Source organism: Mesoplodon mirus, assembly GCF_964341445.2.
Source record: "Mesoplodon mirus genome assembly, chromosome: 7".
NCBI classification, from domain to species: domain Eukaryota; kingdom Metazoa; phylum Chordata; class Mammalia; order Artiodactyla; family Ziphiidae; genus Mesoplodon; species Mesoplodon mirus.
The window spans coordinates 24576762-24720940 of record NC_138983.1 but is presented as its reverse complement, the minus strand read 5'-3'; the positions used below and the strand labels follow the sequence as shown (position 1 = coordinate 24720940).

Below are 144179 nucleotides of genomic sequence, written 5' to 3'. Positions count from 1 at the left end.
CATAACATTCCAGGCACATGCCCTATAGGTATTGGCTCCGTGTAGCATTCTACCACACACTCAGTAAATATTGTTCACCAAATAAATCCATTTTCCTCCTACAGTGCCTGAAGAAAACCTTTCCAGTCACTCAGTTGATTTGTCGGTCACGTTCTTCTTGAATTTTTCACCTGTTGGCCAGGCTCCTACTTCCACCTCCTCCCCCCACTCCCTAGTTCCTTATGGAAAGTGTTCTTTTTCACCAGCAGACATTTTTTTGTCTGGTTCCTGGGACTCCGTCTTGCTTGCGTTCACTGGAAGCCGAATAGATAGTGTACTGCTTGGGGTTCTGCTGAGATGTTGGGAGAATGAAAGCTTCCACCTTGGGTGAGCAAGGTTTTCGCAGGGACTTTGACTGACTTAAGAAAGATGGAGCCCATCTGCTTCCTCCATCCTTCTCAAACGTGGTTTCCAGGGAGCTCTGGTGTCCACTCACCTCATTAAGAGAGCTTTGCCTTCTATTGGTTCCCAGATTTCAGTTGCCAGGACACCTGAGGGAGAGATGGCTGTCTGGGTCTTCAATTCCTCCAGCTTCATGTTGCTATGGCTTCTCCGCACATCCATGGTGGGGCCTAACCTCTCTACATCCCCTTCTCAGCTTACTCCAGGTTCCTTCTTACCTCTTCCCACCTGTGTCATCCCCACACACGTTGTAACCTATATTCAGAAAATTATATCTTATAGGCTTTAGTCAGAAGCAGGAATTTCCAAGGGTGGGATTTTACTGCCAGAGTTCTGGGTGATCTTTCCAGGCATTTTCTGGGCTGGTGGCCTCTTTAGACACCACTGAAATAATAGAAGCCTGTCAAGAAGGTATATAAAGTCAAGAACATGGGCTCTGCCCTAGCATAAAACTGAGTTCAAACCTGTGCTCTGCTATATCATACCTGGGTATTCTTGAGCAAGTGACTGAAACTCTCTAAGCTTCTGTATTCTTGTCTGGAAAGTGGGGGTGATAAGAGTTCCACTTCAGTGACTTACAGGTGGATGAGGTGAGACCATGTATATAAAACACTTGACATGGAAACTATTATTATAGCACCTCTTGCCAGCTTGTAGACGGCTTGCACTCATATATTGATTCATTTAGCAAATGCTGAATGCCTACTGTGCATCAGGTGCTGTACTAGGCCCTGAGAACATAGGCGTGAACACAATAAAATGACCATTGATTGTGACCATATGATCACAATGGATGAAGACACTGGGAACAGGCCTCTGTGCCTCTGTGGCTAAATTGCTTATATGAGTGAATGCCCTTACTCTGTGCATAAGCACATAAGAGAAAGTCTGCCCATCAGTGACTCTCCCAGACTGATCTGGCTTCCTCCTGAGAGTTTCTACAGCCTTTTCTTTAATAGATTCTTGGATACATGAAAAGCATTCTAAATAAGTTCAATTACATAGAACCATTGGTTCCTGTGTTCTTAGATGTCTCACAAAATTGAGAAACACACTCCTCGGAGCTCAGGAAAATGCAGGACTGTCATTTAGGTAGAAGAATCTCTGATCTAACTGAATTCGTGTTCACCTGGCATAATTATAATAAATACATTTAAAAATTATTCTTACATTTTGTGATTATAAAACCATACATGCTCATGGTAGAATGGCTGAAAAATACAGAATACAAAAAAATGTATAAATGATTTATACTAACAGTTAGTGGTCTAGAGCAATATTCTCAAAGTGTGGTCCAAAGACCCTCTGCGGGCCCCTGAGATCCTTTTAGGAGGTTCACAGAGGCAGAATTCTTTTAATAATAATAACACCAGGGGCTTCCCTGGTGGCGCAGTGGTTGGGAGTCTGCCTGCTGATGCAGGGGACACGGGTTCGAGCCCTGGTCTGGGAGAATCCCACATGCCGCGGAGCAACTGGGCCTGTGAGCCATGACTGCTGGGCCTGTGCGTCTGGAGCCTGTGCTCCGCAAAAACAGAGGCCACGATAGTGAGAGGTCCACGCACTGCGATGAAGAGTGGCCCCCGCTTGCCACAACTAGAGAAAGCCCTCGCACAGAAACGAAGACCCAACACAGCACAAGTAAATAAATAAATTAATAAACTCCTACCCCCAACATCTTCTTAAAAAAATAATAATAATAATAATAACACCGAACCATTATTTGTTTGTTTTACTCTTATTCTCTCTTGAGTGTATAGTGGAGCTTTCCCGAAACTACAGGACATGTAATGACATCATCACTCTATAAGCTTATGTCCTGGTGCATACCTATGCTTTTAAATTTTCTAATTTTAACTTTGAATATAATAACCAACCATAGATATAACTCACAAAAACAAAAGTTCTTTGTGATAATTTTCAAGAGAATAAAGGGATCCTGAGAGCAAAATGTTTGTGGTTTAGTGATTTTTTTCCAGCCTTTGGCCTATGAATATGTCTAATCATAAAAAAAAATTGGCATCATATTATATGTATCCTGCTTTTTCACTTAGCTAATATATTATATATTTACATAAGACATTAATATAGCTTTATGTTGTATCTCCTAAACAATAACACTTTTATGAGCCGGGCACTGTTCTAAGTTCTTTACATAGCAACCCTCTGAGATAGGAACAGTTATAATCTCCATTTTAAGAAAAATAATTAATGTTAATTAACTCTCCCAGGGTTATAGAGCTAGGGAAAGACAAAATTGGAATTCAAACTTAGGCCAGTCTCATGTACAGTAGTTCATCATCTGAATGTTGCAGAATTTATGCACTCATTCCATAATTTTTGGACATTTAAGTTTTCAATTTTTCACTAACATAAAATAATATCACGTGAATATCCTTGAACATACAGCTTTTCTGGGATCACTGATTATTCCCCTGTGATCAGTTCTTAGAAGTAGAATTATTGGGTCAGGGGAGGGATGTGTATCAATATTTTCAAAATTTTGATACATATTGCCAAATTACCTTCCAAAAAGTCTGTGCTCATTCACACTTGCACCCTAGATACCTGAAGAGAATTTATCTCACTTCATCCTCACTGATATTTTGTTTGTTTGTTTTGTTTTTTGCAGTATGTGGGCCTCTCACTGTTGTGGCCTTTCCCGTTGCGGAGCACAGGCTCCAGACGTGCAGACTCAGCGGCCATGGCTCACGGGCCCAGCCACTCCGTGGCATGTGCGATCCTCCCGGACTGGGGCACGAACCCGTGTCCCCTGCATCGGCAGGCGGACTCTCAACCACTGCGCCACCAGGGAAGCCCTGTTCTAATTGGTTTTTAAAAACATTATTCACAATCTATAGTACTTTAATGTGTTTTTAAAATATTTTCAACAAATTTCACAATGTCTTGACAACATGGTTCAGGACTGGTGGTTAAAAAATGCTCTTTAAGATTACTTTCCACCTCCAAACTTTTAGATTCTGAAAATGAGTCCCAAAAAGCAGACGTCCAAAACTATGTTTCTATGTCTGTGCCTTTCTGATACTTGAAGCAAGAGCACTCATTTGTATATAAAAATTTGAGTATAAGTTGAATGGACATTTAATAGGAGCTTCACCTATTGTGACCCTTATATGGAGTCATTCACCCCATATTTACTAATTGCTTACTCTTGTGCTATTTCTAGGACTCTAGAAGTCTACACTGTGATGAGTTGATTAAAATTTAGTGTCTTTATAGTAACATTGCAAAAAGTACAATGTTAAGTGTTAAAAAGTGCAAATTAATAAGTGTTAAGAGAGAAAGCGGTTCTGTGATCAGAGAATTTTGGGTCAATTAGGGATAAGAAGATTTCTTTACTGCAGAACTTCTCAAGTCCTTTCATCTAATTTGTTAATATGTCTTGTGAATCTCCAGGAGAGAAATTTAGTTTGCAGTGTTTCCCAAAGATTTTGAACATGGAACTTCATAGAACGGATGTTTCCAGGAGCACACTTTGGAAAAGTCTGTCCTACAGCCATACCAGGTTTCAATGGCTCCCAAGTAGTCTGAGATACTTCTGCAGTGATACCATCTGCACTGGCTTACCCACCACCAAACGAATGATGCTCCTGAGTGATATACAGTGCTGTCTACTAAATGTGCTTCACTGCCCTTCCCATTACTTCCTTCCACATGTGTAGTCCAGATTCCATAAAAACAAATAGTAGATCCACTCTAGAAAGTGTATTGCTACCCCTCTGACAGATATTTGTGGGGTAATGTACCAGCGGTCAAAATACCCAGTTCTGGACCTTGCTCTGGCACCCAGTAGAAAGGTGACCAGGGGTTAGAGACTAAGAATGAATGAGATACAATAATTAAAATAACAGTGATTTTGTTTGTGAAATGAGTTGATTTTTTTTGAGTGTCATTTAACAGATGTATTTTTTAAAAATAAAACAAGGCACCTACTGCATTTTCAGGCATATAACCTAAGAGCATCTAGAAGATGAGAACCTGGAAAGTAATATTATTAATGATTCCATTAATGGAACACTCTATGCTTGAACTATGCTAAATATTTTACAATCAGGTCTTCACTCATAGGCCATCTCCTCAAAGAAGTCTTTCCTTACTATCCTATATCAAATTGTTTCCCTGTTGCTCTCCATATCCTAATCAGGTTTTATGCTTTATAGAATGTATCTCTCCCCAACATTATATTATTTTTCTGCTTATTGTTTATTTCCCCAGCTAGAATTTAAGCTCCATGAGGACAAAGGTTTTGGGTATTTTGTTCTGTTCTGTATCCCTAACATTAGAACAGTCCCTCAATAAAGTATTTAAACAAGGAAGATATAAATGAATGATCTCGTGGACTTCCAACCACAGCCCTGTGAACTAAGTCCTATTATTATCTCCATTTAGTAATTGAGGAGACTGGGCCACGAAGACATTAAGCCACTTGCTTAAGGACATAGTAAGTGGTAGAGCCTGTATTCAGATCTAAGTGTGACTCATGGCTTCAGCCACCAGGCTATACAGCCTTTTAATGAATACAGTGTTGCTTCTCGGAAGGTGGTATCTGGCCTTGTGGTGACTCATTAAAATGCAGATAATTGGGGTTCACTCTGATACATTGAAACAGAATGAGTGAGGGAGGGCTGGAGGAGAATAAAAGGTAGGAAAAGGGAGGAGGTGAAGAGAAAAAAAGCACATCTGTCTCAGATATCAGTTCCAGAATGGACCAGTCTGACCCCTTGGGACTCTTGTCTGAACCCTCCCAGAGAGCTGGAAGAAGGATTTGTTTTCACAGGGGCTCAGTGTCACCTGGGATGCTTTGTCGCCCAGATAAAAAGGAACTAACCATTTGGCCCCTTTCAGGTTAGCAGCTCTGACAGCACCTTGAGACAAAGCCTTGGCCCAGATGCCAAGATTGCATGGAGCCCATGGAGGGAATCTTGGGAACTGGACATCATCAACACAGAGACTGGATGGAGAACAACAGAACTGTATGCAGATGCCTATGGAACATCCCCTGGGGGCTCCCAGAAAAACTTGGAAGGTGGGCAGCATTTGCTAGGGTCTGAGGTCCCATGTTTAAGTAAGTGTGGGCAAGTGCTAGCTACCTACGATTGAATTATTATTGTTACAGTGATTCCATCAGTACCTACAAATACTACTTTTCCTCTTCTAAGGTCCCTGTTTTCCTTTGTCTGGCTGGACTTCGGGGGTTCTACTCCCTCAGGTCATGCTGGTCTATTGGGCTTTCACCCTGATGTGAACCAGAGGGCACGACAAAAGTTCATCATTGATCTCGTCCTCTCTGGAACTATATGTAATGTGTAATGCTCTGGTGCTTTTAAACAGGAAAAAAGAGGTGTGGGGAATAGAAATGACATGGGAGGATTCGGAATCAGCTCTGGAGCCCACCTCCTAGCGTCCCATAGCTATGGGCATGAGTGAGCTCCAGAGAGAGAAACGAGCCCTTTGTCCTCCCCTTGGTCCGGGCCCAGTGACCTTGCTGAGCCTAAATTCCACAGTGTCACAGGATTTGAGTGAAGTTGCCCTTGATTGCTAGTAGCTCAGCTTTCTTGAGAGGTCCCTCCAGTATTGAGCTGTTAACTCACCACTCCTTTATTTACATATTAGTTAGATGAAGTACACCCACTCAGATTGTGAAACACCATTCATTGTTTTTGGTGAGCTGCTCTTGTCAAGGAGTCTTATTCTGAGAGATTCAAAAGTGTTTCACAGCAATGTCAACTCTGTAGTTATGGCCCTAAGTAAAAACCTTGACCCGAGAAACGAGAAAAACTCCCGACAGGTGAGGTAAGTAATTAAGCAAGGGACTGCATTTTATTGTGTAAATTATAGTACATTTACTGTAAAGCTAAACTTCCAATAACCCTTATAAAGTCCTCACAGGTAATGACTTAACCATGAATAGTGAGTTCCAGGGCTGCAGAACAGAACACGTTTGTCCTTTAAATGCTATTGGGAAAGAGAAACTAGATTAAAATTGAAAAGTGCAGTTTTCCCAGGTTCCAGTCACTGAAGGTTTGGCTTGGGTTCAGGGGTGGAATCCTGGTTTTCCCCCCAAACCTCCCTAGTACTGTATGCAAATCTTAGGTGTAGCAAGAGTTGGGCATGAAATCAATTGCAGTGTTGGAATGTTCGTAACATACGTGCGACTTGGTAGAATATTCTCTCTTCTCCTGGACCACTTTGTTCCTCATTTCCCTGGAAATGAAAGGCCTGTGATCCACTGCTTTCAGACCCACAGGGTTGCCCAACTCCAGGGGGCACTGTGACCTTATGTGAATGTTGCCCCCTAGAGCTGTGCAAAATGCCAACCCCAATTCCTTTGTAATGGAGCCATTCATACTACCACCTGCAAAAATGGCGTTCATTCCTGCTGGATATTCCATTCCACTATTCTTTTCTCATGGCCTCATTCAGGTTAAATGATGTCTTTAGCCTCAGTCTGTTTTTTTTTTTCCTGTGCGTCATTCAAAGATGGGACCTTTGGGCTTCCCTGGTGGCGCAGTGGTTGAGAGTCCACCTGCCGTTGCAGGGGACATGGGTTCGTGCCCCGATCTGGGAGGATCCCACATGCCGCGGAGCGGCTGGGTCCGTGAGCCATGGCCGCTGAGTCTGCATGTCCGGAGCCTGTGCTCTGCAATGGGAGAGGCCACAACCCCGCGTACCGCAAAAAAAAAAAAAAAAAAAAAAAAAAAGATGGGACCTTTCCTCCATACCAAGGGATGTGATACACAACATCTAGCACAAGGGAGGTTGAGGGGTGAAAAAGAGAAAAGGTTCTAAGTTGCTCCAAAGAACCTGGAAAAGTTAGGAGACTTTGTTCTCGAAAAGGTGTAAGAATTGGCTCTGTGATAGAAACTAATATCTTAGATCCTGCATCTGGTACCGAGTGTTCATAGACTTTGACATGAAATGCGGGCATGGTGTTCCTGGCAGGTGATGAGATAAACACTGTGTCTTCCTCACCCACACCTCCCAACGGAAATAGGTTTTTTGTTATTTTTGCAACAGGACTTTACTTACAAAAGCAGTTGGTTCCCTTAGGAAGTATGCATCCAACTAATCCTCCACATAAATACTTGGCTTCAACAGAGAAAATAAGTTTGTCATATTCAGCATAAAGCTTGACTGCACTTGCCTCCAGGCCTTTGAACAAGCCAGGCTGTTTTGCCCATAGGCACCAGAGGCATAGTGCCTAGGCTGCGGCCCAAGAACATTTCAAGAGCTGATTAAAATAGCTGAGACCAGGGGGGAAAAAAAGGAAAAGTAAGAAAGAAATGTTTTGCTTCCAAAATATGGCAACTGTGAAATCAGAATTTTAAAATGTTTAGTGACATTACTGCAAATTACAGCATATGTCAACTTTGGTAATTAAATTCAGTATTCATAAGCATCTCATTACAATTAAAACTTACTTGTGAATTAGATTTTATAACTTAAAATTTCTCATGGGTACCCAATGATGGCTGAGAAATCATAATCAAGTGTGAATCAAAGGAGTTACTCATAGAAAAGAATTTCAAAAGCCAAAGTAGAAAATATCTTTCAATTTTTTTTGTCCCCAAATTAGGGTAGACATGACTCTCTTTGAAGGTTTGATAAGATGTATGTGGAGCTGCCTAGGACTTAAGAGGATCCTCAAGCGGCCCCATATGTGGGTCATTTCCCCTGCCTGGGATACTCTTCCACCGTCTCTGCAATCCTTGTTCTTTCTCTGATTTAAATCTTTAAAGGAAATTCCCTCAAGAACTGTTCTTTGTTCAGCTCCACTGGTCTCCTTGACTATTTCTTCAACAATCACAGACAGAAGGACTTTGTGCTTGCTTGTGTTACAGACAACTTATATTTCTTTATTTTTATTTTGAGGGCTTTTAAAATTTATTTTATGTATTGATGCTGTATTTCAACTAAAATGAGAGCCTTGGAATGGAAAGCTTTTATTCATTCATTTACTCATTCAGAGAAGCCACCATGTGTTGGGTGCTTGGGAGACAAAATTGAATGAAGCGCAATATCTGACCCCTTCCTTCTCCACGCTCACAGTCTAGGAAAGAAGACAGGAAAACAGATAAATGATAGCACGGCTCCCTCCTGGTGTTTTTCTCTCTGTTGCTGAGACTGGAACTGGGTTCAATATGTTTTTATTTATATAATAAACATTTTCTGTGTGTCAGGTACTGTTCTCAACACAGGTACTCTTAACCCTTTTTCAACTATTAACCTATTTAATTTTTAAAGCAATCCTATGAGGCATTATTATTATCCCCACTTTACAGATGAGGATATTAAAGCACAGAGAAGTGAAGTAATTTGCTCAAGGTCAGTTGCACAGCAAATAAGCAGCTGAGCCAGGATGTGAACCCAGACAGCCTGGCTCCAGAGCCCACGCTACTGTCTGGGGTATGAACTGAACCACGTGAGATCAGCACCAGAGGGGTTCATAGAAAATGCTACATAACTAATCATACACAGGAAGGATGAAACAGGCAGGGAATTCTTCACAAAGGAGATGATATTTGAATCGCTTTGTATGAAACAGCAATTTGCCCATCAGATAAATTTGGAGTACGGGATTGAGAAATGTTTTCCAGGTAGAAAGAAGAGCCTATTCATCATCTATATGTATAAAAAAACCCCAAACAGATCTGAAGACTTGTTTTGGGAAATGCAAATAGCTTATTTGGCTGGAACTTTATGTGCTTGGAGAGGCTTTACAGAGATGGGGTTTTAAAAAGAAGCAAGGGAAACACAGACTTGGTTATTTTGAGGAGCTTGGCTTTTGTTCAGTTTTGCCTTTGGTCAGTTAAATGTTGATGGCCTCTCCCCGCTTCCACCCATTCAAAACCACGAAAGAAAAACTTGGTAAATTCAATATGCAAAAGAAATGTTTTTAATATGCTTGGAAAAAAATGACACAAAGTCAAACAACAAACTAGGATAAAATATTTGTACTGCACAGAATGATTTTTCTAACATACTAAGTATGTTTACAAATCAGCAAGAGAACTACGTGTGGTGATGGATGTTAACTAGATTTATTGTGGTGATTATTCCACAATATATACAAATATCGAGTCATTATCTTGTACATCTGAAACTGATATAATGTTATGTGTCAGTTATACCCCGATTAAAAAAAAAATAAGGAAAAAAAAAAAAAAAAAGACCAACACATCGAGACAAAGACCCGAACAGACGGTTTAAAGAAAAGACATCTAAACATTGGTAAAGGTGCTCTGCCTGCTTACAATAAGAAAAAATCAAATGAAATCAAGAGTAAGATATAATTGTCATTGTTGGTTTGGCAAAAATCAAAAAGTTTGACAAACACCGGCCCTGCCAGGGTTTGGGGAAGCAGCCCCTCTCATACACTGCTGGTAGGAGGGTAAACTGGCACAGCTTCTATGAGGATAATTGGGCAATATGTATCCAAATTACACAAGTGTGGTTTTTTTTTAAGTGCGTATTTTTTAACCTAACAATTCCACTCTGAGAAATTTATTCTGCAGGTATGTTCACACATGGATATGATGTTGTACATACAAGGACACATATATTACAACATTTTTTGTAATGGCAAAAGGTTGGGAGAAAAAACCTAAGTGTCCTTCACTAAGGAACTGGTTAAGTCCATTATGATGCATCCATACCATAGAATTCTTTGATGTCTTTAAAAAGAGCATGTCTGTCCTGTATGTATTGATGTGGCAGAATCTTTAACATATAGTGAAAAAAGCAAGGTACAGAGCAGTGGGTTAGATTTATTACCATTTGTATGTACATGTGTGTTGAAGGAAATATATGTGCACGTAGGCTTGAATGTGCATTAAACACTTCTAGAGGAATCAAAAGAAATTCATAACACCAGTTGCCTCTAGGAAAGGAAAATAGGTAGCTGGGGAGAGAGGAATTATTAAGATCTACTTTTTTTTTGTACAATTGTGGTGTCTTTGGCATTTTTCTGCAGTGTGTTTTTTTTTTTTTAATTTTTACTGGTGTATAGTTGCTTTACAATGTTGGGTTAGTTTCTACTGTACAGCGAAGTGAATCAGCTATACGTATACATATACCGTCTCTGTTTTGGATTTCCTTCCCATTTAGGTCACCACAGAGCAATGAGTAGAGTTGCCTGTGCTATACAGTAGGTTCTCATTAGTTATCTATTTTATACATAGTATCAGTAGTGTATATATGTCAATCCCAATCTCCCAATTCCTCCCACCCCCCCCTTCCCCCTCGATATCCATATGTTTGTTCTCTATGTCTGTGTTTCTTATTTTTAGGGTTTTTTTTTTTTTGCATATCTTATCTGATTTTTAACAGTGAAGTTTTAAGATTTTGGTTGACCGACTCCCACCCTTCACCATTACATTGTTTTGCATTTGGTAGGACGATCAATTGAGATATATGTTTCATAGTTTAATTTTCCATAAAACTCCAAGCTAAGTTATCTCCTTGCAGGAGGGAGCAGACGGAAGAGCTTGGCCTCAATAAGCTGGAGCTGCAGGTTGAAGATGGCTCGGGGAGTTGGCTGCTTCTGTCTACTTGGTGTGAGGCCAGATCCTCGGCCTCCCTTGCAGGTGGGGCAAGTGAGAAAGATCACGTGTCGGGTGTCGGGGTCGGGGGGGAAGGTGTGCACCAGAGTTCACTGGGAGTCTTTGGTTTAAACACTTTTCCAAACCCTGGCTTTCTGGTTACTTAAACCCAGAGACAAAGATTGTGAAACTCCTGTCTGGCTTCGGTTTTGGTTACAACCCTGCGTTTGTGTTCACTGACACATTCCAGCATGGACATAATCTTCACTAACCTTAATTGGAGCAAAGCTCAATTTTGCTGAAAGGAATGAATTTATATATCTATTTTTTAGTGAAGTATCTGGTATCAGTCTGAGTGAAGTATCTGGTATCAATCTGCTTTGCTTTCATATGCTTATGTCACCTCACCAAAGGACTGATTTCCTCAGCAAATAAGAACGAGTGCAGAAGACCCAAGTGCCCAGAGACTGTGTTTAGACCTCTCAAGGTACAATTAATAAAAAGAATAAAGGATCAAAGGTAATTTGCAACTGACAAGGCCAGGCCCTTCTAATTAGTGAAAACTGCCCAACTGCCTTGCAATATTTTCTTTGCCAGGAGACAACTCCTATCCTAAATGTTTAAGCGACTTCTTGTTGATCTGGTTTCGGAGGATTAAGTTTAGTGTAATTTCATCTTTCCCAGGTGTGAGACACTTGTGTGTGCAGTAATATGATTCTGTACTGTCAGGGAAAACAGTGTGTCTTTGTCAGCACTGTTTGACAGAGTCAAACCCCTGAATCACAACCTCACTCTCGACAGGCCTAAATTCTGTGTGGTTACCACTTGCCCCTCTGCTGAACGCTGCGAGGCTTCAGCTGATTGGCTTGCGGTCACACAAGTCAACGGGGCAGAGATGGTGTGTGCCAGCAGCCAGGCTGGACTTCAGAAAGCATTTCCCTTCTGATTCCTTTGGATTCAGCATCTAAGGGCTGAGCGATACTACCTCTATTTTCATCAAGGGTTAAAAAAATGCTCAGTAATTAATTTGTGCTTGTGTTAGCTAGTAGTGAAGTCAAGTATTTTTCTGATTCTTTGGGTAGTGCTCTCAATGATGATTTCCTGATGAATGTTTGCATTTTTGATATGTAATATGCACCCTGATATAAAAAGTATTAGCTACCGTTTATTACTAATAATAGCTAAATTTTATTGAGTTCTAAGAGTCATGTACTGTTCTATATGCATACATGGATTATTGCTTTGATGCCCACCACTGTAATTATCATGTCTATTTTACAGATTGGAAAGTGAAATACAGGGAAAGTTAAGTAACCTGACCAAGAGCTCAGGGCTAGTAAGTGGTGGATGTGGAATTCGAACCCAAGAGTCTGCGTTTAGCATTTTAGCACATAACCGCAAAGCTATCTACCATCATTTTTTATATGCCAGGCACATGACAACCCTGAGAGGTGATGATTGTCATCCCCATTTTGCAAGTGGGCAAATAGAACTTCAGAAAGTTTAAATAGGTTACCCAGGTCACACAGGTAGTTAATGGTTAATGCTAGCTAGCTGAGATCCAGATCTGAGCTCTTAACTCACAAATCATGTGACCAAGGAAGGTGAATCTATTCTTGTCTGGGTCCACGTGGAACCTAGCACTTGCTGTGGACAGACAGAAATGGGCCGTATGGCTATTTGTCTGTACCTGTCCACACAGAGGGTAATTGGAAATGGGAGACAATTGTATTCTGAGCTGGGGATTACAGAAATTTATTTTAAGTCTTGCTGTCTTACAGGAGCAAGGAGAATCTTAAGGGATGGAACCTTAAATATCATAAGCCAAACCCCACAGTTTCACAGATGAGGAACTAATGTTTCAGGGACAGAAAGCAACTTATACAAAGTCACAGAGGAAATATTAGTGGCCTTGCTGGGCTTAAAGCCAAAGTCTCCTGACACCCAGCATAGGGGGTCTTTCTTTTACACTTCCACAGAGTTTTCCTGATTCTTGTCCTACAAAAATACTGTGTGGGCCTGGTTCCTCACTGTATGGTTTAAGGTCAGTGTGTTCCTCAACATTGCACATTACTGTTCCTTATCTGAAGTCTCTATATCGGCAGCCCAATCCACATGAATTTGCTGCTTTTATGATTCAAAAAGATTGAATTTAGTCAGCCTCTTAAGATTCTACTTGATGGTTTTTCATTGAGAAAGTAGCAACTAGCCTAGTCTGCCTTGAACTTAGTACATCAAGAAATCATATTCTCTTATTGAATTACTTCTTTGTCCAAAGGCATCCCCTAAACCTATGTGAATACTTTCTAGTCTTTCTTTTCCATCCAGAAAGAAACATGTAACAACTTGAGACAAGAGAGGAGGGTCATCATAGGTAGGACTTGCCCAAGGCTACCAAGTGTGATGAGCCATTAATAGCCTCTGTGTTCCTGGCAATTAAACTTTAAGATATTTCTTCACTCCACCATCATGACCACCAAAACCAGGTAAAGCTTCTTTATCATACATTCTCATAGCACCATAGCTCTCTTTTGTAGCACTCTTCCATTTGCTTGTGAGATGATGTGACAAATTTCTTCCACCTCCGTAAGGGTAGGAACCTGACTGGTTTTGTTCATTCTGCACCTCTAACACTTAGCACAGTGCACAGCACATAGTAGGTGCTCAACAAATACATGTTGAACGAATGAATAAACAAAAATAAAGCCATAATACTTTGTTTTATTCCTGTCCTCATCATCCAGCAACCTAATGTTAGAATGTTTTATTTAAATTTAAATCCAACAGTGGAAATCTATAGGAAGATCCCATCTTGGTACTTTGAGAGGCTCACCTGTCCCATGCCAGCCAATGACCTATACCAGATATCAATGTATGCAGAAGGCAGCCCTGGAAAAGATACCCCTTGAAATTTCTTTGTATGGCCATGAAGCTAGTATGTAGATTTAACTTAAAATGTGGATCTCAAGCTTCAGAGGGCTTTAAAACCCATCAGCTAGACACCACCACAAACATTTGGTCATGATGCTTTCTCACCATTGGGACGAATATTCTGGCAACATCTCTCACCACCCTGACTGGCACATATGCACGCACAGCAGGTAAAAGGCAGACCCTGTGGTAAATCCAGCTATGTAGACACGGGCTGGTAGAGCCTCTCCAGCAAACAAGGGCAGGGTTGGAAGTGAGAGGAGGAGAAATGGAAGGTCCAGTCTCCCTCAGTGGAGTTAGGCCAACTGGGGCACAGTGGAAGATGCTCTGGAATAGATTTGGGACGGGAGCCCATTACTGTCTAGCCTTTCTTTGAGAAAATGATCTTACCCTAGAGTTAATCCAAAGCATGTCAGTGATTTAGAAGGCCAAATCCACACAAATAACCTAGATGTTGCCATATCTGCATTCCAGAGTAGGACCTGACGTGAAACCTGGTGTCACTGCAGAGACTTTTAGTGATTGTTAATTTGCCTAAGCTAAGGCATAGAAAGAATGATCTTTCCCCAGCTGGAACAAGGACAGTGTGACCTTGCACCATAACTACTCTTAAACACCTTGTAATCTTCTACTTACGAGCAGTATCTGCGGACTGGGCGTACTAGATGTCTTTCCACTGACATCTCAGCAGGGCTTATGACCCACTCTGCTTCTGGAACATGAGAAAGCCAGGCCCTGAAAAACAGAGACAGATTGCTTGCTTGAGAAGCCAACTCATCAAACAGGGCTTGGTTTAAGTAATTGGTCTAAGTTTAGGTTGAATTTGACAGCAGCACAGCCAGAATTCTCTGTCTCTGTCTTTTTACTACTGAACTTCTCCAATTAGTGGTCTATGCCTGCTTCTCAAGGTCTTCTCCTTGACCCTCTGACGTTAGCCTTCTATTTTTCAGTCTTCCCCAAGTTTGAACATCTCCTCATTTGGATCCAGGTTTGTTGGTTCTTTCTACACTTGCCTCTGCTGTTTCTCTTAATGGTTCCCTGCCTCCAAAGTCTAAGTAAAGGCAAGATAAAAATATTTTGTAGCCTTCTAAATTGAGGTGAGTCTGATGCTTGATTTATTCATATGCTGCTCTGGTTATGAGAGACAGAGTCCCATTCAGCCCCAAGTTCTGAGTTGTGAGGGCTACTTTGCTTAAATTCCCAGCGCCGTGACTGAGAACATCCCCAAAGTTAAAAGGTTGAGGCATTTGGGCACTGAATGGGGGACCTAAATTGTTATTACAAATGTCCCTTTTATTGCCCTTCTTCCTACATCTTACCAGACGGGTGCATGGTGGGAGATTCTCACTCTGAAGTACGTAGACACTGGAAGGGCTTATGAGGAAGAGCATATTGAATTTTGAAGCTTAAGGACATTAGTCAAATTTCCTAGAATGCGCCAATTCTTTTTGCCAAATTCAAAAGTGCCCCCAAAAAGCAAAATAAAAAACCAAACTACTATTTATTAAGCAGTATACTTGACACTTTGCATACATGATCTCATTTATGCAGTCCTTAAAGGAGGCATTTCCATCCCCACCAAAGGCACATCACCAATAAATGGTGGAGTAAGACTCAGTTATGTATCTCTGAGGCTAGAGTTCATGTTTTTAATAATACTACCTACACTTTTTTTTTTTTTTTTTTTTTTTGCGGTACACGGGCCTCTCACTGCCCTGGCCTCTCCCGTTGCGGAGCACAGGCTCCGGACACGCAGGCTCAGCGGCCATGGCTCACGAGCCCAGCCACTCCGCGGCACGTGGGATCTTCCCGGACCAGGGCACGAACCCGTGTCCCCTGCATCGGCAGGCAGACTCTCAACCACTGAGCCACCAGGGAAGCCCTACCTACACTATTTCTTAGCAGAAGATATTTTACCTTTTCTCTCCCTTTGAAACTCTCACATCTTAAACTAAATGTTATGCTCTTCTGGTTTTCTACTTACTTCCTCTTTTTCTATTTCTTTTTCTGGTTTCTCTTCTCTCTTTTACACTCTAGAATGTGCCCCGAAGTTTGGTGTTTCTCCACACCCTTGGAAAGATCATCTATACTTATGGCTTCAATGAACACTTCCATGATACCATCAGAGTCCAAATACCAGGATAAGAGAGACAAGATCTGTCTTATTCACCGGAAAATCTCGAGGATCCTGCAGAGTGCTTGACACACAGTAGATGTTCAATAAATATTGTTGAATAAATGAATGGATGGAAGAATCACTGATTTGCTGAAAATTCTTCCATATTCTTTTTCCCAATGTCTAGACCCATATCTCCAGCTACCTACTGGATATTTTCACTATAGTTTCCTGCCATTGCTATGAAATGGCAGTAAGAGTTTGGTGGAGCCACTGAGGGTTTAAACAATTTTCTGGGGCAGGCACACCAATTGGACTCTCTCATGGTTTACCATTGGAGGCAGCCATATTACCATACTGGGTTATAGACTTTCTAAAGGGGAGAATAGAAGCTTGGTTCCTTCCAATGATGTGGGTTTGGGCTCCTTTGGGAAGGCCCCAGTGCAGCTGCTGAGTAGAGTCCTTGCTAAGTAGACATGGATGGAGAAAGATTGCTGTATCTGAAGCCACTTGTAGCTCATTTAAAGGTGACAATATCACTACACTTATTGGGTAAATGCATCTTTGTGTTCAGCACCCAGGGAGACTTAATGCCAGGTCAAGTCTAGGCATGGAAGAACAATGAGCTTATAGCCATGAAGAGTCATGATCCTATCAGGGCCTTCAGATCTGACTCTTGGTTCCTCTTCCTGCTACAAGTCCTCAAATATTCCTGTAAAACTTGGCTATGAGTGCCAAAGTTGGTGGCTGTCCTTAGTTATTACAGGTGCAATCAACTGAAGATTTGTTTAGTCTGAAATAATTAATCAAATGACTTGTGGGAGGTGCTATCAGAGAAGCACATAGAAGCTGGATGACATCGACTGCCTGAGTTGTCCTGTCCACTTAATTGTCTCATACCTGTTCTACAGTACATGCCCTGTGGTTGGCATTAACCTGTGATTCAAAGATCTTTACACTTCATGCTGCTGTCTTAGGTCTCTCCTCATGCTTCTACCTCAGACCAGTTTGATCCCAGTTTTTCAGTCTTCCTGCTTCAGGCACCTGAGCAGCCAGCCAGGCCATTTGCCACTGCCAGTGAGTCTGTATATATTTTAACCTTGAGCCACTTCTTTTGTCCAAGCAAAGTGGGTGACCACATTCATCACCTGACACGCTCCCCAGGGGAAGAATCTTTGCCTCACCACTATTTTTCTAGGTTACCCCTGGGTGAGGATATAGTGCAGCCTATGGCTATTTTTGACTTGTACGCACATGCTAACTTAACCATCCATAAGTCAAGCCCAGGCTTTTTCCTCCTCTGTCAGCTGGTTACGTAACTCACCACATGACCATAGGTATGAGATAAGGGAGAAGTGCTTGTGCGACAACGAATGTATAAAAGCCTGAGCTCTCTGCTACTGCAACTGCCCCGTGACCTCTGGCCCAACTCATGCTTGACTCCAGGGGTACCACTGCCACCTTATGAACTGTGGATGTGCCTAAGCGACGACTTGGTGGGTCTGATGAAACCCAGCTTGTGATGATGATGGGTGTTCTGGGTGCATGGTCACCTGATGTATCAGTCAGGGTTCTGTAGAGGAAGAGAACCAATAGAATGTGTGTGTGTGTGCGTATATATATATATATATATATATATATATATACGCACACACACATATATACAATACACACACATATATGTATATACATTTTATACATATACACACACATATATGGACGTGGAGAGAGAGGTTCATTTTAAGGAACTGTCTCACACAATTGTGGGGCTGTCATGTCCAAACTCTGCAATGCAGGCCAGTCAGCTGGAGACACCGGCTAAAGCCAGTGTTGCAATCTTGAGGCCAAAGGTCTCTGGAGGCAGAATTTCTCTTTAAAGCACTTCAGTCTTTTCCCTTAAGGCCTTCAACTGATTGGATGAGGCCCACCCTTATGTGGAGGGTCATCTGCTTTACTCAAAGTCTACTGATTTTTTTTTTTTTTTTTTTTTTTTGCGCTACGCGGGCCTCTCACTGTTGTAGCCTCTCCCGTTGTGGAGCACAGGCTCCAGACGCGCAGGCTCAGTGACCATGGCTCATGAGGCCTAGCCGCTCCGCGGCATGTGGGATCCCCCCAGACCAGGGCACGAACCCGCGTCCCCTGTATTGGCAGGCCGACTCTCAACCACTGCGCCACCAGGGAAGCCCAGTCTACTGATTTAAATGTTCATCACATCTAAAAATTACCCTCAGAGCAACATGTAGACTGCTATTTTCCCAGCCCTCTGAGCACCACAGCCTATGACCAAGTTGACACATAAAATTAACCATCATCCCTGGTGTCTCTATGAGACACACCCAGGAGCACACTGTGGTTTTTCAGAAGGCAAATAATCCTCCATTGCAGAAGCCCGGGACCTGCATAGTGATTCTCCCCCTGGGACTTGCCATAAACTACACATGATAACTTTTTCCACCACGAATTCTCAAATATCATAGGGTCCTGTGGGTCCTATGGCCCAAGTAGCAGGGCCGCTTCCACCACAGGCTGGAGCTGCTGCAGAATTCTTTCCTGCTCTGGGTATCACTCAAAGCTGGCAGCCTTGCAAGACAACAAGTGTATATGCTGGAGCAGTATTCCCAAGTGTGGAATACGTTGCCTCCAGAACCCAAAGAGATCTATGAGGCACTGTGCTTCCTTCTTCCTAGTGGGAGGTATAAGATGCAAAAAATTGTCTTTCACTTTGGATGGAATATGCTAGCATGCCTCTGACCATTGGACCTTTAGCATTTTTCCTCATGTGGTAAGCTCCTGAATCTTCATAAGATTTATCTTGCACCACTGGAGCAGATGCTAGTTAGCTAGTTCTTGCTCACCTGGCTCATTTAGCATAATGTCATCAATGTAGTGGGTCAACATGATGTTCTGTGAGATATACAGAAAGTCCAAATCTCTTTGGACTATATATTGAGAGTGAGCACTAACACAGCCCTGGGGGAAAACTATTGCCTATGTCACATGAAGGCGAACTGTTTGTGATCCTCTTTTCTGATATAGAAATTGATGGCTCCATAACATGTACTTGAGGCCACATTAATCTTCTTTAGCAAAGATGCCATATCTGTCATGGCAGCTGCAGTTGGGTTTGTGATAGTCTATTGTCATCCTCCAGGACATATGACTGATTTCTGTAGGGGTCCCAATGGATGAATTAGGTGGAGATGAAATGGGGATCTCTACCATCTCCTTTAGATCCTTAAGGGTGGCATTAATTTCTGTCATCCCTCTGAGGATATGAATTTGTTTTTTATTTAATATCTTGGCTGGGAGCAGGATGGGAGTAGGTAGCAGTTTCAAAGGCTTCTACTTGGTCTCCTCTACTCTGATAGATGGTTTTTACCCCATAGGCCAAGGATCCAATGTGAGGACTGTATCATCTCCCAACTATGTCTGTTCCAACTATACATCTGAATATACAATGGGCCCACAGTCAGCCAGAACCTGGTCAACAGTCTGTTTGTAGCCGGCTCTTCTGAACCCACTGTAAGAGAGGCCATGATACTTTGGGTCTCTAGCTACCAATGTTACCTCAGACCCTGTGTCCAACCGTGGTTAAGTGCTTGAGTATTCCCCCTTCTCCTACAAAATAAACCAACTCTCCCATAACCAGTCTTACATCCCAGCTTTCTTTGTCAAGGACCCTTGAAATTCATTCCCACAAAACTCTGCTGGCTCCTGCTAGTATCTGTAGCTATGTGTTGCAACTCCTTGGGCATCCATTTCCTCTCTAACCTGACCTAGCAAAAACCCTGGCTGGGTTATTCTGTGACTTAACCCTACTTATGTGCCTCGTGGCCAGGAGGGGAGGTAGGGACAGATCCTGGGGGATGCTGTCTTGAGTGGGGAGAGGCAAGGGAGGAGTGCCAGCTCCTAATAGGGAGGAGAGTTCACTTCTTCAGGCACAGAACGTTCTGGGTATCTGGGAATTAAAGATTTTCAGGGACATCATTATTGATTTCTCCACTGAATGTGTTGAGGTCCCATTCTTTCCTAAAGAGTCTTGACCTTGTTATGGCAGACTGGCCTTCATTGCGACTTGAACATTCTTTGAATCTGAGATACTCTGATAATTAAAACCTGGACCTGTTCTTCAGCTTGCTTTGTTTTGCTACTGCAGGAGATGAGAGTCTCCTGGCTACCAAAGAAACCCTCTGGCTTTCACCGTTGGCTTTCAATTGTCTATTAATCCCTGTCAGCCTTTTGTTATCTTTCACTGAAGCAATAATCACCGTAGCCACCTAGTCCCATTGTTATGGTGACTATTTCCTCCATAATTGTCAAATGCCTGATGTACCGTGTGTGCTAGTGTTTTCTCTTCCTTGGTATGCAGCAATCCTACTTTACCACTGGTGAAAGTTCACAATTGGACTGTCCCCTTGTGTCAGGGGCTATTTGCTCCAACTATCACTCGATGGGGTCAGCAATGCCAATGTGGTGGTAAGAGATTCAGCTCTAAAACTCTCTTATACCTACTTTCTCAGATCACCCTTGCTACTAACTGTCACAGGCTGAGTACCGCGGGAAGCAGACTCGGAGACTGAGTTTGGTGTACAGGATATTTATTAGGTGGTGTCTTCAGGATCAACACATGCGGTTAGGGTGACAAATTCATCCTGGTTTTCCTGGGACATTTTTTATTTTAGCACTGAAAATCCAGCATCCTGAGAACTCCCTCAGTCCTTGGAAAACTGGGACTGTTGGTAACCCTACCTGTGGTAGAGAGGGGACAGAAACAGGGTTGAATGAAGGGAGAAGCCAAGCTGTAATCCAGGCCTGATGGCCTCAGCTAACCCCATAGACAAAGAATTCTGGAATTAAATTTGCCCTTCAGACATGTCCGGCATCAGGCTAAAATGGCCAGGCATTTATACTCCTGTTGCCTCAGACATTGAATGTGTGCTGCCCTGGGAAGGGCATGGCCTTGGGTGGACAGTCTCTGAATGGGGCTGACAGCTAAAGGCTATCTGCTGACAGCACTTCTAGGAGTCCGGGCCACAAGCCCTTCCATGAAAAGGGATCTATGTGTTGCATGCCTGTGTCTAATACAGATGTATGTAGATATATTCTTATATTTGCATAGACTATCTGTGGAGGAATGCACAGGAAATTGGTATCAGTTGTTACCTCCAAAGAGAGGATATAGGTGACCAGGAGAGCAGAGTGGAAAGAGGAAATGCTCTAAGGAGATAGTCCTTTGTACAGTTTGAATTTTTCTATCATGTTAAATGTATATGTACATTGCAAACATGAGCTTGAGTTGAAATATCAGTAAATAAATAAAAATTAAAATAAATTAAGAAATAATTCAGAATCTAAGGAAATAAAATGCTTTGTTTTTAAAATACTTTCATTTGGCAGATATTTATGGAATACCTATTACATGCCAGGATCCTGGAGACCCAAAAGTGAAATATAGACAAAACCCCTGTTCTTATGGATCTAAAAATATACCACATCCCTAGTTAACCAAATGGGTACAAATATTTAATTCTACCAAGTTTATATTCTTATTTTTCAATCCAAACCAACATATCCATTTGGGTTGTATGAGATGAATAGTAATATTAATAAACTGGTTTGTTACAGAATTGCCACCTGATTTTACACAAAATCCAAAGAGTATATCCACAACACAGTGTTTTACAACATTCATTTTGTTTTAGCTTTAACATTAACCTTTGATGTTAATGCCTGTGTTTCTATTTCTTCCTTTCCCTCCCTGTTCCCCCAAATCATCTTATTATGTAAATTTTATATGGTCCTGAATCTTCTCAGAATGAGTGTGGGTATATATAAATGAAATACAAATGCTCTAACACCGTATTTATTGTCCATGCTGTGCTGAATATAATAAGGCATATGGGATCAACAAGGTTGAAGCAGAACACTAAAAATTTATGGTACCGTGTAACCAGAACACCAGTAAAAGCAATACTACTACTAATAAAAATGCTAGCAGTTAACTTGCTTCCAGTATTTGCACCAAGCATCACTGTTAATCATTTACTTCCTTACAATTCCATGGGGTTGCTCTTCTTCCTTTAAGATGTAGGCCGTAGAGAGCATTTGCTTCTGAAAGACCCTGTTTTCAACAAATTTAGAAATCTGATCCAGTCTGAAGCCTTCACTCTTATTTGTAAGTTTGGTGAGTCAGAATCACTGTAATTGCTAAATGGTAATTCTTATTAAGCTACCTGGGGGAAAAGTATTATCCCTCACATAACACAGCAAGGTTTTAATAGGAATTCTTGGCTGGGAAGGGAAATCACTGGAAGTAAGAATTCAATTTTGCTTTCTGGATAAAAAGAAGTAAAGGAGAAAATTACAATAGGTTCTGAAATTTAGGAAAATGGAGGAAAGAAGTTTTTTTCAGAGACTTTCTATAAAAAGCACATGTGATTGCTGATATGACATTGATGAATATAGAGTTTATTCATTCCATTTTGTGATAAGATCGCTCACTAGTTAGAGATGCCATGCAATTAAATTAAATACAAAATTGCTAAAAACAAGGGAATTGAAAGGGCAGAATTCTACCTGACATCCTGTAAAATGAATGGCTTTGAAAGTGTCACTTAGGTGCAAATCCTTAGAGGTTGGAATTTAGAAGAGAATGAACACATTTCTAGGTTACATGAGACAGAGGTTATCAGGATCCTCATACCCATGAAGAACTATTAGAAGAAAATAGAAAGGGAAGAAATAAACAGGTTCATCAACTTGTATAAGTTCATTCTTAAGAATTGCAGAGGGAGATAGGGAAATAATTGCTTTTTTAATGATATCCTATATATGTATAAATGAATCACTGTGCTGTACACCTGAAACTAACACAACATTGTAAATAACTATTCAATTAAAAAAAGGTTAAAAAAAAAGAAAACAGATAAGTCAATCTGAAAATGTCCCTATGTACATTATCTTGAACAATTAAAAAATTTAGGAATCAAATGCATATATCTACATTTGCTGAGAGATATTTGTTCATCCAGGTTGGGCAAATGTCACAGAATTTAGAGTCAAAGGCCTAGGACAAATTCCCACCTCTACCACTCACAGGGCTTGGACAAGTTAACTGTTTGGAACTTATGTTTTCATTTGTAACAGGGGGAATTCTTCAAGAAACAAATATTTTTGATCACCTTACTACCTGTGGGCTCAAGGATATGGAAATCCACAAAACATGACGTTGGTTTGCCAGAAGCTTGTATTCTTTGGCAGATGGTGATAACACTGAAATCACAGGATTGTTGAGATGACTAGAAGAGTGAAAGTGTTTGCTAAACTATAAGATTTTATGCAATTGTTATTAATGAATAAAGTGATTCATAGTTTGCTAATGGGAAGACATAAAAATTAGGCATTTAATAAAGAAATGTTAGATAAACTTTATTGCCTCACAAGATTTTATAATCCTGTTCTTCCCAACCCCTTCCTTTGCAATGTAATATAATACTGATTTGTTTATTTATAACTCTCCCTTTCAATTCTGTTCCAAACAGGGATTTAAGACTTTCCCAGTCCTACTCCATTAACTACCATGACCAACTATGTCCATAATATAAAAGCTAACATGACATTCATTCTTCCCAGGCTCAATTCTTTCTCTGTGGAATTGGGAGGAGGAGGTGAGGCAGACATTTCATCTTACTCCTAATTACCATCTGCTTTAATATTGCTGGGAGGCCCAGAGTCATTCATTCAATATCTCTTCACATCTACTTACTATCCTAGGTTTGCAGCAATATCATTTGAGGGGTAACAATTTCCCATTTGGGCAGGAACACTCAGTGCCCTGGGGATGTGTATTCCATTCTCTTGTCCATGGTATATTCTTGTGGCATCTTTTAGATCATTTATATCAAACTTATAAGCTCACAGATGGTCATCAGTGCTTTGACTAGGAACCTTACATTTGACACCAAAACAACTGCCTGCTTCAAGAGAGTACTTGCTACCCTAATATGTTGTTATTTCCTTGGGATATGGTATTTTGGTTTTGACCCAGTTTTTATAAAATAATATAAGCCTAAATGAGCATAAGATTTTTGTATGTAAAGCATGGGAAAGAAAAGTTTATTAATTGGAAAGCATGCATAAGGGAAGAGGACGGATCTTAGCTAGCCAGTGAGTTCCATTTACAGTGGTATTGAATCATGTTAAAGTTGACTTAAAGGGGTCATACACCAGGGCAATCCCCCCTTTTCCTTACTTATATTAAAAGTGATGGATGCAATGAAATGTGAAATCAAGAATGAACATTTGTGAAACCGGTGGAAACATTTGTGAGTAGTTTTTTTTTTTTTTTTTTTGCGGTACGCGGGCCTCTCACTGTTGTGGCCTCTCCCGTTGCAGAGCACGGGCTCCGGACGTGCAGGCTCAGCGGCCACGGCTCACGGGCCCAGCCACTCCGTGGCATGTGGGATCTTCCCAGACCGGGGCACGAACCCACGTCCCCTGCATCGGCAGGCAGACTCTCAACCACTGCACCACCAGGGAAGTCCATGTGAGTAGTTTTAAGACACAGTGTTCAAGTAGTAGATAAATGTTTGGTGATGGCTTGATCAATATCCTTAAGAAAGGAAACAAGTAGGACTGAGGATAAACACGTACTATTGAAAGAATGAAAGAAACTAGGTTAAATTCACAAATTACACGTATAAGACTATATGGGTGATTTAAAGGATTTTTAAAGGTAATTTTGACTATTGGAGATTTTCACTTTACTCATTAACCTTCAAACCTAAGATAAAGCTCTGATGTATACCAATACAAGCAAAAAACAAACCAGTTTCTTGGTTTCGTTTTCAAAGATGTGGCTCTAATTGCAATAAAAAATAAAAAAATAAAAAATAATATCAAGCATGAAAATAAAAGGTATTTAGTAAAATTATAAGTAAAATAATAGAAGAAAGAGAATATTTTATATTTTAAAGGGTAAAAGTTAATCATACAGTTGAATAATAAATGGAAACCCAATGCATGATTAATAAATGGTCCCCGGGCTTCCCTGGTGGCGCAGTGGTTGAGAGTCCGCCTGCCGATGCAGGGGACGTGGGTTTGTGCCCTGGTCCGGGAAGATCCCGCATGCCGCGGAGCGCCTGGGCCCGTGAGCCATGGTCGCTGAGCCTGCGCGTCCGGAGCCTGTGCTCCGCAACGGGAGAGGCCACAACAGTGAGAGGCGTGCCTATCGCAAAAAAATAAAAATAAAAATAAAAATAAAATAAATGGTCCCCAAAGAAATTTTGGGAACTATTAGGTCAGTAAAGCCAGAGAAGCTTCTTTTCCTAAGTCCCTAATGCCTATCTCAGAAGCTACATATGCTTAAAGATGAAAACTCTCTTTACACCCATAAGAGCAATTAGTATCGTGTTGATAAGATAAAAGTGAGTTGATGTGGGAAAGTGCAGAGGGCTTGCTGGGTGGTCTTGGTAACTTTTTTAGTTGGGTAGTTTAACCTCTGAATTTAATTTACCTCATCTATTAAATGGGAGTAATAATACCTTGAAGGGCTATTATAAGAATTGGATGTAATGTATTTAAAGGTCCTTACCATAGTGCTTGGGCTCCTAAAAAATAGAGACTGCTATGATTATTACATTAACGCCTGGCCTGGGCTGGGCACCATTATGATGACTTGAAGAAATTCATTCACAACCTTTACTTCTAAATCAGAAAGTTTCAAGAACAATCATAGAGATTGATACAATATTAATTAATGCAATATTTAATTGTCTTGCTTATTCTCTGGTTTCTAAAATTCCAATAATAAAAAATTATAGAATTTTAAACAAGAAGAAAATAAATGGAGGAAAACTAGTTTTTTCTTTAGTCAGGTTTACTTAATTTTCAGAAAATATACTTTCAAACAATAAAATTACATGATTAGCGACAACTATGACAAAGAGATGAACACAGCTTATAACCACAAAAGAAGAATACTTAGTTCAGTGATTATCATCCAAAACGTGATGACTCAGTGATTATAGATTATAGGGCAATGAAATAAAAACCAAATTCTGTTTGTCTTGTCCTGTTTTAAAGAACTTTGGTGGGAGAATTCTTATTGCTTCTTGAAAAGTGATTATCGATGTTATAAGTCTCATATCTGACTACCTTGACTGGAATTGCTGATGAGACATGGCAGTTTTCTTCATCAAAAGGGAAGTATTTGAGCCAGTTGAAATATAAGATGAAACTCTCCTTAAGGTTATGACTTTACCATTCTGATTGTTTGGGACATTCTTTGGGGAACTTTAGTATTTTGAGTTGCTTCTCACAAAAGAGAGCTGGGTTGGACCAGAAGGCTCTAAAATCATTTGAGAAACAAATAATATACTCTTGACTAAAATGTTAATTCCTTATTCAATCTGGGAGTGAATGGAATGTCCTGCACTTAATGAAATAAAAGTGTTTGATCTAGATCTCTTACCAGTTTAATCTTTCATTCATAACCCACCTTTCCCCTCCTTATTTAAAGAAGTGGGGATAATTGAGAGAAAAACAGTCACAAGGGCATGCAAAGAATGTCTGTTGCTCCCTTCCACAAATATTCACTGAACATGCATGTGCCAGACGCTGAGAATAAGCCCTCCCTGAGAGGTATGTGTATCACCTTTGGACCTCAGCTTCTAACGATCACATTATAGGGATCATATTCTTAACAACAACAACAACTAACTAGGAGATACAGACTTCCACCAGCTACCTGTCCCCCCCACCTCTAAATCAGGTTTTGCTCATCTTTTCAGTGTGTCTAGTAGTAAAAAAAAAAAATACAGTCGGAGACAGGCTGTATGTACTACAGCACATCTTAAATGACTTACCTGCATTAGAGACAGGCTGTACTACGGCACAGCTTAAATGACTTACCTGCATTACAATTACCGCGAGGGCAGCTAAGTGAGGGGTGTTTAGGCAAGGAACTTTATAGTTTGAATGCACTTCTAGTATATGATAGGCACTGTGGTAAGAAGTTTACATCCTTTCTCTTAAATTCTACATATTTATTATTCCTATCTGAGCTCAATATCCTCATCTAAAAAAATGGGATAATACTTCAAAACCCTCTCAGGAGGATTAAATGGGACTTATAGAAAGGAAGGGGTAATTAATATTTATTGAATAACTACTACGGGTCAAGCCCTGCGGTTTGTTCCTTCACATACTTTATCTCTTTCATTAGCTCCATCTCAAGAATGAGGAAAATGAGGTTAAGCAGAAGTGACCAAAATTATTTTTCCCCAGTAGAGGAACCTTCACCAAGAACCCAGAAAACACATATTTATGAAGTGCTTACAATGTGTCAGGCATTTTTCTTGGTTGTAGTGAACAAGACAGAGGTCTGTCTCAAAGAGGTTTGGCGTACTCATCCAGAAAATGTTTGGGGATGAGAGGGGGCAGATAATGGCTCATACAGAAGAAAAATCAGTGGCTCTGTTTTGGGCCAAGGTAGGTTTCAGATGCCTATTAGACATCCAACGGGTGAGGCGTAGGAGGTGGTGGGATTGTCTGGAATGTAAGGGAGACATCTGGGCTAGAGATAAAACACTGTGAGTCATCAGCACCTAGATAATGTTTAAAGCTATGGTGCTGAATGAGATTTCCTGGGAAAAAAGTGTAGGTGGAGAACACAGTTAAGGGCAGAGAGTCCCGAGGCCCTCCAACATTTAGTCATCTGACAGATGAAAAGTATTCAAGAACCACAGAAGTGACTAATGAGGTAAGTAGAAAATCGCATGAGTTCGGGGTCATGGAAGCCTAGAGAAAAGTTTCAAGGAGGGAGTCTTCACCAGTGAAGCTACTGTAAAGGTGCATAAAATTCAGAGAACTGGCCACTCATTTTGGCAAAAAGCTACCATAAAGGCGCATAAAATACAGAGAACTGGCCACTCATTTTGCCTTTCACTGAACAGATATTTATTGAGTACCAACTCCGTACTAGATACTGCTCAAGGGACTAGAGATACACCTGTGAACAAAACAAAGGAAAATCCCTGTCCTCATGGAATTCACATTCTAGTGAGGGAGGAAAAAGATAAACAATTAAATTATAGTATGCTAGTTGATTCTGAGCCCTTTACAGGAAACGCAGGCATTGGCGAGTGCTCTGGGTATGGAGAGTGGGGCTGCAATGTCAAATAAGCACAATCAGGCTCTGGACCCGGAGCTGGCACCTGTCTGTTGTTACATCAAGGAAGGAAGCTTCCCTTTGCTTCTGAACGGCACTCGGTCTCCTTCAATTGACTTGAAGGACACCGGGGTTGGGGGGAGCAGGCGGCGTGTGGGGAAGGACCCTTACTGGGGCCCTACTTGAAAGATTCAAACTTAGCAAATGGAATCTTGCCTATAGTGCTGGGAGGGCAAGCCCTCCTCGTTGTGTCGCTGGCGGTCAGCGGAGGATCCAATTCACACAAGGAAGACCTTTAGAAGATAACTGTGGAGCCACACATGGGAAGAGCATCCCAGGAAGAGGGCCCAGCAAGGGCAAAGACTCCGAAGCTATGGAGCATTAAAAAAAATAAAAATAAAATAAAATAAAATAAAATAATCAGGGAAGACAGCACAGAGGTGATCTGTGAAGTCCTGAATGAGCAGAGGGAATGAGCGAGGCAGGTGTCTGGAGGAAGAGGTTTAAAGAGGGTAGAACACGTGTGAAAGTGCCTGGAAAGTTGTAAAGTCTCAGGAGGATGCCAGAGTGGCTGCAGCAGAGTAGATGAGGAGGAGAGTGACTGAATGAGGTGAGAGGGGATCGGAGCCTTCATTGTGAGACAGGAAGCCTGGGTTTTGAGCAGAGGAGTGCCATGCAGGCTACTGTGTTGAGCAGGCACTGTTGGGACCAGGGATGAGGGCGGGGAGCAAAGGCCGAAGCAGGGAAATCAGTTTAGAGGCAATTGCTATAATTTAGGTGAGAAATGGTGGGCCTTGGGCCAGGTAGTAAGTGAATGAAGTGAGAAGTTTAGAGCAGGGGTCTCCAACCCTGGTTCCGGTCCGCAGCCTGTTAGGAACTGGGTCACGCAGCAGGCGGTGAGCGGTGGGCGAGTGGTGGAAGCGTCATCTGCCGCTCCCCATCGCTTGCCTTACAGCGGCCTGAACCATCTCCCACACCCCGACCTCCTGCCGCCCCTGTGTGTGGAAAAATTGTCTTCCACAAAACCGGTCCTGGTGCCAAAACTGTTGGGGACCACTGGCTTAGAGACTAGTCTCAATGTTAAAGCTGATGGGATTTGCTGATGAGCTGGATGTGGCCTGTGAAAGAAACTGCCAAGCAGGATGCTAAGATCATCTGCCTGGGTGACTGGAAGGATGGAGTTAAGGTGGGGAAGACACCAGGAAACTGGAAATTGTTTTTGGAATTGGGAGGAGATCTACTGCTTAAGGGGAGAGGCTGGCCTCAGTGGGAGTCATGGACAGTTCTTCACAAGAGTATATGCAGGCAGAGGAGAAAGCAAGTTCTTTCTTGGTGGTTTCTATTTTTTTCAGTGACATAGCAGTCAAGGTCATCAGCCAAGAGGGAATATGCAGGGAGGTGTTTGAAGTTTGAAGAGAGACACCGTTGTCGAGGGGAGGAGGGGAATGAAGAAACCAGGGTAACAAAGTAAAATTCACGAGCAGCATTAAAGGCCCACTTGACCTTGACGTGGTTGTGTATCCCTTCAGCCATATTAAGGTGCACAGGTATGGGTTTGGAGTCAGAAGAGAGCTGGAATCATCTGTGACTGACGGTTTGCTGAGTACAATAGAAAAAGGAGGAGGGGAAAGACATTTAGTGTCCAAGGAATTCACTCACCTCACTGCCAGGGGTAAGAGAGGAAGTGAAAACCACCACCACTGACAGCTTCAGGGGAAACTGTATCCCCAGGGGAGAGACAGGTTTCACTCAGAGCAAAGAAAGCAAAGGAAGCATTCAAAAGTATGAGAATGCAGAGGATTTCTTATTCTTGGTAAAGCAGTTTCAGTGGCCGTGATGCGGCTGGATCGGAGTGGGTCAAGGAGCAAGGGAGAGAACAGAAGCTGACAGAAAAGCAGATAACCGTTTCAAAAAGCTTTGCTCTAAAGGCGCTGGGGTTAGCTGAAGGGTGGTTGAAGGCAAGGTTTCTGTGTGTATTTTAACGTGAAAGGTATTACAGCATGTTTTTATACCAGTGGAAGAGGGTAAACAATTAACAATGCAAAAAAGAAATGGGGTAAATGTGGGGATCTTTGCAGAAAGCAAAGCCCTTGAGATGGTCAGCGGACATTGGATCCAAGGCATAAGTGGAAGAATGAACTTAGAATTCGGTAGAAGGAAAGAGGCAAAGAAGGCTGAAAGCAGGAAGGTTGATGGAAACGTGAAATGGGAAGATTTGTTAGTTCTTGGGAATGAATCTACTAATCTCTGAAAGTATGAGGAGGTTACCATCTGAGAAGTGATGGGGGGAGGAAGATTGGGTATTTGATGTCAGATAAGTAAAGCTGTGAGGAGAAATGGTCACCAGGTAGGGAAAACGAACTTACTAGGGAAGTGTAGTAGGTTTGTTTGGCAGCATGGAGTGCCCACCTGAGCGGTGTGGTCATAAATCTGAAGTGAGATCAGTCAACATAGTTGTGTACTTTTCCCCATCAGGCCTTGCTGCTTTGGTACAGGTGCCAAGTAACTGGCTCACAAGGACTGTGGGTTTTGCCAGGTGAGTATGATGGGGGCTAAGATACAAGGGGGTTAGGATGTTTCCAATAAAGTGGTGAAAATGCTGGGCCATCATCTATGCTTCATAAGGAAGCAAGGATATGAAAGGAGTCATGGACAATGACAAATGGTAAAATCAAGGGACTGGAAGTCTGGATGAGGTTAAAGACTTGCTGGAGTGAAAGAACTGGGGTAAATGAACTCAAATGGTTCAAGACGAAAAACCAAGAAGGGGGTGTATGAGGTTATAATTTAGGAGATGGTGTATTATTTTCTCTCCCAATTAAATAAAAGCATTAACCAAATAAAACCTTAAGATCAAGATGATGTTGCTTTTGGCTACATTAAAAAAAAAAGCACTTTCTGATTACATCTCTGGGTTGGTCACAGTTTATTTGGCTAGGAGAGTTTGAGTTAACATCACTTGATTTGAATTTTACAACCAATCCCAATATAAGATGAGTGCCCTGTGTTACAATATAGGGAAGCACTACAGAATATAGGGGAAATCTATAAAATTGTTTTGACAACATTGAGGGATATATATGTCCTTGACTTTTCATGTAAATTTATGATACCAATATTAAAATAAGAAAATGCTCATTCTGTAATTAAGTGGACATTTTCCAATGAATTCTATTATCCTAACAACTTTAAAGAGTAATAGGAATTCTCTGGGAGTATATATAAAAAAATTAAAGGAAAATATTTTGCTGTTAAGGGGTTTAGAAATAAACACAAAAAACATTCACTATAGAATTTTTACTCCATTGTATTGCCATTTAAAATACAAGAATATAAGCAAATATCATCCAGTGTCAGAAGATCTGCAGCATTTAGTGACAAATCAATAGCTTTACGGAAATTTTCATTTAAAAAAATACCTGAGTCATTTAAGTAATAATTGAGATGAGCTTTGTCTCTACATATAATCAACTTCCACTTGGCTTATACAATTCCATTTTCTCCAACGGGAAGCTGTGTAGGATCCAGTCCTACCTTCTTCATTGATACGGCAACATCAAATAAATAGTCATAACACTCACACCTGTTAAAAAATAAATAAATAAAAGCAAAAAGAACTAAAAGTGTTCAGTGAAAAGAGAGTTCTCCAATCCTAACAATCACATTTTTCTTCTGCATCAAGTTAACCCTGTTCCTAGCAGATTTTTTTTTTCTTTCCTCAATTCTAGGCAAAGTTTCTTAGTTTGTCTCCAACATTATTAAAACACGGAATCACACTGAATCATGCCACCATAGTATACACTTCTCAGGAAATAAAAGGGAGTTTAAAATATACTACTTATGTAAATTAAAATTTTTTATTATGTGCCATTTTTTGAAATAAATACAGCAAATCTTTATGCGACTTGGGTTAGCTTTATTCTAGCCCTCAACTCAGAGAACAAGATCTGTATCTCCTTCTTTGTATCAAAGAGCACAGTGCCTTGCCAACTAACAGCTAATCTGAAAAATATTTCTTAACAAAAGAATATATAATACAAATAAAATATCTAGAAATAATTAATGATAAACTATTTAAATTTAAACCAATTTGACCAGTAACACACACAAAAATCATACTCCGTTTTCAATCATAAAACATATTTCATTCTCTTTTAGAGTGTGGTGACTTGCCCCAGATGTTCTTTGGTTTCGGTTTACACTTACATGCTTTTAGCCTTCTCCCACGTCTCTCCCCAGACGTAGACTCCATGCCGTCTGACTAGTACTGCACAGGAGTCTGGGTAATCATTCATTGCTCGGGCCATTCGCTCTTCGAGGTCTTTCTCCTCAGGTGTATTCTCAATAATGGGTACTACTAACATATCATCATATCTATTAAGACAAAACAAGTCATTTGCTTTCCTTTTTAAAACAAATAAAGACATTCATATATAAAATTTATAATTTTTTCAAATAACAAGTTAGACGTTCTCTTTATATCTGAAAAGCCACTCCAAATTAGGAACAAGACGTTGCATGTTATTCTGTGTATCTTGTATAAACAACTGTATCAAGAGACGCCTTGGGAATTTGGCAGGCATTGTTCCAATCCTAAGTATAAGTGGCAGAAATTTGTACAGGATACCAAAACCTAACAAAGAAATTATCAAGATCATACAAGTATTTCCGTGAAGGATAGAGAATCACAGTAGTTTTAACAGGAGATAAGAAATGATAAATTTCAGAATTAGAAGCATAGGAAGGATTAACAATTGAACTACTTACTAAAGCAGGAATTTCCCAACGCTACAAAATCATTCTATTCTATCTCTGCAGGACCCAAAAGTGTCTTGGATAGACAAATAAATAAATGCAGGTGTGGTTTATGGCCCTGGGATAGCAAAAACCTTTTGGAGCTAACTATTAAAGGTATGACAATATTTTCAGAACGTTCTCAAATCTGTGACATTAGAACCTCTTTACCTTATTTTTAGTAAGTACATGTGATGAAATCAGAATGTGCATTTTTCATTTTTGCTTCTGCAGTAATATTTAAGCTTGTTACTGGTAAAACTATGTCTATTTGTGAGGTCATTTACAGCCAATCAAAACTCAGACATGTTTTCCTTTTAACATGAATTTCTCTTGCCTTGTTAATGTTACATCTGCTTTTTCACTATCTTTGTGATGGCTAAACTTAACCAAAATAAGTTCTATCCATATATTATCAGAGGTTACTACTTTAGGGAAGGTACCGACTGAGTAGCTGTCATGTGATAAAGAACCTGGCCAACCATTATCAGGAACAGTATGAGGGTGCCCATTATTTCACTTAAGTAAAACAGAGGTAATTATAAAATATCCTTAAATGTGGAAGGAATAAATTGCTAGTCCCAAATCTTTCCTAGTATTGGCGAGGAGAACCACAAACTTATATTTTCCTCTACCATATACCGAACAGTCAGAAATATCTCCAGGTGCAAAATAATTCACAGCAAAATAAGACCCGAGGAACAGAGCCAGGGTAGTCCTTTGACCATCAAATAGTATTCTTTTCACTCTGCCATAGGCATGTTGCATCCAAAAGGTACAACAACTATATTTAACATGGTAACCTCCCCCGATAAGAATTAGGCATTTGAAAGTTATTATAATTTTTTTTAAGATGGACTTAAAAATTTAAAAAGTAGAATAAAAAATGTAAAAACTCCATCCTTTCTTACTCATCCACCTTTTATTGCCCCTTCTTTTAACTGGACACTTAGGATTCTCCCCAAATACTGATGAAGTATCACTGCCCCTGAGCTGTGATAATGACCCTGTTACTGATTTCCCAGCCAGGTTCAAACAGAATTACAAAAGCATGTCAAAAAACTTTGTACTCTTCAAATTCTGAGACATTCAAAATAATATATAAAGTGTATACGTTGTGATGCATAACAAATGACATCTTTTCATTCATGTCATTTGTTTTTCCACAAAATTCCAAAGGCTCTCTATTGTGCTCCGCTCCTCTACCCACCATCTCACACGTTCTTCTGACCTGTTTTTATTTCTTCACCAAAGCAATCAAATGCCGATGAAACTGACAGCACACAAAATGCCTCTCCTTCAAGACCCAGATATGGAAAAGGCAATATGCGGCTATGCTTTTTTAGTATGTACACTTTCATAATTTAAACATTTAACTTTTGTAAATAGGTGTTTCCCAGCACTGAGGAATGCTTTAGGCACACAATAAATATTAACTAAAATCAAGTCCAATTAACTTCTCAGCACACTAGTTTAAACACATACAGTCTATTATGTGCAGCAACAGTAAGATATTGCTGCAAGAACACTTTAGAAAAACTGGCACCCTTTTCCTCTAAACAAGGCAAAGTGGATTCAGCCCCTTTAGGAAACTGGGAAGGGTGAAGGCTCAGGAACAAGAATGCCTGTATATTCAAACAAAATGCCGAGCCTGTCCCTGAGCCCTGGGAACGTGTTTCTTCATGTCACTGTATTCTAGATTGACGAATGATTGCTACATTTTTGTGGGCTGGTGGGTTTAGCTGATTTTATCCAGAAGGCCTCTGTTCTATACTATCTATGCCAGTTTCCACACTGAAAAATTATAAACGTATAGAGATCTACTTAATTAAAATAATTATAAAACTTTTTTAAAAATGAAAATATTCCAGAAATACTACATGAGATCAAAATGAAGCATAAGACTTAGTCAGAGCTGAAACTTCCTGAAGACAAAGTGAAGGTGAGGAGAGCTGGCTCTTGGGGTTCTTCAATAAAGGAACACACTCTTTCCATCTCTGTAGATATCTCAGCCAGGATTTTTGCATTTTACTCTGACAAACATTTAATTATTCATGTTGGCAATAACCTACCAAGGCTGGGTTGGGGATGGGGAAAAGGAGGGAAGGCATCTGATTTGTGTCACTGAGAATAGATCTGGAAGTATAATATTAAGGGGGGGTACTATCTAACACAGATCTACAACATCTCATTAACTACATAAAAAGATCAGTATCCTGTTTATTATAAGAAGGAGAAATACTGTTCAAATTATTTAAGCAAAAAATAGGGGAAAATACCTGTAATACCCTCCCGAGATACATTTCTTTATTCCTTTGATCATCTCTTGATGTGTAATTTTAAACTCCCTTCCTGGGAAGAGAAGGGTGGCCATGACAGCAGCTTTAGAGTGGGTATGAATCACAGCACCTGCTCCTGGAGGGGGAAGAATACAGTTACATGCTCAGTGAAAACTAAATTGCACCTTTTAAAGAAAAAAATATATACACATAAACACACACACTTATTTGTATATGGCTTTGGACTTGTTTTTCTTGGCATGGAATAATAAGTTGGCAGCGGGTAGGAGGGGAGAAAGGAAGATAGGAAAGAGAACTACTGATAGAGAAGTCAGAAAGCAAAAGGAAAAAAAATTAAGCTTTATCCAGCATCAGGACAATGCACGATACTTTATACATGCTCAAGAAATATCCTTTAGATAGTCTGAAGTACAGCTATAATGACTGTGGAGATCATAATCATACTACTACTACCACTCAATTAGGGATTCCTATGTGCCAGGCACTGGGCAAATCCCCTTTATAGATGTTATCTCTTCGTATCATCACAACAACCATCTCCCCCATTTAATGGTCAAGGACATGAGGTTCAGAGATGTTAAATAATTTGTCCATGGTTATTTAACTACGTTGTCCAACTGCAGATAGTAGTTGAAGAACTTGGATTTGAACCCAGTTTAGTCTGACCCTTAATCACCAAGATATGCTTCAGTGTAGGCCATATCTTAATAACATAAGGGGATGGTAGGGATTTTAAGATATAGATGCAAGGGATTTACCTAAAAAATAACTTGTATGCTATAAAACTCAGTAATGGCTATTTTTCCAATGGGAAGTTTATTTAGCTTTCTGCTAGGAAAGATTCATCATGCTGTTAGAACCTGTTGCTGAAGTTTCATCCTTTCAGTAGTAGCTGATAATGTCTGGGAACAGCACATGGCATGATTACTAACTCTATATTGATTCTATTCAGGGGCTATACTAAAGCATGGTTCTAATGACTCCATTGCTAAGGCTGAGCCAGTACTTCAGTTATACTTTCCTATTCTTACATTGTCCTCTAGGATCAACCTTTCCAGGTTGGTTTTCTACCACAATTTCTGGGAATTAAAGTAAGAGTCCTATTTTTATCATAAAGTAAATTTTTCAAAAAAGAGGATCACTCCCACTGAAGTGAAGGGCATGATCTTCCCTCATTTGTATTTTGATTAACTTCTACTACAAGTTCCCAGAGATATAACTCTGAACTAAGAGTAGGAATTGGATTGTAAATATAATATTTAGTTGGCTAATTTGACAATCTAGTGGAATCATATTGATCTAGGTTGGAATTTTGGCCCCAATACTCACTGGCTGGTTATTTTGGGAAAATCTTCCCAGAGCCTCTGTCCTCTCATATATAAAATGAAGTAATAATGGACCTCCCACAGAGGCTGATGTGAGGACTGAATGAGTTAACATATTTAAAGCCCTTGCACATAGCAGGTATTCAAGAACTGTGAACTACAACAATAATTGCCATTATTTACAGGAGCCTACTCTGCAAATATTCTTTACGTTGAATACATTTTCTGCCTACCTCTCATTGTGTAAGCATTCATGAAAAGAGGAGTACACTGGCTTTTCTTAAGATTCTTATATGGCGGAGGTCCACTTATGTCCTGTTCATTGATGTCACAAACAAACATGTCTTCAGGCTATTTAGAGGGGGAAAAAGAAAAAAAGAAGGCTTATACAATATCAATTAGAAATGTCCCCTTTCTTGTGTGTGTGTATATATATATACATATATATATATGTATATATATATACACACACACATATATATATATACACAATTCCATTTATATATAGTATATACAAACAGTGCTAATATATATACATATTTAACTATATTTTAAATATTTATATAATTATAGTTTCTCTCTCAAAATTTTTTAGCCATTTTGAGAAATAAAAAAATGTTTTCTACTAATAAAAATCATCTCAAGAAAGCTAAAAAAAATCGACCTTTAGAATTTGAAGAAAAAAGTGATATGGAAAATTTAATATGCATGTAATGATGTTGATGTCATTTTATCAACTTAGTTTCTCAGCTTTGCCATGTAATTTCACAACTATATTTCAGAGAGACTATATAATCATCATTTTATATGATGGGTGTTATAATTTTTTTCACATTTCATAATATAAGAGGAAAAATACAGAGTAAAAAAATACAGAGTAAAATTTTCTTATCCCTTGAGAAACTTAACTGGTACTCAGAAATGTTAATCTCGATGACGTACTCTATTTTTAAAGTTCTAAGGAATTATGTAGATCCACAGGTTTTTCCTAGTAATACATGCATATCTCTGACGTGTAACTTTCATTTGCCAGGGTTTATTACAAACTACAATATAAATGTTTTATTAATGAAGCACTATGCCTTAGACAGAATTAAGTATTATGTGCTTGTTTTAACTCTATTCTGGTTATTATTCGAGCATTAATACAGAATGGGTCTTCTCAAAATGTTGAAACAAAGTTTTATAACTTTAAATTGAAAGAGCTTTGCCATTATTAAATATGAATCAGTTTGGTCCATCTGAGACCACCAATCTGATTACCCTGTTAGCCTGATAAAGGTGGTGTTATAATGCTGCAAAGTTAGAATCATTTTTTATTATGACTTAAGATTGCACTGTTCACTTTTGCCCTCTAGAGGCTGAATGAGAATTCAAAACACAGGGTTGCAAGCAGGATACTTACCACCTTAAAAAAATTTAATAGTTACTTAACAAATGTTTGTTGATTAGTTATTTAAATTATCACAATATAACCTCCCTTCAAAACTAAGATTTCTTTTAATATTAATTCCATTTCACAAAACAATAATCAAGTAGAGAAGAACAGACCTTTGGGTTTAAGAAGTATCCCTTTACCATACCTGAATCCGTTCCTTTTGCACTCCTGAAGGAGCAATGTAGATTTCATTGCTGGTAACACAAAATACAGAAATTGGTATTTATTTAACTCGAATGTTCTGCTTTTGCAAAAAGACAAGTGTACCCTTGCAGTCCAATCATTAATTATCTTTATAAATCAAGTCATACAAATAGCTGCTTTATTTAATTAATGGTGTAGGCTGTATAGAAAGAATACCAAATTAATTTCTTTATAATGCTGGTGACACAGTAAAATGTTGATAGTTGCTTTTGTTACATTTTCATATATATTTCTTTATTTCCTTTTATGGTGCAAAATCAATGGTAACCAGGCTTTTATCTGGTTAGGGGAAATAAAAATCTGAAAACATAAGTCTTTAGCATCTTTAAGCATGAATAAGCAGAGTTTATCTTACTATGCATGGAACACAGTTATTCTAAAGTCCAATCAGCGGAAATATGCTCACTTGGAGTAGATCTCTGCTTGCAAGAAATCAGGGTTAATTTTATTGTTTGAAATGCTCTTATTATAAAACATGACGCTCAGAGACCTCTGCTGGATGGTTTGTTAAATTACAGCATTAACACTGAGCTACTTTTTGGGTGGAACAGTATATGCTTCCTAATTGAAAAACACTTCTATCTTGTGAAAATATTTGCTAACAAAGCCAGAACAATTGCAGAAAGTCAGAAATATAAACGGCATGGCTACACCTGGAGATCTCTCTGTTACACAGCACATTGTGCGAAGGGAGATGCTATAGCAGTACCACTTACCACAAGGTGCTTTCAAACTTGCCTTGGAAATTACTCTAAAATCTTCTCTAAATTCTCTCCACCCTCAACAAAGGTCCTTTGGCTCATGTATCAGTTTCAGTTGCTGACAGAGGGTGTTAAAGAACTGCCACATAATGCAAATGAATGAGATACCAGCACCTGCACGCTCCAGCTTCTGCCACTGAGGCATGGACGTAGGGACACTGAATAAGTATTGTTTCCCAGTGAAAATGAGGATGACTGCCTATATTGAATTGAGCTGTCAAAGTTGGGGTTACTAATAAACCTATAGACTTGGAACTGACAAAAATTTAAGAAAGTTCCTTTAAGGATCTATTGGTAAATTAAGGTCTAGAAAATAAATGCCTGACAATGGGAGTGAAATCCAAAGCAGTAAGCTTTGTTCAAGCATTCATTTTCACAAAGTAGCTATTGCTTTAGAACTTTGTTGCATAAGAAAACCATAAAGTGGCACTCCTCTGGAACCAGTGGGAATGCATAGGGATCATTACTGTTAAAACGGCCCCTTATAAATACCAGGGATCCAAATCTTTTGTCCTCATGTAACATGGTAACCTGAAAGAGACTCTAGAATCATGTGTGGTACCTAGTCCAGTCACCTCCGCTGGTAAGTGGACTTGTAGGTCTTCTTGTGTGCGGAGATATTTATGCAGTCCTGGGAACAGACTCAAATAAAGTTCGAAACAGTCTGCTGGTAAATAAACTCCACCTACAAAGTGGGAAAATCCAGGGTTTTTATTCAGTTTGTTCAAATAATTTGGTACGCTAAATGTCTTTTCTTTTTTTTTTTGGCCATGCTGCATGGCTTGTGGGATCTTAGTTCCTCGACCAGGGATTGAACCTGTGCCCTCAGCAGTGAAATAGTGGAGTCCTAACCATTGGACCGCTAGGGAATTCCCTGGTATGCTAAACCTATTTTTATTACTGCCTTTATAAAATGGAAATCAGTTGAGACTTTGATCAACTTTGAGTAATGAAAAGATTAGCTAAACAGGTTTTAGAAAAAACTATACCTACAAAGAAGGAGATACGTGGATAAAAATATTAATACAAAGATGACAGAGCTTTTATTTTAGGAGGGAAACATGCCAAAGACTAAAAGTGAAGTATTTACTTGGTACTCTAAGCCACAAACAAAAGCATTTTGAGTTTCAAGGTATTAAGTTTTAGAATTTATTTTCTCCATACTCCCTGATCTTTCACAATGTGGTGAGCAGGGGAACAAAACACAAGAGTTTATAATACGTGTTCTATTTTTATTTACTTAAAAAAATCCTTTAAACCTTACTATGATTCAATTAACTTGTCTATAATATAGATTTATTAATTTTAATTCTAATAGCATACAACAGGATTAGTGTCTCTGACACATAAAAATATAATGCTGTGAAAGACAGGAATCTAGCCTAAGCACAATGGCTGCTCAGTATCCTGGAACTGCCTTGATTACTGTTATTTTCTTGGTCTTCCATTTCTTCCTTCTGATTTAACTCTTATATGTGTCTTAAGCTATCTTTTATTATGTACATTTTTGGCACCATACACAGTAGCAAAAGCTGAACTGATAGTAGCCAAACCTTGGAATCAGTAAATAATTTCATATTCCCTAAAGGGCTTAATGTTAGAATTATTCTGGAAACACAACCTATTGGGTTTGTGCTTCATTCCAAATTTATCCGCTCTAAGCATCAGATAAAGAAAACCAAACTTTCACTAACAGGAGAATAATATTGCTGATAAAATTATTGATATGGGTCTATGAAGTCATTTAAATATTAGGGAGAAAATTCAACATGTTACTACAAATTACCCATTTTACTCTGTAAAGCAAAAATTTAGTAAGATTCCAAATACAGTGCCATAAAACTGTGGCTGTTTTCACCTGTGACCTCCAGGAGGCTCCACACCAATTAAGAAGCTGAGGGGGGCCTCCCTGGTGGCGCAGTGGTTGAGAGTCCGCCTGCCGATGCAGGGGATACGGGTTCGTGCCCCGGTCTGGGAGGATCCCATATGCCGCGGAGCGGCTGGGCCCGTGAGCCATGGCCGCTGGGCCTGCGCGTCCGGAGCCTGTGCTCCGCAACGGGAGAGGCCACAACAGTGAGAGGCCCGCATACCGCAAAAAGAAAAAAAAAAGAAGCTGAGGAAAAAGCATTTTACAAACACAATGCAACTTCCCTATAAATTGACTGTAGTGCCATAAAGCCAATTAATTTTAAGAGGTGCCAGTGAGTGTTTTAGGGTGACCACACATAATTTTAGTGCATGGTTCTACAAAGAATTTTAGTTTTACAAAGAACATAGTCTTTTATGTCTTTATGATCAAAAAAATTCCGTCTTGAGATCTGCAGTGGTCCCTTAGCTGCATTCTATTTTTAACTTAGCTGTTTTTTTGAGCCAGTTGGAAAAGTTATTTTAACTCAGTTTGGTAGAAAGCTCTCTTTTGTACATATACAAACTATTTCTGCAAATGCAAAAAAAAAAGCAGTTAACTGAAGGCAATATTTAGAATATAATTTATTATAAGTAATACAGGTGAGAAACCAAATTACTAGGACTCAACTCCTAAATGAATAAATGAAACGATAACAAGTGTTGTTATTATAGGACTTTGCTGTGAACAGATCAACTTGAAAGTTTTGGCAAGATAACTTGAAAACCTGCAAAATGCTGATTGACACATTAGCACTGGGTTGATGGTAAGAGAGGATGCACGTGACGGATGTCCCATGTATTGATACCACGTGGAACAGGACGTTTCCAGACTGAGAGCCTCCCTACACATGAACTGTGACATTTGTTGACTAAGGGCTCTCCTGTCATTTCCCACAGTTTAATTAATATTTCATGAATTCCTTGGTAATTTGAAGCAGATGAAATTTCAATGGCATCATCTTGTGGTATGTTATAAAATCCCCTTTGTTCAAAATGTTCTGATTACATTTTACATTCCATTCTTTTCTAAACAATTCAACATTACATAAATATTGTAGTAACCCAATTTTGTTAAAGAAAGTGAATTAGGATAAAGAAATAAATCAAGTTACTCAGTTTTAACATTCAGCCTCCAGACAATATTATTCCTAAAATATTTCAGGAGCAAATACATTAATCCTGTTCCAGAAACACTTAAGAGAGCGAGATTCTACAACCTCTATTTTCACTGTTAGTAGGTTACTTATTTCTTCACCCTCTTAAAGGAAAGACAGTGAGTAAGTCTAAAGAACAATTAACTACTATCCACTCCTTCTGTTTCAAGGCCAGTACCTCTTGTTTTGTCCTGTGAACAACATGGACCTGCAGGTGCTATGTCCATTAATAATGATACATGTATTTAGAAAGGCATATTGCCTTTTTTTGGACTCAAAAAAATGTAATTTTTAGAATTTTAGGTGGTTAGTAATCTGTATTTAAGTGACTTTAAAATATGTATCTGAACCTTTGAAACAAATCCTGTCTATCTAGAGGGGACCCTTCGTAGTTCCAGACATATGAACATACCCAGCAACATGTTATTTAACTTTGGTACTCCGTGGACTGGGGACCAAATTATTCTGATTAGAAATTATGGTTCTTAAATCCTTAGATATTTATTATATCTGCAACATCTGCACACTTATTCCATTCAGTTATGCAAATACCGATTTCTCTATTTAGAAACTAAATACCTTCAGTATCATAAAACTGATCATCGGTTGTTCTTTGTACATAATACATGTTAGGCTTTCTGTGGTCTACTTATATGGAGAATTCTCAGAAATGAAATCAGCCAGAAACTTACCCATGCTTCAAGCTAATTCCTCCTCCAGTCCCAGTGACCCAGCCCAAATGATAAAACTGTTTGCAGAGCTCTGGGATCAGGTATTTTGGATGTTCCTTGTCCTTAAAAAGAAGATAATGATTTCTAAAATAGACATTATTTTATCAAATGACTACTCTAGATGCTATCTCTATTAAGAAACCAATTTAAGGAAGTTTAAGAAAATCTACCATAGAGAGGGTATGGTGAGGGAGAAAATTATTACAAAATATATTTTGTTTTTAATGTTTGGAATGTGGATCTACTATATTATTTTGCAACCAGAATTATTCAGGGCCATACAGTCTAATATTATGGAACAGACTGCAAGAACAAGGTGGAGAAATGCCCAGATTATATTACAAAGTATCTACTGAAATGGCTGAAATAAAATAGGATCTAGTGCTGAAAGGAACATGCTTCAGTCTGTCCAGAAAATTTCTTTACACATAACATCTTATTCAATTAAGGCATGATATACATGATATACTATCATAGTTATTTGTTTATTATCTGCGTTGGTTCAATTTTATTTTTAATCTAAAAATGTCCTTTGTTTCATAGCACTTGTATTGTTTTCTCTTATTACAAAAGCAATATATACTTATTATGGAATTATAAAGTCAAGAAAATAATATACAAAGCACTCAGAAACAATCATAATACTTTCTAGGCCCAATCCTATGAAGATATATGTTGGGATAGACACTGAGCCTTATTTATTTATTTATTTATACTGAGGTATAATTGACATAGAACATTATATTAGTTTCAGGTGTACAATATAATGATTCCATATTTGTATAAATGGTGAAATGATCAGTACGATAAATCTAGTTGAAATAAGAGCCTTACTTTTAAATGTCTAATGATTACTTCTTTAGAAAACAAAACAAGGCATTTCCCCCTCTTTTATAAGGCTAAAATTAATGAAAACAAAAACTATAATAAAGAAATACAATGAATTCCATTTTGGCAGTATAATATACAACCCTTACCTTGAAAACAAGTAAAACTGTTGAATAAGTCATTCAAAAAATATTTCAAAATATACTGCTGAGCTGGCAAGAAAATAAGGTTTCACAGCCATAAAAGAAACAACAGTGAGTCTACCTGGGAGGGAAGTGAGATCCAAAGCCCTAATTTCCCTGAAGGTATTTGCAAATCTCTGGTGACCTCTTCAATTTTGATAGCTATGCATGTCACTAGAAACACAAGATAAAACCTAGGGTGTGCTCAAAATAGGGCATCTAATAGAAAATCCCTACATATGCATGGGACCCCAAGGGGCTATACCCTCCAGGTGAAAGTGAACAAGTAGTCACACTGTGCAGAGAAGCACAGCTAGCAAACCTGCATATATAAATCTTGGCACTGGGTAAAGGGGAAAAAAACATCTTTGAGTCCAAAGAGGGATTATTATTGAACAGACTAAATTTTCAGCTATTTAATTGGATTTCTGAAGTTATGATATTTTCCCAAATTCACTGTTAATATTTTACATAGACATTTTATTTTAGATAAGTACTAGGAATGATCATTTGATGGAGTAGACTTAAAAATATAAAATTAAAAACATGGGAATGTTGACATTTTTTTAAAGTTCTGATTGAACACAGGCTTAGGAGTTAATGGACACAAAGGCAAATCCATATTACACCATTTATTGCTTACGTGACCTTGGGCCTCAGTTTACTCATCCATTAAATAAGAACATTATGAGGATTAAAATGAGATATAATGGATACAAAGCATGAAGCACAATGTGTGACACAGTCAACATTCGTTTCCTTCCCATTTTAACGAGTTAAAAATTCCTGAATTAAAATTAAAAATAAAGTTATATTGGTCTTTATTATATCTTTCCTTATGAAATCTAGCCAAAATTACCCATGCCCTGTATAATTTGCTATTTCCTTTTTTAGGGATACGATATTTAATTACATATTAAATTACAGCTAATGAGAAGACTCCTGCAGTTTTCCAATCCTTAACCATCAACTTGCAGGGCACGTTGCAAACATTATAGAAAACAGTCTGTTATTAAGGGCCTCCCCTTTCCCTTTTGTCTTTCCAGTACTGAGGTATTAGAACAATTAGCCTGCTTCATGCTACAGGAATAACAATAGTAAGGCAGCTGTTGTTAGTAAAGTTTCATTCAATCGTTCAAACCCACAAAATTACAATTTCAAGAAAAATAATCACTTAGCAGCAGGAACCAACAGAGATATATTTAGTAAAAATGCAGTCATTTAAGTTATCCAGAATGATAAGAAAAATAAAAATTAAAATATGTATTTTAATAAGAATTCACAAGAAAGAAAAGGTTTAGTTAGTATTTAGCTCTTCCCTGAATATCAATATTACTTGTCTGTTATTGTTAGGTCTGCTAGAATAAGACTTTTGAAAGACATATCTAAAGATGGATTACAATCAACTTCTTACAGTAGAGGTTCCATACAGTGAGGAAGAAACATTTAACAGTATTTTGAATATACTTTCAAAACACTAAAGCCTAAACAGTTTTTGAATCAATACTTCATTTCCCCAATTTTTCAGTCTAGTTATTTGAAGGAAATCAGCCTCGAATGTCACTGAGATACCTGCTCACAGCCAACGATGGCCCTAATCCCCTCCCCCACCTTTTCTTTCAATTTAAGCATAATAGAGGCATTATTCCTCAGAGGTTTTCCCAAGGGACTCTTACAAACATAAAATGAACACGTGTCAAATGTATTTAGCCCATCAGCTAAATGAGGGAACCAAAAAGATGATACAACGGTGTCCAAAGAGAATTCAAAACACACACATAAAAATAATCAGGAATCCTGGATTTACAAATAAATGATATAGAAAAACTGGACAATATCCGCTGCAGCAATAAGTTGAATCTCTATAACACGACTTGCATTTCTATGAAAAATAATCATCTGCATTACTGTCAGCATTCTACAATTCACAGACCTGTAAAATAGCGTAAAGATAGCCCCAAGACACCTAGTAGTCTTTTTTGATCATTTCAGTCTTGCAGAATTTTTCCTCGCACTGGCCTAAGAATGGACTGGATACAGGCACAGTCAAGGTGTCAGCATTTTCTCTGTCTCTGTTTCCTTCTGCACTTCTGATTCATTCTCCTTTCTGCACACTGGTTTTCTTTGCAACTTCACCTCCACTCAAAGCCCTATTTCTCCCTCCTACCTTCATTACACTTAAAAACTCTTCTTACAGGGCTTCCCTGGTGGCGCAGTGGTTGAGAGTCCGCCTGCCGATGCAGGGAACACGGGTTCGTGCCCCGGTCCGGGAAGATCCCACATGTCTCGAAGTGGCTGGGCCCATGAGCCATGGCCGCTGAGCCTGCGCGTCCGGAGCCTGTGCTCCGCAACGGGAGAGGCCACAACAGTGAGAGGCCGGCATACCGAAAAAAAACAAAAAAACCAAAAACTCTTACCAGTTAAGCACTGACTAGAAATCAGAAGACAAGGAGGCTGGCTTTAGCTTTGACCCCCACTACAGCGAGTCTGTGACCCTTTCTGGCTATCAGTGTCCTTATTTTAATAATCTGGATCAGTGATTCCCAGACTTCTGAATTTCAAGACCGGTAGTTTTTGTTGCTGTTTTTTAAATTTTAGGGACTGACATAAGGTTACCAGTTAATGACATTGGTTATATTTAACCATCCATTATCACATTTTTCAAAAAGGAAAGTGCATTTTTTACATAAAAAGAGCAGGAAGGATAAGGTCAGAATGAAACATAGTCCTTTAAATGAATGCAATTAATTCTGTGAAATTCAATTTACCATCCTCCTTATTTTTCTTATTTTGCCAGAATTGAGTAAAAGCTCTCACGGACACATATTTGGGGAGGATTAAAGTTATTTTTTCCTATTTGGTCTCCTTGCCTACAATTTCTCCTTTTTCTTCTCTCTCTTCTCCAGCTTACCCTTCACTCTATTATTAGTACTAAAATAATAACACACTTTGATCGCTGAACTCCCTTCCTCAAATCATTTAATGTTCAAATATCACCCCCTGGGTCTCTTATTTAAGTCCATCTGCATTCTTGCTCCAATTTAATTTTTCACATATTTTCTTTCACTTTTTTACATACATCTCTCAGTTCTAGTCAACCTAGTTGTGGTAATCAACTCCAGGATGGCTCTTAATGATCCCTGCTTCCTGGTATTCGCATCCTCGTGTAGAGTTCCATCCCACATTGTACCAGGCCGGTCTGTGTGAAGACAGACTAAGATGTGACAGTATGTCACTTCTGATGGCAGGTTACTAAAGCCTACAGCTTCTGTCTTGGTTGCTCTCTCTTGGATCACCTGCTCTGGGGGAATCCAGCTGCCATGATGTAAGGGTACTCAGCCTATGCAGAAGGCCATAGAGCGAAGAACTGAGGCCTCCAGCCAATAAAATGTGAGGAACAGAGGCCTGCCAATAACTCTGTGAGCTTGGAAGCAGATCCCAGCTGCAGTCAAGCTTTCAGATGCCTGCAGCTCCAGCTGACAGCTTGACGGCCAACTCACGAGAAACCTTGAGCCAGAACCCTGAGCTAAACTCTCCTGGATCCCTAATCATCAGAAACTGTGAGACAATGATTGTGCATCAAGCCTAAGTTTTGGGATACTAGCTGTGCAGCAACAGATGACTAAGACACATTTTCTTGCCGGCGAAGAATACATCTTTTTCTCTTTGCATTGTTAATGGTCATGCTGGATCTCCAGTTATCCCACCTCTAGCTATCAAACTCTTGCTTGTCAGTCTTTACACCAGGCTTCCTACCCACTTCCCCTATGATTCCTTCTCTCATCTCCGCAGGAAGTGATCCTTCCTCAAACTCTGTGCCATGGCATTTGCACTGTGTACCTTTCTTTGGTATCTATTATATAGCCCTCTCATTCATTCATTCATTCAACAAACCTTTACTGAAGGCCCTGAAGAAATAAATACGAGTAAGAGAAAATCCTTACCCTTGAGGGCTCAAACTCTAGTAAAGAAGTTAACAGCTGTGAAACGACAAAGCAATATATAAAACAAGATGATCCAGGGCATTATGGTAACAGAAGCTACTGGTGGGAGGGGGCAGGAGTTGGGAAAAGCTTCATAGAGGAAGGGATGCTGAGCTAAGTTTTAATGAAGGATGGCCGAGCATACAGGTAGGTGAAGAGGAGAAAGGGCATTTCAGTCAGAGAGAACTCTGAGTAGCTGGAACCGGAATTAGGTTCTATGGGATGGAGGGGGGAAGGAAAAAGACTGTAAGGACCTTTCATGCCATGCACAGAAGTTTGCACTTTATGCTATAGATGGTTGATAACTGCTGAGTAGTTTTAAGTAGAAGATGATAGGATCATACTTTGTTTTTGAAACGTATCTACAGTGGCAATAAAGAGGCTGAAGCATGACAACCAAGGGAGCAAAAGACCAGACCAGAAGAACGCTGTGGAAATAATTTCAAAATGAAATTGTAAGGTGGTGATGGATTTGGAAGATAATTAAGAAGTTAAAAAGAAAGGATGGGCTTTGGGTAAGAAGACTGAAAAAAAGGAAGGCTTAGAGGAATTCTAAGTTTCAGTTGGCTGAGTAGCTAAGTGGGTAGTGATATCAGTCATAAGTATTCCTTGAGTGTCGATGTACCAAGCACTTCCTGGGAATTCAGCCATGAACAAGACAAAATCTCTGCACTAAAGGAGTTTATACGCTAGGGGGTAGTTTAAAAAAAAACGATGTCGACTGAAAAAAAATGCACAATGTGACAGTTAAGTTTAATTGGGGGCAAATTGAGGACCATAACCCGGGAGGGAGCCTCTCAGCTCTGAGGAACTGCTCTAAAGCGGTGGGGTGGCGGGGAGGTCAGTAGAGACGTGGTTTTAGTGAAGGGGGGTTACATGGAATCAAGCACACATTTTGGCAGATGCCTGCTGTTAATCACAAGAAGTCTGCCGCTGGTCACGAGATGTCTCCTTTAATCCTTTTAGTGCTTTTCCAGATATAAGATGCAAGAAATTGGGCTCATAATATGTTCTCTTAAAAATAACTATCTGAAGTCCTGTTCTTCCTCGAATATCTCATTCCTACCTCCTCTCTGAACTCCTTTCAGGGTGTGTTGAAGGTCAACCACTCCAGTAGATAGTGACGTAAACCTTGTAGAGGCAAACAGTGTGCGACAATTTTTAGTTGGCAGTGAAAAGAGGAAAAAATAAATAAGCTGTAATAAGTGGGAAAAAGGAAACAAACAAGGGACCTTGCTAATCTGTGTTGTCACTTATTCACACAAAATAGTGGTTGACAAGTATTTCCCAATAAAATCTGTCATGTTACTACTTTTTAATTGGGGCGTTCAGCCCCGAAAGAGAATAACAGGAGGAATAAGGACTCTCCCTGTCTCCTAAGCAAGGCTTCTCACATTGTAATTGTTTATTCGTCTAGCTCTCCTCCAGACCCCAGGCCATTGTCTTAATCACCACCCTGAGCACGTGGGTGTTCCATAAAATTCTTAGAGCGCAGAAGTGAATGAAAAGTTATGTGCAGCCAGAGGGTGGATTTTCCTTTGACTTCTGCTTAAGGAAAAATCCTTTTTACGATCATCCCATAATCAATCTAAACCGAGACAGGCAAAGAGCAACTGTGCAGATGAAAAGTGCCGGCTACAGTCCGCAGATCTGGCTCGGCGTACGTTTCCGAGTATCTACTAGGCGGCAAACGTCGGGCTGGTCGCCAGGGCGCAGAAAAGAAGCTCGAGAGCACAGTCTTAGCTTCATTTCCACTCCAGAGCTTCACGTTTCCCAGCTTGGTCTGTCTTCATGTTAAGTTGTTTTGAAACACACACGAAAGACGCCCGACGCTCTCTTCCGTTATTTTTCCCTTTTCAAAGTCTGGTGCCCAACCCCCGCCATCAAAGAATCCCAGCGCTGGAAGGAGGCCCGCCTCGGGGCCCGGGGCCTCAGGTCTGCACGAGGAACGGGAGCGGCGGCGCGCGACGGTCGCATCAGGACCGGCCTGAAGCCCCACCCGACCTGCACCTCGTCTCCTGGGAATAGAGTGCATCGGTGGCCCCGCCCCTACCTGCGCGCGACACTGCAGTGAGCAACAGCCTCCCTCCGGAGCGTGACAGCTAGACATGGCCCGGACGAGGGGTACCCGCGCCCTCCAACCTTCTCACGGCTTTGCTTCTGGCGCTCCGCCTGGGTTGACGCGGCAAGGGCCGAATTGCAATCAGGCGGCCCTGAGGGCACCCCGGGGGCGGGGCGGACAAGGCGAAAGGCGGGTCTGGGAGGGCCTCGCTGCCTGGAGACCCAACCGCGGAGCCGCCTGACCGGGAGGCGGGGCCAAGCGGTTGGAGGCGGGGCTAGAAGAGCTTGATTCCAAGGCTCAGAGGGGCGGCTGGAGTCCAGGGGGCGCGTCCAACAGGGTGGGAGGCGGGGCCTGAGAGGGCCTTGATGACTGGGCGATCAGGCAGTGCAGAGGGCAGCCCGGGAGAAGGCCGGGAAGATGGCGGCCTCCTGGAGGCTAGGCTGTGATCAGCGGTTGCTGCGTTGCCTCCTGGGCTTCTGCCGAAGCCCAAGGCTGGTTAAGGGGGCTTCTGGGTGGTCTGCCGGCCGTGGAGCTAGTTGGAGATGGTTTCACAGCACGCAGTGGCTGCGGGGTGAGTGTCTGGGGCTCGGTCAGCTTCTGTGTATCTGAGCAATGGGGCTGGGGCTGGAGCTTTTTGATTGAAGGCCTGTATCTGGGTGTGAGTTGCCAGGGGCTCACTGTTCCCTTGGCTTTTTCTTGGGGAGGAGTCTGCTGACTTGGCCTACTGCATGCCGCAAAGGGCTTTTGGGGAAAGTAGGAGAACTTGATTCCGTCCCTGTCCACGTGGTTGATACGGCTTCTCTGTGACCTTGCCTTGGAATTTGGGTTGTGAGGCATCTCTTAGGCCTTTTCCCAGTCACATTTCAGGTTTCTTTAGAGTTGTTAGGTTGACCAAGTTTGTTGAGATTCAGACGTCACCGTTAGCAGTTTTTATTCATTCTCCTGACCTGTCTTTGTTGGAGACCTTCGAGGCCACTTGGGTTGCTCCACGCGACCACTATGGTAAAGGACCCAATTTGTAAATGTCCAGCCATTAGACATAGGTCGGGAAGAATGTTTAACCAAAACATGAGCCTGAAAGAGTGAAAATTTAGGAGGGAATTTTACCAAGAAGGTGTCGACTTAAAGACATACAACATAAGAGTTGTGAGTTTAAGTTTTATTCAGCGGCTTACTGACGGTTATAGCACGGGAGACAGCCACTCAGGTCCGAGGCACTGCTCTGCAGAGGTAGGGGGGAAGCCAGATTGTATATGAATTTTTTTTGTCTAGGAAATACATACAGCCAAGCATATATCTTGGTAAAAGATTACTGCTAATCACAAAGAACAGATAACTCATGTTAATGGTTTTACTATATTTTTACGAATAGGAAGATGTAAGAATCCAGGGTCATTGAAGTTCTTCCTGAGATATGCTTCGAACTATCTAAGGGCCTGTTTATCCAAAGCAGAGTGCTTCATCCTGAATTCCTCTCGGGTCGCACTGTGGCTGGGCAACTTGAGTGGGTTATGACTTAACCCTTGTAGAACTGGATAGTCATTGAAATTCTTGTTTGTTCACAAAATTTATTATAGAAAGTCGTCATTAAAGAGTGGTATTGACACAATTAACATAATTCTTACAGTGTTTGATACCATGTAATATAGTGTGCCCGGCATTATTTTTCTTCACATGGGTGGCGGGCAGGTACTGAGTGTATTATTACCTGCGCATCATTCAGTCACTCCACAGGATGAATTGTAATATAAAAAATTAGGTGCAGTAGGCATTGCCTACATATTCTGAGCTACTTTAGGCTCAGAAAAAAATGTTACACGAAGTTAATGTTAAGATGAGTGCACTGAGATTTTACGATCCAGTGATGAAACTTCTTTTTTTTTTAAGAGGTGATATATTCTGGTAATATCTACATTGTGAAATGGTATTTCAGCGACAGTCATGATATCATTATTTTAAATAAGATACTAAAATTCCAGACTGTGTATAAAGGATGGTAAGACCATTTAAGAGTTAAAGTATATGTCACTGACCTCTCTGTAAGTTTCTAAGATGATATACTCTTAAATACACCTTATTGTTGTCTTGAGCATCATTTGCCTTTACGAAAAAATGTATAAATCCCCAAACTGTTATGCACGTGTTCATTCTTTTCCTACACTCTTGAGTGGTGATTTCTTTTTGCCCTTGTTCCAAGATTGCAGAATAAACTGGGATTCATGTAGAATTTAAATTTTATAGTTTAATACCAAGAAGACTGATATTGCAAGCTGAAACCTCTTCTGAAGTGTTTGGTTTATTTCACCCAGAGAAAATAGTTCTGCAGCCATTCTGACATACCTTACAATTCCAGCAGGGTCTTTGTAAATGTATCATTCAGTACTAAGTGTATGAAGGAATCAACAGATTCTGTAAACAAAATGGAGTGTATGGTGACTCTTTTTATTTTTTGTACTTGGTAAGCAGTTTACTATAGCTGGTGATCTACTGGATACTTTTTTTTCAATCAAGGTCCTTCTTGTGTTAATGAAACATTTCTAGGGAAGAATTAAGGTTGGTAAATTTAAATTCAGGAGAGTTTCTTTGGGAATCTACTAGCACTGACTTTTAGAGAGGCATAAACCTATTTGAAAACTGATAAACACTATACCACTTCTTCAGAAAAATGCATACATGCAAAATTTTGTATGTGATTCCAGGGAACTTGTAGATCTCCCTGTAATTTATCTATAAATGCCACCTAGTCTCCAGGCTATTACCATGAACATTTTGGTCATTTCCTACAGAAAATAAGTGTGCTACTTTGCAAGGGTATTTGCCATATCTGAGAACAAGAAAGGTGCATTTTAATATAGGGGTTCGAACTATAAACAAATGACTCTTGGATACATTTACCCAAGTGACTACAACAAAGGCAGTAATTTGGAAATTTTGATTCAGATCTGGGTTTGGGCTAAGTTTGTGCATTTAGGCTCATCCGATCATTCACCTTTACCTAAACATCTGTACTTATCTTTCCTTTCTTTGCTCATGTTGTTCCTTCAAATGGAGTGACCTTCCTTGTGGTTTGAAATTTTTCTTGTTACTTCAATGCCACCCTCTTAAATCTTTTTACAGGCTCCTGGCAAGGGAATCGATGACACTCTAGAAAGGGGTAATTTGACGAGAGTTTTATAAGTGACTATTTTTGTGAATTTAGGGTGTAGAGATGGTGCTGTACTAATGGGCTGTTTTTTGTTTTTTGCTTTTTGCGGTAGGCGGGCCTCTCTCTGTTGCGGCCTCTCCCGTTGCGGAGCACAGGCTCCGGACGCGCAAGCTCAGCGGCCATGGCTCACGGGCCCCGCTGCTCCGCGGCATGTGGGATCTTCCCGGACTGGGGCATGAACCCGTGTTCCCTGCGTCTGCAGGCGGACTCTCAACTACTGCGCCACCAGGGAAGCCCCTGGGGCACTTTTTATAGAAAGAAAAATGTTCCTTTTGGAGCTATGGCATCTAATTTGGATTTTTGGGTTTTTCTACTTGTACTCCTAACTCAAGTCATCCTTGACTCCTGACTTTCATATGCCACATCCAAACTATCAGAAATTCTTGTTGACTCTACCTTTTAAATGTAATCTGACCACTCCTCACCACTTCTGCTACCAACTAGACTGGTGCAAGCTACCACCACCTCCAATCTAGATTATTGCAGGAGTGTCCCAATAGATGTCTCTACCACCACCCTTGGCCCAGTACAGGCCATTCTCCGTGCAGCTTTCAGAGTGCTGCTTTTAAATTATAAATCAGATCATGTTACTCCTCTGCTGAAAACCCTCCAAGAGCTTCTCATTAAACTCAGAATGAAATCTGAAGTCCTTAACTGTGGTTTACAAAGCACAATATGATATGAATCCTCCACCTCTCTGAGTTCAGCTCTGACCATGCCTCACCTCACACTCACTCCACTACAGCACACTCCCTGGGTGAGTTCTGAACATACCAAGCATGCTCTCTGCACATTCTTTTTTTTTTTTTAAACTTAAAAAAAATTATTTATTTTTAATTTATTTTTCTTATGTGGGTAAACATACAATTTACTTTTTCTATGTTCTTATTTTTTAATATTTTTAATTTATTTATTTTTGGCTGCATTGGGTCTTCGTTGCTGCATGTGGGCATTCTCTAGTTGTGGCGAGCAGGGGCTACTCTTCATTGCGGTGTGCAGGCTTCTCATTACGGTGGCTTCTCTTGTTGTGGAGCATGGGCTCTAGGTGTGTGGGCTTCAGTAGTTGTAGCACATGGACTCAGTAGTTGTGGCTTGTGGGCTCTAGAGCACGGGCTCAGTAGTTGTGGCACATGGGCTTAGCTGCTCTGCAGCATGTGGGATCATCCCAGACCGGGCTTGAACCTGTGTCCCCTGCATTGGCAGGCGGATTCCCACTGCACCACCAGGGAAGCCCTCTGCTCATTCTTGTGCTTGCTGTTTCCTCCGTTTCGAAGGCTCTCCATCAGAGATTTGCATGGCTACCTCCACTCAGCTCTACTCACTTTGTCAGAGGACGCCTTCTCTGATCAAACAATAAAATAGTTCCTCTACTGCAACTGGGTCCCCTTCCTTTCCTTTCTTTTCTTAGAAGGATCTGGTCCTTACGTGCCTTTTTAGTCTCTCAGGACAAGTGTTCTAAGTCAGTAAAGGAGAACAGGTAACATGTTCATGGGTATCTTCACTTTGTATTTAAAATCCCATTATTTTAGCTTTTCTGCAGGGTTTATAGTTGTGACCGTCTCAAAGCGTGTGCAGTTTTTCTTCGTTTCTTTTTTGTAAATTATAGCCTTGTGAACATGGCTATGTCTGTGGAACTGCAAACAAGTTCAATTTTTTTATTGTTATTATTTCTTTTACTTGCTCGAAATTTTTTTCATGTCTTTCCATTGGTATTTAAATAATGTCAAACCCATTAACTAGGTGTTAGAGTGTACTAGAAGGTACTATGGCTACCTACTATAAGGCAGTAGTCCCAACATACTTTTTCTAACTTACATGGCCTACTTTTCATTTTCATTACGTTCTACTCTTTAGCCGGACTAAGCTGTAATTCCCACCTCTTTATTAGCATATGATGTCTCCCTCACCTGGAATATCTCTGCTGGTCCCTCACCTTGTTTTATTTGCTCAGCAGATTTTTAAAATTAAAAGTTATTTTTTATTGTAAAATATATATAAAATCTACCATTTTAACTATTTTTAAGTGTTTAGTTCCAGGGCATTAAGAGTGCTCACATTGTGTGCAGCTATTACCACTGTCTCCAGAACTTTTTCATAATCCCAAACTGAAACTCTGTACCCATTAAACAACAACTCCCCATTCTCCCCTCTCCCTAGCCCCTGGTAACCACTGTTCTACTTTCTCTGTGAATTTGCCTCTTCTAGGTACCTCATAAAAGCAGAATCATAAAATATTTGTCTTTTTGTGTCTGGCTTATTTCACTTAGCGTAATGTCTTCAAGTTTCATCCATGTTGTTGCAGATATCTGAATCTCATCCCTTTTTAAGGCCGAATCACATTTTATTGGATGTATATACCACAATATTTTGTCTATGCATTCATCTATCCACAGACACTTGGGCTGTTTTCACCTTTTGGCCATTGTGAATAATGCTGCCGTGAACGTGGTTGTGCAAACTCCTGTTCGAGTTCCCGCTTTCAGTTATTTTGGGTGTATACCCAGAAGTGAGGTGGCCTGATCAAATAAATGGTCATTCAGTGTTTAATTTTTTGAGGAACCATTGGGTTGTTTTTCCACAGAAGCTGCATTGTTTTACTTTTCCACCAACAGTGCACAAGGGCTCTAATTTCTCCACATCTTGCCAACACCTTGTTTTTTTGATAATAGCCATTCTAATGAGTATAAAGTGGTACTAGCACACAAATCAAGATTTCCTTTTTTGAACAGCTAGAATCTCGACTCTCAGCTCTTTGGCATTCTCACGGCATGTTTATATGCTACCCTCTAGTACTTGTGTATTTGTCTTGACTTCCCATTTAAACTATAATCCTTTGAGGTCAAGATTCTGGGCTTATGTGGGTCTAAGGCTAGGATAGCAGGAGCTCAGAAAGCATTTGTTGAATGCCTACATTTACCCTTTAGCTTTGGTAGTCAATATGACAGTACCACAGAAAGTAAAACATTTGCCAATGACATTAATGAGAGTTTGGTTTTCAAATGTGCAATACAGTTAAAAGAGAGTTCAAGAGTTAGTGTACTTTAGCAATGAGGACAAGGCTGGATAAGGTAAAGAGTAGAAAGGAAACTTTCATGTTTAGATTGGGAAGGTGAAAGGAACCTGTGACTCCATCGCTCATTACCTGAGGAAGGAATTGTAAAGTAGGATATTTTGCAATTCTTAATTAAATCTATATTCAGTGCTTACAGCAAACAAATAATGCTTAACTGAGAATTGTCCTATATCGTCCCATATTATGATTGTTACCTTTCTTACTTTTTGCTTTTTTCAAGTCGTTGCCTTTAAAATTTTTCCTTCAGTTTTCTCTGTAACTATTACTAATTCATCCCACACCATCTAATATCTTTTTAGCACAATTTCTGGTATTGTCAGTCACTTCAGCTGATCTCTCAGTTAACTTACTTTTGCAGTTTCTATATACAGTATCTCCAGGTGTGTAGGTTCACCCTCTGTTCCAAAGGTCTTCTCTTTTACCTCTGCAGAGGAAACAACCTCCAGTCTTCGGTTGAATGAGGGTGGTGTTACCCAGCACTTAAATAGCATTCACCCAAACCTCCCACCGCACCGCCCCCAGTATTTCCAGAGGTCCTCCGTACTGCCAGTTCTTGGGCCTTTGGGAAATTCTTGTATAAACCAGGTTGATTATCTCAGCTTTCTCCACTTCTAGTTTAGCATTCAGCTTTCTAGTCTCTCTTTAGTCAATTATTACTATCTACATTATTTACTTTTCTGCTTCCAAAATTGTGTTCTATTGTTCCTTCTTTTCTCCCTGTTCTTGTGGGTTTTTGTTTAAAAGTAACAAGAAACAAAGAAATAAAAAGCAGGTATAATAAAACCATCAACTAGAGATAGGTACTATTGTCATTTTGGAGTATATCCTTTCAGTCTTTGTGTACATACAAGCTAAGCAGGTAGAAATTGGATTATGCCATGTATAACTGTTTGTGGGCATCTTTCATTACATTTATTACTCTAAATGCTATTTTCTCACAAACTACTATGCATACATTTTCTATTGTTGTTCTTTGACATTTTCAATGTATTCTTATACCAAAATGTATTTGTGACATTTTCAATCTATTCTTATACCAAAGTAAGTATTTGTGACATTTTCAATCTATTCTTAGGCCAAAATAAGTATTTGAACAAAGAAGACCCATATGACAAGCACTTATCTTTTAAAAAATTGCTTTACCTTTATTCAAAACTGCAGTATTAATATTATTCTATGCCCTGGTATTGATTTTGAAATTACCTTTACGTCTTATGGCTTTATTTCATCCAGCCTGCAGATGGCAGAATTGTTTAATTTAAGCAGAAATTTTAAAGGTCAATTTTATTTAATGAGTTCTTGCATTGGAAAGAGAGGTGATTAAATGAGCAGCATCTCTTCCTATTTAAAAAGAAGCAAATTAATGTAAGGAACAGAGAGCTGCACTAAAAAAGTACAGGGTAATTTATTTCTTCAATTTGTCTGTCTTCATTTCATGATTTTTGTGTTTGGATTATAGTCGTATTAATGGACTAGAGCATGACGTCCAAGCAGTACCATAAGTAAATTGTGGAATTTCCTTAATTACTTCAGTCAGAGTAATGGGGCTTAGATCTGCTTCATTATTAGCCACAAAGCTGTTTGTTCTGCATTTGTATTTTAAGAGTTTGCTTATATTAATCTTTTTTTAAAAAATCTGGAAACCTTTTAGAATTGATGTATACATCATCAATTTAAAGCTTTTGTAGGTTTTGCTAAAGTACGAGTGTTTTGAGATAAAAGAAATACTCTAGAGAACAAGAAATTAGATTAGTGTAGATTGCTGTAAGATTCGCTGATTGATCAATTGCTCATGTGCCTGATAAGGAAGGTAAAGCAGCAATATACTGAGTGAAAAATTTCAACTTATTGTGTCATTATATTGAGGCAAAAAAAAAAAAAAGAGATTAAGACAGTTGTGATGGATTTGTGAGACTCTGCTGTTAAAATCAGTATATTTAAATATAAACTGGAACAATGAACATTACGGTAGTTACCTTAAAAGTTTTAAAATATGGTTTTTAACTGCTATAGAAGGGCAGACTTTATAGGTATACTTAGACCATTAGGTATACTTTGTTAGCTTGATGAAAAGAAATAGAACACTAAAATGACTACAAAAGGGTTAAAGTCTAACAAAATTTGGGGTATTTTTTGGGTACTAATTGAAATAACCTGTATGACCAGTGGAGTAAAAAACTGCATTTCCTTTATTCTTACTATAGTTGTGCCCAGTTACGAGTAGGAACTGTAATTGGTGCCCATTTCAAGGCCTCCTCAGTTTGACAGGAAAAAGGTAGAATGTACTGCTTATTGGAATGAGAAGGGAAGCTACATATAATTCCTAATGAAATTAAACAACATTATGTGTAGGTTAAAATTCCAAGGAGTCTAGAAAAGCCAACACTATCTTCAGTAGAATTGATGGCAGCCATAAAGGCCAGATATTAGTTATATGCAGCCCTGTCATTCAAAACTGATATTATGATTATATAATTACCTTCCCACTGGAAAAAATATATTTGGAAAAGATGTATGTAATGTTCAGGTTGAAAGAGGATCCACTAGAATGAAATATGCATTATTATTAATAAATTAATGCTTCCTTTTAAAAATCATTTTCTAGCATGAGCATCTGAGGATAGGTTAGTTAGATTAATCAGAAAATACATTGCAGGGCTTCCCTGGTGGCGCAGTGGTTGAGAGTCCGCCTGCCGATGCAGGGGACACGGGTTCGTGCCCCGGTCCGGGAAGATCCCACATGCCTCGGAGCGGCTGGGCCCGTGAGCCATGGCCGCGGAGCCTGTGCTCCGCAACGGGAGAGGCCACAACAGTGAGAGGCCCGCGTATCGCAAAAAAAAGAAAAAGAAAATACATTGCACATTGTACTATCCATATAAGTCAGTATAAGCAATCAAGAGATAGTACCGAATAATGGAAATGTCCAAAATGTCTGTCTCTGGTTTTTGTCACCTTCATTTTGGAGTAAGGATAGTGATCTATTACAGAATTTTTATATTTTTCAGTCATTATTCAGAGAAGTGATTTCAGTTCATCTATGAAGGGTGGCTGTATGAGGAGTGATTATGTTCTTTTTATTTTTAAAATATGAAAATTTTTAAGGTTCTTGATGTGGTAATTCATAAAACGCAAAAAGTTTCATAATGAAGTACTTAGTGTCAGGAAAAATGTGAAGGTCTCGTAGGTGAGAGATTATAATAGGAGAGAGAATCATAAAATAAATATTAATTGTATCATGGTAACTAGAACCAAGGTATAAACATATTGAAGAGAGACTTTGTTTTGAGAGAACTGAGTTGATATTTGTCATAAATTGGAATCTGGACATAGAACCATAGAAGTTCATTTATTTTGCTTCTTTGTAGTGGAACTCTATTTGATGTATAAATTTACTGTGTATATGATTTTGAAATATTGCATCTCGTAATGCCAGGCTTGAACTTTTTGATAGAGAGGGATTGTTAGGCTGCTTGATTGGACACGTGAAGAATGCTCACATAGATTTGACATGTCTGGTTTTTTCTGTATGAATTTCTGGATGAATAGGCTATAAATAACCAATGATTAATTAGTTGATAATCCATAATGGTAAGGATCATCAATTATTGATGAGCAGTAGTACAGTGTAGGAGAGGACAGCCTTGAGAGTTAGGCAGAATTCAAATCCCGTAATCAGTGGATTGTAGTTTTCTCATTGATGAAATGGGCATGTTGACTTGGAATTTTGTTCGGGCTCTATCATTGTTGGGGTATTGAGAGTGATGATTCTACATTTCTATCCTTGTAGATTGGTACCAATTGAGAAGGCAAAAACCAGACAGATGGAGATCAAAGTAACAGTTTTAATGTTGATGGTTTTGTTGTGTTGGAAAATGTGACTTAAATCTGTGGCCTTTTACAGTTGGACTCCTGAGTACAACCCCTGTTTAGACTTTGGGCTTTTGTTTGAGAGAGACAGTTTGTGTATACAAAGCAAACACACATCCTGAATTGCTTCCCAGCACCCACTGGGCCCTGATGGCAGGAATAGAGAGAGGTGGGCTTACTACCTGCCTTTGAAAGGCAGGTCCATTTATGCCTAGTGCATAGAAGAACTGAAAGGAAAATACAGGTTCCCTATAGGCAGGCAGGTCTTAAAATGAGGAAAAGGCTGAGGCAGATGTCTTTGCCTGGATCCTTTTCCCAGTCCTTTAGAGGGGAGTGAATGAACAGTGATGGGAGGATAGAAGCTTCCTTCCCAATGCTTCAGAAATGGCACTTCTTTACCATGAAGCCATAGGAACTCTCCATTTGAAATTACAATAACATTAGTTCAGTTTCCCAAAGGAAATATTTAACTATATTTAACATTAGTATTCAATTCCTTTATTTTTTAATACATCTTTATTGGAGTATAATTGCTTTACAATTGTGTTAGATTCTGCTGTATAACAAAGTGAATCAGCTATATGTATACATATATCCCCATATCTCCTCCCTCTTGAGCCTCCCTCCCACCCTCCCTATCCCACCCCTCTAGGTGGTCACAAAGCACCGAGCTGATCTCCCTGTGCTACGTGGCTGCTTCCCACTAGCTATCTATTTTACATTGGGTAGTGTATATATGTCCATGCCACTCTCTCACTTCCTCCCAGCATACCCTCCCCCCCACCCCCATGTCCTCAAGTCCATTCTCTACGTCTGCGTCTTTATTCCTGTCCTGCCCCTAGGTTCATCAGAACCTTTTTTTTTTTTAGATTCCATATATATATATGTGTTAGCATACGGTTTTTGTTTTTCTCTTTCTGACTTACTTCACTCTGTATGACAGTCTCTAGGTCCATCCACCTCACTACAAATAACTCAATTTCGTTTCTTTTTATGGCTGAGTAATATTCCATTGTATATACGTGCCACAGCTTCTTTATCCATTCATTTGTCGATGGACACTTAGGTCGCTTCCATGTCCTGGCTATTGTAAATAGTGCTGCATTGAACATTGTGATACATGTCTCTTTTTGAACTATGGTTTTCTCAGGGTATATGCCCAGTAGTGGGATTACTGGGTCATATGGTAGTTCTATTTTTAGTTTTTTAAGGAACCTCCATACTGTTCTCCATAGTGGCTGCATCAATTTACATTCCCACCAACAGTGCAAGAGGGTTCCTTTTTCTCCATACCCTCTCCAACATTTATTGTTTGTAGATATTTTGATGATGGCCATTCTGACCAGTGTGAGGTGATACCTCATTGGGTTTTGATTTGCATTTCTCTAATGATTAGTGATGTTCAGCATCCTTTCATGTGTTTGTTGGCAATCTGTATATCTTCTTTGGAGAAATGTCTATTTAGGTCTTCTGCCCATTTTTGGATTAGGTTGTTTGTTTTTTTGATATCACTTCCCTTATTTTTAACCCTAAAACATCAATGGGAAAAAAAAAAGCCTTATTCTACCCTTTTCCACATTTGAATTATGTCAGATGTGGTGTGTTTTGCTTTTTTGGGTCAGAGAGTTTAATAATCTGAGGAGAGAATAGGTTTTGTGGAAGATTTCAGGCAATGTAATTTGTTACTATGGCTACTGCTAAATAAGCACTGGAGCACTCTGTGAACTATTTTATTAGTATAAACTTTATGTAAATTGTAATCTAACAGCTGTGCGCTCTTTAAGTATGGTCCTGGACAGTGGAATTATTGGCAAGCACATCTGGCCAAATATATAGCGTGTCTCCTTTTTTGATATCTAAGGGAAAAGTAGCTATGCTTTATTGAGAGGTCACCTGATTTGAGTCTATCTTTTTGGATCCCTAGCTGAATTGTGGTATGAAACACAATCTGAGATTAATTTAACTACTTAAGTTCACTTGCCCTGTCATTCTTGACAAAGCAAACCTCTGCTTTTCACACTTAGCAGCAAGAACCTTTGATTTCTGAATAGTGTAATATTAGATTAAAGTAAAAACACAACAAGTTTCTAAAGTTTAATCTTGATTATTCTGTTGTAAGTCTAATCTTAATTCTTCTGTTGTCGTTTATCAGAACTCTAGTTTTTTGTTTTTTGTTTTTTTTTTGTCTTTTCCTTTGGTCATTCTACTTGTAAATATTTTTTGCAGCAACAAAAGGGGAAGGAAAAGAAGATGAAACATAAATCAGCTTTTCTTTTTTTTAATCCTGTAAGCACCTGGCTTGAAAATATGCATAGAGGGCTTGGGGAACTATGAAAAAGGAGTTGAAAATATTCCAGAAAAGATTACTGAACACTTAGTTTGACCAGTTAGGTGTCTTTCAGACTGGAATATTTTTTTCTCAAATTGAATTCGATATTAATTTACTTGAACTTTTTGTTGCTGCCTCATGAGGTGCATTATTTTTTGTGTTTAATCTTTCCTTTTTTCAATTTCAGCTGATCCTATTACGATACTAATGCCATCACTGTCTCCTACAATGGAAGAAGGGAACATTGTGAAATGGCTGAAAAAGGAAGGTGAGCAATGCATTTCTAATACCTGTGTTATTTGATCATTTTGTTTTTTTCCTAATCAGCTGGTTTACACTATACATGAAATGATTGGTTCCTTTGCTTATTAATCTTAATTGTTTAAATAAAAATTTCTCATGGTAATGTAGCAAAGGTTTTCTGGGTTCAGCCTGTATCTTTTCACAAGCAGAGAATGGTAAACTATTTTAATGCTTTTTTCCAAGTTTTAGTTCTTATTCTTAGCTTTTAGTTTCAACATCATAAATTTGTCAATCCCCTAAAGTTAATTTGTGACTTTATAATGATTCTTTGTGTGTGCTTCCTGTGACTAGGCAAGCTGATTATAAATTTCATTGGAAAGAATAAATAAGTAAGAATAATAAGAAAAACTCTCATTAAAGAAGAGCAGCAGAGGAGAGTTGTAGACCTACTAGATATTGAAACATTTTATTAAGCCTTTATAATAAAAACTGTGGTATTGGTGCTTGAAAAGACAGACTAACAGAACTGAGTGGAAAATGAAGAAATAGACATGAATAGTGTTTAAATAATGAAGGAAGATGATATTAGATTTAGTCTTTGTGCTATCCCAATGATAAATTACAAGTGAATCAGTCACTTAATATACAAAAATGAAGCCAGACAAGTACTAGGAAAAAGGCTGGTGAATTCCTCTGAACCTGGAAGTGGATAAACACTCTGTAACTCAAAATCCAGATGCAATAAGGGAAATATAGATAAATTTTATGGTAAAAATAATAACTTTATTATAGCTGAAAACATAATAAATAAAGTAAAGAAGATGACAAATTGGAGAAGGATATTTTCAGTTTTTAATCACAAAGGGTTAGTATTTCTAAAAAATAGAGAATAAGAAAACTATCAACTCAGCAAGAAAATGGGCAAGATATAAGAAGATATAAGATGGTTTGCAGAAAAAGAACTGCAAATTGCCTCTAACATATGAAAAGCTATTTAATATTTGTGCTAATAAATATGCAGATTAATACTACACTGATACATCATTTCTTACCAATCATATTGACAGAAATTTAAAAGTTTGACAAGTTATTCTGTTGATGAGACTGTGGAGGGAATGGGGGGAAGCAGGCACTCTCAAACATTGCTGTAGGAAATGCAAAATGATATAAGCCCTAGGGGAGAGAATTTGTCAATACCTAGAAAAATTACATTTCTATTTACCCTTTCGCCAGGCAGTTCTATTTCTAGAGATCCTATCTCAAGGCAAAAATAAGAAAAGATGCACATATGAGGCTATTTATTGCAGTGGTGTTTGTAATAGCAAGAGTTAGAAACAATCCATCTGTTGGTCAGTACACAATTTGATGAATAACATATACTACATCCACAACTATAGAAAGGAATGGAGAGTGTCTCTTTATACTGTTGTAGAGTGACTTTCAGGGGAAAAAAGCAGGGTGGTGACTAATAGATATAGTGTGTATCATTCATTGAAGAAAGGAATGGGAATACTAATATTTGGAAATTTTTTTAAAAAAAGGATAAAACAAAAATTTAACAACAAAAAAATGGTTATTTGTAGTGTGATGGAGGAAACAGTGTGGTGGGTGGAGAGAGGAGTAGAAGCTAGACTTCTCTGAATACATCTTGTTTTGTCTCCTTAACTTGGAACCATATACATATTTTGCATAATTTTAACACAGAATTTAATTTTAAAAGATCCCTAAAAATGGGAACCAATTGAAACAGAAGCACCTAATTATATATTGAGTTGCTGATATAACAACCATGCAGGGAGGGGCTGTTTCAAATGTCAATGAACTTGACTATCTATCGCTACTAGATTGTTATTAAAGGCAATGACATCTCTAAAAATATCTTAAACTGTTTAGAGTAATAGTATTATAGTGGTTATGTTGGTATTGTTATTCTAAGGTTTTTTAAAAATGTATTTTATGGGATAAAGCAAATGAGTGATTAAGATATTATTGGGAATCCAGCCTTTGAGTGTGGTTTAAAGGAAAAACAGATGAAAGATAGCTAAGGTTAAGGAAAGATCCTGTGATGGTAAATTTTCTAGCTCTTTTTCATGGCAGGGCCTGGAAAAATGACAAACCCACTAGCAATGAGCACCCCTAACAATGAGACTATAGTATCTAAATACCATTTCCTACTAAAGTAAACCAAAGCTCCTTGGAAAATAGCTACTTCCAGGTCTGGGGCAGGAAATGTACAAGATGAGCTTGGAACATCTTGTCAATTTAGAAAGGAAAACAGTTATAAAAACTCCTAAGGGTGTCTTAAAGGACTCAGGAGCCAAAAATGGGACAATTTGAGGATCAGTAAGAATAATATCTACAGTGTATTGAAACATATTAAATATATTTAAATTTGAAGCTCACAATAATACTAAAGAAAAATACTAATAGTTGGTCTGCTTTGGGGGATGCTAGTAAATTAACTCATTTTGAAAACTGGTAATAAGTGGAAAGACTCAAGTATTTTTCCCTACCTTTCCTATATGAACTGTAGCTTAGAGTAACCAAGTAGTTGGTGATGATAAGTTTCTAATTATTGGCATATTCCAACTCTTAAAAGATGGAGGAATGATAGAATGTCACTGTCTCACAATTTTGCAATCTCTAATGAATTAAGGGATATAGCCAGTGACCATCAATGGTTGCTAATATCACAAAAAGTGAGAAAACCAGATAGTACCACCAGCTATAAGGTTGTCTTGCTGGAAAATGGAGCTGAATTGATCAAGCCTGTAGTTCTTGCTACCAATTTCCAGGAAATATAGGGGAAAGAGGCATGTATCCAATGACACCATGAGGAGTATATCAGCATAACCCAGACTGTGGGGGTTTCTACAGGCCAATTTCGTCAACAGATAAATGTCAAGGAATGGGAAGATGGGGAAAGGAAGGAGGTAGGGGAACCTGTAGCTTCAAGGAGATTTAAGAGACTGGTTCCAATGTAGGGACCTTATTTTGTTTATGATTCAAGCAAATAAAAACATTTGGGGAATTTGAAAATTATATGTTTAATTAGATTAAGGAATTAATCATTTTAGAGGTTTAATGATACTATGCTAATAATTTTTAAAATCTTATCTATAAGAGATATGAGTTGAAATATTTATGTATGAAGTGATAGTATGTCTGGCCTTAACTTCACAGTACCTCTGGTGGGAGGATAAGAGTATAAGTATTCATGAGTGAGTTGACAGTTGTAATAGTTGTAAAAGTTGGTTCATTAACTTTCCTTGTAACTTTTGTGTATGTTTGAACTTTTTGTACTAATATATATTTTGTAAAGTTGTCCAATCAGTAGCCTTTGGGATATAACTTGGAGTGAGAAACTACTCTTTCCTCAGCTTTTTATAAGCTCCAAGTGAATTTGAATCTTGCTGTTACTAAGAAAATACTTGCTACAATACTACCTACAAAGCTATATTAATCTATTGTTTTTAGCAACCATTTTGCCAGATTTTTTTAAATTTATTTTTTTACTGAGGTAACATTGGTTTATAACATTGTCTGTTTCATGTGTACAACCTTATATTTCTACTTCTGTATATGCTATAGCATGCTCACCACCAAAAACTTAGTTTCCGTCTATCACCATACAGTTGGTCCTCTTTGCCCATTTTGTCCTCCCCTCCTTCCCCTGGCCCTTCTGCTCTGGTAACCACTACTCTGTTCTCTGTAGCTATGTGTTTGTTTCTGTTTGGTTTGCTTTGTTCATTTCTTTTGTTTTGTTTGTTATATTCTACATATCGTGAAATTCTACAGTATTTGTCTTTCTTTGACTTATGTCATCTAGCATAATACCCTCAAGGTCCATCCATGTCTTTGCAAATAGCGAAATTTTCATCTTTTTTATGGCTGAGTAGTATTCCATTATATATATGCATATCTCTCACATCTTTATCCATTTATCCATTGATGGACACTTAGGTTGTTTCCATACCTATTATATGTAAATTGTATGCTATTGTAAATAATTATTTTGCCAGATTTTAATAGTTAGTATGGTGCTTAAAAAATAAGACTAAGGACATGAAGGCCAAAGAGATGAGGATGCTACAGCGCTCATGGTACAGAATGAGGACAGAGGAAAAATTACTGTGAAGGAAGCTGAAGAAGGAGACTTTTTATTTTTCTGGCAGCTGCTTTCTTTTCCTTTTTCCGTCCTCTGGTCATTGCCATATGTGTCTGTAGAGTAACCAGGTACTGACTGTGGGATGGATTCTTTTAGCCATCTCCCTATGCTTTACTCATTCTGCAACATGTTAAACTTTTGGGGAGATGAATCTCCAGTCCCTTATTAGGGCTTGTTGGACAGATGCACAGAGAAATTGACCAGATGAGTTCCCCATAGCCATTATTATGCTTCAGCGTGAGAAATGGTAAACGAAGTGTTAAAAATGGAAAGAGAAGAGGGAAGAGTGAGTTGAGAATGAAGGACATGGTCTGGGAGGATTTGACTGATTCCAGAGACTAGCCCTGGCAAGGACTTCTGGGGTCTCTATATGTGATTCGGTGGGCATGGGGGGTCATCCAGGCAAATGTTGGTATTGAGTGGTCCAGGCTAGCGCTTATAAAATTGTATAGATTAAAAGCTTTTGCACAGCAAAGGAAACCAAAAACAAGATGAAAAGACAACCCTCAGAATGGGAGAAAATATTTTCAAACGAAGGAACTGACAAGGATTAATCTCAAAAATTGACAAGCAGCTCATGCAGCTCAATATCAAAAAAACAAACAACCCAATCAAAAAATGGGCAGAAGATTAAATAGACATTTCTCCAAAGAAGATATACAGATTGCCAACAAACACACAAAAGCATGTTCAACATCACTAATCATTAGAGAAATACAAATGTAAACTACAATGAGGTATCACCTCACACCAGTCAGAATGGCCATCATCAAAAAATCTACAAAGAATACATGCTGGAGAGGGTGTGGAGAAAAGGGAACCCTCCTGCACTGTTGTTGGGAATGTAAATTGATATAGCCGCCATGGAAAACAGTATGAAGTTTCCTTAAAAAACTACAAATAGAACTACCATACAACTGAGCAATCCCACTACTGTGCATATATCCTGAGAAAACCATAGTTCAAGAAGATACATTTACCACAATGTTCATTGCAGCACTATTTACAATAGCCAGGACATGGAAGCAACTTAAGTGTCCATCGACAGATGAATGGATAAAGAAGATGTGGCACATATATACAATGGAATATTACTCAGCCATGAAAAGAAACTAAATTGAGTTATTTGTAGTGAGGTGGGTGGACCTACAGACTGTCATACAGAGTGAAGTAAGTCAGAAAGAGAAAAACAAATACCATATGCTAACACATATATAGGGAATCTAAAAAACAAACCAAAAAAAGTGGTTCTGATGAACCTAGGGGCAGGACAGGAATAAAGACGCAGACATAGAGAATGGATCTGAGGACATGGGGAGGGGGAAGGGTAAGCTGGGACGAAGTGAGAGAGTGGCATGGACATATATACACTACCAAATGTAAAATAGATAGCTAGTGGGAAGCAACCACGTAGCACAGGGAGATCAGCTCGGTGCTTTGTGACCACCTAGAGGGGTGGGATAGGGAGAGAGTGTGAGGGAGACGCAAGAGGGAGGGGATATGGGGATATATGTATGCATATAGCTGATTCACTTTGTTATATAGCAGAAACTAACACAACGTTGTAAAGCAATTATACTCCAATAAAGATGTTTTTAAAATTGTATAGAAAGAACTTAGGCAGTGAGTAAGAGTTCAGAGTCTGACACAGTTATGCTGTGATTCTACGAGATGAGCCATTCATGGCAGTGAGGACAGGTGTTGGGCGTCGGGAAGAAGGCTGCAAGTATTTAGTAGCTTGGGAGTTTTAGAGAAGGCCTCAGTTCTTGCAGGTGGGGTGGGCAGGGCTGGGGTGCTAGGAAAGTCAACAAGAGAAATTACAGAATGGGCCTCACAGCAGGAGTTTGGGACTGTGGATTGGGCCAATATAGAGGATAGGACGTATGGCATAATGAGGCTATCCAGATGACCATGACTGGTCCTTGATGTGCTATGTACCACCTCTGATTGGAAGCACAACTTAATTCTGTTCCTTAGTGGCAAACATGTTGATATGTTTCCTTTTGTGGTTATGACTAGCATAGTAATAATCAATAGAACAGACTCAGCAGCACTGTATGTGGCTGATCAGTAAATATATTGGCAGAGGGGAGAGTAAGGCAAGAGCAGGAGATGTGACAGGCATCGAGAAGGCTTTACAGATGGGGTACTATTTGAGTTGGTCCTTATATAATACATGGGCTTTTTTTTTTAAAAAAAAAGAAGGACATTATAAGTAATGTAAACAATTTGTCAAAATCTTGGAAGTGAGATGTCATGACATGTATTTTGGCAACCGTAGGTAGTTCTGGCTACATTAAGGGCATGGTGGATGTGAGATAAGATAGGTTACAGGAAGGATCTTGAATATCAAGCTGCAGTTTATCAGTCTGTGAGTGTCCTTATCCTAAAGCCAAGAGGTAACGACACTCATAGTTATTTTGTAGGAAGTGGTCTTTACGTGCTTTCTTGAGCCCTGACAGTAGCCATGCACTGAATGGAACAGGCCCTAGGAGTGCTCTGGTATCAAGAGCTAACTGTAGGCAATTTAAATAGCTCCCTTTACAGGCTCACATTGGAAAGGCCAGTCCTGAGGACTTCTAGTCAGTATGACCATCTAAACAGATGCGGTCAGGGTTCTCCTCACTTCTGGGTAGAAAATTATAAGACAGATTTTTTAAATGTAAGTTGAGCTTAAACACAGGAAAGAGGAATCACCAAATCCAACAATATCCAGAATGGTGAGCAGGAGTTGACTACATGCCCTGCTGGGCCTGAGCTGGAAGGGTAGAATAACTGAGATTGGGAAACAGGGGTGTTTTTTTGTGGGCAGGCGGGGAAATTGAGAATTAGGTTCAGGAGGAAACTTGCACAAGCCTCTTAGCCTCATCCACCAGAGGGCAGAGAGCAGAAGAAAGAAGAACTCAAATTCTGCAGCCTGGGGAACAAAAACCACATTCACAGAAAGATAGACAAGGTGAAAAGGCAGAGGGCTATGTACCAGATGAAGGAACAAGATAAAACCCCAGAAAAACAACTAAATGAAGTGGAGATAGGCAACTTTCCAGGAAAAGAATTCAGAATAATGATAGTGAAGATGATCCAGGACCTCGGAAAAAGAATGGAGGCAAAGATCGAGAAGATACAAGAATTGTTTAACAAAGACCTAGAAGAAATAAAGAACAAACAGAGATGAACAATACAATAACTGAAATAAAAAATACACTAGAAGGAATCAAGAGCAGAATCACTGAGGCAGAAGAACAGATAAATGACCTGGAAGACAGAACGGTGGAATTTACTGCTGTGGAACAGAATAAAGAAAAAAGAATGGAAAGTAATGAAGACAGCCTAAGAGACTTCTGAGACAACATTAAACGCAACAACATTCGCATTATAGGGGTCCCAGAAGGAGAAGAGAGAGAGAAAGGACCCGAGAAAATATTTGAAGAGATTATAGTCAAAAACTTTCCTAACATGGGAAAGGAAATAGCCACCCAAGTCCAGGAAGCACAGAGAGTCCCATACAGGATAAACCCAAGGAGAAACACACTGAGACACATAGTAATCAAATTGACAAAAACTAAAGACAAAGAAAAATTATTGAAAGCAACAAGGGAAAAACAACAAATAACATACAAGGGAACTCCCATATGGTTAACAGCTGATTTCTCAGCAGAAACTCTACAAGCCAGAAGGGGGTGGCATAATATACTTAAAGTGATGAAAGGGAAGAACCTACAACCAAGATTACTCTACCCGACAAGGATCTCATTCATATACGATGGAGAAATCAAAAGCTTTACAGAGAAGCAAAAACTAAGAGAATTCAGCACCACCAAACCAGCTCTACAACAAATACTAAAGGAACTTCTCTAAGTGGGAAACACAAGAGAAGAAAAGGACCTACAAAATAAACCCAAAACAATTAAGAAAATGGTCATAGGAACATACATATCGATAATTACCCTAAACGTGAATGGATTAAATGCTCCAACCAAAAGACAGAGGTTCGCTGAATGGATACAAAAACAAGACCCATATATATGCTGTCTACAAGACATCCACTTCAGACCTAGGGACACACTCAGACTGGAAGTGAGGGGATGGAAAAAGATATTCCATGCAAATGGAAATCAAAAGAAAGCTGGAGTAGCAATACTCATATCAGATAAAATAAACTTTAAAATAAAGAATGTTATAAGAGACAAGGAAGGACACTACATAATGATCAAGGGATCAATCCGAGAAGAAGATACAACAATTATAAATATATATGCACCCAACATAGAAGCACCTCAATACATAAGGCAACTGCTAAGAGCTCTAAAAGAGGAAATAGATAGTAACACAAGACTTTAACACCTCACTTACACCAATGGACAGATCATCCAAACAGAAAATTAATAAGAAACAAGCTTTAAATGACACAATAGACCAGATAGATTTAGTTGATATTTATAGGACATTCCATCCAAGAACAGCAGATTACACTTTCTTCCTAAGTGCGCACGGAACATTCTCCAGGATAGATCACATCCTGGGTCACAAATCAAGCCTCAGTAAATTTAAGAAAATTGAAATTGTATCAAGGATCTTTTCTGACCGCAATGCTATGAGATTAGAAATCAGGTACGGGGTAAAAAACGTAAAAAACACAAACACATTGAGGCTAAACAATATGTTACTAAATAAGAGATCACTGAGGAAATCAAAGTGGAAATTAAATACCTAGAGACAAATGATAATGAAAACACGGTGACACAAAACCTGTGGGATGCAGCAAAAGCAGTTCTAAGAGGGAAGTTTATAGCTGTACAAACCTACCTCAAGAAACAAGAAAAATCTCAAACAATCTAACCTTACATCTAAAGGAACTAGAGAAATAAGAAGAAACAAAACCCAAAGTTAGCAGAAGGAAAGAAATCATAAAGATCAGAGCAGAAATAAATGAAATAGAAACAAAGAAAACAGTAGCAAAGATCAGTTAAACTAAAAGCTGGTTCTTTGAGAGGATAAACAAAATTGATAAACTATTAGCCAGACTCATCAAGAAAAAGAGGGAGAGGACTCAAATCATTAAAATTAGAAATGAAAAAGAAGTTACAACAGACAACGCAGAAATACAAAGCATCTTAAGAGACTACTACAAGCAACTCTATGCCAATAAAATGGACAACCTGGAAGAAATGGACAAATTCTTAGAAAGGTATAACCTTCCAAGACTGAACCAGGAAGAAATAGAAAATATGAACAGACCAATCACAAGTAATGAAATTGAAACTGTGATTAAAAATCTTCCAACAAACAAAAGTCCAGGACCAGGTGGCTTCACAGATCAATTCTGTCAAACATTTAGAGAAGACCTAACACCCATCCTTCTCAAACTCTTCCAAAAATTGCAGAGGAAGGAACACTCCCAAACTCATTCTATGAGGCCACCATCACTTGATACCAAAACCAAAGATACTACAAAAAAGAAAATTACACGCCAATATCACTGATGAATGTAGATGCAAAAATCCTCAACAAGATACTAGCAAACAGAATCCAATGACACATTAAAAGGATCATACACCATGATCAAGTGGGATTTATCCCAGGGATGCAAACATTCTTCAATATATGCAAATCAATCAATGTGATACACCATATTAACAAATTGAAGAAGAAAAACCATATGGTCCTCTCAATAGATGCAGAAAAACGTTTTGACAAAATTCAACACCCATTTATGATTAAAAAAAAAAAACTCTCCCGAAAGTGGGCATAGAGGGAACCTACCTCCACATAATAAAGGCCATATACGAAAAACCCACAGCAACCATCATTCTCAATGGTGAAAAACTGAAAGCATTTCCTCTAAGATCAGGAACAAGACAAGGATGTCCCCTCTAGCCACTGTTATTCAGCATAGTTTTGGAAGTCCTAGCCACGGCAGTCAAAGAAGGAAAAGAAATAAAAGGAATACAAATTGGAAAAGAAGAAGTAAAACTGTCACTGTTTGCAGATGATATGATACTATACATAGAGAATCCTAAAGATTTCCACCAGAAAACTACTAGAGCTAATCAATGAATTTGGTAAAGTTGCAGGGTATAAAATTAATGCACAGAACTCTCTTGCATTCCTATACACTAATAATGAAAAATCTGAAAGGGAAATTAAGGAAACACTCCCATTTACCATTGCAACAAAAAGAATAAAATACCTAGGAATAAACCTATCTGAGGAGACAAAAGATCTGTATTCAGAAAACTATTAGACACTGTTGAAAGAAATTAAAGATGATACCAACAGATAGATATACCATGTTCTTGGATTGGAAGAATCAATATTGTGAGTATGACTATACTAACTACCCAAAGCAATCTACAGGTTCAATGCAATCCCTATCAAAGTACCAATGGCATTTTTTACAGAACTAGAACAAAAAATCTTAAAATTTGTGTGGAGACACAGAAGACCCCGAATAGCCAAAGCAGTCTTGAGGGAAAAAAACAGAGTTGGAGGAATCAGACTCCCTGGCTTCAGACTATACTACAAAGCTAAACTAATCAAGACAATATGGTAGTGGCACAAAAACAGAAATATGAATCAATGGAACAGGATAGAAAGCCCAGAGATAAACCCACACACCTATGGTCATTCAATCTATGACAAAGGATGCAAAGTTATACAATGGAGAAAAGACAGTCTCTTCAGTAAGTGTTGCTGGGAAAACTGGATAGCTACATGTAAAAGATTGAAATTAGAACACTCCCTAACACCATACACAAAAATAAACTCAAAATGGATTAGAGACCTAAATGTAAGACTGGACACCATAAAGCTCTTAGAGGAAAACATAGGAAGAACACTCTTTGACATAAATCACAGCAAGATCTTTTTTGATCCACCTCCTAGAGTAATGGAAATAAAAACAAAAATAAACAGATGGGAACTAATGAAACTTAAAATCTTTTGCAAAACAAAGGAAACTACAAACAAGACGAAAAGACACCCCTCAGAATGGGAAAAAATATTTGCAAACAAATCAATGGACAAAGGTTTAATCTCCAAAATATATAAATAGCTCATGTGGCTTAATATTCAGAAAACAAACAATGCAATCAAAAAATGGGCAGAAGACCTAAATAGACATTTCTCCAAAGAGTACATACAGATGGTCAAGAAGCACATTAAATGCTGCTCAACATCACTAATTATTAGAGAAATGCAAATCAAAACTACAATAAGGGGGCTTCCCTGGTGGCGCAGTGGTTGAGAGTCCGCCTGCCGATGCAGGGGACATGGGTTCGTGCCCCGGTCCAGGAGGATCCCGCATGCCACAGAGAGGCTGGGCCCGTGGGCAATGGCCGCTGGGCCTGCGCCTCCGGAGCCTGTGCTCCGTGACGGGAGAGGCCACGTCAGTGAGATGCCCGCGTACCAGAAAAAAAAAAAACAAAAAAAAAAACTACAGTGAGGTATCACCTCACACCAGTTAGAATGGCCATCATCAGAAAATCTGCAAACAACAAATTCTGGAGAGGGTGTGGAGAAAAGGGAACCCTCTTGCACTGTTTGTGAGAATGTAAATTCATACAGCCACTATGGAGAACAGTATGAAGGTTCCTTAAAGAACTAAAAATAGAATTACCATATGATCCAGCAATCCCACTACTGGGCATATACCCAGAGAAAACTATAATTCAAAAAGACACATGCACCCCCATGTTCATTGCAGCACTATTTACAATAGCCAGGTCATGGAAGCAACCTAAATGCCCATCGACAGATGAATGGATAAAGAAGATGTGGTACATATGTACAATGGAATTTTACTCATCCATAAAAAGGAACGAAATTGGGTCATTTGTAGAGACGTGGATAAATCTAGAGACTGTCATACAGAGTGAAGTAAGTGAGAGAGAGAAAAACAAATATTGCATATTAATGCATATATGTGGAACCTATGAAAATGGTACAGATGAACCAATTTGCAGAGTAGAAATTGAGAAACCGATGTAGAGAACAAACGTATGGACACCAGGAGGGGAAAGCGGCAAGGGGTGGTGGTGGTGGTGGGATGAATTGGGCGATTGGTATTGACATGTATACACTGATGTGTATCAAATGGGTGACTAATAAGAACCTGCTGTATATTAAAAAAAAAACAAAGCTGGAGAAAAAAAAGAATTAGGTTCAGGTTTGGATGTGGTAAAGTTTGAGTTCCTTATTAGATATTCAAGGGAATGTATTCAATAGACGGTTATAGGAGTTAAAGTTTAGGAGTGAAGTCTGACTTGATAGACATTTTAGAGTCACCACCATATAGATGGAATTTAATGCCATAAAAGGGCTAACAGACAAATATATTTATTTTTCTTGGAATAAAAATGCTTACCTTGTTGAAAATGTTCTCTCATAGGCATTTCTTCATGAGGCTTTGGGGTTCAGATTTGTAGTATTTGCATTTTCTGGGAATCCATATGTAGAGGTAAAGTGGTCCTGGGCTGATAATCTCTTCCTTGGTTACTTGGCAGAAGCCATTATTCTGGAAGAACATAGTCTCTAATCCAACTCACACAAGATTCCCAGATAAAGTCCCACTTAACCACAAATTCACAGTTCCAAATTTAATAATTGACATGGAAGCTGCCCTTTAGGGGCAAACGTTATTAGGCCTAACAAGCAACAGGATTAGACCTCCAGGAACTTCAGCTAGTTGGAATTACTAGATACATAAAAACGTATGTTTGAAACGACAAAACGTGTAAGAGAAGGAACTGAAAATACGAAAAAAGACAAACGCTGTCCAAAAAGTCCGACAGATTTGAAAAGAACAAATAGAACTTCTAGGAATGAAAAATGTTGTCTCTAAAATTAGAAAATGAAAAACTCAAGGTTGGGTTAAGGTGTGATTAGACGTGTCTTACCAAAGGATTCGTGAAGTCCAACCTGTTAGCCTGCATGCAGTAGCAATAGATAAAGCAGGAGAGGATATAAAAGAGGAGCTAAGACACGAAGAATAAAATGAGAATCCTCTACTAACCCAATAGGAAGAATTCCAGAAGGAGAAAAAAGAGAGAATGAGGAAGAGGTAATATTCAACAAAAAAAAATGGCAGAGTTTTCTAGAATTTGAGAAAGACATATGTCATATAAATGAAAGAGACAGTGCTTCATTAGGAAGCATTTTGAGTAATCGGCTCTGCATGGCTGCTGCCGTCTTCTAAAATAATTATCAGTATCTAAGAAAGTTTCACCTTTATAAATAATGCAGTCAATTGGAATCTATTTTTAAGTTTCTTTTTCCTGATGAATTACAGAGCTTTGGCTTTTTCCATATCCGGTATGACAGAGTGTTGGTGTCATTAAAGAATGATTCAGACACAGACCAGCCTTTTAGGATTATTATAAAAAGATTAAATTTCTTCACACTTTGAGACCTTGATAGGCAAGTAGATAGGAGGATTCTCTGGACCACATTTATCTCTCAGACTTCTAGCTCGCTGGCAGTCTGATAAGTTATTCACACCCATTAGAATATGGTGAGTATAATGCAGAGCCAGGAGACAAATGGTTTCATCATTCTGTTCTTTTTCCTTTTGATTACATGTGCTATTTTCATGCAGGACAAGCCAGGGTGTACTTTAAGGCCCTGGAGCCTGTTTCCTTGAAGGTTGCTTTTAAAATTCTGTGTTCTGCCAACTCAGAAGAAATGTTGTTTACCAGTACACATAAGTAATTGAGAGCAATCTAAATCGTTAGCTGTCCGTAATTCACTGGCTTCGTTTTTAGTTCATCACCTTTGTGATTTTTTTGAGCACAATTTAGTTTTTAAGAATTTTAAAATATATATATATTTATTTATTTATTTGGCTGCGCTGGGTCTTAGTGCCGCATATGGCATCTTTGTAGTGGCGTGTGGGATCTTTAGTTGCAGCATGTGGGAATCTTTTAGTTGCAGGATCTAGTTCCCTGACCAGGGATCGAACCCGGGCCCCCTGCATTGGGAGTCTTAACTACTGGACCACCAGGCACGTCCCTCGTAATTTAGTTCTTTAACATTTATGTATTGTACACATGAGTATGACTATATATGTCTAAGTATGTTTGGTGCTTGGTACATAACTTGGTTCAGTCGTTATGTATTAAAAACATTTATATTCTACAAGAAAACTTTTTATATACCTTTTTTCTTATTAGCTATGTTTTTAAAATTTTTTATCTTGAGATCTTTATTGTATGGTCACTGTTAGACCTTCAAACATTAAGGGGATTGAAATTTTTTTCATGAAAAAGAATAGTGTTGTATCTGATTTTGAATCTAGTTTATTTTTAAGCTAATGCTAATGATCTGATAACCTTTAGTGGATGGCAGTTTGGTCTTACAAACCTTTAAGGCTTCTTGAAAATCTGAGACTCTGTAATTCACAACTGTTACTAATGTGTGCACGTGTGTGTGTCTGTTTTAAGCCAAGGCAATAAGGGTGCAGTGAAAAGAACTCTAGTCTAGGTTTGTCCTTTGGTGTTCCCACTCTGTCGTGAAATATCTGGGAGTGAGTTGAATTAGATGATTTCTGAGATATATCCTTGACTTTAGAATTCTGTGATAACTCAGTTTCCTTTTCTTTTTTGAAGTCATAGCATTGTATCACAACCTCCTCAGGAGCTTCCTGGGTGTAATCTGAAATCAGCCCCATACATGGAGGGTAGGGAGAGATGGAAGAAAGAGGCTCCAGGTTGGTAGGTGGCAGGTTTAATAAGCTAGGGGACTTTCATGTGAGGCTTGCCTCTGGCAGCCACAAGATGGGTAGATCCCCACACTGCCTGCCAGAATCTTAAAAGTGTACAGAGGCCTTAACTGGGCTTGATCACGTATTCTGTCCAGGTGGTCTCAGCACCACAGTACTATCTCAAGGCTATGTCCTTGGGCAGCTTCCAGCACTGGGAAGGCAAGCGGAGCACACATTTCACGGATGGGGAGGGGTGAGTGACCTCCAGTTACTCTTGCCCAGCTAAGTGGTCACGTCCTCTTGATAACCTGTCTCATCACATGGAAACATGCAATAATACAGCATATAAATTATTCCCATCTTTGTTGATCTAATGAATGTTAGAAAAGTAGTTTTTTAATGAATATTAGAATACTTAATTTCAGTCTGAGGATTAAGTAAAGAATATGCATTATTAAGTTAGTAGGGAAAACAGTTCAAAAGTGCCAGATAACATGTACAGTTTCAAAACCTGAAAGGTGAATTGAGCCACATTCCACAATTTTATTACAAGCTTGTTATTTGGTGGGGGAAGTATGTGTCAGATTATTTTTAGTTTAATTAAAGTGTATATAGATTGTTTTTTTATCAGTTGTAAGGTCATATCTGTTAAAATAACAAAAAGGAAGAAAATACTCTTGTTCTACCCTTTTGTGAGAGAATATTTGAGGGTATGAAAAACATTGTTTTCTTTCTTGAGATATTTAAGAGCTTATCCTGAAACACTGGAACAAAACTAGACTGAGATAGTTACCTGAGGTACTTAGCCACACATTGTCTGGAACAGACGTAGAACTTGCTTCCTTAGCCGTGTTACCGCTCTTGGTGTTTGTTATCCTTCAGAGACTGTCACTTTATGTGGGCTTTCCTTTTTCCATGGGACTGGGAATCTTGAATATTTAAAACAATTTTTGTGTAAATCTTAGATTGTATAATTAATACAGTGTGTAAAATTCAGAAGTAAAACTGTCTTAAAGGTGTTGATCGCTATTTGAATTATCACCAGGTGCTACTAGAGAGTTAAATGGGTCTCTGGCTTCTATTGTAGATGAGGCTTTGGTTTCTGTTATTTCTGGGGATTTGTATACATGTTTGGATGCTAAAATGGAAAACTTCTGAAGTGTGCATTTCACAAATAACTTCAGTGTTTTTTCAGTACACTACTATTTTAACAGCTTTTGAGGTATAATTTACACACTATAACATTCACCTATTTTAAGTGCTCAATTCAGTGATTTTTTAGTGAATATATAGAGTTCTTCAGCCATCACCAAAATACAACTTTAGAACATTTATATCACCCCCAAAACTCCCTAGTGCTTGATTGCAGTCATTTCTTTCTCTTATCCCTATCTTGATCTGCTTTCTATCTCTAAAAATTTGCCTTTTCTGGGCATTTAATGTAAATAGAATCATGTATTATGAACTCTTTTGTGACTGGCTTCTTTGATTTAGCGTGATTTTGCAGTTGATCCATGTTGTAGCATGTATCAACAGTTCATTCCTTTTGTTGCTGAATAGCATTCCATCATTAGGCTTTTTTACATTTATTGTTAATATTTCTATTATGTCAGAATTATAGAATTGGTGAGTGGAATTGGTGAGATTACAGTATTATTCAATAGAGCTTCCTGTAGTGATAGAAATGTTCCGTGTCTGCACTGTCCAGTGTAGTAACCACTAGCCACATGTGTGTTGCGCACTTGAAATGGGTAATGCAGTGAAATTTAAGAGCCAGAAGGATGTAAGGGAGGTTAACTTTGCCTAGCAGTTTCCTTCTCAAACAACTACTCCTGCCTTGAGTCCTCAGAGCAGAATGCCCTCGGAGCCGGGTCACCTGGGGTCTTGGGCCATGCAAGTAATATCTTTTCATGTGTGATGAAAAGAGTTGGCAAACACTGACTAGGGCCCCCTTCTCTATCCTCCCACGCTGCCGTAGGCACTGACTGGATGAGATTGGCATTGCCAGCTTGCTTGTACTCTTCCTCAGTCAGACTCTGTCTTATTTTATTATTATTTTTGCCATAGGGTCTTGCACAGTGTCATGCACATAGGGGCAGCCAGTAAATATTTGTTGATATACGATTGAATTATCTTTGTCTCTAATCATAGGTGTCATTATGGTTCACCTTAGCACTGAGAAGAGGTTTCTTTCTTTAACGTTCATGTAGATGTGACTTGGCCTCCCACCATTACCACCACACACACCTTTTAAATAAAGACTTTTATTCTTAACTTTCGACAGAACAAGATTATTTTGTGAAAGTCATAGGATGTGTTTAGTTGATAAACATCACCATTAACTGTGTTTGATCAAGACTACATTTCATACCCAGAATTTAAAAGAGAAAGGGAAGCCTCTGTATACTCCAGTCCTCAGCTCTGGCAGCTGCCCACCTGGACAAAGGCACAGGATGATGATGATGCTGGCTTCGGTGCTGGGGAGCGGCCCCCGGGCGGGCCTCTGCTCTGGCCCCTCCTGGGGCCCGCACTCTCGCTCCGGGCCCGCTCCACCTCGGCTGCTGACACGCACCACGAGGAGATGGCACAGGGACACGCAGGAACACGGCAAGGCTGCCATCTCCTTCTACAACCAGTCAGCCCTCAACGTGGCAGCTGAGGAGCCGTCTGTCACCTCACACCAGCCATGATGCCCTGTGCTAGCTTCTAAGTCTTCTCCTCTAGACTCTGAACTTGTTGTGAACAGAACCCTATCTTATTTTGTTTATACCCAGTGCTTACTTATAAATGCCTTATATACTAATGTATGATGAATGATCTGTCTGAGATGATGGCGTATGGAGTAGGGAGCTAGAATGAGTCTTGGTTCTTAATGGTTATTAATAACATACCTAACTTTTTAATCTAAAGATGTTGTGAAGTGTTATTTGAAGAGGTTTGTGAAGAGTTAACATTTGCAGTTCCATGATTTTTTTTTTTATAATAGCTGCACATTCAAAACTTTCCTTAGAGTCAGAGAGATTAAGTAACTTGGTCAAGATTACCAGTAAGTGTCAGAGCTTGGGATAAACCTGTGTCTGAGTTGGAAGAGCTCCTTGTAACTACTGTACCTTGCAGGTTTTCCAAGTTACAGCACTAAATTGTTGACCAGGGCTGAAACTGTGTATATTTGGAATCTTTATGGCTCGTTATGTCTCAAAATTTTTCTTTGACATTCACATTATGTTTGATTGTTGATAGATAGAACCCTAGTTTTGTGATATTAGGGGTAATGTGCCTTATATATTAATACAATGTTTTAAACCTTGCTGTGGTTTCTGGGGAAGGTTCACCACACAATAGATGCTTTTCTCTATGTTTCTTTACATTTTATCTCTCTCTCAGGATTCTCATATAGCTAATACATATATATGTTTTGTGAATAGGTGTACCTTTAATTAAAACAAAATAAAAAGGAAACAGGATACCTAAGTTTTTAAATATCAGAAACATGCTACAAATCGAATGTTAGAACTGAAAGAAACATAAAGGACAGTTTGATGTATACCTTATGAGGAAATGAGGACTTGTGATATTATTGCAATTTTTTTCTGAAGTGTTTTAATCTCAAACTCATTATGTATGAGGCAATAGCTGGAGTCCTGGGGAATGAGGTAGAATGTAAAACACTTAAACTGTGTCCTGTTCCTATTATGAAGAAGCTCATAGTTTGGTAAATAGAAGAAAACCAATTTTTAAAAAAGTAATTAATGGAAGTTAACATAACATTTCATAGTACAATTTGTGATTCATTTCAAATTAATTACAATTACTATAGGAATTCAGGAATAGGAACAAAATCATCTAGGTTGATCTATGGCTGTGGAAGAATTTGTGAATCGTTCTCAAAGGGTGTTTGGAGTTTGAAATAGGCAAGCACAAGTGATAAAACATTATTTTATTGTTTTCCTATGGCCAGAATTTCTTTTCTAGGTGTCTAAAAGAGGTATTTAATTGCTAGGTTGCCTGGTTCAATTGTTTTTTCCATGGTTACAGCAGAAACATATTAGGGTGTGATTCCTTTCCTTTTGAAATATAATCTGTCTTAACTGCCCTAGGACATCTGTCATATAAAGAAGTGATGTGAGATTGTATAATCTGGCACCGTAGCTTTCTCTGTATGACAGACAAGTTTCCCTTTTGGGTGGGATTTCTGCTTACCTCACCAGCCTAATCTCTCATCACTTCTCTCAGGTAGTATTAGCCACATCCTCCAAAGTTTCCTGTTTTCTTTCTTGAGAGCTTTGGGTGTGTTGTGCCTTCTGCCTGGATCACTTGCCCCTTTACTTGATTGTCTCCTCCTCATCTTTTCAGGCTCAGACTAGATGTCTTTTTTTTTTTTTTTTTTTTTTTAAGGAAGGCTGCTCTCACCTTTCAAAAACTGAATTAGATACCCCTGCTGAGTGTTCCCATACCATCCTGACTTCACCTAATTCCACTGTTATTTCCAATTAATTTATCACAAGATAGTAAGGATGCTTCTTGAGGTCAGAAATCTTAACCACTTTTTTCCTCCCACCGCTGTATCCTCAGTGTTCTAATACATTTTCAATAAATATTGGTTGAGTAGGAAAATCTCTTTGGGGTTAGACTGAGCACCTTTCAGGTGTTTGATAAATATCTAACAGATAAGTTTATTTCATTAAAATAGTTTGTATTGGTGGTTCTGAACTATTTTAACTGAGATATAGTATAACCTTCTGTGTGAAAATCTTGATATACAGTGAAGGAGTTTCAGTACAGTGAACTTTTAGAGCATATTTGTTATGTCAGTGTTTTAGATTTTCCTTCATGTTCTTTTATTGAGTGTGCCTATTCATATTGCTGTACCAGCTGTTTTTGGTGTGTATATGTGAGGGGGTGTATTTGTATGCTTCACATTTTTCTATATCTTACTTTTTATTCTGTTTTTGTTTATGTCTGTCTCTTATAAGCAACATTTAACTAGATTTTATTTTTTTACTCATTTTGATAATCTCTTACTTTTAGTTGGTGGTTTTAATCCATTTATGTTAATTGTAATTACTGATATGTTTGGACTTCTACCATTTTTGTGTTTTCTGTTTTTATCCTTTGCTTTTTTCTTTTCATGCATCTGCCTTCAATTGGATAATAGTTTTTGTTATTTTCTGTATTTCCTGCTTTTATGAATGCTGTAGGTTATGTTTCCATTTTTATATTTTTTGGTATACACCATTAAGTTTTTAGGATACATATTTAATTATATTTTGCCAGTGCAGTCTAGAGTTACCCAGTATTTTTTCCTCCTATCTGTATCAAAGTTCTTAGCATGTTTTATCACCTAAAAATATCCTTATCCGTCTTATTGTTTTTTTTAATGTTTGAGTTGTAAACTTTTTTAACCACTCAGAAGTTACCTTTTAAATGATTAATAGTTAACCCTTTATCAGTTTCTGTGGTAACTTGTTTTGTGTAGCCAGTGGGTCCCCTCTGCGTCTACCTTTCTTTTTGATAAACTGCATTTTGTAATAGCTCATCAATAAGTGGTAAATTTTCTTAGCTTTTATATGTCTGAACTTTTCCTTCGTTCTTGAATGATGGTTTGGCTGCATATAAAATTCTAGACAGTTATTTTTCCTCAGCTTTTGAAGATATTACTCCGTTGTCTTCTGACCTCTATTGCAGCTGCTGAGAAGTGTGCTCTCAGTCTGTCATTCCATTGAGGTAATCTATTTTTTTCCCTCTGATAGCTTTTAAGATTGTGTTTCAGTTGTTGAAAGTATGTAATTTCTATACAGTGTATGATGTGGAGTCATGTTTATACAGTCTAATACTCTTTTTTTCTGTTTAATTCTTTTTATCAAGGTATTACCTGCACAAAGTGTAAGCTCAATTAATTTTTACATACACATATATCCAGGTTACCAATACCTAGTCAAGATACAGAATATTTCGAGCAAGTTCCAAGGGTCCCTGTGCCCCTCCTAGTCAATACGCTATAGATAACCACACTCTAAACTCGTTCAGTACTCTTTCATTTTGAGGATATATATATCTCTTTTCAACTCTGGGAAATTCTCAGCAATTATCTCTTCAAGTATTGCTTGTCCACTATTCTTTCCCATCTCTTCCCTTGGAACTCCATTGGACAAACACTGCACCCTCAATTTATGTCCCTTAACTGCTCGTTTCTGCTTGTCCTTTTGTCTGCCCATATTAAGTTCCAGGTAGTTCATTGAAGCTATCTTTAATTTACTAAATTATTCTTTCGCTATGTCGACTGTAGAATATATCCCATTGATTGTTTCTTGTTATTTCATTCATTGTATCTTTCATTTCCAAGATTTCTAATTAGTTTTTTTCCTTTCAACCTGATGGTGCTTTATGTCTGTACATTATTTTTCTTTTTTATCTCTTGTTCTTGTGATGGATCTTATACCTTCATTTCGATATCTGAACATCCTTAAGATACTTATTTTAAAATCTTTGGTGGGTTGCACTAAATGGATTGCATCTGAAATGCATTTCTGTTCCAATTACTAATTTTTGTGGTTTTCTTTCCTAGCATTAAATTTCTTCATCTTTTGGAACTTTGTTTTGCAATTTACTTTTGAGTGGAATGTTTCTGTTTTAGTTTTGATGTCTTCCCACCTGTCCCCTGAGTCTCCCTTTCCCCACCCCTCAATCTGGGGATTTTGCTATTGATATTTGGGATATTGGCAGATAAAGTAATGGAACCAGAGGGTGGCTTGACTCTGTTCTGGTATTGAGGTAGTGTTTTTGTTCCCTACCTTCTTAGACCCGCATTTCTGATATAAAGCCATAGTTCTGGTCAAAGGTTTTGGTTGCAGCCAGCCCTAGCTTTAAGCAGAGAATCGATTTGAGTCCCCTGCTTCAGCAGGCCATTTTTAGTTCCCTTTGCTCCAAAGGAAACTACTGTACTTCACCCTTCCTCCCCACAACCTGCTTTTAGCTCCAGAAACCAGCAAGTCAGGTCCTGCTCAGCATTTTTGAATATCTATACTGTTTCTGTTGCACAGAAATATTTATTTGACCTTAGCTGTGTCTTTGATTTTCTCTCTTTATGCTTAATATGTTTTTATTCATTTGTGCTCTGTGGTGCCGACAGGGTTTCTGAACTCGCCTACAGTGTTAACCCAGAGGTGTTATTAATTGTAGAACTGTCTTCTTAAGGAATAATAATCAAAATATATTAAAAAGGAAGAAATATGGGGTCTGGAATTGATTTGTTTGGAGGAAGATACACATCCCTTGCTATTCTCTATAAAATGTGATTTCATTTTTAATGTTTGCTTAATAATCTCTATAATCACTTTTTTATTATAACAGATATAATTTAGGTCCATTATTGAGCTTTTGGAAAATGCAACAAAGCATACACATATACACCACAGAAACACACACGCAATATGAGAATTACTTGTAATTCTACAGCCCAGAAATAGCTATTGAGTGTTTTGGTACTTATTATCATGTTTTACACACTTTCCACACACCATCTCACATAACTAATATTCATATTTTAAAAAATAAAACAAACCCAGTCTTGTTTTCTAGGTGAAGCTGTGAGTACTGGAGATGCCTTATGTGAAATAGAGACTGACAAAGCTGTGGTTACCTTAGATGCAAGTGATGATGGCATCTTGGCCAAAATAGTGGTAAGTTTTTATTTTGATTGTCTTCAACAGGATGAAGATTTCTTAAATGTAAAGTTCCTTGAAATTGAGTTACTGTTTATTTTTACCTCTTTCTTTATAGTGTTATAGTATACATAATACATTTTAAATTCAGATGTTTAAAATATTTTAGTGTTAAGGTCTAATAGTAGCCAGTAATGATCAAACAACATAGAACTATTTCAACCATGGTAAAGATACTCAGTGTTTTGGGTTCCCTAGTGGAAAATGAGAAGCATTCTGGCCTGAGGGATGAGAGAAGTCTATTTGAGGTGGAATTTGAAGACAAAGAAAACAATAGGTTAAAGCTTAGAGCTAGTAATTTCCAAGTTTATAGTTGGTAAAATTTTAAAAAAGAAATGTTTTACTCTAATCTCATGAAAGCAAGAAACCCTGTCTTCATCTATCCCCAGAACTCCGAAACCTGGAAAGTGTGTAAAGTGACTGTCTGCTCAGCTCCTTTCTCTAGATGAGACTATTTGGAGTCGTCCTATGCATAGTCTTGCTTGTGGGTTTCATAGCCACACTCAGTGTCCTGGTCTACTTCTTACTCTTTCTTACAGTTTTATTCATCCTTTACATTTTTATAATTATTTAAAAATACAATTATATAAAAAGATATGTGTATGGAATATTTCATATACTTGAATGTAGTTGACAATCTTATCTTTTGATAGCATATTTTCTGTTTCATGAGCAAAAGAAATATACTTGTGGGTCTAGCAAAACCAAAGTCATTTCCTTTTAGATCTAAATTTTAATACATTGCAGTAATTTTGAAGGCTCTTCTCTGAACAAACTTTGCTTTATAACTAATTAAAAATATGAAGCTGTAACTTGGATACTTTAGTGGCATTATTACAAGCTGAAGTTAGTACAACCCTTCAACCAAAATGTGTAGCAATACAAGAGAGGTTACTTAATTAATGGAAGGAAATACAGAATATCATGTAGCCAATGAAAAATTGTTTCTAGGAAAAAAAATGTGATTTCTTTATAAGTTAACAAAAATTCAAAAAATTTTTGGAAAAATGCTTTTACAATTGTGTGTGGACAGTGATTACAATCTTGTAGAACTTTAAATAAAAACATAAATACAGAAAAGATTAGAAAGAAGTGTTACAAAAATTTGAGTATTTGTGTTTGGGTAGTGGAATTAAGTGATTCTCCTGCTCTGTTTTTTTCTGCTTTTCTCTATATTCTACATTTTCTATAATAGGCATGTTATTTTTATAATGGAATATTAGAATTTATGTGAAAAGTAAAGTAAAATAAAATGCTTAAAGCCTGTTTAAGGTTACATGGTATACTCACTGATGGAGCATGTTTGTTTCTTAACGTGTAGGACATTTAATAGACAGCATGGTATAGCAGCTAAGATTGTAAGCTCTGCAGTCACACTGCTGCCTGATTCATATAGCTAATAAGTTCTGCGGGTTACTAGTTATGTCATGATTGGCAAATTCTTTAACCTTCATAATAAAGTGGAGATAACTATAATACCTAGGTCATGGGGTAGTAGTAGAGATTGAGTGAGATAATGCATATACACTCATCACAAGACCTATCACCCACCAGGTGTCAATAAATATCACTGTTCCCATTATTATTACAGTTATTCATTCAGTCTTGGTGACCATAAGCCCCCATTTCAGTCTGTATATTTGTCTAATAATTTGTGTTGGTTGTGACTAGACACTAAGCATCCATTTATGCCTCTGTAGTTTGATTTGTACAGATAAACTGCACGTCTGTTAGTAGTCCATTGTTGATGTGGTTTTAATTCTGGGCTACCAGCTTACCTCTGCTTTGACCATGCATATAATGCCTTCCTTCATACATTCTATTCAAATACCATACCTTGGGATGTCATACTTGATATTTTATTTTTTTACATTCTAATTTGTCAAACTTCCTTTACTTGTCATCTTCAATATTAATAGCCATGTTAAAACACATTGTTGAACATACTTCCTAGGAGGAAATATGAATGGAAGGCTAAAATTTCTGTACCTTTATAGCTAGGAAAAAATAAATGTTCGTACCAGAGGTAGTTTCTTTCACTAATTTATGCAGCATTTTGAAACGGAAAAAGGTTGTTTGAATTACCATATGTAATAAACGCAACTACATTTTATTGTGTGTGCTTTTGGCAAACTGTGTTTTTGGCCCTAGTTCTGGATTGTTTGGCTGTGAAAGTCTTCCAGAATTGACAGCATTTTCCACTCAGGTACTTAGTAATGCATTTCAGATTACTAATGATGTCATAGGTCAGTAGTGACTGTTCATCTGGCCCCAGAGCTCTGAAGCGGTGGGGGGGGGGGGTGTGATTGACAGCAGCTTTAGCGGCACAAATAGCTATTTCCTTGCCAAAGACTGTATGTAGTTTAGGGCTTTGTGCTTTATTATTATTCCACATGCAATTTGGATAATAGGAATAGGAGTATATTCATGTCACAGTGTGTGCAATTTTATGGGGGAAAAATGGAGAAAAAAATTATGGTGGTTTTACTGATAGTGTTTTGCCTTTGTCTTTTTTTTTTAGCCTTTCACCCCACTCCATTCTCAACCACCCCACTAGCAAGTTACAACTTTGTCTTTCATTGTGGAATAATTCTCATATTTTAGCACACATAATAAATGATTTTTAAAGGGATACATATAAGAGATTTTTACTTTCAGAATCAAGGAGTTGGATAATTGAGCTTGTTAAAAGGCAAGTGATGATATAAAACTCTAGTTTTTAGTTTGCCCACATTTTGAAAGATTAGGAATTATAACCTATTTTGCTCTGCATAGGGATTTATTTCCATAGTCTGTGAGAGGTTTTTATACTCTCCCTCTCCTCCCAATTTTATTCTTTTCTTTGTACTCATAATTTTTACATCTGAATTCCATTTTAAATGTAAAATAATATTATTACATTTCAGTTAGAGCCAGAAAAAAAGCTTAGAAGCTCTTAATAATATTAATAAAGAATAATTGGTATCAGTGTAGATAATTTTATGATTTATTTCCAATTAAGTTAATTGGAGAGTTGTTAAATTCTCATTTAATCACTAGTAACTTGTCATGCAAAAACCTTAAATTATTACACATATATCAGTTCATAAGTTTAGTCTTAAATTTATTCAGCACATTGGATAGCAGGTGTTTTAAATGGTAATATAGAATATTAGGATGACATTTTTGGAGAGTTTATTAGAGATTGTGTAGTTTGGCTTCAAATGTATTTAGGGTTACTATATAATTTGTCATACAAGTCAGGATACTTTTGAGGGTGAGGAGGGCGTAGGATGTTAGGATTATTTAAACTTATATAATTAAAAAAATTTAAACTTACATAATTTTAGAAAATTTTAGTTTATTGACTGGCAATGCATTCATTGATAGAGTTTTATTTTATTGGTAGGCCGTTACTCTTCAAAACAATTTTCAAAAACAGAATTCTTTCTAAAACCTACCATCCATGGATATTAAAACAGATTTTTAAAAAACTATTGATCATCTGAATATTACAAAAACAACAGGTCATAATTATTTTTGGTATTGTTCGTCAAATTCAATCAATTTCTTGATTGTTTCTCACTCCAGTACTGTGTCACTGGTGTTTTCGAAAGAATGGATTTTTTCAATAAGGTTTTATTTTTTTGTTAGATTCCCTCCTCCCCTCCATTATTTTTTATTAAATTGCCTGCAGTCTCCTTCAGCGTTGCATTTTGTAGTTTGAAAGTTAATGGTTGAAATTTGAAGTTGTAAGACCTTCAGTTGATTCTTCTCTGTAGACTATAATGTTTTTAACTAAGAAAATATCCTCTCAAAGCTCAGAGCAAATTCTACTAATTGGGAGATACTCTCAGTTCTAATTTTTTTATACTGAAATGGGTAAAGGACATTGAAGTAGTAAATGAGTCTATGTTCCCCATGAATTAAAAGCTAAATCATTTATAATCTACTCTTCTTTTTTAAGCTTCTTTGTAAAAATAGTAGCACTGTCTTGAAGTGCTGTATGATCATTTTGATTGAGCGAATATAATTTACAGATTTGGTACTGATCGTATTGAATGTTGTCTCTAGTGTCACACTGCATTGACTCCTTGCTAACTAGCCCTGTGATCTTGAGCAAGTTATTTAACCTTTCTCTGCCTCAGTTTCCTTATCTGTAAATGGGAATAATAATAGCACTTCATAAGGTTTATAAGATAATTAAATGAGTTAATACTGTGCTAGAATAGTGCCTGGCACTTGAGTACCAGTCAAACTCGTATTCAAGGACTTAGTGGATGTCTCTTCTCCCCTCTGCATTTTAGCTTATCATTGATTTGTTTTCTGCTTCATTGTTTCTATGTGTCTTCCCTTTAAACCAAAGTTCATTGTGTATATAAGTTAAATATATATATTAAAGAATAAAAACAAGTTAAAACTGTATAATGGTTCAAACTATGATGGAAAATCTGTACTGTTTGCAAACCAACTAAGCCAGTCATGTGACTCAGCTTATCTCCACTAACCATTGTGCATGCTCCTTCAGTACTCACTTAGCAGCTCTCAAACTGTTCTGTTTTAAAGAAGAAAAATATTTAAATAATTTATTAACTTACTGATTATTATTATTATTATTATTATTATTATTATTATTATTTTGCGGTACGCAGGCCTCTCACTGCTGTGGCCTCTACCGTTGCGGAGCACAGGCTCTGGATGCGCAGGCTCAGCGGCCATGGCTCACGGGCCTAGCCGCTCCGCGGCATGTGGGATCTTCCCGGACCGGGGCATGAACCCGTGTCCCCTGCATCGGCAGGCGGACTCTCAACCACTGCACCACCAGGGAAGCCCCTAAAAATAAAATTTACTTGATATTTAGATATGGTAAAAATGGAAATGATACTAAATGCTCATTATTGCCCACTTGTGAAGGTGTCAATAAGTAGGGTATATACGGAATCATTTATATGATTTATTGTAGTAAATGAAACAAGGTGAGGTGTCAGTTTCAGATTCTATATAGTATCTGATTCAGGTTTTAGAAACCTATTGATATTTTTAAAATAAAACTTTCCTTTTTTTTAAAGAATGCTTTTTATTTGAGTGAGGTTCTTTGAACTTGGATATTGATCCTATTTCTGGTTCAATTTTGATAGGAATTAACATCAAGTGTACTTCATATCACTTAATGCTTTTTTCTATCAATTTTTTAAGAAAATTGATCATTTTACTTTGTGATTTTGAGTTACCAGTTCATAAGCAGGTAAATAGACATTTTCAGAAGAAGAAAAGGTGTTAACCCATTAGTAATCTTAACTCATCTTTTTGACATAGTAAAGAAAAATGAGCAGACCACAGAAGTGAAACTTTTTAGTATGTGACAAACAACTAAACAAATTATTCTTGGGTTGTTTAGCATTTTTCTTTCCTCAGCCGCAATTCATTAAACATCCTTATTTAGTTTTTTTTTTTTTTTTTTTTTTTTTTTGCGGTACGCGGGCCTCTCACTGTTGTGGCCTCTCCCGTTGTGGAGCACAGGCTCCGGACGCACAGGCTCAGCGGCCATGGCTCACGGGCCTAGCCGCTCCGCGGCATGTGGGATCCTCCCGGACCGGGGCACGAACCCGTGTCCCCTGCATCGGCAGGCGGACTCTCAACCACTGCGCCACCAGGATAGCCCCTTATTTAGTTTTATATACCCATTTCTTATATATATTTACTGTTCTTCTCCATCAGTAGTTAGTAAACTTAGAAAGCTTCCTAACTCTCAGAATTTATGGCCTATTATTTTAATAGTGCACATAGTAATAAGCATGAAAATTACTGTTACTTAGAAAATGTCAAACCCATTCTAAGAGTTACGCTTTTACTTATAATTACTATATTAGTGACTGTCCTGCAGTCTGTCATTCTATTATTCATTAGATTACATCTCTAATGAACCTTATTTAAAGTCATTGAAAGGGAACAATAGAAAACTTTGAAGGAATGACATTTTCTTCCAGTACTGAACTTATATTATCATCTGAAGGTTCTCTAGGGACTTATTTTAATAAGTAAATAAGAATCAACTCTTTCTTTATAAATTAATGCTGCTGAAATGCTTAAAATATATTTGAGTTTAAAAAAATCATCTTCGATTTTATTTATGTTTTTAGTTAGCATTATCTATGAAAAACTGGTCAGCTGAGACACCACCATGTTTCTCATGTACTTACAGAAAATTCATGAGGTTTTTATTTCTTAGGTCTTGCAAATATAAATACAAGGAAGAAATTAAATATAGAGAAATGTGGAAAGTATATTTAACATTATTAACCACAGTAGTTAACCAATTCTGTCTATACAGTGGGACGTCCTTTTTTCCAGAGACTAAGTTTACTGAAAAGATCTTACTTTAAATTAATTTTCATAAATATGACTTATTTGAAGGAGTTAATCCCTTATGAAATCTTGGAATTCTCTAAGCCATTGTGGAAACTGTCTGGGAAAGACAAATAGTTAAGATATGTTACTACAACTCTTGTTTTGGATTTGTACTGAATGACATCAAAAGGAAGATAGTAATGGTAGCTCTTACATATTTGAAGCCTGTCAGAAAGAGGAGAGATTCTAGGTTTTTTTTTTTTCCAGGAGGTAGAATCAGTAACTGGAAGGAGGAGAGTAGTGAAGAAAGGGGTAAGTGCGGGAAGGTAGGCGAGGCACATGGAAGGCGGAGGCAGGCTAGCTCAGATGTAGAATTTAGCTCACGTTAAGAGAGATTTCTGACTGGTACAGAATTATCCAAGGAATAAACTACTTCATGAAGTCATGAGTCTTTCCATCTCTGCAATTATTTTCTTTTTAAAATATAGGTTGCTGAAGGATCTAAAAATATACGGCTAGGTACACTAATTGGTTTGCTGGTTGAAGAAGGAGAAGATTGGAAACATGTTGAAATTCCCAAAGATACAGGTCCTTCGTCACCAGCATCAAAACCATCAGTGCCTTGCCCTTCACCAGAACCACAGATTTCTACCCCTGTCAAAAAGGAACACACACCAGGAAAACTGCAGTGAGTATGTTTATTTGAATGATGTTATTTAAAAAAAAAAAAAAAGTTACAGCAACTTTTTGAGTATTTTAATCATTATCCTTTTTAAAACACCTTTGTACATTAAGTAGGAAGTTGCTGCTCTTCCCTTTTTTTCTCTTAGGAAACTGAGGTCTAGGAATGATTATTTTACCATCATTGTTTATTCCACAGACAAATAGTATTGAATACCTACTATATTCCAGGTACTGTGAAGGCCCTGGACACCTTGTGGAGAAAAAGACAAATAATCTGTGTCCCCACTGAGCTTGAGTTAGGTTTTAGGATTCCAGAATGGAATTCAGTGTACCAAACTTCATACTGTGTTCCCATTCATGGAATCCTACTTACTGTAATGTGAATTACAGTTTCAAATGTATAGCTGATATAAAATGAAATTAGCATTTTAATATGCATTCCTTTTCTAACTACCCTGCATTTGAGTTTCTGACATGTATTAGAGCTCAGTTTTGTCCAGTTGTTCTGTAACAACACAGATACTTTGTAAACATCGTTTCACTTTAGCTTTCCATAACTTTAATTGATGGACTCTGAAAATTATGTTTTATTTTAATATTCTCTATAATTATATGAAATTCCTTTTTTTGTAAAAAAGTTCTTTTTGAAAAATGGTCCTGTTAAGAATGCTTTTGAGCGTAAATAAAAATGCAGACACTTTCATTTTTATATTTTTTTCCAGTCGTTTACCATTGTCAGTTCTTGTTAGAAGTTGCCAGTGTGTTTGAAGTACTGAGTTTTAACTTTCCATTATCATACAGTATTTCTGACTCCATTGCCTTGACTCCTCTTTATTTTCCATGAAAATCACAAGGTAGGCTCATGGATGCTTTGTACTTAATGCTCTTTTCCCTTTTGCAAAGGTAGTATACTCTGTGATTTTGCTAATATCCAATGTTAGAAATTTACATGGGTCTGAAACCCCATGGTGTAGTTTAAAAACCAGCTGACCTGTGAACCTGCACAGTGTTGGCCCATGTAGTGATTTAAAAAATTTTTTTCCAGTTTGTTTGTTACTAGTTAATCTTACATTAAAATCTAAAATTTCAGTTTCTCTTGAAAAATCTGAAGATTTGGTACCACTGAGCCCATATCAGCTAGAGCTGTTTCCCAGAAATGCAGAAAATGCCACATTTGTTCCTCTCCTTTTTGGAGTTATAAACTTCTGGATCTAGCCCGTTTTACTCATTTTTAAAAATCTGACTGTGTAGTTATTTGTGTTTGCTATTAGGCTTAAAGGTCTTATTTGAAGAGTAGACACTTAGTCATGTGACCTTTTGGTGTGTGTCTCAGTTTCCTTGTCTATAGAATCAACATAATTGTGTTTGCCTCTCTTCTTTATATATGAAGTAAAAATGCTTGCGTGTAAATACTAAGGACTTGAAAAAATATGTTAAGATGTAATTCAGCAACAACAACAAAACAACCCAATTTAAATGGGCAGAGGACTCAAGTGTGCATTTCTTCCAAAGAAGATGTACAGATGGTCAGTAAACACATAAAAAGATGTTAGGGAACTGCAAATCAAAACCACAGTGAGATATCACTTCGCACTAATTAAAATGGCAGTTATCTAAAAACAAGAAAAAAAAACCCAAAACAGAAAATAACAAGTGTTGCTGAGGATATAGAGAAATTACTATTTCTGTGCACTGTTGGTGGGAATGTAAAATGGTGCAGTCACTCTGGAAAACAGAATTGCAGTTCCTCAAAATATTAAAAATAGAATTACCATATTATCCAGCACTTCCTTTTCTGGATATACTCAAAAGAATTAAAAGCAGGGACTTGAAGAGATATTTATATACCCATGCTCATAGCATCAGCATTCACAATTGCCAAAAGATGGAAACATCCCATATGTCTAAAATGTGCTATATATATACAAGAGAATGTTAGTCTTAAACAGGAAGGAAATGCTGACACATACTGTAACATGGATGAACCTTGAAGATATGCTAGGTAAGATAAACCAATCACAAAGGACACATGATGAATGATTTCACTTATATGAGTTACCTAGAGTAGTCAAATTAGTAAGGACAGAGAGTAGAATGATGGTTGCCAGGGGCCGGGAGGAGGGAGGGATGGGGAGTTACTGTTTAATTGGTACAGAGCTTCATTTTGGGAGAATGATAAAGTTCTGGAGATGGGTGGTGGTGATGGTTGTACAACATTGTAATTGTACTTAATCCCACTCAATTCTAACACCTAGAAATGCTTAAAATGGTAAATTTTACATATATTTTACTATAATAAAAAAAACATGAAGGAACAACATAGTTTCTTATTGATGTATGTGGTGAGGAGCCATGTGACAAGTGATTAGTCAAAATAGAAGCTTTCTCCCTATGAATATTTATTCTTATTAAAAGAGTGTTTTGAAATAATAACTAGTTAAATTTGTATGAAAATATTTTCATAGTAAAGTAAACCAGGTTAGTACAGATTAATTTATTTGACTGTCACTATCTATGGGAGTCATTTTAGCTCTATTATGTTTCATTTTTTCTAATTATCAGCAAAACTGTGGACATTTAGAGATATTTGAATGAAATATAAGTGTTAATTGGTTCCATTAATTTTCGTGTTTTCTTTAGGTTCCGTTTAAGTCCAGCTGCCCGCAATATTCTGGAAAAACACTCACTGGATGCTAACCAGGGCACAGCCACTGGCCCTCGGGGGATATTCACTAAAGAGTATGTGTGTACTTTTTGTAATAACCAGTTCCATTATTTATCATGATCATCTTTTTCTGAAAGTATTTAAAGAAGGGCTTATTCACTGTTAAGATTTAAAAGGAAATACACTGTTCTTTTGTACTTTTAATTGCTTTTGTCGGCATAAAATGTATTTTATGCAAGGGTTGTTTTTTGAATAATTGCAGCGTTACTGAAAAACAGTTCTAATTTGATAACTAAGCCAGAACCTTAGAAATGATGATAAATGGAGAAAATTAGAGTGCAGAATGGTGAATCTTTATATTGTTTTTAAGTTTGTATGAAATCATGCAATCACATTTAAATTTCTGAAGCATAGTTTAAGAAAAAATTTCATTCTTAACCCATTTGGATTTTGCTCATGTGTATGATTAAAGCAATTTCCATATGCAGTTGGGTCTCATTTTAGATTTTCTTTTCTATTCCGTTGATCAGTCTGTCTGTGAATTAGTACCTCACTTTTTTAGGACCACACTCCTAATTAGAAATATTTTATAGTAAGCTTTAAAGTCTGATAGAGCTATCCTTGCTCTTCTTTTTCAGTAAACCAGTTTTCTTGGTTTATTTTTATTTTACTATTCTTCCAAATGAATTTTAAACAATTTGTCTAGCCCTACTGGTGGGGTTGGGCAGGAAGACTATGTTCTTTTTATTGGGATTGTATCACATTTTAAATTAACTTTGGGAGAAGTGACATCTTTATGATGTTGAGTCTTCCTATTCAAGAACGCTATGTGTTTCTATTTGTTTAACTTTTGTGTCCTTCAAGAATATGTTAAAACAGATGACCCCTGCTCTATTGAAAATTAGTCTGGTGAGGAAGACAAAGGTTAATCAAATAGGCATATGAACTAATGTGAAATTGCTATAGTGGTGTCTGCCACATTTCTACTAGAGTAATATTAAATTTTCAAATTGAGTTAATGTTTTAAAGCAATATGCTTATTCCCTGTTTATCTACTATTGATAAAAGTGATCAGTAGTATTGGCCAGAAATTTTTACAAGTTGAGGTAGAGCTAAGTTATGAAATTATTAAGTGGCAGACCAGGTGACTTTTCTCTCTTTTCACTGGATTATTTTACTCTTCATTAAAGCATTGGTTTATTGTTGGATATTTCTTTTAACGAAAGCAATACACTTTAATTCTTAGATATCCTCATTTATCTGTACTTCAGCCTTACTGATTTGTTAATCAGACAGGTTTGTGTGGTTTTCTTAAACATATACTGTGAAGTTTGTGCCAACATACTCACATGAGTTGGAAATCAGCTATTCTGACCCCTGGCTGAAAGGCAACATCCTGGACTGGATTTTTAATTAAAAGACTTAAAAGTTTCACTTAGCCATAAAAAATTAAAATAAAGAATCCTGATAGGTAGTTAAGCCTAGTTTTTTCCCCACATTAATCCTTATTTAGTATATACTACTTGTATCTTAATTTTGTTAATCTTCTACCAGTCCATACCTTATGAAAAAGTCTCTGTAAAAGTGGGAGAAAACTTTCTTTATATCATGGTAGACTTATCCATATATATCTGAGGGATAAGATAAAGAGTCTATATTTAATTCATTAATTGTTGAAGATTTGGTGAAATGTAAAATAATCATAGATGTAACTTAGAAAGATCAATTTTGCAAATTTGTGAAAGATAAATTGGAGCAGAAAAAGACTTGAGGTAAGGAGGTAAATTAATAGGCTCATAAGGTAGTCTAGCTAAGAGAGAATGAATACTTGAATGTGGGTAGGAACGTAAAAGAGAGATCACTGATGGATACCGCATTATAAGGAGAAAATCCAGAAGCCTGTAAAGGATAGAATGTAGAGCACAGGCCAGGATAGCAACGAGTCAAGGGAAGAACTTGGGATTTTGTTCCAGGCGATGACATTTTGGCCCCATAAATAGAAATAAGGGATTTGCGGAAGCATTTGTCTTGGTGGAATAACTAATGTGTTTGGTTTGAAGCTTATTGTCAGTGCTGACAAACCAGATTCCAAATATTAGAAGCAGTGAGGTGAAGATGCATCTTGGGAGATAGTTTGGTACTAGAGAGGTAGGTTTGATAGATAATAAAGTGATAGTTACAGTTGAGATCATCAGTAGGTAAACATTTCAGAAGGCAAAAATTTCTGTGTTGGAGGATATCTAGGAGATGGATATAAGTCAAGGAGGAAGGGATCTGAGAAAAGGCTCTTGAAGTTGGTGATTAGTGACCGTTTAGAGGGCAGACCAGTGGTGTGACAGCAGTGGGGTAAAGACGTAGAGTTTTCTTCTTCTTTCCCTTCTCTTTCCGTATGTGCTTAATACATATACGATGAACAAGTATCTTTTTTAAACCCAAGTTGAAAGTGATCATAGTAGTCTGACATCTCCTAAGGAGGACAGAATGGTGTTCTCTTCTTGGATACCCTAAGGAAGCACTATTACAGAGTTATGTTTTTGATATCTTTGCTATCTTTGTCTGCCTATTACCCAGTCCTTTAACTCCCTACCGTAAGAGGGTCAACCTTCGGTCTTTAAAATATGACGTATTACAAAAGATTTCAGGAGGAAAGTGGATCCTTAAAGCATGCATTATTGAGAATATTTACTTTGTATACTACTAAAGATACCTTGTTTTAAGGTAAACACTGAGGTGAGCTTTGGAGAAAAATTTGTCCTCGTGTCATCTACAGAAATGTCATCTTCTGGTAAGATTGACCAGTTGCAGCCTTCAGCATAAGCTGTGCCCCAAATACCTTAGCACACATTCTTGAAATAATGAGAGACACCCGTCCTTCTTACCGTGTCAACTAAGTGTGCAAGTAGAAGAGAAAAGTCAGTTGCAACAGCTGAGGAGGTGTCTCTGACCCATTGTATTTATGAAGAGAACCATAAGTGTCATGTTCGCTAGTTTAATGTTGCGTGAAAGCAAGCATATCGCTCAGAGTGCATGTTGTGCAAAAACACGTAGACTCTGCTTTGCCTGTACGTGTAACCGTTTTAGGAAAACAAGTGCCAGGGACACTGTTGGAGGTTCTTGGCCTACAGCCTAACTTCTTTGGCATATCTACGTCTTAAGTCATACTCGGAGCTAATGTTTGTGTTCGTATCACAGCATCACATATATAGTAGGCTTGACAGTCATGTCTAGTATGTTTTCAGTGTTACTTCTCTTTAAAACTACTTCGTAGCACACCCAAATGACTTAAGGGATCTGGTAGAGAAGGTTCTGCCTTAAGTGAATGCCCAAAGCAGAAGTGAATGGGGTATCAGATTTTCTCTAATTTTTATAGCTTTTAATATCTACCTGATTCTTCAAGCTTAGACTGATTAATTACTTAATGGACAGAAATCATTAAAAATCATTCTCTGCATTACAGAAACTAAATTATTGGCTGTTACTAAACAATAATTAACATTCATACTTTATGAGGTATATAAGTGTAAAATCAGCAATAAAAGTTTACTGTGAGCCCATGGCCAGAATTGATTTTCTGCTTGTTTATGATTGATGACTCCTACTTACTTTTAGGGATGAACCTAAACTGCCTTTTCTTGATAAAAATAGTAAGTAATAGTAATGCTGATAGTGAAATAAGAATATGTCTATTTAGTGTGACCAACCTTTAAGTAGAATGTATTCAGGCATTATTTTAGATTTTTTTAGTCTCCTCAAGTGTTCATTGTTTTCTGTTGTTGTTTGTTGGTTTGTTTGTTTTTAACCGATTACTGAGGGTACACTAGTGATCCCTGTATAAAGAAATCAATGTGTTTTGTATATGCCATCCTGATGCTAAACTTTAAAACCCAGATTAATAATAGATTTTGTTAGAGAGGTGTATTTAATTACCTTATATGATGAAAGGGGACTAGTTATGTTAGACTGTGGCTTGTAACAGCTCTTAAACACTAAATATCTTTTGTTGAAGGCATTTTTCTAAAACAAAAGGCCTTATCTTATATCAATGCTCACACTTTTATCTATGTGGCCAAGGTTTTGACTCATGACATAAATCCCCAGGAATTGTAGGGCAGTCGTTTACTTCACATGTAAATGTTATCACAATTAACTGGAAAAATGGTGCTTTGGGTTATAAATATCATAAGTAAATTTAAAATTAACTTCCAAATAGGACTAAGCTTGGTGTTAAAAAGCCTTAAGAGCACATAAGCTCATTCCCCAGGACACTCAGTCTTTCTGCCGTTACCATCAGGTTTGTGGCTCATCCTTAGAGAACCAGCCTTGCCTCCAGTTATGTTCCTGTTACTTTTTGTGCGGTGGGTGAAGGGCCTTTGTCTGGAGGTCCTACTTTTAGCTACTTCAAACTGGGTAGATAACTATTCTTCATTCAATCACGGAATTGCTGTTAATCTGAGATATGTTAATCTAATAGAATAGATAAATTCTATTCTAGCCTTTTCTTCTGAGAAAAAATTCTTCCGACTCTGCCTAGTTTAATTGGCATACTCTGCACAGGTATTAGAAAGGTAGTAGGAAATACACAGGCTTTGGAGTTGGCCATACCCAGGTTTGGTCCCAGCCCTGGCAGCTCCTAGCTGTCTACCTCTTCAGCTTCATCTTTAAACCCTCTCCACTTTGTTCACTGCCCTCCTTCTATGCTGGGCTTCCTTCTGTTCTTAGAAGCCCTAATTTCCCTGCCTTTACACTTGCTGTTCTCTGCTTAGAAACATGCTTTTCCCAGCTGTTCTTGAGACTTGCTCCTTCATGTCCGTCCACAGAAATATTATTTCTTCAGGCCTTCCCTCACCGCCCTGTTTTAAAGTAACACCTCCTCTCACTCATGGCTCTCAATCTCATTACTCTGCTTTATTTTCTTCACTATCTATTCATTTGTTTACTTAATTAATGTATGACTCTCCTATAGAATAACACTCCTTGTTGGGAAGTGTTTTAACATTATATTTTCAACACCTACAGTAGAGTAGGTGCTTGAGAACTACTGACTTAGAAATGGAATTTAACCTCTTTGAACCTACTTACTCATTTATAAAGTGGGAGTAATAATACCTCCCTCACATGGCTGGTGTAAGATTACATTAACATAACCACAGTACATACACAAGAGGCTCACTTTTCCACTTTTATTCCCTCTTTTAGTAATTAAAGATCAAGGATGATACAACCTTTAAGATTTCTTTGTCAGTCTGACCTCTTATCTTAAATGTCAGATCTTTAATTTTGAAACAAGTGACTTACTTGCGCTTAATGTTAAGTTCATGTATCCCTTTCTGGACCTGATATAAAAATCATAGACTCTCCTTCCTTAAAAATGTACCAGTACACATTGGGAGATCCCTCCCATGATGCCTCGCCAAGCTAGAGCATTCCTGCCTGGGTCAATTTTCTATTGCTGCATGACAAATTGCAACAAACTCAGTAGCTTAAAACAACACCCACTTATTATCTAACAGTGCTGTGGGTCAGAAGTCCTGGTCCAGCATGGCTGGGTTTCCAGCTCATGGTCTCACAAGGCTGAAATCAAGGTGTCAGCCAGGGCTAGGGTCTCATCTGAAGGTTGGAGCACTCTTCCAGGTTCACATGGTTGTTGGCAGAATTCAGTTCCTTGGGGTAGTAGGACTCTGTGCCCTGTTTTCTTGCTTGCTGTCATCCAAGGATTGCTATCACCTCCTGGAGGCCTCCTTCAGGTCTTTGCCACGAGGTCACCTCCATAGACAGTTCATAAATGCCTGTTTGCTTCTCCAATGCAAGCAGGAGAATCGCCGTTCAAATTTCTTCTTTTAGGAATTCCCTGTTCCTTTTAAAGAACTTATCTGATATGTCTGACCCTTTCAGGATAGTTTGCCTTTTGATTAACTCAGTGTCAACTGCTTTGGGACCTTAATTATGTCTACAAAATCCATCACCTTTGTCATGTAATGTCACCTAATCATGGGAGTGACATCCATCATATTCACAGGCCCACCCACACTCAAGAGAGATTATATGGGGTATGTACACCAGGAACAGGAATATTGGGGCCATCTCAGAGTTCTGCCTGGTATGTGATAATATCAAATCATTAACTGTGTTTAAGAAATTTTAAAAATATGATTCGCCTTTAGATTTGTGTTACCCTGATATTGTTTTTAGATTATGTAAAACCTTTTTCATTTGAAAAATTTTTAGATTTAAAACATTTTTAATATAAAACATTTTTAAGTACTTTAGAATTGTCAGATTAAAATTTTCGAAAAAGCTGTTTTGTTTAAGGAAGTACATGACTTTATACCACTGTAACTTCGAATGGATTGAGAGTTTGAATAGTAGCCTAATTATATCCTTTTAATAAACAAAGACACCTTTGTTTTGCAGAGTAATACAAAGGCAAGTCTGTTACTTGTTTAGTTATTTTTCATTCTAAATGCTGCTATGGGTTAGGTTTATTACATTAGATTGTGCTGATAGCATTTGAGGTATGATTTTCTGGCCATAAACAAGCTAATTTGCACCAGGATAAACAATGCTTTAGTAAATATTCTAATGAAAGTCATAGGTACAGTAAGCTTGACACTTTCTGAATGCTATATGAAAATTATTTCACAAATACCATGAATGAGGGTATGGCTTAATTTATGAATTGCTCATCTACCAAAAGACACCGCCCCCAGAAAAAAAGACTGATTTTCCTTTAAAAAATAACTGTCTACACCCAATGCTTTGATAAAATCTGTTTGTTGTTTTGTTTTTAAAATGTGCAAATATTGTAGCCATTGGACAAATATGAATCAGTAGAACAGGTAAGAGACAAGATTTTCTTGTCTAGCTCAAATCGTTTTGCGTTATAGCCTTGACATTAGTATATTTCTTCATTTCCCCTTCACATCTGGCCTCCATTTTCTGAAAGTTCTTATATTCCTGGTTGCTAATCATGGTATCTAACTCCCTTCTTATCTCCAGGGATGCTCTCAAACTGGTCCAGTTGAAACAGATGGGCAAGATCACTGAATCCAGACCCACCCCAGCCCTGCCAACCATTCCCACAGCGTCTTTACCCCCACCGGCCACAGCCAGGCCATCTTATCCCCGGCCAATGATCCCTCCAGTATCAACTCCTGGACAGCCTAATGTAGCGGTAATGTCATCTGAGTAGATTTTTATTTTTCAGATTTAAGTGAGAGAGGAAATAAGAACCATTACTCTATGTTTCATGAGTTCTTTTACCAGTCCATTATAGTAGTAGCTCAAAGTGATGAAGACAGAAATTCGCTAAATGTTTTGTTTTGCACATTTCCATAAACCAGATTTGTTTGTACAGTGCTAACTTCCAAATAGAATTATGATTCAATTTAAATTTGCCACAAGTTCCACAATGTCAGTGCCATGTATATATGCTCTATAATCGTGATACTTTTCATGTCTTTTTTTTTCTTGGGTGTGATACTAATAATTGGTAGCTGACACCAGCTCCCTTTTGTGGATATGTTTTATTTTTTGACTAAGGGAGTTGATAGTCTTACTGTGAAGAACTATAGAGATTGTATAGCTAATCATTCTTTCCTTCTTGGATACATATAATAGCCCTTTTTTGTTTTCAAATTACTCCATTTTGCCTCTGTCTCCCTTTCTTAGTACCTTTTATGTCATTTGCTTCCCATCAGAAGAAATGCAGGATAATCAGGTTTGTTTAAAGCTGAATGGGCACTGAAGTAAATAAATAAATAAACCTACACTGCTTTTTCTGATGGAGAAATATATTCCAATATAGTATTTTAAAAGAATTAAAAACAGTACAAGTTTCATGAGAAACAGATTTTTTAAATGTAGATTAATGATTTGTGGCTACATACACAAAAGTTTATGAGTAATCAGATCTTATTTCTTTAAAAAGTAAGTTATTCAAATTTGAAAGATAAACCTTTAAAATTCTTACAGTATGTAGACAGCATTTATTTTATTTGATCAAGTATTTTGCTAACATAAGATGTTTAATTCCCACAGAAAGCATTTATAAAAAAAGAAGTCAGCTGTACTTTTGGCTGATTTGTATTATCCTAAGTGATTGTAATCCAGTCCCAGAATGGAGTGAAGGACAAAGAAGGAATTAGACGTAATTTAAGGTCCATCATGTTTTTGTTAGAGGTTCAAGGAACAGAATGGAAAAGCTACAGTAAAGTTACAGGAAGATTTTATTATCCTGTTCATAGTTTATGAGTTTCTTGGAAATAAGATGCTCATGTGATTTTTTATTTTTAATTACAAACCAAAATAGAAATAATTTGGCAGATTATCTAGTGTTTTGGATTACCTTTTTCTCATGTATGCCATTTTTATAAGTAAAAATTGCCTGTAATTGTTGATTTATTGATTGCTTTGAGTTTTATTAAGAAGTGATGTTTGTAACAGAAGCTACTTACAGGCTTGTAGGTGATATCTCAGTAAGCACACCCATGAGGGGTTTATTCATGATTTGGTACATTTCTTTTTTTTTTTTTTTTTTTTTTTTTTTTGCGGTATGCGGGCCTCTCACTGTTGTGGCCTCTCCCATTGCGGAGCACAGGCTCCGGACGCACAGGCCCAACGGCCATGGCTCATGGGCCCAGCCGCTCCGCGGCACGTGGGATCTTCCCGGACCAGGGCATGAACCCATGTCCCCTGCATCAGCAGGCGGACTCTCAACCACTGCGCCACCAGGGAAGCCTGGTACATTTCTTTTTAATCATCTTAAACATGGTAACATAGATGTTCCATTCACAACTGAAACATGAATTTTTCTGCTTTTTTTCTACAGTCATATACTATAAAGTTAAAATTCCTCAGATTTCTTATATTTCTTCTTATACTAAGAATTTTTCATAACAGTTTTACTGTATTAATCTTTATTTTCATAAGTTAGGTCATTGAGACTAGATTTCAGTTACAGTTTGTTGGCTTGTTTTTTCCAATTCTATTTATGGTTTAATAGACATGTTATTCTTTGCAGGGCACGTTCACTGAAATCCCTACTAGCAATATTAGAAGAGTTATTGCCAAGAGGTTAACTGAATCTAAACGTACTGTACCTCATGCATATGCTACTACTGACTGTGACCTTGGAGCTGTTTTAAAGGTTAGGCAAAATCTGGTCAGAGGTTAGTAAAGTTGAGTTTATTTAATGTAATACACATGCTAAACTAACTATTATGAGATCCTTTATTTATGAAATGCACATTGTGTAGCTTTTTCCGTCAGTTTCATCATCTGGGCATATTTTAGCACTAGAAGAGAATTGGTTCTCTTTTCCTATAAGAAATAAATTGGTTCCATAGTATTGAATACGTCATACTTTTTGGTATGATATGTGAAGAAGCAGTTCTTAACATTTTAGAAAGCATAAAATCCTAAACTGATTTAAGAATGTTTTAGATTGTAAATATATCTTAGATATCACTCTTTATACATTTTAATTTTTAGTTCCTCTTCAAAATGTACTTTCATGTTATTAAATTTGTAATGTTCCTTCTCCAAATCTATTAAAACTAAGGTTGCTAAGAGACATATAAATTTTTAGAATGATCTGATGTTTTATTTTTTTCTTTCCAATCTGTATGGCTTTATTTCATTTTCTTGCCTTATTGCACTGTCTAGGACCTCTGTTACAGTGATCAGTATATGATAAAAGCAAACATTCTTGCCTTGTTCTTGATCTTGGGGGAAAGCATTCAGTCTTTAATGTTAGCTGTTGATTTTTTGGAAGATTCCCTTCTTCATGTTGAAGAAATTTGTATTCCTAATTTGCCAAGAATTTTAAGCATGAATGGATGTTAAGTTTTTTAAAATACTTTTTGTGTATCCTTTGAAATAATCTTTTCTTTCCTTGTTAATATGATGAATTACATTGGTTGATTTCAAATGTTGAATCACCTTTGTTTACATGAGTGATTCCTCATTAGTGAGATTAAAATTCATTTAATCATTAAAAATTTTCTCGTATATTGCTTGATCCCATTTTCTAAAATTTAGCTAAGAATCTTTACACCTGTGCACATGAGAAATACTGATCTGTCGTTTTTCTTTTATTGAGTTTTTTTTTTTACTGGGTTTATTATCACAGAATAAGTTGGGAAATGTTTCTTACTCCTTTATTTTCTGGAAGAGTTTGAGTAGAATTGGTTTTACTTGTTTTTTAATTGTTCGGTAGAATTTACCAATGAAGCTTTTTAGGGCTGCCGTTTTCTTTATGGGGATTTTTAACTACAAATTCAACTTTTAAAATAGATTAAGAGTTATTATTTTTTCCTGAATGACCTTTGGTAGTTTGCGTTTTTCAAGGAATTTGTTTATGTCTTCTAAGTTATCAAATTTATTGGCATTAAGTTGATCATATTACCTTATTATACATTTAACATCTATGTATACAGTTGGCCGTTCATATTCACAGCTTCTGCATCTGTGAATTAAACCAACCATATATTTTTTAAATTCCTGAAAGTTCCAAAAAGCAGAACCTGAATTTGCCATGCGCTGGTAACTGTTTACATAGCATTTACATCATATTAAGTATTACCAGTATTCTAGAGATTTAAAGTTTACGGGAGGATGCATGAAGGCTATATGCAAATACTACACCATTTCATGCAAGGGACTTGAACATTCTTGGATTTTGGTATCCAAGTGGTGTCCTGAAACCAGTTCCCCTCAGATATGGAGGGATGACTGTAAATGAAGTGAGATTACCATTTTTTATATTAGTAAATTGTCTTCTAACTTTCTTGGTCAGTCTGGCTAGAGGTTTATCAATTTTATTGATCTTTTCAAAGAATCAGTTATTTGATTTTACTAACTTTTTCTATTTCTATAGTTTTGTTTTTATTAATTTTTACACTCATCTTTATTATTTCATTTTTTCTATTTGCTTTGGGTTTAATTTGCCCTTTTTTCCCCGAGTTTCTTAAGGTGAAAATCGATGTCAATATAATATAATAAACTTTATTTCTAACATAAGCATATGATACTTTTAAGTTCCCTTTAAGCAGTGCTTCAGCTTGTATCCCATAAATTTTGGCATGTTTTATTTTCCTTCCTACTCAATTGAAGATGTTTTCGAATTTCCCTTGTGATTTCTTCTTTAATTAATCAGTTATTTAGAAGTATAAGTTTAATTTCCAAATATTTAGGGACTTTTCAGTTTTCTTTCTTTTATGATTTCTAGTTTAACTCCACTGTGTTTAGAGAACACACTTTGTATGATTTAAATCTTTTTAAGTTTGTTGAGACTTATTTTGTAGTCATAATGTTACCTGGTCCAAGCTCATACTGCTCACTGCACAACAGGCCAATAAATTGAGAGAAGAGATGTTAGGGCAAGTAATAGCACTTTATTCAGAAAGCCAGCAGACCAAGAAGATGGCAGACTGTGTCCCAAAGAACCATCTTACCCGAGTTAGAATTCAGGCTTCTTTTATACTAAAAGGGTAGGGGATGTGACTGGTTGTTGCAGTCTTTTTGGTGCTGGAATCCTTTGTTCTTACAGTGCCAGGGTGGGTCTGGTCACAATGTTTCTGTAAACCTCCAACAAAGCAATTGCTTTCTGCTCTGCAACTTTTTATCTCTATGTGAATGAAAAAGTGTTACACCTTTAAAAGTTCAAGCCTCTGCGGGCAGAGCATTAAGAAAGGGCTATTATGTATATTTCAGGCTGTAGGCAGTATTCTTTTACAAAGGTGCAGAGCCAGCACAACTAAGCACAGGCAATGGAGCACAAAGGTTAGTGTCCTTGAAAAGAACGTGTGTTCTACTTTTGAGGAGTGTTTTATGAATTTTGGTTAGGTGAAGTTGGTTGATACTATTCTTCTTACCTTCTGTAAACTTACTGATTTCCTCTTTGTTTTATTAATTCTTGAAAGAGGAGCATTAAAATCCTTAATTATAATTGTAGATTTGTCTGTTTCCTCTCTTAGTTTTTATCAGTTTTTGCTTCATGTATTTTGAAGGTCTGTTATTAGGCATATACACATTTAGGATTTTTATGTTTTCTTGGTGAATAGACCCATCATGTAATGTCCTGTCTGTTCCTGGTATACTATTCCTTATCCTCAAACCTCCTTTGCCTGATATTTGTATAGGCATTCCAGATTTCTCCGATTCGTGTTTTTATGTTATGTCTTTTTAGATCTTTTTACTCTGAATGTATGTGTATCTTTATACCTCACAGATATCATGAGTTCAGTTCCAGACCACCACAATAAAGCAAATATTTCAATAAAGCAAGTCACACTTTTTTGGGGGGGATTTTCCTGTGTATATAAAAGTAATGTTACGCTATACTATAGTCTGTTAAGTGTGCAGTAGCATTATGTCTAACAATACTTTATTGCTGAAAATGCTAACCACCATCTGAGCCTTCAGCTGGTGGAGGGTCTTGCCTTGATGTTGAGTGCTGTGGACTGATCAGGGTGGGAGTTGCTGAAGGGTGGGGTGGCTGTGGGCATTTTTAAAAGAATAAGACAGCATTGGAGTTTGCTGCATTGATTGACTGACTCTCCTCTCACAAACGACTCTATGTAGCAGCGATGCTGTTTGATAGCATTTTGTCTACAGTGGAGCTTCTTTCAAAAGCGGAGTCAGTCTTCTCAAACCCTGCTGCTGCTTATCAACTAAGTTTATGTAATATTCTGAATCCTTTGTTGTCATTTCTACAGTCTTCACAGCATCTTCACCAGTAGATTCCATCTCAAGAAATCACTTTCCTTCCTTATCAGTAAAAAGCAACTCCTTATCTGTTCAAGTTTTATCATGAGATTACAGCAATTCAGTCATATCTTCAGGTTCTACTTCTAGTTTTCTTGCTGTTTCTACCACATCTGCAGTTACTTCTTCCACTGAAGTCTTGAACCCTCAAAGTCATTCATGAGGATTGGAATCAACTTCCAAACTCCTGCTAATGTTGATATTTTGACCTCTTTCCGTGAATTACAAATGTTCTTAATGGCAGCTAGAGTAGTGAATCCTTTCCAAAGTTTTTCAACCTACTTTGCCCGAGTCCATCAGAGAAATCACTATATATGGCAGCTGTAGCCTTATGAAATGTATTTCTTACAAGAACTTGAAAGTCAAAATTATGTTTGATCCACGGGCTGCATAATGGATTGTTAGCAGGCATGAAAACAACATTAATCTTGTTGTACATCTCCGTCAGAGCTCTTGGGTGACGTGGTGCCTTGTCAGCGAGCAATCATATTTTAAAATGAATCTTTTTTTTCTGAGCAGTAGGTCTCCACAGGGAGCTTAAAATATTCAGTAAACTGTTCTGTAAACAGTATGTAAACTGTATGCTGTCATACAGGCTTTTTTGTTCCATTTATAGAGCACAGACAGAGTAGATTTAGCATAATTCTTAAGGGCCCTAGGATTTTCGGAATGGTAAATGAGCCCTGGCTTCAACTTAAAGTCACCAGCTGCCTAACCAGAGAGTCAGCCTATCCTTTGAAGTTTTGAGTCCAGCACTGACTCTTCTCTAGCTATGAAGTCCTAGATGACATCTTTCAATAGAAGGCTGTTTCATCTACATTGAAAATCTGTGGTTTAATGTAGCCATCTTCCTTAATGTTCTTAGCTAGATCCTCTGGATAACTTGCTACAGCTTCTACACCAGCACTTGCTGCTTCACCCTGCACCTTTATGTTATAGAGATGGCTGTTTCCTTAAACCTCATGAACCAACCTCTGCTGGCTTCAAACTTTCCTCTGCAGCTTCCTCACCTCTCTCAGCCTTCACAGAATTGAAGAGTTAGGGCCTCGCTCTGGATTGGGCTTTGGCTTAAGGGAATGTTGTGGCTGGTTTGATCTTCTATCCAGACTACTCAAACTTTCTTCCTATCAGCAATAAGGCTGTTTTGCTTTCTTATCATTCATGTGTTCTCTGGAGCAGCACTTTTAATTTCCTTCAAGAACTTTTCCTTTGCATTCATTTGCAACTTGGCTAATTGTTCAGCACTAGAGGCCTAGCCTTCGGCCTACCTTGTCTTTCAACATGCCTTCCTCACGAAGCTTGATCACTTTTTGCTCTTGATTTAAAGTGAGAGATGTGTGACTCTTCCTTTCACTTGAGCACTTAGAGGCCATTGTATGGTTATTAATTGGCCTAATTTCAACATTGTTGAATCTCAGGGAATAAAGAGACCTGAGGAAAGGGAGAGAGACAGGGGAACAGCCAGTCAGTGGAGTAGTCAGAACACACGCAAATATATATCAATTAAGTTCACTTTCTTCTATGTGTGTGGTTCGTGGCACCCCGAAACAATTACAATAGTAACATCAAAGATCACTGATCTCAGATCACCATAACAAATATAGTAATAATGAAAAAGTTTGAAATATTGAGAGAATCACCAAAATATGACACAGAGACATGAAGTGAGCAAATGCTGTTGAGAAAATGGCACCAGTAGACTTCCTTGAAGCAGGGTTGCCACAGACCTTCAATTTGTTAAAAAAAACACAAAACACCACAATATCTGCAAAGGGCAGTAAAGCAAAGCACGATAAAATGAGGTATGCCTGTATTTAGATGGTTCCTTGCAGACAGCATATAATTGGTTCTCACTTTTTTAATCCAGTCTTGTGGTTTCTGTCTTTTTATTAAGATTTAAACTATTCACATTTAATGATTTGTTCTTTGTTTTTCCTTTGTAAAATTTTCTTTCGTACCATTTATTGTCCTTTGTTTTTGTCCCATCATTCTTCCTGTTTTTCCTGTTTCTTATCTCATTTTGGATTACTTGTTTATTTATGATTCCATTTTATTTCTCTCTTTTTACTCTCTCTCCTCTCCCTCATTATTTATTTATTTATTCGTGTTTATTTATTTTTGTGGTTCCTTTAGGGTTTACAGTATAATTCTTTATCACATCTACCTTCATATTTTTATTGCACTACCTCATGTATAATGTAAGCACCTTACAGTATGCCTGTATTCCCTCCCTCATCCTTTATGCTGTTATTCTTATGCTTTACTTCTACATATGATGTCAGCAGAATATATGTATAATTTTTTTTTTAACTTTAGCAAATCAACTATATTTTAAAGTTTTAAAAATGAGGGGAAAAATGTCTTTTTATACTTGTATGTATTTTTACCAGTTTTGTCATTCTTCATTTCTTTGTACAGAACCAGAGTGCTAGCTATCTGCTATCATACTTCTGCCTGAAGAACTTTCTTAATGTTTCTTTTGGTACAGGTTGGCTGGCAAAAAATTCTTTCAGTTTTTGTCTGGAAAAGTCTATTTCTCCTTCATTTTTTTTCCATACCTTGAATCATGAATTCTGGTAAATTATGCGTAACATAAAATTTACCATCTTAACCATTTTTATGTATACAGTTCTGGGGTATTAAGTACATTCATATTGTTGTGCAGCCATTGCCACCATGCATATTCACAAAACTCTTCATTGTGTAAAACTGAAGCACTGTACCTGTTAAACAGTAACTCCCTGTTCCCCTTTCCCCTCAGCCTCTAGCAGCCACTATTTTACTCTCTGTCTGTATGAATTTGACTACTCTGTATCTCATCTGAGTGGAATCATACAGTACTTGTCCTTTTGTGGCAGGCTTATTTCACTTAGCATATTGTTCTCAAGGTTCATTCACAATGAGCATATGTTAGAATTTTCTTCCATTTTAAGACTGAATGATATTCCATTTTATGTATATACCACATTCTATGTATTCATTTATCTGTCAGTGGACACTTGGTTTCTTCCACCTTTTGATTTTTATGAATACGCTGCTGTGAACATGGATATACAAATATCTCTTTGCATCTCTACTTTCAGATCTTTTGGTTATATCCCCAGAAGTGTTACTGCTGAATCATATGGTAATTCTAACTCTAACTTTTTGAGGAACTAACATACTGTCTTCTGTTGTGGCTGCATCATTTTACATTCTTATCATCCGTGCACAAGGGTCCCAGTTGCTCTGTATCCTCACTAACACTTTTTATTTCTGTGATTTTGATAGTAGTCATTCTAATGGGTGTGTCTCCTTCATTTTTGAAAGATATTTTTGCTGGGTATAGAATTTTGAGTAAACAGGTTTTTTTCCCCCAGTATTTTTACTTAAAGATACCATTCCATTATCTTCTGACTTGCAGAATATCTGCTGCCATTCTTAATCTGTGTTTCCCTGTATATGATGTTTTCTTTCTCTCTGGTTGCCTTCAAGATTTTCTCCAATAGCAGCTTGACTATTATATGCCTAACATGTTTTGTTTTTTGTTTTTTCCCTATTGCATTTATCCTGTGTGGGTTTCTCTCAGCTTCTTGGATTTGTGGTTTGTTGTCTTTCATTAATTTTGGAAAACTCCCAGATACAGTTATTTTTAACTATATCTTCTGCTTCATGTGTTTTCTCCTTGGAACTCTAATTATAAATGTTAGACATAATTGTAAAGCTTAGATGTAACCTCAGCTCCCTAATAAGCTCAAGAAAGTTATGATTTTGTAGTTTATGTTGCTTTTCCTCCCACCCTATTTGGATGGGCACAACTTTCTCTTACGGCTTTCTACATCCTAAGTGAAAGCAGAACTGAAAAATCAGTATAGGTACAGGCTTTCAAACCTGACAGATTTTAATAGTCCAAGGAACTAAATGGAAAGCTATTTTAGACAGAGTGATCAATGTTCAAAAAGTTAACCCTGGAAGCTCCCCTTACAGGTTTCAAATCATACTTGCTAGTTATGATATAGAGGTTATTGTGGGAATAATTTTCCTGGTTCCTTCCTCTCATGAGGCAGGAAACAGTACTATTTCATTGGAGGTATGGATTAGTGTAGTATCTTTGCATGGACCAGGTTTGGTATGTCCTTTCAATTAGGGATTTTTTGATGAGTCTTCATAGGGCCCACATTAAAGGTTATAATATATAACATTCTATAAGTATGTTCCACACTTTGTTTTGTAACAATATGCAAAGGAGAATATTTGATATTCCCTCACAATGTATTTCCTACTCTCTTCTTAATAAATGTTACCAGTGGTCTTTCTGTATGTTTGAAAATGTCCACAATAAAAAAAAAAAAAAGCAAAAAAAACCCTTTTCTGTATGTTTTAAATTTTATTTAAAAATAAAGGAACTTGAAAAAAACCTCCTTTGCACATATTAGATTTGGGATGCCTATCAGACACGTAAGTAGAAAATGTCATGTGAGAAAGAGGGTGTATGAGTCTGAAGCTCCAGATACACCAGGATTCAAGATAGAATTTGGAGGAATCATTATCATATAAATGGTATTAAACTGAAAGTTCTCACCTAGGGAGATGTCAACATTGAGAGAAAGGGACTGAAAGTAAGTAAGCAGAGAGTGGAATAAAACTAGGAGAGTCTGTGACACAGAAGTCAGAAAGAGAATGTGTTTCAAGATGAAGAAAGTGGTCAAATGTAGGAGTATGATGAGGGCAGGGAATTTTAAGTGGGGACTATGGACTTGGGCAGTAGATTTGGAAATCATCAGCTGGTAAGTGGTTTGGGAAGTCTTCACTGTGGACACCTATGGATAGTAGGTAAAGTGAGAAGGAGGCTGAGAGAGGCATGAGAGGTAAGCACAGTGTGCTCATAAAATATTCTGTCTGCGTGTTTGAATTTATGCAGACTAAATTTTCTGTATGCGGGTATCATTAAGTCTCTAAGCACTGGAAATCTGTTTGTTTTTCTGCTCCCAAAGGAGTTTTAAACAAACAAAAATGTTTGTGTCTCTGGAAATCTGAATTGTAAGAGCTGTGTATTAGAAGAGCAGCTGACAGTTACCATGACAGTTTGACGGTGTTTAGGTTTATGGTAATACATCTAATCCCTTTCTGAAATCTTAGCATGCCTTTGGAATGAGATATCATTCATGTAAAATTCCATCATAGTAGAGTAACAGGATTTGTGTATCCTGCCACATACCATCAACTGACTAGATACCGATCTTAAAGTCTTTTTATAGAAGCCCTTGCAATAAAGAATCAAATGTAGTTTACATTTTCAACACTTTCATATGCACTGGGAAAAGCAGAGGTATAAACAAAATGCCTTCATTAAGATCAGCTCTTTGGGAAGGGAGGGGACCCCAGCTTTATCTTAAAACATTATACTGGAAAAAAATTGATTTAAATGGATTCACCATAAAACTAGACAGAGAACCTCATTTTATGCATTGCATTAAGACCCACGCCAGCATTGCTTCATCTTTGGCATTTGCTATATCCTGTTTTGTTAAGTTAAAAAGCAGCTCTTATTTAATGCAGTGATCTTAAATTTTTTCATTGTACACTTTGTTAGTAAAAAGAAATTTCTGAACATCCCCTCTCTATATATATATCTATGTTTGTTTCTTTAAAGTGACTACAGCTACCACTGTTCTAATATAATCCATGTATTATAAAGAATACACAGAATATGGACGTTTGAAAAGGATGTGGAAAAAAAATGAATCATCTTGTAAACTTCCTGACTATGCCATGGACAGACCATTTGTCTTTTTCAAGACATGGGACTTGGATCTTTTCTTTCTGATTATGGTTGTCATGTATCTTTTAAGTTTTTGTGTATGATATCTGAGCAGTTTAAAAGAACTGTAATCAGGATCAGGAGAAAACTTTTATATTCGTGGTTAATATTATTTATCCAGGACCTCATGTAATGCAAGTTTTTCTACTCAGAGGAACCATGACTAAGCGAACAAAACCTGTAATATTTTTTATCATTGTTTGTCAGTGCAGTCCATAATTTAAAAGTTTGAAATCATAATGGTTAATCTAAAAGTTTTATTATGAACACTAATTTTAATACACTTGTTTTTCTTTCAGATGACATCAAAGTATCAGTAAACGATTTTATCATCAAGGCAGCAGCTGTTACCCTTAAAGTAAGTAGCAAACCCCAGATAATTTTGGCTTCCAAAGTAGTCTCACAAATTGGGATTTTATGTAATAACTAGAACCCTTATTTTTAAGTGACAAAAACTTTATAATTTTAATGCTAAAAATATTCTGTTTTTTAATCTCACTCAGTTTTGCAGATGGAGAAACTGAGAATCACAAAGGCTTACAACTAATTACAGCAGAATAAAGACCATTTATTCCACAAATACTAATTGATCCCCTAGCATGTGCTAAATACTAGAGATATAGTGGTGAGCAAAGCCAACATATTTTCTGCTCTCATGGGGCTTATATTTCTAGTTGGGAGAGGCAAACAAATATATATGTCAGATAGTGAAAGTGCTGAGGAGAAAAAGAAAGCAGGTTAAGGGAACAGAAGAACTAGAGGTGTTCTTTTCAAAAGTTAGCCAAGGAAGGCTTCTCTGGCAGGATGATAACTGAGACAAGGCCTGTGGAAAGAGAGGGAGAAAACCATGTAGAGATGTGGTAGAAGATGCTCCAGGCAGAGGGAACAGCAAACACAGAGGCTGTGAGGAGTGGATCGTGTCACCCAGAGACATGGTGCTGGGGATGAAGTGTGCCTGGAGTGGAATTAGTGAGAGTAGGAGGGTAAGAGATGAGATTAAACATAAAAGAAGAGGGAGAGGGGCTAAGGGGGTCCCGAAGTACACGAGGCCTTGGTGACCATGGGAAGGAGGAGGAATTTTATTACGAATGAGAAGGAAGTCTTTGAAGGGTTTTGAGCGAAGGATTAACATGATCTGACTTAAAACTTTAAAAAGAAAAAGGAGAGCCTGCTGCGGCGTTGTGTGGAACTCAGCTTGCGGAGAGGCAAGGGTGGAAATGGTTACATTTCAAAGGCAGAACCACCAGGGTTTGCTGGTGGATTGGATGTGGAATGTGAGAGAAAGAAGGACAAGGGTTTTGGTCCAAGCAGTGGGAGGAATGGAATTTCCCAGGTACTAAGAGTGGGAGAGGAGCAGGTTTGAGGCAGGGAATCTAGACTTCAGTTTTGGACAAGTTAAGTTCAGGAAGCCTCATAGTGTCCCAGTGGGGTGGCAGGAAGGCAGGTGAACATCAGAGCCTGCAGTTCAGCGAGGTGTCCGACTGGAGATGTAAATCCAAAGCCCAGGCTTCCTGAATCCCTGCTCAGCACCATTTGCTGTCATGCCTTCTTTCTATAACTACGCTATTTTCTGCATCACTGCTTACTAAGTGCTGTATTTAAAGTATTTTTATAAGGAATTTATTTTTAGTTCTTGGAGAGTACAGCTATAGAGAATTTTAAAGGCATGCCTTTTCAGTCATTTGGTATCTCAATGTTCATATGGTTTTTCTTTTTTGACCAAATAATATTTTGATTTATATTAACGGTCTTCTCATGAATCATTCTTGCCTTCTTCAAGTGAGTCTCTAGTGGTCCATTAACTGTTTGTTAAGATTTCGTTTTACGATTTTGTATCAGAAACCGTAAGTAATTGTAATTTAAACTGTGTGCTCGCTTTTTCAGGCTTTTCTTTTTTCTAAATCATTTGCTTCATAAAATGAATTTGGTTGTATTTTTCCCTTTCCTTTCTCTGTGCTTGTTTCAGTATTACAAAGATTTGTATTTCTTGAAGTTTTATAGAATTCACCAGTAAAAATATCGGAGCCTAGTTCTATTTTGAGGAAGGGGCCTTGGCAGCTTTCCCATTTTTTTCCCCTATAATTATCAAGCTGTTTGGTTTTCAGCTTTTTCTTGAATCAATTTTAGAAATTTACATATTCCCAGGAAATCGTTCATCTCACCTGGATTTCCAAACTTATTAGCCTAGAGTTATTTGAATTTGTTTCTTATAATTATTTTAATGTCCTCAATGCCTGGGTTTATTCTGAACTCTCTCACTTCTATTATTGCATATTAGCTTTATCACTCCTTTTACATTGTTTCATTATGTGTTCCCTCCTTCGTTTCCCTAGGTTTATTTTGGTTAGAAATATCTTGTTAGAAAACTTGAATGTGTAATTCATTATAATTATTTTTTATTAATAAGAAAGTTTAAGATGAATTTTCCTTTGAATACAACTTAGGCTTTATCCTAGAGGTTTTTGTTACATAACTTTCTAATTAAATTTATTTGCCAGACATTCTTCATTTGTGAGGGTTTGTTTGTTTTCTTTTCTTTTCTTCTTTTACTTCATTGTCCATGAAGAATTTAAAATCTTCTGGGAGATTGGGACTTTATTATTTTGACATAGTGGCATTGTTGAATGAAAGAGTTAAGCCTTGAAAGAAGAAGTGAAAATTGCAGTTGAACAGTGGTGAAATAGAAATGAGTGTAGCATAAGAATGAGAAGCCTGAGTAAAGTGGAAATTCATCTTAGGGGAGTGGTCAGGAGTAAAATTAGATTGGATGGAATCCAATTGTGGATTGCCATGCTTAAATGACATGCTGGGAGGCTTGGATCTTACTCTGCAGAAAGCAGTGAATTTTTGAGAAGAGAAATCAGTTTTTGATTTCTGTTTTTCAGCATCATTTTCTCCGGTGATGTCTGGCAATGTTATCAGTACACACTGTTTCCAGGCATTTAGTCATCTCCTCTGGTTTTTTTCATCCTCAGTGTAGTTGTATGTATATTAAATATATACATGCTCATATGTAGTATATAGCATATGTTTATGAAGCCTAAGAAATCTCTCTTAAATAGGGCAGTCATTTATTAAGGGCCTGCTAATATTTCCCAGGGCTGCACTAGAAAGTCAGGCATCCTCATGCCATAGAAGTAATGTGGTTGGATGTCACTACCCCTCTGCCCTCCCCTCTTCTCCTCAAGGTCATGTCGGTCATCATATGAGACAGGAAGGTTAACAAACGTTAAATACTTCCTAGCAATTAGGTTTAACAAAGGAAGCCCTTTTCTTAACCATGATATAAAGAGATCAAAACATGTGTACATCATCAGAATTTCCTCAAGCTTGCTTCAAAAAAGATGGTATGTTTAATTATTCTTCCCAAGCATAAAAGATATTTAATATAGAGGTCCAAACCACTTTTTTCAACTCAAAGTTTTATTTATTTCCTTCAGTCTAGCTATATTCACTTTCAAAACTACATAATAATGTTAGTTATTTTTCCGTAACAACTTTGGTCTAAAGCTACTTCTTTAGCAACATTTTTCCCTACTTCTGCTTTCTAGCAAATGCCGAGTGTTAATGTAAGCTGGGATGGAGAGAGCCCAAAGCAACTGCCCTTTATTGATATTTCAGTGGCTGTGGCAACAGATAAAGGGTTAATTACACCAGTCATCAAAGATGCTGCTGCTAAGGGTCTGCCAGAGATTGCTGACTCTGTGAAGGTAGGTTAGCATACTCTGCCACACTGTGAGATAGGTGTGTGTGTGCGCGCATAATATATATTTTTGGTATTTCCAAGTGCTTATCAATTACGTATATAGACTTTTAAGCTTTTATCCAGGTACAACCCATTTTAAGAACATTTAACATTTAAAAATTCAGAAATAACATGCGTACAAGTTAGGGCCAGCTGTGTTCAAGTTGGCTGCTTTGTTTCCCAAAGTCTATAATGCAACTCTAGAGATGGTATTTTAGATAAATTTTAAAGTTAAAGCTGAAACTATATCTCTTTCAGTGTGGTAATGGACAGACCTCACTTTTCACAGCATTTTATTCTTAAAAGCTTATTAATTTCCTCTCTGCAGTCGAGACCACTAGAAGTACTTGGTATTCCAGAAGCAAAAATGCTTTCTTTTTCCTGGGGTCCAATATGGAAGAGTCAGCTCTCACCAAAAACATCACATTGAATAAGCGGAACGCAGGCAGTAGGCCAGCTTCAATAGTAGGCCAGCTTTTAAGAGGCAGAGGCAAAGTTTAGCTCCTTAATACCCAGTAAATTTTTTGAATAAATTAGTAAGGCATGTGATATATTTTAGAAATATTTGCTAGTCAGCTTGTATTATGTCTTGTCAACTGCATGGTTCAGGAAACACAAGCTTTGATTTTTAAGTTCACATTCCCAGGAAATACCAGTGAGAATTAGTTACTTTCATAACCAGTTATCCTCATCAGAATCTATTCTTATTCCACACTCTTAGGAGTTCATTGACAGGAATATCCTGCTAATGTTTTGGGTCTATAGAGATTTTCTTAAAGTGTATTACGTGTGTTTATCATCTGTTGGTTTTTTTTTTTTATGAATATGTTTTTTATTTGTTGTAGCCTGGTAACTCATCAGGATGTGTTGCAATCATCTGCCTTTAGAGAAATGCCTTTTAGAGTTCATGTGATATGTGCTTGTTCAAATCATGTGAAGTTATATTGCTTAAGGCAGGAGAAATGCATTTGTAGATTGTCCTCTCTACTAATATTCCAAGGACTATACAAGTCTAAATTCATCTCTTTATTTTTTTTTTTCATTCTGGATCTAAATAGTTTTATAAGTAACTATATCCAAATAATATAAATCTGTAATTGATTCATTTGGCAGTAAGTCACAGTGATATGTTGAGATCATTTTTTGATTTTTAAAGAATTTTATTTTTCAAAAATTAAATCATCTATGGTTCAAAATTAAGTAGTTTTCAGTGGGGATTGTAATTGTACCTTTGTTAGCTATACAATACAGAATATTAAGTAAACCCCAGATTTATATCATCTACCCAATGACAGTAGCTTATCTCTACTCTCCCCCTCATAAAGTAATTCTTCATTAATTTTTCATATGTAATGACTCAGTCTCTGACCCCTTGCTTTTGAAGCATTGAAAAATAAAAATTAAGATGTGTGGTTAATTGCAAGTAGAGGGAAACTCAACTACTTTTCCTCATATAGCTCTCAGAGTGTTATCTGTCTTTCCCTCTGTAAGTTTTTAGACATCAGTTTTGTCAAAGGTGTTATGAAATTACTACATTTTTACATTCCTTGTAGCAGGGTAGACTAGCTCACAGGAAATGTTTTAGCTATAGGATCAAGAACAAAAAAAAAAGTTCATTTTCGAGGGCTTTGTAATTCCATTTCTGAGAATTTATATGAAGGAATTCAAAAGAAACAAATGAACCAAATTACAACACTAGGAAAATGACTAAATTGTGGCAGATGCAGTATTTAGAATGTTAAACAGACATTTAAAAATCAGTTGTAAAGACTAACAATACAGACGATGCATATAATATTGAAAAGTAACTATAAAATTCTGTTTTTTTTAACAACTGTTTGAAGTTATATATATGTTATGGGTGAAAAAGAAGCAAACACTGAAATGAAAATCGATGTGTTGGTTGTGAGATTGTTGCCGTTGAATAATTTATTTAAAAGCTACTAGAGTAACAAGAAGGGTTCTTCTAATACTTTGTCTTACAAGAAAAAATTTTATAGGCAAAATGGAAAATTTCACTGTATATATAAAAAACACTGAAATATTCTGCATAGTGTACAAGGTAATTCCAATATTTGAAGAATTTTTAAAGGGAAATGATTTTTCTAGAGTTCTGATTCACATGTGTATAGCTTCTTGGATTATCTGTGCTCTAACTTACTCATTTTTTTAAGTGTGTTAGAGAAAATTTTATATATATAATTTTAAAATATATATATATATACATACGTATGTATATATAGTCTCTTATAAAGTCAGGTCAAGGCATATCAAAGATGAGAGTGTACCCTATAAAAATATTTTTAAGTGACAAGATCAGCCATATAATGTAGTGTTGGTTGTCATGCTCTGTTTGTATTTTTCTCAGGCTCTATCAAAGAAAGCTAGAGATGGAAAATTGTTACCTGAAGAATACCAAGGAGGATCTTTTAGGTAAAATTTAAACTTAATTATTTGTAACATCAGACATAAGACTTATGAAGTCCTTGTTAACCTGTTTTCATTTATTTTCTGAAGAATTTCTTTAAAAATTTAAGCTAAATATCATACTTTATTTAGACAAGAGAATATGTGAAAATGTTCTTCAGACTAGTTAGTCTTTCATATGAATCAAAGCTAGTAGGAAGCCGTTAGGGTTAGCTAGTTAACCCATTTAGATGTTCATAGAATGACATTCAGGGTCTGACATACAATAGATTTATAAACGTCAACTATTTTTTTTCTACTTGTGATTAATTTTAAGGTCCTTTGGGGTAAAATATTAACACATAGACTCTTGAGTTATTATCAGCTCTATTTTTGTTTTAAGTATAACTTACAGTACAGTACACGGAGTGTAGCTGGAATGTTTTATAAAGTGAAGAAAGCTGTGTAACCAACCAAAGCAAGATAATGAATATTATCTGCATCCCATAAGCCTCCCTTTACCCTTCCTAATTCTCACCCCCTTGAGGGTAGCCATGATTCTGAAAATTATCACCAAAGTTCTTTGGTTTGCCAACTTTGATCTTTACATAAATACATATTTTTCAGTGTCTGACTTCTTTTGCTCAACATTAATGTCTGTGAGATGAACCATGCATGTTGTTGTGTGAAGCAGTCATTTATTTATTATTGCATTGTAGTATTCTGTAGTATGCTGTATAAATATGCTAGTGTCCGTTTCACTGTTGGGCATTTGTGTTGTTTACAGTTTGGTGCTCATGAACATTTTTGTTAGTATCTTATGGTGACTATATGCACATATTTTTGTTGTAAAGACCTGAAAGTAGAATTGCTGGGTTTATAGCTTTAGTAGATCCTGCCAGATAGTTTTTCAAAATGGTTCTACCATTTTTTTCTTCCATCAGCAGTGTATAAAGAATTCCCGTTGCTTCATGTTCTTATTAACTCTTAATATTGTTAGGTTTTAAATTTTAATGAATCTTGGTGTGTGTAGTGGTACTCTTTGTGGTCAGAGGAATGCAAATTAATGATGTTGAATACTGTTTTCATTTAGCTGTCAGCCATTTGGGTATCTGGTAACTATTTTCATTTACTTGTCAGCCATCTGGGTAACTCATCAGATAAAATACCTGTTGAAGTCTTGTGTCTGTTTTTAAAAATGTTTTACAGTAGTTCCTTTTTCCTGATACACAGACTTTTATAGGATATATATTATTTGAAATACTTTTCCCAGTTTTTACCTTGCCTTTGAAACTTTCTTGATGGTGTTTTTTAATGAACAGGAGTTCTGAATTTTAATAAAATTCTATTTATCAGTATTTTTCTTTATAGTTAGTACTCTTTGTTTTCTGCTAGGAATTATTGTCTATCCCAGAGTCATGAAGTTATTCTTCTGTGTTATCTTCAGAAGCTTTGTAACTTTTCGCATGTAGGTTGCAATTCATCTGAAATTAGATTTCATCTTTGATATGGAGGTAAAGGTCACGATTCTCTTTTTTTCCCTTTGTGGATAATTAATGGACTAAGCCTCAATTATTGAAAAGATTACTACTTCTCTGTAGCATTGAGAAGGTAACCAAGTGTGTTTGGTCCTTTTCTGTATTCTCTCTCCTTTCCAATTGACCTGTTTGTCCTTCCCTTGCTTAATACCAGCAAACTATAACTTTTGATATATGATAATGAAAGTCTTCCAAATTTGTTCACCATCAAGATTGTCTTTCCTGGCTTTGCACTTCCAAATAAATTTTAGAATGAGCTTGTCATTTTTCATACACACACACACACACACACACACACACACACTAATCTTGCTCAGATTTTTATTGGGATTGCATTGAATTGTTTGATCAATTTAAATTTAAGGAGAATTGACATCCTTATAACGTTGAGTCTTCCAGTGAATGAGCATGGTATAAACCATTGTTTACTCGTTCTTTGATTTCTTTCAGTTGTGTTTTATAATTTTTTGTTTAGAGGTCTTATATATGTTTCATTAGATTTAATCCTAGATATTTTGTATACTATTGTAAATGGTATTATTTTCTAATGAAAGCAACTTGTATATATATATAAATTTTTATATTGACTTATTATCTAGTGACTTAGCTAAATTCATTTATTAATCTTACTAGTTTATCTATAGAGGCTTAGATTTTCTTTGTACACAATCAGTTCATCTGTGAATAATAAAGTTTTATTTCTTTTTTCTAGTCTTCATACCTTCTATTTCTTTTCCTTGCCATATTCCTCTGCCTAGGATTTCGAGTTCAATGCTGAATAAATGTTTACATTAGATACAATATTTGTGTGTTTATACTTGTTTTTTTTGATCCTACTGTAAATGGTATTCTCTGTCTTTGGTCTTTGAGTAACTTGGAATAAGGTTCTATGGCACAGTTTTTTAATAAAGTAAAAATATATGACTCAGGAAAAGGGTTCTTTGATCAAGGACATGCCATCTTCAGAGCTTTTTGTTTTCCCTTAGTATTTCCAACTTGGGGATGTTTGGCATCGATGAATTTACTGCAGTGATCAACCCCCCTCAGGCCTGCATTTTGGCTGTTGGGAGATTCCGACCTGTGCTGAAGCTCACTCAGGATGAAGAGGGTAATGCCAAACTTCAGCAGCACCAGCTCATAACGGTCACAATGTCCAGTGACAGCCGAGTGGTAGATGATGAACTGGCTACCAGGTTTCTGGAAAGTTTTAAAGCAAACCTGGAGAATCCTATTCGACTTGCCTAATCCTCAAAGATGAGACGTTGGTCTTTGGCTTAGTTAATTGTATCGTTGTTACTGAGAAACATACACTATAGGAAAACAATTAGGTATTTAAGTGTGAAGTGAATGAAATGTTTATTTAGGGTGAAAGAGTTTGACCTGAGTTGTCTTCATTTTCAGTTTGGGTTCAGAGTTATATAAATAAATAACAATCTGTAACTAATGAAAGGAAGAGAACATTTGGTCAGTCAGATGCATTTTTAATTTAACCACTGGTGCTGTACAAAAGGGATGTTCAGCTAGATGTAAATTAAATTAGATGTTTGGCTCATTGGAGCATTTTAGAATATTCAAGGTTGTATGATAAGTTGTAAAATCAAAAAATTTTAGAACTCTACCTTAATTGTGTTGAAATTAGAAGTGGTCTTCAAAGAGATGCCCATTAATGTAGCAGTGGGACGTCACTTTTATAAGCACTGCTCTAGATATACTTGAACAATTTAATATGTACAGAAGTTTATTCTGGATACTAGTAGATAAATAAGAATCACTCTATAGGGGTTGTAGCAACATTATTGAATTTTTTATGTATATAAAGCCATATGTTTTAGAGTGGTTTCTATCAGTCTTATTTTACACTTCTATGACACTGTAAACTAAAGAAGAAGAATTAAAAAGAATCAAAGGTGAAGAAAGAGACCAAAATATTTTGTTTGCTTTGATAATAAACTACAGTTAAAATATCTGAACCTTCAGAAATAAGCTGCTCACCTTCATACTGAGTTGGAATATATTAAAGTAAGTTATGCTATTTCCTACCTAACATTTTATGTTAGTGTTGATTTAAACACATGTTGTTACTTAGTGCATTTTAATCAAGTTTATACTGTGCAATAAAATATGAGAAAATATAAAAATTTCTATTGTATTTTAAATGTTATGACACAGAAGTTTAGTACCTGGAAGTATATTAGTAATTTCCCTGGAATAGCTTAAAAGGGATTCTGCAGGAGGAGAGAAGGAATTTAAAATCACAGTTAACCCTTGTGAGGGTGAGGGGAGCTGATCCCAAGCAGTTGAAAGTCTGCGTTTAAGTTTACAGTTGGTTCTCATATCCATGGTTCTGCATCTGGGCATTCAATCAACTGGGGATCAGGTAGTACTATACTAGGTGTTTATTGAAAAAACTCCACGTGTAAGTGGACATGCACAGTTCAAACTCCTTCAAGGGTCAACTGTAATATGACATTAGGAAAAAATGGATGTGAAATGTAAAACTTCAGAAAGAATAGAAGGCCTGTGAAGCAGGTGAGAACTATCCTTTTTATTCCATTGATAATATGAAAATTTGACTAATTGTTGTAAAGGTTAGGAGAGCTTATTTCTCTCTTTTAAGAACTCTGCTACGACTGACAAGCTAACTGTAACTGGAATTGGATGGTGATTTAATTAACTAGTCACAGAGTCGTGTTACTCTCTGCTGATGAGAATCACCAGAAGAAAGGCTATGTGGTACAAGTTGTATGCTATGACATGATGAACTACTTATGCTCTAACAAAAGAGCTTTCTAAAATAATTAGAGCCCCAGTATATCAATTGCTAAGAAGTTGCTTAATCCAATTAGTTTTGACAAGCTGTTCTTTAAAAATAGTCTTCAAAACTTTTGTCATATTACTGAAAATTGTAACCAAATGCTGTTTTCAAAATAACTTTCATGAGTTAAATTATTTTCAATCCGTTTTAACTGAAATTATTATTTTTTTTTTCTAATTTTTAAATCTGAGGAATAGAACGTGAGACATCTGTAAATCACCCTTGGCTTGGAGTTCTGTTTTTCCAACGGACTGACATGCTTAAACTGTAGTGCATCTGTTTCCCTGTAGGTGAAATGGGCAGTGATACCCGCCCCTGCCTGCCTTACAGAGCTGACATGGACTGCACAAGAGAAATGCTCTGTAAATTCAAGACATTTTCATTTTTCATGGACATCACAGCCAGGCTTTTCATATAATCAGTTGCTTCTCATGGTTTGACTTTTCATGGTTTGACTTCTCATCTGTTGGTACAAATGCCCATTCATTCTGACCAAAAAATATTTTCTATAATATTTCTATACTGCTTAGGTTTATGTAAGAAAATCATCATTTCTAAAAATAGTTCTGTTGCAACACGAGGTCATAGAATAACACTGATTTGAGAAAGGGGTATGGTGTCTTGACTGGGATCCTTAAACAGAGGATGAACTGTGTGCTGTATGAGCAAGCTGTCTTCCACGTTACAAATTTATACTTACTTGTAGTACTGATAGGGATCACACTGAGAGCATGTGAAAATGAAATTTTATACCTTTTTTTTTCTTATTTAAACACGGAAAATGACCAAAATGTTGGGAAGACTTCTAAGGAAAAGGCAACACACATTCTAGTTAACACTTGGGCATGAAAATATCAATGAATTTTAGAATTTATAAGTCAAAACGGCCCTGCTTCTCCCTGATTGTGACTTCGAGTTAACATCCTTAGGCACAGTTTGTTCACTGACTATTTTGTGGCAGATTAATATCTTCAGTATACTGCTGGCCAGACTCCTTTGTTTGAAACGTTACTATGAAATTGATACATACTGGTATAAGTGTTTTCTATACATGTCAAATGGAACTTCTATTTTTAGATTTTTTTTTTCCTTCCTGCGTTTAAACTTAATTTCACACTAAATTGTACAGGCCAGATATTGGGGCATTATGCTAAAAGTAAAACTAGTTTCCTAACCTTTTATTGAAGGATAGGTGGTGCTGTGAGTTAATATATTGTAGTTAGAGTGTGGGAGAAAAATAAAACTGACAATTCTCAGTTTTCAAGGAAAATTTGTCCTTATTACTCATTGCATCATGATGGACTTTTTCTCAGGTGCAGTGAGGAAATGAAAGGACCAGGCGTATTGCTGGTAAGAATTAACCATTATTTTAAATGTGATGTTATTAATGGGAAACTTTTGTTGACTTTTGAAAAAGGAAGTAACAGGGCAGAATTACTTTCAGGTTAATCTGGCCACAATATGCAAGGTAGGTCAAAATGGAGAGGACAGCCGTCAGCAGGACCAGGTGGAAGCTTTTGCTATAATGAAAGTGTCCATTGATTAGATTCTGTACCAGGTCAGGGGCTTTAAAGAAGGGAGAAACTTAAGAATATTCGACATGTTCATTTGCTGTGTATATTATGAGTATGTGGGGTGGGTGTGTGCTATAGGATAATGCAGCAACAATGATGCAGTTTCCCAGTCCAAAACACCACCCTCCATGGCCCCCATCACCAGTGTACAAAAGGTTAAGATTCTGATAAGTTATGTACAGCAAGTGGTATATTTCAGGAAACATTTAAACTTTTTGTAAATGGGAAACACTACAGTTTTCTAATCATTTGAAATAGTTTTGTGAATTTTTAAAATTTATTTTCTAGTGTCTGTTGATTTCAAGAGATGGGGACGGGGAGAACTGAAGGAAGGTGTGGTTTGTCTAGACTTGTAATATTGAAGACACCATTGAATTGAAATTGTAGGGTACAAAGACGTATTTTGAAAAACCATTTGCCTCTGTTAGTGGCAGTCTTTTATTTCTTTGACCATACAAAGTTTACTTTCACATTTACTTACTTATATTTTTTGCAACAAATCCAAGCAACCTTATTCTTCCTAGCAAAGTGGCTACTTTTTAAACCTCTAATTTAACCTCTTCTATATATGATATATACAGTTAAGAGAAATTTGGGCTTTTATTAAAAGTTGAGAAATTATTAGCAAAATTATTAATTAGTCATGATTTTCCTTTATTCACACCTAAAGTAATTTATTTTTTCTGAAATTCCTTAGTCTATGAAATTACTACTCCTTTAACTAAAAAAATAGGTCTTTTAAAGATAAGGCTACTGTGGTCCGATTAAATTATATTAGTCATAGCACTTTATAAAGCATAAAGTATTATATGAATATGTTAAATTTTTAATCACGTAAATTGCACTTGTTCTACATTTCTTATGGCATTTATCAGGCAGCTATAATTTATTATTTACTTAATAAACTACTATCCTTATCTAATGGAGCTACTGGTCTTTAGTACATAGTTCATTTCCCAAGTTTGCATGCTTAAATCAAGAGTATTTTAAGCCTAGTTTCAACTTTATCTGTAAATTACTGTGCTTTTGGTGAAAACTTTATCTCTGTGCCTCAGTATTCTCTTACCTATAAAATGAGGAAACAGGAGGGAAAATTAATCACACTAATGGTTGCTTACCTTGTTTAATCTTCTCAATTTTATAAGGTAGGTATATCTTACTTTATAACCATCATCACAAGACAGGATAAGGAAAGAAACTCAGGGATTATGTTATTTGGCCAAAGGCACACAGCTCAGAAGTGTCACAACTGGGATTTGAACCTAGGTCTTTGCAAGTGCCAAAATTCAAGCTCACCACACTGCAGTATATAACTTTCTAGGTTGTGTTATTGCTGCAGGTATAGTTCTGTACTAAAAGATAGCATTTTCTACTTGCAATAATTGGAAGGTCCTGTTCTTCAATAATAAAATGTGTCTACTACATGGCCACTCTTAACTCATATTTCTCTGTAGTGTAGTAGTTCGCTTTGTGCCTTTCTGGTGATTGATGCAGAAAGTGCTGAGGAATTTTTGTTTTCATTATGGACAGCTATTAACCTGCAATGCTGAAGTTAAGTGTTGTAACTTCTACCTCCAAATAGAAGGCTTAGGAAAATAGAAGCTTAAAAAAATTAGGGGCTTAGTTTCTCTAAGGATAAAAAACATGATATAGGACATTTTACTTTAATAAATATCTTTGGTCCGAGTTCAGAGCCAAAGGTAATTAATTACCTCAGTTTTTATTTTGGAAGCTCCAGGCTTCTATCTTGACAACTGTATCCCAGGGTCAAGCCTTCTATATTGACCACCTTATCAGTCAGCATCCAATATTTGCAGCCCACTGGGTGTCAGAGAAGTTCATTGCATTGCCCAGGACAGATCTGTCTGCAGTCTCCAGGGAAATATGAAGCCACCCACCAGGGCGCGGGTCAGCCTCAGCTGAGAGGGTCACAGTGCCACTGCGGGTGGGAGGCCTGGAGCACCTGCTGTTTGTGTGGGGAGGGCCATGTGGGAAGGTGGTCATCAGGCTGAGCTGGGGCTGCCATTCTGGGCACAAGGCAGGGGCAAAGCATCACTGTGTGTTCTACGCCCACTGAGCAGTCTGGCAGGAGCTAGAATTGGCAATGTCTCCCAGGCGCCTTCTGAGAAATTTACTGTGCTTGCTGTAAAGGAGAAATGCTTAGAAGAATCATCGATCAGTGCAGAAGTTCAGAGCAGGCATTGAAGGGTACAATTGAATCCGAGAAATTAATTAGTGGCTGGCACAACAACCCAACCAGACAGGCTGGGAAATAAAATGTGATCTTGTAATTTGGAATAACTCCAAATGATAAGACATCTTAGTAAGGGGTAGCAGTCTATGTTAGATCTACTTTGTGGGTAGGAATTATTTCAAGTAAATTCCCCTGTTAGGTGAAACATTGATTAAAATGTGAAACAAAAGATGTTGAGATATTATTCATTCAACAATGGTGAGCATCTACTGTGTGTCGGCACTGAGGATTCATAGTAATGGCCCTTAACCCTCAAGCAGCTTAAACTACAGATAAATGAAATGCAATTCAGAGTTGCAGTAATCAGAGTCTGCATAGGACCTGGGCTGAGAGGACAGCGTCACAGAGGAGGTAACATTTGAACCAGGTTTTTACATTACTGGTTATAACCAGCTCCTTATGGTTTCTGGTTTCTCTAATTTTAGTAACCAAATATTTAGCACTTGTTATACAAGCTCAGCAGTTCATTTTCCATGACCTTGACTCAGTACCTGTACCTATTACTATAATAACTTTAATCCCAACAAAGCTTAGAAACTTAGTTGGGAGGAAAGCTACCTAGTGGCAAGTTGCATGGGCAGAGAGAGCTTTACACCCTACTGCTCACAAAGAAAATATTCTTTGCCAGCTCATCATGCCTAAAGAAAGAGGCTGAGTTTGGAAGAAACAGTCATGCTTTGTATGATGGAAATGTGTTTCATACCTCCACTCTCCTACCTCTTCTCCAGGCCCTACTTTTTTGAAGGTGTCTTGTGTGTGCAAATGCATTTTGTTAATAGAATAAGTCATCTGCCAGGTCAGCCACTTCTTTAGGTAATCTTCACACCCATTGTTTTGCTTCTCAAGGGACCATCTGTCGAATTTATTTTCAGAGAATCAGGATCCTATCTTTTGAGTTCTCCAGCTGAGCAAAATTATAGGAGCAGGTAAAAATCAAGTTTTACTTTTACCATTCGGTATTTCTAATGCTAAATATCAAGCTAGTTCTTTAAATTTATTAGTTGAGAACGAATGCTTGTGAAGTGGAAGCCAACTTTACTCAGCAGTGAGCACATGTAGCTCTTGCCATGCTACACAGCCACCACTGTTAACTAGGTTTCATTACTTAGTAAATAGTTTGTGGGCATTCCATTTTGACGCCAAATCATCTATTAATTATTGATGAATTAATAAGAATGTATCTTATCTCAACCTGTTAATTAAGTACCTGTTAATTAAATAATTAGAATATGATGTTGAGTTTCCAGGTATTCTCTTTATACCTATGCTTTGATGCAACTTTAGAAGAATGGAAATAGATGCTAAGATGTATAGATGTAAGTGTTCCTGAGAGCAAACTCTATCCTTTTAAAATTTCTATTTCAGTCATTTTTCAGAGAATGTTTAAAGTCATTATTCCTTGCAGGTGAGAGTATATGAGCCTATGAATTAGGCAAAATTGGAAACTTGATATTCAGTGGGGTCACGGGGCTTTTGTATGTTTTGTTTCCTGAATGAGTCATCACAACTTTGGAAAATATTGGGAGGAATAGCTTCCTAAAAAGCCTTAAAAATGGAAAAACTGGTAAAATAAATTAATGTTTTAAAAGTATCATTTGAGAAATTCTCTACAGTACTCTTATTTTCTAGGTAGGTATTTCAATATAATTTTCTAGTTAACTTCGTTCCCACTAAGTAGATACAGACCTTTTCTTCAAACTATACATATGCTGACCATGAAAATATAATAATACAATAGTAATAGCTAACTTAGTGGGTTTCAGGCACTGTTCTCCATGTTTTATATGTATTATTAACTCAGAAGTTTTCATCATAACCTCGTAAGAAAGGTATTAGTATTATCAGCATTTCACAAAAGACATATTAAGTAACTTGTCTAAGATTACACAGCTAACAAGCGGCGATGACAGGATTCAGACAAGCAGGTTGGTCCCAGAGCCTCACAAGAGATTCTTCTTTTAAAAACATCAATTTAATAGGAAATCCTGGAGGTTAGCACATTAAAAAGACTTATGAGTTGGGGAAATGCCTCTCTATTAATGTAGTGAAATCACCTTGCTGAACTTCTCGGTAGCACCTGCTACAGGACTATAGAAATAAGAATATTACAGAAATAAGTCTGTAGCTAAAGCCACAGAAATCTAATGTCCTCTAGATTTTAATATTAATGAATTATATATTCCTTTAGCCTTCTGATTCACGAAGAGGTGGTAACTGGTGTGGATTAATAATTAAGGGTCCAACAGGAAAACACCTCAGTGTTCTCACTTAAAGGGCAAGTTATTGGGTGATGACCAAAAAGTTCTTTAGTTTTGCTATGAGATAATGAGCTATGGAAAAAGAAATGTCTAATAAATTTTAATTTAATAAATGTCTCTGTGGTTGAAAGTACATGTTCTTTCTATACAGATACCAGAGCTTGGTAAGTAGAAATATCTCCTCAATTTTCCCCAGATTGTTTTGCAAATGTCTTGAATATGTTTTTCTTTGAAGTGTATTGCTCCTCCACCCTCATCCTTACTACCACCAATGCAGTTATTAGTTTGTAAAATATAACACAAGGTTCATACCTTGTAGGATGCCAGGCTGATTGGGTTTCTCCCACTCTTCATCTTTCGCAGCCTCTAAATGTGTCAGTTTAACCTTCACCAAACACATTCCTTTTTTAAGGACCTGAGGAATCTTGTTGGAGCAGTTCTGTGCCTAGGTTTCAAGAACATGCCGATTAAGTAGAAGTATTAGCATTTGTCAGGACTAGCCCATAATGTTGTGTTTTCTCTAAGATGTTCTGAGGCCAGTTTCCCTTTTATGGTGGGTAAATATGTGAACATTTTTATGATGGTAGCATTGACTCACCTTTTATTAGGAGGTTAGAGAAGTCTTTTTGTGTGTTTATATTTGCAATACCATAAGACATTCAAAAGGAATTTACCGGAAGACTCCTTATCTGCATCAGTTGTGTTTTTTCATAATTGAAAAATTACACTTTAATTGGAGGATGGCTCTTTAGTAGAAGTTTCTACCACATGGTACTCAGATAAAAATAACAGATATTTGGTGGACTTTTGCTTCTTTAGTTTTTAAAGAAAAATTAAGAAGTTGGAGAGGGGATAAGACGGTAACAAATGTAAAAGTACTCATAATATTGAATAGATTCATGAACTAGGACACACCAGTAACATGGACAGTCAGAGATCTGATTTGATTAGGGACAAATTTTGTTAAAACTTTAAAGTTTCATTGCAATTTTTTTTTCCAGCACTAAAGGAAACTCCTTAGTAGTTAGTGTTGGCTATTGGCATTGGCCTAAAGTTTCAAACAACAAGATTACCACGCAACAGAATTTTTTAAATTTCTATACATCTTGGTTTGGTAATTGCATTTTATTTCACCTTTAGAAAGATATGTTTAAATCATAAGCAATGACAGTATTCGTGTACACTTTGCTTGGTGAAAGGTGGAGATGCTCACTGACCCTTATGTACCCCAAACATGTTCCAAATTTGACAAAAGATCAGACTCCTTATTCACTACTTTGACGCCTCTACCCACCTCTCCTCTGCTCCCAAGGAGCCACTGATGTGGATTCAAGGGGGAGGACATTTATTAGGCTATGGTGCCAAGACTGCCTGCCACCTGTTAGGATTCTCTTATTTTTTCCACATGGCATGTGTGGTCAGATCAGCCTAAAGCTGTCCCTACTTGGAAGACAGCCTCCTTAGGAAAGGCTGGATTAGGCAGATTCAATTATGTGCTTTGCATCTTCAGGAAAATCTCTTTTCCTTTTGATTTGTGTTCTTGTACAATTCTTTGTGTTTTTCTTGACAGGGGAATGGTAAACTGAAGAGCTGAGATAAGGGCGTGGACCTATAGGATAGAAGGCATAGAAGCTGTTCAACCTGTTTTTGTTCTTGGGTTAGGCAGTGGTGTGCTGGTAAATGTTTTAACAACCAGCTCTCTGGAAAACAAATGTATATACATATATAATCAAATGTAAGTCTATTAGAAATTCTACTGATATACAAAAAATAATTTATACAATTTGCAAATTTAATGGAATATACAATACTATTAAACAGTATATTATAAATACAGTAAGAATTCAGTAAAATATACAATTCACACACAATAGAATGTACAATACTCTATTGTAAATTTTTTATAGCTCACCAATTCTCAAAGAATGCTTTCATTGATTTTATGGAAGCCTTGTATCTGTAGCCAAGCTATGATTGCAGTTGATGAATAAGTCTGATTCCTGACATGAATGTTGGTTGATGTTTTTCTTTACATGAAAGAGTAAGATGATAGTTAAAACAACAAAGATGTCATATTTTGGGATTTCACTTGTTTGTTAATGAAGAGAGTAGCATCCTTTCTAAAATCAGACAATTTTCAAATATTTAAAGAACATTTCCTCAAATTTTGTGCTATTCACAATGTACCAGCTACAGGCATGACATCTTTTAAAGTTTAATCTGCATTATTTATATTTTTCCATCACTTTAAGTCTATAGACAACAATAGATCAAGCCCCAGTTTTTTAGCGTTTGCTGATTTCCATGATATAAATGTTCTGATCTCAAGCTACCAATGTGTTGTCACTGAACATGGAGTTGGGAAGAGTTGCATGGCCATGCACCATTATATAGCATTTCCCACCAGTGCATATACAACAGATGTAAGAACCTCAAGAACATAGATAATAGTAAAATGTAGTAAGTGATTAGGACATGATGAGCTTTGCATATTAGCTTTGTTTTTGATATAATTTATTGAATAGTAAGCTTATATAATTAACTTTTGATAAGGGTTTGCAAAATTCCTGAAAATTCAACAGTCAGCTTCTGTGAGCTGGTACAAGCCAGTTTCAGCACACTACTGGCCTTACACCTTCCAACTCAGATTAGTGGTCCCCTAATGCCAGTGGTGATGGGGGCAGGAGAAGACATGCCAATATGCCATGCTTTTTAAAATACAGAATCCTGGCCCCCGCCCCTGGAAATAAGTCTGAGATGAGACTTGACACTGCAGTTCAGAACAAAACCAAACCTCTCCGGGTGACACCTATGTGCGACTACATTTAAGAACTGTCCCTCTGGCAAGAGTGCTTATAGTTCAAGCCAGCTCACCAGGCGAGTCTTAAGTCAGGAGTCCCGTTAACAGTATGTCTTTCTTTGCCTGGCCTTGCTCTCTGCTCATATATTGTTTCCCTTTGGAACCTCAGCGGGGAGAGAGGAGAATGGGGTCTGAGGAGAACGAGTTCTCTTTTTTGAGATTCTGGGGCTTAGCCAGTTTTTCTTCCCCTGTTAACATGGGGTATCTTGGCTAGCACCACTATGGATCCTACAGAAGTAGAATCTACCCCGCTTTCTCAGTTCCTGACCAGAAATTAGACTCTTAAAAGATACTCAAAAAGCAGAACTAGATATGAAAGGCTGTGGGCTAATTAGTTGGAACCATGAGGTCTTTGGCTGGCTACTGACTCATGGGGAAGTTCTGTCTCAGCAGCCCCCATTTTCATGTCTTTGTTTAGTAAAGCTTAACAGCAAAGCATGATTGGCTCTTGTGTTGCCGTGGAGCCTGCTCAAACAAATGTAAAACAATGGTGGCCTCCATCATTTTTTTGAAATTAATTCATGAAAACCTGAAATTAGAACACATGAAGTAGGGAGTGATGTCATTGTTTCAGAAGGGCTTTTGCTTTATGAGAAGGAGAAAGTCACCTAGAAAATACCCTTCAGATAATTTTAAACGGTGCTTACAAAATCCTCACTAATGTATGTACTTGTGGAAATACTATAGCATTAAGCATACTGAACCTATGTTCATTGTACAGTATCCAGAACATGTTTTCTTATAGCTGGGAAATAGAAAATATGGTCCAATTGGGGCAGGGTGGGGGTAAGGGGGAGAATAGGGGAATTACATACTAGCATAAGTGTATCTTTGGAGACAGTCACACCACCAAAACCGTCGTCTTCTTTGCTAGGCTGAGAGTTATTTGCAGGCAACGAGACTGAGCCAGCAATTTTGAAACTGCTTTTGTCCCTGTAACACATCCTGGCCAATGAAATTACTAATGCAAATTAAGGAACCTTAGCTTGAGTGAAAGTTTTAAACTTTTCATTTAAATTCTTGAAAAATCCATCATAAAACATATATATGAGGGAAAAGATTATGGGTTGTGGAGCAGGGAGGCCAGTGCATGAAGTCAGATAAACCTAAAATTGCATGTACTCATAAAGTTCTGTTATTTATTAATTCACTTTACCCAAAACCTCTCATGGACAATTTAAAAAGCCAGTGTCCAGGGGTGGGGCGGGGGGTGATCTGTCCAGGACCATTAGGAGTCAAATTGTTTTCCTCATCAGTTCCCAAGTCCTCTGGTGAGCCTTAAGTACATTAGTGCACATGAGCTATGCTACGGATAGAAGCGAAAATAGGAGATGATTAGGGCATTACATTTTTTTTTAAGTAATGACATTTCTATCTAAAAGCTTCCTTAAGATCTGTGAATGCATAATTTCAAAGGGAGAACGTCTAACCTGATATGACAGGCAGGCTGCTCTTGGGCAATGGAGAACAGAGATTGGAAGCAAGAGCAAGCAAACTATGTGACTGGTTTTACTGATTTGCTAGTGCCTCGCATTTGTGCTGAGACCCTTTACTCTAGTTCCTTCTACCTTAGCTGCTCCAACTTGGACATGTGTAATGTTCTGTGCAGCAATGTGGTCGTGGGACAAAGGGAGCCAACAGATCTGATCCCTTTCACCACGTTTCCTACCTCTTCCCCTACCCCTCTGTATTTCACATGTCACACGTGGGGCTTGCTGACCTATGTCTCTGCCTCTGTGCATCCCCTGTCTTCCCATCTACAACGGCTCTCTGCCACCTGGATCCCTCATTTCATGACCTTATGCAAAGAGATCTTGTTCCAGGAAGGCTTCCAGAATAATCACTATCCTGTAACCCTCTGCAGACCAGACTACAGAACAAGCACAGCTCTCTCTGCGAGCCTGAGGAAGGTCATTGCTACAAGACTCTTGGAGAGGTAGACTGATGCCGTGAACTGGTGGTAAGTCCTGACTAGTCGCCACATGCTCTGTATGCTGTCCCTGGGGCCAAGAAGCAATGCCAGATGAAGCACATGGGGACACAGAATCTTACCATGAACCTAGCAGGGATATTGTCCTTTCATAATACCATTCTGTATTACAATCCTGCTGTCTCTTTCCTTCCGTGGCTCCTTTTTAAGATAAAGTTAAAATTTCTTAGCCTAAGGGACAAAGCCCTTCATGATCTGGCCATGACTCTCCAGCTTCTCCCTTAATTATGTCCCTCTGCTGCATCCACATAGATCCATCTGTTTTTTGGATTCCCCCGAAATGACCACTACTTGCCTTTTAAAGTAAAGTTCAGGCAAGCATCAATTCTTGGCTCTTGGATGTATTCTGGGATCTTCCAGGTGGAGTCAAACAGTCCTCTGCACACCTATAAATGCCTTGTGGATCTTTCCTTAGAGCCCTTCTTGCTTTGTCTAATCATGACCTTTCTTATTCACCATATTGTGAGCTTCCTAAAAGCAGACCATGTTTTTTTTAACTATCTCCAGCACCCAGGCAGAAGTGCCAGACACGTGGTAATTCCTCAACTAGTGGCTGAATGATGTCCTGTTGCATACCTGGGAATTAAAATTAATGAATATGAAGAGAGGAAAGAAAGAATAAAGATAAGAGACTATCTCTGAGCCCAACTCCTAAAAGACATCAGAATTTTAACACTGTTCAGTGACCTGTGGGAGTGACCCCCGCCTGTGACTGATGAGTGCTGGCAGTCTAACAACATGTGACTCAGGTATTCCTAGGAGTAGAAAGCCTTGAGAAAGGGCAAACACACTAGTCAGGAAGAGCTTGAAATAAAAATTATCATTAAACACTGAGGGAGAGCCGCCTTTGATAAGAAGTCATGCCCTAAGAATTCATCAGGATTCAGAACAAATAAATCTAGATAAAGAAGAGATTGTATCAAAAGGAACCTGTTTCGTTAGCTGGAAAGGGAAGAAGGGTGATTCATAGCTCTCCTGGGTTGACAAAGTACAGGAGGTAAATCAATGACATGGTAGCAAAGAACCTACAGCTTCTTATTACAGTGTACTTTTAGCTCAGGAGAAGAAAGGTATTTCATTCAGCATGATAGCATGTATGCCACATGGCCATTTGGTTGATAAGGTCAAAGAAAGTATCAATATATAGGACTTTTTCCAAGTTGGTGGTAGTACCTATCAATGACCACTAGCAGCCTAAAGCTGCATAAAACAGCACAGTTGTGTTGGTTTCCCCCAAAAGGTAGTGTTTAACTTGTGGATGTGTTGGGTTGCATAAGGACAGCTGCAACCAGAGTTATATTGTGGTGTTCCCAGCCCAGCCCCACCCTGCTCCAAAAGGATTAATGATGGAAAAACCCGAAGGGCACAGAAATAAAAAACACTCCGTTTAACGAAACTGTTCTATAGCAATTAAGCGTTGAAAAGAGGCCCAATTCAGGATCTTGGGCCCTCACGCTATGAGCTTAGACTCCAGATAGGATAAATTCTCATCACTACCTTTCTTCAGTGAATTGGCAAGAACTTTCCTGGTAGAGAGTCTTGCGGTTCTTACCGGACGTACTTTAAAAATGATCAAGCATGTTGTCTTTTCCGCGGCAAAGATCTTGCCGGACTGGTGTTGGGCTCAGTGAAAGGCACTTGCTTTTGAGGAGGCTAAAGCTAGGAGTCCAGAATAGGGCAGTTAGCACCTCAGTGGCTTTGTTTGGACGACCCCTGGAGACAGCTTATTTTTCTAAACTAGTCTTGAAAGTAGCTCTCTTTGCCTGGCCTCTTGTGTTCCCTCGTCTAATATCATTTGACTGTTTCCCCCAAACCACATCAATGCACTGATAGGTCAGTAGGTGGCAAAGAGATCCCAAGCTGATCAGTTAATTTTTTTAATGATTTTAGGCTTCACTGCCAGAATCATCCTAATTTACACCATTGCCATGAAGTGCTTGTGTTTGTCTGTGGTGATGTGTGCACTGAATAATGCAGGGGAATCCAGCAGGTGGTAGAGGGGGCGCTGTCTACCTTTTGTCTTGGCTCTTTGTACATGCTGTTGAGGTAAACTGCGATTCTCACACTTCCTCTCTCACCTAAGCAAGCAAAGAAGAGGGAAGCTGAGTCCTCCAATCTGCCTGTTATCCTGTATCCATGGTTACAAGCACTTACCTTAGAGCCAGACTGCCTGAGTTCCTACCCCCACTCCACCACTACTGTGTAACACAGGGCAAGCTGCTCAACCTCTCTGACTTTTACCCCGTCTGAAAAATTGGGGTCATCATTATAATACCTTCCTCATAGGGTTCTAGAGAGGATTAAATGGGTTAATATATGTAAAGTACTTGAATGTTAGGTACTATTATTTTTAAGCCCTTCTGGCAGGCACAGATTCTCAGATCATCAGCCTTGCCATTGCAAAACATAGAATTTATAGCTGAAAGAGATAGGGCTGATTGTCTAGACAGCTTCTCTTTTTTAATAAAGGAGAAAACTTAAATCCAAAGAAAAGACAGGCCTTTCCTAAAGTCAAATGGATGTTAGGGATAGAGGGAGGACTGACATTTGGACTCTCTGACATCCGAGGCATCTTTTTAGTGGTCCATGGCTCTTGGACGGTGAGAGGATCAGACTTCCATAGAGTAAACTGGCTATTTCTCAGACTAACTAGTCTTGTGTGCTTAGGCTTTCTGAATGGGCATAAAGGGGAGGACTTTATAGTTTAAGAATATAATGCCAGAGTCAATGTGCAAACTCAGGAGACACAAAGATTTCACAGGGCAAAATTACAAATAGCCAGTGGCCAGAACTCCCATACTTAGAGGGCCTTGGAACTCTGCTTTGGTAGGAACTGATGGCTGCATAGGGACCAAGGTGGGCTGCATAGGAGGAGCAGGAAGTGGATTTGCCAGCCGGGGCTTAAAAAAAAAAAGACCATATTCAGTTTGGCATCCAGGCAGTAAAATCAGTGTCTTTAGTTTATAGTCCTGTCTCACATATGACCTACACAAAATCCTCACCATCCCTCTCCCAAGATCGTGACTATCCATATCAATCAGACAAAGTAGGCATTGTGGCCCTCTTTACTGCCTGTTCTTCCCCCTTCCCCGGTTTGTGGCTTCTTGACCACCCTTAATGTCCATTTCAGTGTGACTGAACCTCAATATAAAGATCAGGATGAGGCACAGTGTGAACTGCCATGATAGGAAAAAAAGAATTAAAAATCACCCTTTAAATAAAACTAGTCCACAGGCCCAAGTTGCAAGTGGTTACAAGGGTTACGCTTTTTTGTGTGTGTGGGAAGCTGTCAACCTTGCTGGTCAAGTGGTATCCCAGAGCCAGGGACAAGGGGTTACCCCCAGGGCAGGAGGAGAGTTCCTCTCCAAGACTGCAGAGCACAGCATTCCTTTATTTTTGTTGCATCAAGATAGTCTCTTCATCCACCTGCAGGGTGAGGATAACTTACTGTTTATCTCTTGGGTTCTCAGGAACTGGCATTTACCAGATTTTGTCAGTTAATTTAATTAATTCTTTATGCCTCTCTGAGCCCTGACAGGTTGGGAAGTAAGTGTAGTGTTTTCTTCCGGAACTGAGCCTGCGGACCTTTTGAAACAGCCTAGGGCAGCCCTGGTGTTGGCTCCCAGGAAGAGGCATGTAGGGTTCCCTCTTTCCCTCTGAGGTTGGGGCAACCTCCAGTAGACCTTCTCCCCCTTTCCTTCAAACTAGGATGTTGCAGTTGAAGGTGAAGCTGGTATGAAAATGATTAGCCTGAGAAAGCCCAGCAGGATGTGAGTAAATTAAAGAATTGGGTTTTTTTCCTTTGGGTTTTTAGGCAGGGGGAACATATCTACTATCAAAACTAAATAAAAAGTACCAACATGAATGAATGTAGGGGCAAGTCCAAAGCCAAGATACCATTTTTGCTCTAAGTAAATCCACAAAGGGAATTTCCTCCCTTTAAAGAAAAAAAAAAAAAAAAGCAAATTATTAGAAACTACTGCTTTCACCATTCTCTCTATGCCTAATTTTCCACTTTCTTCTGGGGTGGGGGTGGGGGGTAGGATGGGGGGGTCTTGGAAGCTAATCAAGGAGAATACTGTCGTTGGGTTAGATGGTTGGGGAAACGAATAACCATATATTTGGAGCCTTTATTGAAGGGGAAAGCAACTTGCTGCAGTTGACATGGGCCAAGGCGCTTGAATACAAGGCCAAGGTGACAAAATAAGGATGAGGCTGCAGTGAGGGAGTATACCACTATGTTACTAATGAGTCTGGTGGCCCCGATTTCTTAGAGGGAGAGGGCGTCTAGATTTGGAGTTGCCTGCCTCAAGCATTAGAAAACACTTTACCTGCTGACTCTGTCCAGAGAGATAGAACTGGCTAAATATCTGAGTAGCCCAAATTCTAGGTCCCTGTTTGTTGAAAGAAGTCAGCCAGCATTCTGACCCTACTCAAGTTCCTAATTACTTTGAATTAGGTGGCCTGGAAAGCCCCAGAGATTTCACATCTGATATCTGGAAGTCAGTTGAAAGAGAAACTTAGCAACAGGATCCTGAAAGAAAATATAAAAGTCAGCACCTTCTAGTAGTGGGTTCTTGGTCTCTGGAGTTTGTGTCTACACGTGGCCAGCGCCATGAGGAGTCATGCCTCTTGGTTTGGGGAAGGGCACATGGCATCGTCTCACACTGGGCAGTATAACTTTTACTTTCTCTCTTAAGATTTGCCTGCCTGAGAGAGATGTTGCTTCCTTTATTGTTGTTGCTTTGAAACACAGTTGTCTTTTATTTTGTTCTTGCCATGGAAACTGTAATAAATAAAGAGAAGGGTGATTTCTTAATGGTCTCCATCTTCAGATGCACTTTTCTGCCTGATTACATCAGAGCATGTAGCTCATGGGAATAAAGAAAGGGGAGACAGAAGGTGAGTATTGGCAGGACTAGGTAATACATTCATGTCTGGAAAACAGTGTACTCTTAGGCCAGTTTCTGACATTTGGTGTGGTTTTGTTTGCAAAAGGATATGGTGCATGCATTGTACAATTTTAAAAAAATTTTTAATTGAGTTAAATCCAATTTTTTTTTTTTTTGTATTTTGGCTATCCTTCATGTAACTTTCTTTAGGGGGGTGGTTTTCAATTACTTCAGCGTGGTGTCGCACAGACTCATTCCAGTGGAATCCAGTTAGATGGTCCAAATGCTTTTGTTCCAGAGGTAGACATGTGTTTTGATTTACATTGTGCTTGGATGGACCATGTGTATGCTTCATTCCTATGGAAGACATAATTTGCAACAGAAGACTCAGAATAGCAGCATCCTGCTTGCAAAGCTATTGAAGGAAAAATAAAGAAAAAAAACTTTCCGATTAATTCCAAAATCTAATACTGCTCTTCAGATAGGTACCATTTCAAGTAGTTAACCCAGTGTGATTCTCAATTCTGGGTCTACAACAACCTCACTTGAGTGCAACATTAATCCCACCCACCCTTATTCTACCCAGCCCCATCACTCCCAGTTCCAGAGAGTCCCAGTCTGTCTTGGGTGGGCGCCTTGGGATAGATAGGTAGGTAGGTAGATAGATAGATAAATAGATAGAGAGCTAGATAGGCTGATTGATTTTATTAAACACAGGTGTGTTTGAGCCTCAGCCATGGTTGAGAGACTGAGTTTAAAAATGTGGTTTTTTTTAAAGGCAATTTGCTTTAATGACAAATAATAGATAAACCTAAGGATACAAAAAGAAGGAGATGTTTACAGAAATAAAGACAGCCGAATAATGTCTGTGGTCACAAGGCATCTTGCTTTTATAACCAACTGCTCCCTTATCTCATGGGGTAATTTGACTTTACATAAAGGTAAGTGCTATAAAACTATAAAATTCCACTGTTTTTGAAATCAAAAGCATGGAAAAAAGTCCCCTCCAGCCATTAAAAAAAAAAGACTGCCATTTCACTGGGCTAAATCTGGCCTCACATACCAAGGTGACATGTATCAGTCTACAAATAAGGAGTGGTTAATTATCTGGATAGTGGTTGGCTGGTTCCTGGTAAATAGTTTCAGTTGGATATGGACCCAAGCTTTATAAGGATTGTTTGGTACATACAACAGATAACCTGATAACAACTACTTAATGTGTGCTGGGTACTCTTCTAAGGCTTTATGTACATCACCTCCCAACATCTCTACAAAGTCGGCATTGTTATTCCTACTTTACAAATGAGAGACTAGGTACAGACACTTGTCCACATCCTCTTGGCTAGTTGGCAGAGATTGGAACTTGGATCTGTATGGCCCCAAAGCCGTGCTGCAACCACCAGACCACTTGCTGTCTCACCCCTGCCCTGTGGAGTGGACCACAGTGGAACAATAAAGACCATGGAGCTGACAGCTATGCAACCACTTCAGAGAGGTATGTCAGAGATTTACACACATGTGTTCTTGGGCTTCCCTGGTGGCGCAGTGGTTGAGGGTCCGCCTGCCAATGCAGGGGACACGGGTTTGTGCCCCGGTCCGGGAGGATCCCACATGCCGCGGAGCGGCTAGGCCCGTGAGCCATGGCCGCTGAGCCTGCGTGTCCAGAGCCTGTGCTCCGCAACGGGAGAGGGCACAACAGTGAGAGGCCCGCGTACCGTGCAAAAAAAAAAAAAAAAAAGATGTGTTCTTAAGACATGTTATAGCAAAAAACCAAATATTCTTGTAAATGTGGCAGTGATGACTGAAGGGTTTTATTAAAAATATATTAAGTATGTACAGTGGAGTGTTAACCTCTGTTAAATCCAGGTGGTTTTATTTACCTCTCTATTTTTCTGTATGTTTGAAATATTTCATGGCTAATCATTCTTGGGCAAAAGGAAATGGAAGAAAGCTGATAAGCTCTTCTGCATTGAGTTACTCAGGTAGTTTTGCATAAACTGGAGGGCAGATAATTGCTGATATGACCTCAAAAGAGATAAGGAAGAGAAAGGAATGTTTGCTAATTAGCTACCAAGAAAAGAGAAATGTTAGAAATAATTAAATCACCTGGTTCTGTGTACTCCTCCAAAGTATTCTCCCTGTATGTCTCTTCTGACCTAATAACTAAGAGCAATCAGCCAACAATACACTCCGGGAGAAAAGAGATCTTGTTAAGCTTTGAATATCATGCCAGTAATGCATGTATTTTTTTCACAAATTACATTAGTGCTCATGAACTGGAATTGCTCCACTTTAAACACTCAAAATTATGAGACCAGCTGTCCCTAGTGGTTGCCTGGTGTTTGCAGTGAACCTCAAAGGCAATCCTTGGCTAGGAAAGATTCTTCCAGATTCCAGCAGCTTTTGTTAAAAGCAAGGCATATCTTATTTATGCTTCCTTCCAAGTTCAGTGTACCACGGATGGTTGTGCTTTGATTTTTTTCTTTTGGTTCATGGAAGTTATAAATGAAGTTTAATTTTCTAATCTTGCCCTTCAGAGCAGCTGACACATCTCAGCCAATGTTTGTTGTACGAGCAAAATATAAAGAAGGAGTAGCCGCTTCTCAGTGTATTTGGCTGTGGGGCATTAATGTGCATGTCTTGTTAGTGGGAGCTGTTGATTTTAAGAAAGCTACTTATATAAATAAGCTACGACAGAGGGAGTTCGTCCAAGTTTTAATGAGACATGTCAGCTCTCCCTCTGCTAAATTAATACATCTACTTTGAGATTTTAATCTCTAGGAAAAGTGACAACAGAAAGAGCAGTTGAAGAAACACTTCTTGTACACATTCAAGATATTAATTTTTACAAAATCAATGCTTTACTATAATTCCACTTTGTCTAAAAAAAAGTGTATAAATGCAATTAAGGCTAGAAGAATATACAAACCAGAATGTTCATAGTGACTAATTTTCTCTTGAAGGTGATATTTTAGATGATTTTTATTTGATTTTACTTTTCTGTGTTTTCAAATTTCTCTATAACAAGCCTATATAACTAGTTTAAATGGAGAAAAAATACAAGAAATGTTTAAGGGTCAAGAGGAAAAGAAATATAAATATGCCCCTACGTGTGACGGCTAGACCATTTCTAGTGCCGGAATGTCTCAGGCTTCAGTGCTCCCTTTGCAAATGAAGAACACAATGCACCTGTGACAATAGCTACTGCGATGGCCAGGGGTGACTTCTGGCTGCCCTGCAGCTTCTGCAATGGAAAGAGTCTAGACAAATCTTCCTCCGCAAGGAAGGCTTTGAGGAGTGGAAGCTTCAGGAGGAACAGGCAGAGAGACGTATATATATATATATATATATTCATATATGTGTTACACACGCAGAGGTAACGAAAACTTGATTTACCTTAAGATATTCATTTACAAAATGAAAAGATATCACAGGTTCTTATCTACCCACACTGGTCCTGCCACTGTACTTGTAGTCACAGTAATATTACCTATAATTATACTGATGTCTACACATACTCAAAAACAGTATTAACAATGAGAATTGTTATCTGTGGGTACAGATAGGGTTGAACAGAAAACAGTGGCCCTTTCTACCCTCTTGACCACTGCACACATGTAGGCTGTTTCCCCCCCATTTTGTTATGAACATTTTCAAACAAACAGTACAGTTGAAATAATTTCCTAGTGAACACTCCGTATCCACCACCTAGGTTCTACCATTAACCTTTTTTGTTATGCTTAGTTTATCCCATTTATATCTATTCTTCTCTCCATCCATCAATCCATCTTATTTTGTAAATTACAAATGTCAATATATATCACCCTAAATATTACATCATGCATATTTTTAACTTGTTACTTTGAGATAAAATTTATATACAGTGAGATGCACAAGTCTTATGTGGGCATTCACTGAGATCTGACAAATGCATACAGCTGTTTAATCCAAACCTACCAGGCTATAGTATATTACCATCACCGCAGGAAGTTTCCTCATGCCTCTTCCCAATCACCCCGTCCTCACTCCCCAGGGGCAACAAATGCTGTCATCTTTGTTCTACCATAGGTTAGTTTTGCCTTTTGTAGAATTTTATGCAAGTGGGATCACGCTTCCACTCAGCATAACTAACGCTCTTACTAGTGAGCTCAGATAGAAGAGTGTAGGGACAATTTACTTCCTTCTGGTCTCCAGTGTGTCGAGACACTCATTTGCTGCTGCTGCCACCCCGGCTGGCCACTTGATGTAGCAGCTAGTTGTGGGTCTTGCCACAGTCTGTGAAATTGATGATAATGCCAGGCCACCATTCACTGGGATCAGAGGAAAATGGAAATCCTAATTTAGGCATTTATGGAATGCGTGCAGGAAACAGACACTGCCCAATCCTACTGGAGAGTACATAGGGAGGAGTCAAA

The 144179-nt window shown here is 37.8% G+C and overlaps 2 protein-coding genes across 3 annotated transcripts; one reads left to right on the top strand and one right to left on the bottom strand.

The window, feature by feature from the left end:
• Window positions 1-31161: 31161 nt before the first annotated feature.
• On the bottom strand, window positions 31162-49950 carry APIP (APAF1 interacting protein). The gene is made up of 7 exons (XM_082628445.1): window positions 49878-49950; window positions 42793-42893; window positions 38219-38267; window positions 36869-36986; window positions 35290-35425; window positions 32423-32590; window positions 31162-31799 (listed from the first exon to the last, which is right to left on the bottom strand). Exons 1-7 carry the CDS (start codon window positions 49932-49934, stop codon window positions 31700-31702), a joined length of 729 nt encoding a protein of 242 aa, XP_082484571.1. The 5' UTR covers window positions 49935-49950; the 3' UTR covers window positions 31162-31699.
• A 306-nt stretch (window positions 49951-50256) lies between these two features.
• PDHX (pyruvate dehydrogenase complex component X) lies at window positions 50257-123242 on the top strand. 2 transcript variants are annotated; one of them, XM_082626544.1, is made up of 11 exons: window positions 50257-50463; window positions 62548-62628; window positions 85049-85149; window positions 92007-92206; window positions 94843-94941; window positions 101864-102038; window positions 103887-104034; window positions 113732-113790; window positions 116984-117142; window positions 119546-119610; window positions 122108-123242. In XM_082626544.1, the coding sequence occupies exons 1-11, from the start codon at window positions 50304-50306 to the stop codon at window positions 122364-122366; spliced, it is 1506 nt and encodes a 501-aa protein (XP_082482670.1). In that variant the 5' UTR covers window positions 50257-50303; the 3' UTR covers window positions 122367-123242. The 2 variants fall into 2 exon arrangements, with proteins under 2 accessions (XP_082482670.1, XP_082482671.1); XM_082626545.1 differs by having other exon boundaries at window positions 50261-50457.
• The last annotated feature ends 20937 nt before the right edge of the window (window positions 123243-144179 follow it).

Bases quoted from the DNA above. Each gene is read 5' to 3' on its own strand.
- APIP (XM_082628445.1), bottom strand. From the start codon at position 49,934: ATGTCTAGCTGTCACGCTCCGGAGGGAGGCTGTTGCTCACTGCAGTGT. The intron at 36,987-38,218 runs GTATGGTAAAGG...CCCTCTAAATAG, and splicing joins TGCAAAAGGAACGGATTCAG to CCTGAAGACATGTTTGTTTG. The intron at 32,591-35,289 runs GTATTTTCCCCT...TTGTCTTAATAG, and splicing joins ATCTCGGGAGGGTATTACAG to ATATGATGATATGTTAGTAG.
- PDHX (XM_082626544.1), top strand. From the start codon at position 50,304: ATGGCGGCCTCCTGGAGGCTAGGCTGTGATCAGCGGTTGCTGCGTTGC. The intron at 85,150-92,006 runs GTAAGTTTTTAT...TTTAAAATATAG, and splicing joins GCATCTTGGCCAAAATAGTG to GTTGCTGAAGGATCTAAAAA. The intron at 102,039-103,886 runs GTAATGTCATCT...TATTCTTTGCAG, and splicing joins CTGGACAGCCTAATGTAGCG to GGCACGTTCACTGAAATCCC.